This window comes from Somniosus microcephalus, chromosome 25 (assembly GCF_052327205.1).
Source record: "Somniosus microcephalus isolate GS21.2 chromosome 25, FLI_Smic_1.0, whole genome shotgun sequence".
Lineage (NCBI taxonomy): Eukaryota > Metazoa > Chordata > Chondrichthyes > Squaliformes > Somniosidae > Somniosus > Somniosus microcephalus.
This window is the reverse complement of record NC_141011.1, coordinates 53,401,046-53,544,634: the sequence shown is the minus strand read 5'-3', so window position 1 is coordinate 53,544,634 and position 143,589 is coordinate 53,401,046. Positions and strand designations below refer to the sequence as shown.

At 46.1% G+C, this 143,589-nt stretch overlaps 1 protein-coding gene and 17 non-coding genes across 23 annotated transcripts; 17 read left to right on the top strand and 1 right to left on the bottom strand.

Moving 5' to 3' along the window:
- The first annotated feature begins 1,692 nt into the window (after positions 1 to 1,692).
- LOC147100848 (U1 spliceosomal RNA) lies at positions 1,693 to 1,856 on the top strand. The gene has a single exon (XR_015073654.1). It is a non-coding gene; the product is annotated as a U1 spliceosomal RNA (small nuclear RNA).
- Positions 1,857 to 4,848: 2,992 nt separating this feature from the next.
- On the top strand, positions 4,849 to 5,012 carry LOC147100847 (U1 spliceosomal RNA). Its single transcript, XR_015073653.1, has one exon. It is a non-coding gene; the product is annotated as a U1 spliceosomal RNA (small nuclear RNA).
- Positions 5,013 to 8,021: 3,009 nt separating this feature from the next.
- On the top strand, positions 8,022 to 8,185 carry LOC147100846 (U1 spliceosomal RNA). Its single transcript, XR_015073652.1, has one exon. It is a non-coding gene; the product is annotated as a U1 spliceosomal RNA (small nuclear RNA).
- Positions 8,186 to 10,535: 2,350 nt separating this feature from the next.
- LOC147100845 (U1 spliceosomal RNA) lies at positions 10,536 to 10,699 on the top strand. Its single transcript, XR_015073651.1, has one exon. It is a non-coding gene; the product is annotated as a U1 spliceosomal RNA (small nuclear RNA).
- Positions 10,700 to 13,706: 3,007 nt separating this feature from the next.
- On the top strand, positions 13,707 to 13,870 carry LOC147100844 (U1 spliceosomal RNA). Its single transcript, XR_015073650.1, has one exon. It is a non-coding gene; the product is annotated as a U1 spliceosomal RNA (small nuclear RNA).
- A 3,007-nt stretch (positions 13,871 to 16,877) lies between these two features.
- On the top strand, positions 16,878 to 17,041 carry LOC147100843 (U1 spliceosomal RNA). The gene has a single exon (XR_015073648.1). It is a non-coding gene; the product is annotated as a U1 spliceosomal RNA (small nuclear RNA).
- A 3,007-nt stretch (positions 17,042 to 20,048) lies between these two features.
- On the top strand, positions 20,049 to 20,212 carry LOC147100842 (U1 spliceosomal RNA). Its single transcript, XR_015073647.1, has one exon. It is a non-coding gene; the product is annotated as a U1 spliceosomal RNA (small nuclear RNA).
- A 2,991-nt stretch (positions 20,213 to 23,203) lies between these two features.
- On the top strand, positions 23,204 to 23,367 carry LOC147100841 (U1 spliceosomal RNA). Its single transcript, XR_015073646.1, has one exon. It is a non-coding gene; the product is annotated as a U1 spliceosomal RNA (small nuclear RNA).
- A 2,991-nt stretch (positions 23,368 to 26,358) lies between these two features.
- Positions 26,359 to 26,522, top strand: LOC147100840 (U1 spliceosomal RNA). The gene has a single exon (XR_015073645.1). It is a non-coding gene; the product is annotated as a U1 spliceosomal RNA (small nuclear RNA).
- Positions 26,523 to 29,531: 3,009 nt separating this feature from the next.
- LOC147100839 (U1 spliceosomal RNA) lies at positions 29,532 to 29,695 on the top strand. Its single transcript, XR_015073625.1, has one exon. It is a non-coding gene; the product is annotated as a U1 spliceosomal RNA (small nuclear RNA).
- Positions 29,696 to 32,680: 2,985 nt separating this feature from the next.
- LOC147100838 (U1 spliceosomal RNA) lies at positions 32,681 to 32,844 on the top strand. Its single transcript, XR_015073624.1, has one exon. It is a non-coding gene; the product is annotated as a U1 spliceosomal RNA (small nuclear RNA).
- Positions 32,845 to 35,833: 2,989 nt separating this feature from the next.
- Positions 35,834 to 35,997, top strand: LOC147100837 (U1 spliceosomal RNA). The gene has a single exon (XR_015073623.1). It is a non-coding gene; the product is annotated as a U1 spliceosomal RNA (small nuclear RNA).
- A 2,989-nt stretch (positions 35,998 to 38,986) lies between these two features.
- LOC147100836 (U1 spliceosomal RNA) lies at positions 38,987 to 39,150 on the top strand. Its single transcript, XR_015073635.1, has one exon. It is a non-coding gene; the product is annotated as a U1 spliceosomal RNA (small nuclear RNA).
- A 3,008-nt stretch (positions 39,151 to 42,158) lies between these two features.
- LOC147100835 (U1 spliceosomal RNA) lies at positions 42,159 to 42,322 on the top strand. The gene has a single exon (XR_015073644.1). It is a non-coding gene; the product is annotated as a U1 spliceosomal RNA (small nuclear RNA).
- A 2,989-nt stretch (positions 42,323 to 45,311) lies between these two features.
- On the top strand, positions 45,312 to 45,475 carry LOC147100834 (U1 spliceosomal RNA). Its single transcript, XR_015073643.1, has one exon. It is a non-coding gene; the product is annotated as a U1 spliceosomal RNA (small nuclear RNA).
- Positions 45,476 to 48,486: 3,011 nt separating this feature from the next.
- LOC147100833 (U1 spliceosomal RNA) lies at positions 48,487 to 48,650 on the top strand. Its single transcript, XR_015073632.1, has one exon. It is a non-coding gene; the product is annotated as a U1 spliceosomal RNA (small nuclear RNA).
- A 3,007-nt stretch (positions 48,651 to 51,657) lies between these two features.
- LOC147100832 (U1 spliceosomal RNA) lies at positions 51,658 to 51,821 on the top strand. The gene has a single exon (XR_015073638.1). It is a non-coding gene; the product is annotated as a U1 spliceosomal RNA (small nuclear RNA).
- A 17,531-nt stretch (positions 51,822 to 69,352) lies between these two features.
- Positions 69,353 to 133,190, bottom strand: LOC147100831 (tumor necrosis factor receptor superfamily member 5-like). 6 transcript variants are annotated; one of them, XM_085967456.1, is made up of 13 exons: positions 133,052 to 133,158; positions 122,199 to 122,324; positions 121,415 to 121,553; positions 118,229 to 118,254; positions 116,633 to 116,779; positions 111,171 to 111,273; positions 97,029 to 97,154; positions 94,450 to 94,596; positions 93,167 to 93,260; positions 85,341 to 85,513; positions 78,324 to 78,358; positions 75,739 to 75,907; positions 69,353 to 73,528 (listed from the first exon to the last, which is right to left on the bottom strand). In XM_085967456.1, exons 3-13 carry the CDS (start codon positions 121,428 to 121,430, stop codon positions 73,437 to 73,439), a joined length of 1,128 nt encoding a protein of 375 aa, XP_085823582.1. In that variant the 5' UTR covers positions 121,431 to 121,553; positions 122,199 to 122,324; positions 133,052 to 133,158; the 3' UTR covers positions 69,353 to 73,436. The 6 variants fall into 6 exon arrangements, 5 of the variants coding, with proteins under 5 accessions (XP_085823582.1, XP_085823581.1, XP_085823583.1 ...); XM_085967455.1 differs by lacking the exon at positions 122,199 to 122,324 and having other exon boundaries at positions 133,052 to 133,190; XM_085967457.1 differs by lacking the exon at positions 122,199 to 122,324 and having other exon boundaries at positions 133,022 to 133,150.
- Positions 133,191 to 143,589: the final 10,399 nt, after the last annotated feature.

The following is a 143,589-nucleotide window of genomic DNA, read 5'->3' as shown; positions in this document are numbered from 1 at the left end:
TTCAAAAGCCGGCTCACCGGATGCGCGGGACCTGCAGCGCTCTGCGTTTCCACGCGGCTTTAAAGAGTGCATTGGTTGCAGGGCTGGAGGAGGTTACAGGGAAAGGGGGGGGCGATGCCGTGGAGGGATTTGAAAACAAGAGAATTTAAAAATCGAGGCGTTGCTGGACCATGAGCCAATGCAGGTCAGCGAGCACAGGGGGTGATGGGTAAATGGGACTTGGTGCGACTTAGGATACGGGCAGCAGAGTTCTTGGAGAAGTAACCCTTTCTGTTACTTCTTTATTTGTGGATGACGGCATGTGGTTAAGAAATAAGAAATAAGAGCAGGAGTAGGCCATGCGGCCCCTCGAGCCGGCTCCGCCATTCAATAAGATCATGGCCGGTCATCGACCTCAACTCCACTTTCCCGCTCGATCTCCATAACCCTAGAGTCCAAAAATCTATCAATCTCAGCCTTGAATATACCCAAAGACTCGGCATTCACAGCCCTCTGGGGCAGAGAACTCCAAAGGTTCACAAGCTTCTGAGTGAAGAAATTCCTCCTCATCTCGGTCTTAAATGGCCTACCCCTTATCCTGAGACTATGCCCCCTAGTTCTAGACACTCCAGCCAGGGGAAACAACCTCTCAGTATCTACCCTGCCAACCCCCTTCAGAATCTTGCATGTTTCAATGAGATCACCTCTCATTCTTCTAAACTGCCGAGAGTATAGGCCCATTCTACACAATCTCTCATCGTAGGACAGCCCTCTCATGTTGTTTGCAAAGGAAAATGCCACGGTTCTTAGAAGGTCCTGGTGATATTCCCTGCCACAGGACATCATTTTGATTTACGGCATGACTGAAACGGAACAGGAGAAAGTCTTACTGGAAGCACTGACCATGCTGGAGGAAGTTAGGATTGCTGCACCGTTGGCTCGAGTACCTCAATATTTCCAGTGTCTCCCTTACATATAACAACATTAAGGAACATTTAATTCCCAGCTCCGCGTTTAAGCTCTTAATGTGGCTTTTCCTTATATCATTTACTCACTATGAGGACAATGATCATACTGAAAAGAGTGAGAAAGATTGCAAACAAAAACAACAACAACACCAACAACAACTTGTCTTTATATAGCGTCTTTAACGTAGTAAAAACGTCCCAAGGCCCTTCACAGGACTATTATAAGACAAAAAATGTGAAACCCGCTTAAAGAAATGAAGGTGGGTTTGTTGGTGAAATATTTCAACCACAGTGAGTGAATGTGACAAGTGATGAAGACTTGATGGGCCAGAACCTCACTATGTCTCTTATCGGTCTTTATGGGCAAAACTTGAAAATTGCTTTTTCAAAGACATCAGATTCCGAATTATTGTTCATATGAAGATATGACAAACATTTACTTCAGATGCAATAAATATAAGGAGAGATTTATTTCCAGAAAACTTTCCGTGGCCTGAAGGACAGTTACTGAGGGAGCGTTCGTTTCCTTTTAAGGGCAATATGCAAATATGCATGGCCGGCTCTGTATTATTGCAGCGTTTTGGCAAAGGGTATATCATTATATATTGCAATATTTTAGCAGAATCGACATGAGAAAACAGCAGCACTTTCTGAATGAAGGGACATTGTGATTTTAAAAAAGGAGTCGTTGAGACGGTAAGAGGCAGTGAATGATGTGGCGAGGCAGTGTGTGCAGCTGGAAAGCATACTTACCTGGCAGGGGAGACACCATGATCAAGAAGGTGGTTCTCCCAGGACGAGGCTAGCCCATTGCACTTCGGGTGTGCTGACGCCTGCGATGTCCCCAAATGCGGGATACTCGACTGCAAAATTTGTGGTAGTGGGGGACTGCGTTCGCGCTCTCCCCTGGCTTTACAATAAAAAATAGAATTTCAACAGCATTCTCTTTTCAACTAAGCTGTCAAATATATATACCGTTATATATATCGTTTGCTTTGTTTTCAATTCTAACTGCGCTTTATTCCCAACACAGGGAGCTGTGACACAATACAACTCTGCATAATGGCCTATTCAAATCGCATCATAACCCATCCTAACGCTCACATTTCATTTCATCTTTACACTCACAGTTATATTCATCCTTACTACTAAGAAATTACACATTTTCCACAAAAAATCAACAATTATACACCGCATACAAAAAATGTTTCAAAGCTGCATGCCAACTCTGCACTTTGGCAAAATGTTCAACCTTATTCACTACAGAAACAATCATACAGCACACAACCAGGCCATTCGGCCCATCGTGTCTCTGCCGGCTCTTTCAAAGGGCTATCCAATTAATCCTACTCCTCTCTTCTTTCACCAAAGCCCTGCAATTATTTTACCTTCAAATATTATCCAAATTACCTTTTTACCTTAGGTCACCTCGAGCTGGGGTGGGGAAGGCGGGGAAACATCCTACTGTCGCCTCTGCTTCTTTTGCAAATTTTCTTCAATCTGTGTCTCCTGGTTACTGACCCTTCCGACACTGGAAACAGTTTATCCTTATTTACTCATCATCTTGTATTTATATAGCGTCTTTAACATAGTGAAACGTCCCAAGGCACTCCACAGGAGTGTTAGCAAACTAAATTTGACACCCAGCCGCACAAGGAGATATTAGGACAGATGACCAAAAGCTTGCTCGAAAAGGTAGGTTTTAAGGAGCGTCTGAAAGGAGGAGAGAGAGAGAGGCGGAGAGGTTTCGGGAGGGAATTCCAGAGTTTAGGGCCTAGGCAGCTGAAAGCACGCCCGCCACCGGCGGAGCGAATAAAGTAGGGGATACGCAAGACGCCCAAATTGCATGATCACAGAGATCAAAGGCGACATGAGGGAAAATGTTCTTACGCAGCGAGCGGTTAGCATCTGGAAATCACTGCTTGAAAGGGTGCTGGAGACAAATTCAATTGTGGCTTTCAGAAGAGAATTGGGTAAGTACCTGAAAGAAAAGAATTTGCAGGGCTACGGGGAAAAGGCAGGGGGGTGGGACTAGCTGAAGTGCTCTTGCAGAGAGTCGGCACGGGCTCGACGGGCCGAATGGCCTCCCTCTGTGCTGCAATCGTTCTATTATATGACCTCGGAGGGTTGTAGGCAACGGTCCCTCTAATTTGTTTCTTTGGCCCGCACGCCCCGTCAGCGGGCTGTGCGGCCCATTCAAAATTCAGCACGTGCACGTTTTTTCTATTCAAAAGCCGGCTCACCGGATGCGCGGGACCTGCAGCGCTCTGCGTTTCCACGCGGCTTTAAAGAGTGCATTGGTTGCAGGGCTGGAGGAGGTTACAGGGAAAGGGGGGGGCGATGCCGTGGAGGGATTTGAAAACAAGAGAATTTAAAAATCGAGGCGTTGCTGGACCATGAGCCAATGCAGGTCAGCGAGCACAGGGGGTGATGGGTAAATGGGACTTGGTGCGACTTAGGATACGGGCAGCAGAGTTCTTGGAGAAGTAACCCTTTCTGTTACTTCTTTATTTGTGGATGACGGCATGTGGTTAAGAAATAAGAAATAAGAGCAGGAGTAGGCCATGCGGCCCCTCGAGCCGGCTCCGCCATTCAATAAGATCATGGCCGGTCATCGACCTCAACTCCACTTTCCCGCTCGATCTCCATAACCCTAGAGTCCAAAAATCTATCAATCTCAGCCTTGAATATACCCAAAGACTCGGCATTCACAGCCCTCTGGGGCAGAGAACTCCAAAGGTTCACAACCTTCTGAGTGAAGAAATTCCTCCTCATCTCGGTCTTAAATGGCCTACCCCTTATCCTGAGACTATGCCCCCTAGTTCTAGACACTCCAGCCAGGGGAAACAACCTCTCAGTATCTACCCTGCCAACCCCCTTCAATGAGATCACCTCTCATTCTTCTAAACTGCCGAGAGTATAGGCCCATTCTACACAATCTCTCATCGTAGGACAGCCCTCTCATGTTGTTTGCAAAGGAAAATGCCACGGTTCTTAGAAGGTCCTGGTGATATTCCCTGCCACAGGACATCATTTTGATTTACGGCATGACTGAAACGGAACAGGAGAAAGTCTTACTGGAAGCACTGACCATGCTGGAGGAAGTTAGGATTGCTGCACCGTTGGCTCGAGTACCTCAATATTTCCAGTGTCTCCCTTACATATAACAACATTAAGGAACATTTAATTCCCAGCTCCGCGTTTAAGCTCTTAATGTGGCTTTTCCTTATATCATTTACTCACTATGAGGACAATGATCATACTGAAAAGAGTGAGAAAGATTGCAAACAAAAACAACAACAACACCAACAACAACTTGTCTTTATATAGCGTCTTTAACGTAGTAAAAACGTCCCAAGGCCCTTCACAGGACTATTATAAGACAAAAAATGTGAAACCCGCTTAAAGAAATGAAGGTGGGTTTGTTGGTGAAATATTTCAACCACAGTGAGTGAATGTGACAAGTGATGAAGACTTGATGGGCCAGAACCTCACTATGTCTCTTATCGGTCTTTATGGGCAAAACTTGAAAATTGCTTTTTCAAAGACATCAGATTCCGAATTATTGTTCATATGAAGATATGACAAACATTTACTTCAGATGCAATAAATATAAGGAGAGATTTATTTCCAGAAAACTTTCCGTGGCCTGAAGGACAGTTACTGAGGGAGCGTTCGTTTCCTTTTAAGGGCAATATGCAAATATGCATGGCCGGCTCTGTATTATTGCAGCGTTTTGGCAAAGGGTATATCATTATATATTGCAATATTTTAGCAGAATCGACATGAGAAAACAGCAGCACTTTCTGAATGAAGGGACATTGTGATTTTAAAAAAGGAGTCGTTGAGACGGTAAGAGGCAGTGAATGATGTGGCGAGGCAGTGTGTGCAGCTGGAAAGCATACTTACCTGGCAGGGGAGACACCATGATCAAGAAGGTGGTTCTCCCAGGACGAGGCTAGCCCATTGCACTTCGGGTGTGCTGACGCCTGCGATGTCCCCAAATGCGGGATACTCGACTGCAAAATTTGTGGTAGTGGGGGACTGCGTTCGCGCTCTCCCCTGGCTTTACAATAAAAAATAGAATTTCAACAGCATTCTCTTTTCAACTAAGCTGTCAAATATATATACCGTTATATATATCGTTTGCTTTGTTTTCAATTCTAACTGCGCTTTATTCCCAACACAGGGAGCTGTGACACAATACAACTCTGCATAATGGCCTATTCAAATCGCATCATAACCCATCCTAACGCTCACATTTCATTTCATCTTTACACTCACAGTTATATTCATCCTTACTACTAAGAAATTACACATTTTCCACAAAAAATCAACAATTATACACCGCATACAAAAAATGTTTCAAAGCTGCATGCCAACTCTGCACTTTGGCAAAATGTTCAACCTTATTCACTACAGAAACAATCATACAGCACACAACCAGGCCATTCGGCCCATCGTGTCTCTGCCGGCTCTTTCAAAGGGCTATCCAATTAATCCTACTCCTCTCTTCTTTCACCAAAGCCCTGCAATTATTTTACCTTCAAATATTATCCAAATTACCTTTTTACCTTAGGTCACCTCGAGCTGGGGTGGGGAAGGCGGGGAAACATCCTACTGTCGCCTCTGCTTCTTTTGCAAATTTTCTTCAATCTGTGTCTCCTGGTTACTGACCCTTCCGACACTGGAAACAGTTTATCCTTATTTACTCATCATCTTGTATTTATATAGCGTCTTTAACATAGTGAAACGTCCCAAGGCACTCCACAGGAGTGTTAGCAAACTAAATTTGACACCCAGCCGCACAAGGAGATATTAGGACAGATGACCAAAAGCTTGCTCGAAAAGGTAGGTTTTAAGGAGCGTCTGAAAGGAGGAGAGAGAGAGAGGCGGAGAGGTTTCGGGAGGGAATTCCAGAGTTTAGGGCCTAGGCAGCTGAAAGCACGCCCGCCACCGGCGGAGCGAATAAAGTAGGGGATACGCAAGACGCCCAAATTGCATGATCACAGAGATCAAAGGCGACATGAGGGAAAATGTTCTTACGCAGCGAGCGGTTAGCATCTGGAAATCACTGCTTGAAAGGGTGCTGGAGACAAATTCAATTGTGGCTTTCAGAAGAGAATTGGGTAAGTACCTGAAAGAAAAGAATTTGCAGGGCTACGGGGAAAAGGCAGGGGGGTGGGACTAGCTGAAGTGCTCTTGCAGAGAGTCGGCACGGGCTCGACGGGCCGAATGGCCTCCCTCTGTGCTGCAATCGTTCTATTATATGACCTCGGAGGGTTGTAGGCAACGGTCCCTCTAATTTGTTTCTTTGGCCCGCACGCCCCGTCAGCGGGCTGTGCGGCCCATTCAAAATTCAGCACGTGCACGTTTTTTCTATTCAAAAGCCGGCTCACCGGATGCGCGGGACCTGCAGCGCTCTGCGTTTCCACGCGGCTTTAAAGAGTGCATTGGTTGCAGGGCTGGAGGAGGTTACAGGGAAAGGGGGGGGCGATGCCGTGGAGGGATTTGAAAACAAGAGAATTTAAAAATCGAGGCGTTGCTGGACCATGAGCCAATGCAGGTCAGCGAGCACAGGGGGTGATGGGTAAATGGGACTTGGTGCGACTTAGGATACGGGCAGCAGAGTTCTTGGAGAAGTAACCCTTTCTGTTACTTCTTTATTTGTGGATGACGGCATGTGGTTAAGAAATAAGAAATAAGAGCAGGAGTAGGCCATGCGGCCCCTCGAGCCGGCTCCGCCATTCAATAAGATCATGGCCGGTCATCGACCTCAACTCCACTTTCCCGCTCGATCTCCATAACCCTAGAGTCCAAAAATCTATCAATCTCAGCCTTGAATATACCCAAAGACTCGGCATTCACAGCCCTCTGGGGCAGAGAACTCCAAAGGTTCACAAGCTTCTGAGTGAAGAAATTCCTCCTCATCTCGGTCTTAAATGGCCTACCCCTTATCCTGAGACTATGCCCCCTAGTTCTAGACACTCCAGCCAGGGGAAACAACCTCTCAGTATCTACCCTGCCAACCCCCTTCAGAATCTTGCATGTTTCAATGAGATCACCTCTCATTCTTCTAAACTGCCGAGAGTATAGGCCCATTCTACACAATCTCTCATCGTAGGACAGCCCTCTCATGTTGTTTGCAAAGGAAAATGCCACGGTTCTTAGAAGGTCCTGGTGATATTCCCTGCCACAGGACATCATTTTGATTTACGGCATGACTGAAACGGAACAGGAGAAAGTCTTACTGGAAGCACTGACCATGCTGGAGGAAGTTAGGATTGCTGCACCGTTGGCTCGAGTACCTCAATATTTCCAGTGTCTCCCTTACATATAACAACATTAAGGAACATTTAATTCCCAGCTCCGCGTTTAAGCTCTTAATGTGGCTTTTCCTTATATCATTTACTCACTATGAGGACAATGATCATACTGAAAAGAGTGAGAAAGATTGCAAACAAAAACAACAACAACACCAACAACAACTTGTCTTTATATAGCGTCTTTAACGTAGTAAAAACGTCCCAAGGCCCTTCACAGGACTATTATAAGACAAAAAATGTGAAACCCGCTTAAAGAAATGAAGGTGGGTTTGTTGGTGAAATATTTCAACCACAGTGAGTGAATGTGACAAGTGATGAAGACTTGATGGGCCACAACCTCACTATGTCTCTTATCGGTCTTTATGGGCAAAACTTGAAAATTGCTTTTTCAAAGACATCAGATTCCGAATTATTGTTCATATGAAGATATGACAAACATTTACTTCAGATGCAATAAATATAAGGAGAGATTTATTTCCAGAAAACTTTCCGTGGCCTGAAGGACAGTTACTGAGGGAGCGTTCGTTTCCTTTTAAGGGCAATATGCAAATATGCATGGCCGGCTCTGTATTATTGCAGCGTTTTGGCAAAGGGTATATCATTATATATTGCAATATTTTAGCAGAATCGACATGAGAAAACAGCAGCACTTTCTGAATGAAGGGACATTGTGATTTTAAAAAAGGAGTCGTTGAGACGGTAAGAGGCAGTGAATGATGTGGCGAGGCAGTGTGTGCAGCTGGAAAGCATACTTACCTGGCAGGGGAGACACCATGATCAAGAAGGTGGTTCTCCCAGGACGAGGCTAGCCCATTGCACTTCGGGTGTGCTGACGCCTGCGATGTCCCCAAATGCGGGATACTCGACTGCAAAATTTGTGGTAGTGGGGGACTGCGTTCGCGCTCTCCCCTGGCTTTACAATAAAAAATAGAATTTCAACAGCATTCTCTTTTCAACTAAGCTGTCAAATATATATACCGTTATATATATCGTTTGCTTTGTTTTCAATTCTAACTGCGCTTTATTCCCAACACAGGGAGCTGTGACACAATACAACTCTGCATAATGGCCTATTCAAATCGCATCATAACCCATCCTAACGCTCACATTTCATTTCATCTTTACACTCACAGTTATATTCATCCTTACTACTAAGAAATTACACATTTTCCACAAAAAATCAACAATTATACACCGCAAATTGCATGATCACAGAGATCAAAGGCGACATGAGGGAAAATGTTCTTACGCAGCGAGCGGTTAGCATCTGGAAATCACTGCTTGAAAGGGTGCTGGAGACAAATTCAATTGTGGCTTTCAGAAAAGAATTGGGTAAGTACCTGAAAGAAAAGAATTTGCAGGGCTACGGGGAAAAGGCAGGGGGGTGGGACTAGCTGAAGTGCTCTTGCAGAGAGTCGGCACGGGCTCGACGGGCCGAATGGCCTCCCTCTGTGCTGCAATCGTTCTATTATATGACCTCGGAGGGTTGTAGGCAACGGTCCCTCTAATTTGTTTCTTTGGCCCGCACGCCCCGTCAACGGGCTGTGCGGCCCATTCAAAATTCAGCACGTGCACGTTTTTTCTATTCAAAAGCCGGCTCACCGGATGCGCGGGACCTGCAGCACTCTGCGTTTCCACGCGGCTTTAAAGAGTGCATTGGTTGCAGGGCTGGAGGAGGTTACAGGGAAAGGGGGGGGGGCGATGCCGTGGAGGGATTTGAAAACAAGAGAATTTAAAAATCGAGGCGTTGCTGGACCATGAGCCAATGCAGGTCAGCGAGCACAGGGGGTGATGGGTAAATGGGACTTGGTGCGACTTAGGATACGGGCAGCAGAGTTCTTGGAGAAGTAACCCTTTCTGTTACTTCTTTATTTGTGGATGACGGCATGTGGTTAAGAAATAAGAAATAAGAGCAGGAGTAGGCCATGCGGCCCCTCGAGCCGGCTCCGCCATTCAATAAGATCATGGCCGGTCATCGACCTCAACTCCACTTTCCCGCTCGATCTCCATAACCCTAGAGTCCAAAAATCTATCAATCTCAGCCTTGAATATACCCAAAGACTCGGCATTCACAGCCCTCTGGGGCAGAGAACTCCAAAGGTTCACAACCTTCTGAGTGAAGAAATTCCTCCTCATCTCGGTCTTAAATGGCCTACCCCTTATCCTGAGACTATGCCCCCTAGTTCTAGACACTCCAGCCAGGGGAAACAACCTCTCAGTATCTACCCTGCCAACCCCCTTCAATGAGATCACCTCTCATTCTTCTAAACTGCCGAGAGTATAGGCCCATTCTACACAATCTCTCATCGTAGGACAGCCCTCTCATGTTGTTTGCAAAGGAAAATGCCACGGTTCTTAGAAGGTCCTGGTGATATTCCCTGCCACAGGACATCATTTTGATTTACGGCATGACTGAAACGGAACAGGAGAAAGTCTTACTGGAAGCACTGACCATGCTGGAGGAAGTTAGGATTGCTGCACCGTTGGCTCGAGTACCTCAATATTTCCAGTGTCTCCCTTACATATAACAACATTAAGGAACATTTAATTCCCAGCTCCGCGTTTAAGCTCTTAATGTGGCTTTTCCTTATATCATTTACTCACTATGAGGACAATGATCATACTGAAAAGAGTGAGAAAGATTGCAAACAAAAACAACAACAACACCAACAACAACTTGTCTTTATATAGCGTCTTTAACGTAGTAAAAACGTCCCAAGGCCCTTCACAGGACTATTATAAGACAAAAAATGTGAAACCCGCTTAAAGAAATGAAGGTGGGTTTGTTGGTGAAATATTTCAACCACAGTGAGTGAATGTGACAAGTGATGAAGACTTGATGGGCCAGAACCTCACTATGTCTCTTATCGGTCTTTATGGGCAAAACTTGAAAATTGCTTTTTCAAAGACATCAGATTCCGAATTATTGTTCATATGAAGATATGACAAACATTTACTTCAGATGCAATAAATATAAGGAGAGATTTATTTCCAGAAAACTTTCCGTGGCCTGAAGGACAGTTACTGAGGGAGCGTTCGTTTCCTTTTAAGGGCAATTTGCAAATATGCATGGCCGGCTCTGTATTATTGCAGCGTTTTGTCAAAGGGTATATCATTATATATTGCAATATTTTAGCAGAATCGACATGAGAAAACAGCAGCACTTTCTGAATGAAGGGACATTGTGATTTTAAAAAAGGAGTCGTTGAGACAGTAAGAGGCAGTGAATGATGTGGCGAGGCAGTGTGTGCAGCTGGAAAGCATACTTACCTGGCAGGGGAGACACCATGATCAAGAAGGTGGTTCTCCCAGGACGAGGCTAGCCCATTGCACTTCGGGTGTGCTGACGCCTGCGATGTCCCCAAATGCGGGATACTCGACTGCAAAATTTGTGGTAGTGGGGGACTGCGTTCGCGCTCTCCCCTGGCTTTACAATAAAAAATAGAATTTCAACAGCATTCTCTTTTCAACTAAGCTGTCAAATATATACCGTTATATATATCGTTTGCTTTGTTTTCAATTCTAACTGCGCTTTATTCCCAACACAGGGAGCTGTGACACAATACAACTCTGCATAATGGCCTATTCAAATCGCATCATAACCCATCCTAACGCTCACATTTCATTTCATCTTTACACTCACAGTTATATTCATCCTTACTACTAAGAAATTACACATTTTCCACAAAAAATCAACAATTATACACCGCATACAAAAAATGTTTCAAAGCTGCATGCCAACTCTGCACTTTGGCAAAATGTTCAACCTTATTCACTACAGAAACAATCATACAGCACACAACCAGGCCATTCGGCCCATCGTGTCTCTGCCGGCTCTTTCAAAGGGCTATCCAATTAATCCTACTCCTCTCTTCTTTCACCAAAGCCCTGCAATTATTTTACCTTCAAATATTATCCAAATTACCTTTTTACCTTAGGTCACCTCGAGCTGGGGTGGGGAAGGCGGGGAAACAACCTACTGTCGCCTCTGCTTCTTTTGCAAATTTTCTTCAATCTGTGTCTCCTGGTTACTGACCCTTCCGACACTGGAAACAGTTTATCCTTATTTACTCATCATCTTGTATTTATATAGCGTCTTTAACATAGTGAAACGTCCCAAGGCACTCCACAGGAGTGTTAGCAAACTAAATTTGACACCCAGCCGCACAAGGAGATATTAGGACAGATGACCAAAAGCTTGCTCGAAAAGGTAGGTTTTAAGGAGCGTCTGAAAGGAGGAGAGAGAGAGAGGCGGAGAGGTTTCGGGAGGGAATTCCAGAGTTTAGGGCCTAGGCAGCTGAAAGCACGCCCGCCACCGGCAGAGCGAATAAAGTAGGGGATACGCAAGACGCCCAAATTGCATGATCACAGAGATCAAAGGCGACATGAGGGAAAATGTTCTTACGCAGCGAGCGGTTAGCATCTGGAAATCACTGCTTGAAAGGGTGCTGGAGACAAATTCAATTGTGGCTTTCAGAAGAGAATTGGGTAAGTACCTGAAAGAAAAGAATTTGCAGGGCTACGGGGAAAAGGCAGGGGGGTGGGACTAGCTGAAGTGCTCTTGCAGAGAGTCGGCACGGGCTCGACGGGCCGAATGGCCTCCCTCTGTGCTGCAATCGTTCTATTATATGACCTCGGAGGGTTGTAGGCAACGGTCCCTCTAATTTGTTTCTTTGGCCCGCACGCCCCGTCAACGGGCTGTGCGGCCCATTCAAAATTCAGCACGTGCACGTTTTTTCTATTCAAAAGCCGGCTCACCGGATGCGCGGGACCTGCAGCGCTCTGCGTTTCCACGCGGCTTTAAAGAGTGCATTGGTTGCAGGGCTGGAGGAGGTTACAGGGAAAGGGGGGGGCGATGCCGTGGAGGGATTTGAAAACAAGAGAATTTAAAAATCGAGGCGTTGCTGGACCATGAGCCAATGCAGGTCAGCGAGCACAGGGGGTGATGGGTAAATGGGACTTGGTGCGACTTAGGATACGGGCAGCAGAGTTCTTGGAGAAGTAACCCTTTCTGTTACTTCTTTATTTGTGGATGACGGCATGTGGTTAAGAAATAAGAAATAAGAGCAGGAGTAGGCCATGCGGCCCCTCGAGCCGGCTCCGCCATTCAATAAGATCATGGCCGGTCATCGACCTCAACTCCACTTTCCCGCTCGATCTCCATAACCCTAGAGTCCAAAAATCTATCAATCTCAGCCTTGAATATACCCAAAGACTCGGCATTCACAGCCCTCTGGGGCAGAGAACTCCAAAGGTTCACAAGCTTCTGAGTGAAGAAATTCCTCCTCATCTCGGTCTTAAATGGCCTACCCCTTATCCTGAGACTATGCCCCCTAGTTCTAGACACTCCAGCCAGGGGAAACAACCTCTCAGTATCTACCCTGCCAACCCCCTTCAGAATCTTGCATGTTTCAATGAGATCACCTCTCATTCTTCTAAACTGCCGAGAGTATAGGCCCATTCTACACAATCTCTCATCGTAGGACAGCCCTCTCATGTTGTTTGCAAAGGAAAATGCCACGGTTCTTAGAAGGTCCTGGTGATATTCCCTGCCACAGGACATCATTTTGATTTACGGCATGACTGAAACGGAACAGGAGAAAGTCTTACTGGAAGCACTGACCATGCTGGAGGAAGTTAGGATTGCTGCACCGTTGGCTCGAGTACCTCAATATTTCCAGTGTCTCCCTTACATATAACAACATTAAGGAACATTTAATTCCCAGCTCCGCGTTTAAGCTCTTAATGTGGCTTTTCCTTATATCATTTACTCACTATGAGGACAATGATCATACTGAAAAGAGTGAGAAAGATTGCAAACAAAAACAACAACAACACCAACAACAACTTGTCTTTATATAGCGTCTTTAACGTAGTAAAAACGTCCCAAGGCCCTTCACAGGACTATTATAAGACAAAAAATGTGAAACCCGCTTAAAGAAATGAAGGTGGGTTTGTTGGTGAAATATTTCAACCACAGTGAGTGAATGTGACAAGTGATGAAGACTTGATGGGCCAGAACCTCACTATGTCTCTTATCGGTCTTTATGGGCAAAACTTGAAAATTGCTTTTTCAAAGACATCAGATTCCGAATTATTGTTCATATGAAGATATGACAAACATTTACTTCAGATGCAATAAATATAAGGAGAGATTTATTTCCAGAAAACTTTCCGTGGCCTGAAGGACAGTTACTGAGGGAGCGTTCGTTTCCTTTTAAGGGCAATTTGCAAATATGCATGGCCGGCTCTGTATTATTGCAGCGTTTTGTCAAAGGGTATATCATTATATATTGCAATATTTTAGCAGAATCGACATGAGAAAACAGCAGCACTTTCTGAATGAAGGGACATTGTGATTTTAAAAAAGGAGTCGTTGAGACGGTAAGAGGCAGTGAATGATGTGGCGAGGCAGTGTGTGCAGCTGGAAAGCATACTTACCTGGCAGGGGAGACACCATGATCAAGAAGGTGGTTCTCCCAGGACGAGGCTAGCCCATTGCACTTCGGGTGTGCTGACGCCTGCGATGTCCCCAAATGCGGGATACTCGACTGCAAAATTTGTGGTAGTGGGGGACTGCGTTCGCGCTCTCCCCTGGCTTTACAATAAAAAATAGAATTTCAACAGCATTCTCTTTTCAACTAAGCTGTCAAATATATACCGTTATATATATCGTTTGCTTTGTTTTCAATTCTAACTGCGCTTTATTCCCAACACAGGGAGCTGTGACACAATACAACTCTGCATAATGGCCTATTCAAATCGCATCATAACCCATCCTAACGCTCACATTTCATTTCATCTTTACACTCACAGTTATATTCATCCTTACTACTAAGAAATTACACATTTTCCACAAAAAATCAACAATTATACACCGCATACAAAAAATGTTTCAAAGCTGCATGCCAACTCTGCACTTTGGCAAAATGTTCAACCTTATTCACTACAGAAACAATCATACAGCACACAACCAGGCCATTCGGCCCATCGTGTCTCTGCCGGCTCTTTCAAAGGGCTATCCAATTAATCCTACTCCTCTCTTCTTTCACCAAAGCCCTGCAATTATTTTACCTTCAAATATTATCCAAATTACCTTTTTACCTTAGGTCACCTCGAGCTGGGGTGGGGAAGGCGGGGAAACAACCTACTGTCGCCTCTGCTTCTTTTGCAAATTTTCTTCAATCTGTGTCTCCTGGTTACTGACCCTTCCGACACTGGAAACAGTTTATCCTTATTTACTCATCATCTTGTATTTATATAGCGTCTTTAACATAGTGAAACGTCCCAAGGCACTCCACAGGAGTGTTAGCAAACTAAATTTGACACCCAGCCGCACAAGGAGATATTAGGACAGATGACCAAAAGCTTGCTCGAAAAGGTAGGTTTTAAGGAGCGTCTGAAAGGAGGAGAGAGAGAGAGGCGGAGAGGTTTCGGGAGGGAATTCCAGAGTTTAGGGCCTAGGCAGCTGAAAGCACGCCCGCCACCGGCAGAGCGAATAAAGTAGGGGATACGCAAGACGCCCAAATTGCATGATCACAGAGATCAAAGGCGACATGAGGGAAAATGTTCTTACGCAGCGAGCGGTTAGCATCTGGAAATCACTGCTTGAAAGGGTGCTGGAGACAAATTCAATTGTGGCTTTCAGAAGAGAATTGGGTAAGTACCTGAAAGAAAAGAATTTGCAGGGCTACGGGGAAAAGGCAGGGGGGTGGGACTAGCTGAAGTGCTCTTGCAGAGAGTCGGCACGGGCTCGACGGGCCGAATGGCCTCCCTCTGTGCTGCAATCGTTCTATTATATGACCTCGGAGGGTTGTAGGCAACGGTCCCTCTAATTTGTTTCTTTGGCCCGCACGCCCCGTCAACGGGCTGTGCGGCCCATTCAAAATTCAGCACGTGCACGTTTTTTCTATTCAAAAGCCGGCTCACCGGATGCGCGGGACCTGCAGCGCTCTGCGTTTCCACGCGGCTTTAAAGAGTGCATTGGTTGCAGGGCTGGAGGAGGTTACAGGGAAAGGGGGGGGCGATGCCGTGGAGGGATTTGAAAACAAGAGAATTTAAAAATCGAGGCGTTGCTGGACCATGAGCCAATGCAGGTCAGCGAGCACAGGGGGTGATGGGTAAATGGGACTTGGTGCGACTTAGGATACGGGCAGCAGAGTTCTTGGAGAAGTAACCCTTTCTGTTACTTCTTTATTTGTGGATGACGGCATGTGGTTAAGAAATAAGAAATAAGAGCAGGAGTAGGCCATGCGGCCCCTCGAGCCGGCTCCGCCATTCAATAAGATCATGGCCGGTCATCGACCTCAACTCCACTTTCCCGCTCGATCTCCATAACCCTAGAGTCCAAAAATCTATCAATCTCAGCCTTGAATATACCCAAAGACTCGGCATTCACAGCCCTCTGGGGCAGAGAACTCCAAAGGTTCACAAGCTTCTGAGTGAAGAAATTCCTCCTCATCTCGGTCTTAAATGGCCTACCCCTTATCCTGAGACTATGCCCCCTAGTTCTAGACACTCCAGCCAGGGGAAACAACCTCTCAGTATCTACCCTGCCAACCCCCTTCAGAATCTTGCATGTTTCAATGAGATCACCTCTCATTCTTCTAAACTGCCGAGAGTATAGGCCCATTCTACACAATCTCTCATCGTAGGACAGCCCTCTCATGTTGTTTGCAAAGGAAAATGCCACGGTTCTTAGAAGGTCCTGGTGATATTCCCTGCCACAGGACATCATTTTGATTTACGGCATGACTGAAACGGAACAGGAGAAAGTCTTACTGGAAGCACTGACCATGCTGGAGGAAGTTAGGATTGCTGCACCGTTGGCTCGAGTACCTCAATATTTCCAGTGTCTCCCTTACATATAACAACATTAAGGAACATTTAATTCCCAGCTCCGCGTTTAAGCTCTTAATGTGGCTTTTCCTTATATCATTTACTCACTATGAGGACAATGATCATACTGAAAAGAGTGAGAAAGATTGCAAACAAAAACAACAACAACACCAACAACAACTTGTCTTTATATAGCGTCTTTAACGTAGTAAAAACGTCCCAAGGCCCTTCACAGGACTATTATAAGACAAAAAATGTGAAACCCGCTTAAAGAAATGAAGGTGGGTTTGTTGGTGAAATATTTCAACCACAGTGAGTGAATGTGACAAGTGATGAAGACTTGATGGGCCAGAACCTCACTATGTCTCTTATCGGTCTTTATGGGCAAAACTTGAAAATTGCTTTTTCAAAGACATCAGATTCCGAATTATTGTTCATATGAAGATATGACAAACATTTACTTCAGATGCAATAAATATAAGGAGAGATTTATTTCCAGAAAACTTTCCGTGGCCTGAAGGACAGTTACTGAGGGAGCGTTCGTTTCCTTTTAAGGGCAATTTGCAAATATGCATGGCCGGCTCTGTATTATTGCAGCGTTTTGTCAAAGGGTATATCATTATATATTGCAATATTTTAGCAGAATCGACATGAGAAAACAGCAGCACTTTCTGAATGAAGGGACATTGTGATTTTAAAAAAGGAGTCGTTGAGACGGTAAGAGGCAGTGAATGATGTGGCGAGGCAGTGTGGGCAGCTGGAAAGCATACTTACCTGGCAGGGGAGACACCATGATCAAGAAGGTGGTTCTCCCAGGACGAGGCTAGCCCATTGCACTTCGGGTGTGCTGACGCCTGCGATGTCCCCAAATGCGGGATACTCGACTGCAAAATTTGTGGTAGTGGGGGACTGCGTTCGCGCTCTCCCCTGGCTTTACAATAAAAAATAGAATTTCAACAGCATTCTCTTTTCAACTAAGCTGTCAAATATATACCGTTATATATATCGTTTGCTTTGTTTTCAATTCTAACTGCGCTTTATTCCCAACACAGGGAGCTGTGACACAATACAACTCTGCATAATGGCCTATTCAAATCGCATCATAACCCATCCTAACGCTCACATTTCATTTCATCTTTACACTCACAGTTATATTCATCCTTACTACTAAGAAATTACACATTTTCCACAAAAAATCAACAATTATACACCGCATACAAAAAATGTTTCAAAGCTGCATGCCAACTCTGCACTTTGGCAAAATGTTCAACCTTATTCACTACAGAAACAATCATACAGCACACAACCAGGCCATTCGGCCCATCGTGTCTCTGCCGGCTCTTTCAAAGGGCTATCCAATTAATCCTACTCCTCTCTTCTTTCACCAAAGCCCTGCAATTATTTTACCTTCAAATATTATCCAAATTACCTTTTTACCTTAGGTCACCTCGAGCTGGGGTGGGGAAGGCGGGGAAACATCCTACTGTCGCCTCTGCTTCTTTTGCAAATTTTCTTCAATCTGTGTCTCCTGGTTACTGACCCTTCCGACACTGGAAACAGTTTATCCTTATTTACTCATCATCTTGTATTTATATAGCGTCTTTAACATAGTGAAACGTCCCAAGGCACTCCACAGGAGTGTTAGCAAACTAAATTTGACACCCAGCCGCACAAGGAGATATTAGGACAGATGACCAAAAGCTTGCTCGAAAAGGTAGGTTTTAAGGAGCGTCTGAAAGGAGGAGAGAGAGAGAGGCGGAGAGGTTTCGGGAGGGAATTCCAGAGTTTAGGGCCTAGGCAGCTGAAAGCACGCCCGCCACCGGCAGAGCGAATAAAGTAGGGGATACGCAAGACGCCCAAATTGCATGATCACAGAGATCAAAGGCGACATGAGGGAAAATGTTCTTACGCAGCGAGCGGTTAGCATCTGGAAATCACTGCTTGAAAGGGTGCTGGAGACAAATTCAATTGTGGCTTTCAGAAGAGAATTGGGTAAGTACCTGAAAGAAAAGAATTTGCAGGGCTACGGGGAAAAGGCAGGGGGGTGGGACTAGCTGAAGTGCTCTTGCAGAGAGTCGGCACGGGCTCGACGGGCCGAATGGCCTCCCTCTGTGCTGCAATCGTTCTATTATATGACCTCGGAGGGTTGTAGGCAACGGTCCCTCTAATTTGTTTCTTTGGCCCGCACGCCCCGTCAACGGGCTGTGCGGCCCATTCAAAATTCAGCACGTGCACGTTTTTTCTATTCAAAAGCCAGCTCACCGGATGCGCGGGACCTGCAGCGCTCTGCGTTTCCACGCGGCTTTAAAGAGTGCATTGGTTGCAGGGCTGGAGGAGGTTACAGGGAAAGGGGGGGGCGATGCCGTGGAGGGATTTGAAAACAAGAGAATTTAAAAATCGAGGCGTTGCTGGACCATGAGCCAATGCAGGTCAGCGAGCACAGGGGGTGATGGGTAAATGGGACTTGGTGCGACTTAGGATACGGGCAGCAGAGTTCTTGGAGAAGTAACCCTTTCTGTTACTTCTTTATTTGTGGATGACGGCATGTGGTTAAGAAATAAGAAATAAGAGCAGGAGTAGGCCATGCGGCCCCTCGAGCCGGCTCCGCCATTCAATAAGATCATGGCCGGTCATCGACCTCAACTCCACTTTCCCGCTCGATCTCCATAACCCTAGAGTCCAAAAATCTATCAATCTCAGCCTTGAATATACCCAAAGACTCGGCATTCACAGCCCTCTGGGGCAGAGAACTCCAAAGGTTCACAAGCTTCTGAGTGAAGAAATTCCTCCTCATCTCGGTCTTAAATGGCCTACCCCTTATCCTGAGACTATGCCCCCTAGTTCTAGACACTCCAGCCAGGGGAAACAACCTCTCAGTATCTACCCTGCCAACCCCCTTCAGAATCTTGCATGTTTCAATGAGATCACCTCTCATTCTTCTAAACTGCCGAGAGTATAGGCCCATTCTACACAATCTCTCATCGTAGGACAGCCCTCTCATGTTGTTTGCAAAGGAAAATGCCACGGTTCTTAGAAGGTCCTGGTGATATTCCCTGCCACAGGACATCATTTTGATTTACGGCATGACTGAAACGGAACAGGAGAAAGTCTTACTGGAAGCACTGACCATGCTGGAGGAAGTTAGGATTGCTGCACCGTTGGCTCGAGTACCTCAATATTTCCAGTGTCTCCCTTACATATAACAACATTAAGGAACATTTAATTCCCAGCTCCGCGTTTAAGCTCTTAATGTGGCTTTTCCTTATATCATTTACTCACTATGAGGACAATGATCATACTGAAAAGAGTGAGAAAGATTGCAAACAAAAACAACAACAACACCAACAACAACTTGTCTTTATATAGCGTCTTTAACGTAGTAAAAACGTCCCAAGGCCCTTCACAGGACTATTATAAGACAAAAAATGTGAAACCCGCTTAAAGAAATGAAGGTGGGTTTGTTGGTGAAATATTTCAACCACAGTGAGTGAATGTGACAAGTGATGAAGACTTGATGGGCCAGAACCTCACTATGTCTCTTATCGGTCTTTATGGGCAAAACTTGAAAATTGCTTTTTCAAAGACATCAGATTCCGAATTATTGTTCATATGAAGATATGACAAACATTTACTTCAGATGCAATAAATATAAGGAGAGATTTATTTCCAGAAAACTTTCCGTGGCCTGAAGGACAGTTACTGAGGGAGCGTTCGTTTCCTTTTAAGGGCAATTTGCAAATATGCATGGCCGGCTCTGTATTATTGCAGCGTTTTGTCAAAGGGTATATCATTATATATTGCAATATTTTAGCAGAATCGACATGAGAAAACAGCAGCACTTTCTGAATGAAGGGACATTGTGATTTTAAAAAAGGAGTCGTTGAGACGGTAAGAGGCAGTGAATGATGTGGCGAGGCAGTGTGGGCAGCTGGAAAGCATACTTACCTGGCAGGGGAGACACCATGATCAAGAAGGTGGTTCTCCCAGGACGAGGCTAGCCCATTGCACTTCGGGTGTGCTGACGCCTGCGATGTCCCCAAATGCGGGATACTCGACTGCAAAATTTGTGGTAGTGGGGGACTGCGTTCGCGCTCTCCCCTGGCTTTACAATAAAAAATAGAATTTCAACAGCATTCTCTTTTCAACTAAGCTGTCAAATATATATACCGTTATATATATCGTTTGCTTTGTTTTCAATTCTAACTGCGCTTTATTCCCAACACAGGGAGCTGTGACACAATACAACTCTGCATAATGGCCTATTCAAATCGCATCATAACCCATCCTAACGCTCACATTTCATTTCATCTTTACACTCACAGTTATATTCATCCTTACTACTAAGAAATTACACATTTTCCACAAAAAATCAACAATTATACACCGCATACAAAAAATGTTTCAAAGCTGCATGCCAACTCTGCACTTTGGCAAAATGTTCAACCTTATTCACTACAGAAACAATCATACAGCACACAACCAGGCCATTCGGCCCATCGTGTCTCTGCCGGCTCTTTCAAAGGGCTATCCAATTAATCCTACTCCTCTCTTCTTTCACCAAAGCCCTGCAATTATTTTACCTTCAAATATTATCCAAATTACCTTTTTACCTTAGGTCACCTCGAGCTGGGGTGGGGAAGGCGGGGAAACATCCTACTGTCGCCTCTGCTTCTTTTGCAAATTTTCTTCAATCTGTGTCTCCTGGTTACTGACCCTTCCGACACTGGAAACAGTTTATCCTTATTTACTCATCATCTTGTATTTATATAGCGTCTTTAACATAGTGAAACGTCCCAAGGCACTCCACAGGAGTGTTAGCAAACTAAATTTGACACCCAGCCGCACAAGGAGATATTAGGACAGATGACCAAAAGCTTGCTCGAAAAGGTAGGTTTTAAGGAGCGTCTGAAAGGAGGAGAGAGAGAGAGGCGGAGAGGTTTCGGGAGGGAATTCCAGAGTTTAGGGCCTAGGCAGCTGAAAGCACGCCCGCCACCGGCGGAGCGAATAAAGTAGGGGATACGCAAGACGCCCAAATTGCATGATCACAGAGATCAAAGGCGACATGAGGGAAAATGTTCTTACGCAGCGAGCGGTTAGCATCTGGAAATCACTGCTTGAAAGGGTGCTGGAGACAAATTCAATTGTGGCTTTCAGAAGAGAATTGGGTAAGTACCTGAAAGAAAAGAATTTGCAGGGCTACGGGGAAAAGGCAGGGGGGTGGGACTAGCTGAAGTGCTCTTGCAGAGAGTCGGCACGGGCTCGACGGGCCGAATGGCCTCCCTCTGTGCTGCAATCGTTCTATTATATGACCTCGGAGGGTTGTAGGCAACGGTCCCTCTAATTTGTTTCTTTGGCCCGCACGCCCCGTCAGCGGGCTGTGCGGCCCATTCAAAATTCAGCACGTGCACGTTTTTTCTATTCAAAAGCCGGCTCACCGGATGCGCGGGACCTGCAGCGCTCTGCGTTTCCACGCGGCTTTAAAGAGTGCATTGGTTGCAGGGCTGGAGGAGGTTACAGGGAAAGGGGGGGCGATGCCGTGGAGGGATTTGAAAACAAGAGAATTTAAAAATCGAGGCGTTGCTGGACCATGAGCCAATGCAGGTCAGCGAGCACAGGGGGTGATGGGTAAATGGGACTTGGTGCGACTTAGGATACGGGCAGCAGAGTTCTTGGAGAAGTAACCCTTTCTGTTACTACTTTATTTGTGGATGACGGCATGTGGTTAAGAAATAAGAAATAAGAGCAGGAGTAGGCCATGCGGCCCCTCGAGCCGGCTCCGCCATTCAATAAGATCATGGCCGGTCATCGACCTCAACTCCACTTTCCCGCTCGATCTCCATAACCCTAGAGTCCAAAAATCTATCAATCTCAGCCTTGAATATACCCAAAGACTCGGCATTCACAGCCCTCTGGGGCAGAGAACTCCAAAGGTTCACAACCTTCTGAGTGAAGAAATTCCTCCTCATCTCGGTCTTAAATGGCCTACCCCTTATCCTGAGACTATGCCCCCTAGTTCTAGACACTCCAGCCAGGGGAAACAACCTCTCAGTATCTACCCTGCCAACCCCCTTCAATGAGATCACCTCTCATTCTTCTAAACTGCCGAGAGTATAGGCCCATTCTACACAATCTCTCATCGTAGGACAGCCCTCTCATGTTGTTTGCAAAGGAAAATGCCACGGTTCTTAGAAGGTCCTGGTGATATTCCCTGCCACAGGACATCATTTTGATTTACGGCATGACTGAAACGGAACAGGAGAAAGTCTTACTGGAAGCACTGACCATGCTGGAGGAAGTTAGGATTGCTGCACCGTTGGCTCGAGTACCTCAATATTTCCAGTGTCTCCCTTACATATAACAACATTAAGGAACATTTAATTCCCAGCTCCGCGTTTAAGCTCTTAATGTGGCTTTTCCTTATATCATTTACTCACTATGAGGACAATGATCATACTGAAAAGAGTGAGAAAGATTGCAAACAAAAACAACAACAACACCAACAACAACTTGTCTTTATATAGCGTCTTTAACGTAGTAAAAACGTCCCAAGGCCCTTCACAGGACTATTATAAGACAAAAAATGTGAAACCCGCTTAAAGAAATGAAGGTGGGTTTGTTGGTGAAATATTTCAACCACAGTGAGTGAATGTGACAAGTGATGAAGACTTGATGGGCCACAACCTCACTATGTCTCTTATCGGTCTTTATGGGCAAAACTTGAAAATTGCTTTTTCAAAGACATCAGATTCCGAATTATTGTTCATATGAAGATATGACAAACATTTACTTCAGATGCAATAAATATAAGGAGAGATTTATTTCCAGAAAACTTTCCGTGGCCTGAAGGACAGTTACTGAGGGAGCGTTCGTTTCCTTTTAAGGGCAATATGCAAATATGCATGGCCGGCTCTGTATTATTGCAGCGTTTTGTCAAAGGGTATATCATTATATATTGCAATATTTTAGCAGAATCGACATGAGAAAACAGCAGCACTTTCTGAATGAAGGGACATTGTGATTTTAAAAAAGGAGTCGTTGAGACGGTAAGAGGCAGTGAATGATGTGGCGAGGCAGTGTGTGCAGCTGGAAAGCATACTTACCTGGCAGGGGAGACACCATGATCAAGAAGGTGGTTCTCCCAGGACGAGGCTAGCCCATTGCACTTCGGGTGTGCTGACGCCTGCGATGTCCCCAAATGCGGGATACTCGACTGCAAAATTTGTGGTAGTGGGGGACTGCGTTCGCGCTCTCCCCTGGCTTTACAATAAAAAATAGAATTTCAACAGCATTCTCTTTTCAACTAAGCTGTCAAATATATATACCGTTATATATATCGTTTGCTTTGTTTTCAATTCTAACTGCGCTTTATTCCCAACACAGGGAGCTGTGACACAATACAACTCTGCATAATGGCCTATTCAAATCGCATCATAACCCATCCTAACGCTCACATTTCATTTCATCTTTACACTCACAGTTATATTCATCCTTACTACGAAGAAATTACACATTTTCCACAAAAAATCAACAATTATACACCGCATACAAAAAATGTTTCAAAGCTGCATGCCAACTCTGCACTTTGGCAAAATGTTCAACCTTATTCACTACAGAAACAATCATACAGCACACAACCAGGCCATTCGGCCCATCGTGTCTCTGCCGGCTCTTTCAAAGGGCTATCCAATTAATCCTACTCCTCTCTTCTTTCACCAAAGCCCTGCAATTATTTTACCTTCAAATATTATCCAAATTACCTTTTTACCTTAGGTCACCTCGAGCTGGGGTGGGGAAGGCGGGGAAACATCCTACTGTCGCCTCTGCTTCTTTTGCAAATTTTCTTCAATCTGTGTCTCCTGGTTACTGACCCTTCCGACACTGGAAACAGTTTATCCTTATTTACTCATCATCTTGTATTTATATAGCGTCTTTAACATAGTGAAACGTCCCAAGGCACTCCACAGGAGTGTTAGCAAACTAAATTTGACACCCAGCCGCACAAGGAGATATTAGGACAGATGACCAAAAGCTTGCTCGAAAAGGTAGGTTTTAAGGAGCGTCTGAAAGGAGGAGAGAGAGAGAGGCGGAGAGGTTTCGGGAGGGAATTCCAGAGTTTAGGGCCTAGGCAGCTGAAAGCACGCCCGCCACCGGCGGAGCGAATAAAGTAGGGGATACGCAAGACGCCCAAATTGCATGATCACAGAGATCAAAGGCGACATGAGGGAAAATGTTCTTACGCAGCGAGCGGTTAGCATCTGGAAATCACTGCTTGAAAGGGTGCTGGAGACAAATTCAATTGTGGCTTTCAGAAGAGAATTGGGTAAGTACCTGAAAGAAAAGAATTTGCAGGGCTACGGGGAAAAGGCAGGGGGGTGGGACTAGCTGAAGTGCTCTTGCAGAGAGTCGGCACGGGCTCGACGGGCCGAATGGCCTCCCTCTGTGCTGCAATCGTTCTATTATATGACCTCGGAGGGTTGTAGGCAACGGTCCCTCTAATTTGTTTCTTTGGCCCGCACGCCCCGTCAACGGGCTGTGCGGCCCATTCAAAATTCAGCACGTGCACGTTTTTTCTATTCAAAAGCCGGCTCACCGGATGCGCGGGACCTGCAGCGCTCTGCGTTTCCACGCGGCTTTAAAGAGTGCATTGGTTGCAGGGCTGGAGGAGGTTACAGGGAAAGGGGGGGCGATGCCGTGGAGGGATTTGAAAACAAGAGAATTTAAAAATCGAGGCGTTGCTGGACCATGAGCCAATGCAGGTCAGCGAGCACAGGGGGTGATGGGTAAATGGGACTTGGTGCGACTTAGGATACGGGCAGCAGAGTTCTTGGAGAAGTAACCCTTTCTGTTACTTCTTTATTTGTGGATGACGGCATGTGGTTAAGAAATAAGAAATAAGAGCAGGAGTAGGCCATGCGGCCCCTCGAGCCGGCTCCGCCATTCAATAAGATCATGGCCGGTCATCGACCTCAACTCCACTTTCCCGCTCGATCTCCATAACCCTAGAGTCCAAAAATCTATCAATCTCAGCCTTGAATATACCCAAAGACTCGGCATTCACAGCCCTCTGGGGCAGAGAACTCCAAAGGTTCACAACCTTCTGAGTGAAGAAATTCCTCCTCATCTCGGTCTTAAATGGCCTACCCCTTATCCTGAGACTATGCCCCCTAGTTCTAGACACTCCAGCCAGGGGAAACAACCTCTCAGTATCTACCCTGCCAACCCCCTTCAATGAGATCACCTCTCATTCTTCTAAACTGCCGAGAGTATAGGCCCATTCTACACAATCTCTCATCGTAGGACAGCCCTCTCATGTTGTTTGCAAAGGAAAATGCCACGGTTCTTAGAAGGTCCTGGTGATATTCCCTGCCACAGGACATCATTTTGATTTACGGCATGACTGAAACGGAACAGGAGAAAGTCTTACTGGAAGCACTGACCATGCTGGAGGAAGTTAGGATTGCTGCACCGTTGGCTCGAGTACCTCAATATTTCCAGTGTCTCCCTTACATATAACAACATTAAGGAACATTTAATTCCCAGCTCCGCGTTTAAGCTCTTAATGTGGCTTTTCCTTATATCATTTACTCACTATGAGGACAATGATCATACTGAAAAGAGTGAGAAAGATTGCAAACAAAAACAACAACAACACCAACAACAACTTGTCTTTATATAGCGTCTTTAACGTAGTAAAAACGTCCCAAGGCCCTTCACAGGACTATTATAAGACAAAAAATGTGAAACCCGCTTAAAGAAATGAAGGTGGGTTTGTTGGTGAAATATTTCAACCACAGTGAGTGAATGTGACAAGTGATGAAGACTTGATGGGCCACAACCTCACTATGTCTCTTATCGGTCTTTATGGGCAAAACTTGAAAATTGCTTTTTCAAAGACATCAGATTCCGAATTATTGTTCATATGAAGATATGACAAACATTTACTTCAGATGCAATAAATATAAGGAGAGATTTATTTCCAGAAAACTTTCCGTGGCCTGAAGGACAGTTACTGAGGGAGCGTTCGTTTCCTTTTAAGGGCAATTTGCAAATATGCATGGCCGGCTCTGTATTATTGCAGCGTTTTGTCAAAGGGTATATCATTATATATTGCAATATTTTAGCAGAATCGACATGAGAAAACAGCAGCACTTTCTGAATGAAGGGACATTGTGATTTTAAAAAAGGAGTCGTTGAGACGGTAAGAGGCAGTGAATGATGTGGCGAGGCAGTGTGTGCAGCTGGAAAGCATACTTACCTGGCAGGGGAGACACCATGATCAAGAAGGTGGTTCTCCCAGGACGAGGCTAGCCCATTGCACTTCGGGTGTGCTGACGCCTGCGATGTCCCCAAATGCGGGATACTCGACTGCAAAATTTGTGGTAGTGGGGGACTGCGTTCGCGCTCTCCCCTGGCTTTACAATAAAAAATAGAATTTCAACAGCATTCTCTTTTCAACTAAGCTGTCAAATATATACCGTTATATATATCGTTTGCTTTGTTTTCAATTCTAACTGCGCTTTATTCCCAACACAGGGAGCTGTGACACAATACAACTCTGCATAATGGCCTATTCAAATCGCATCATAACCCATCCTAACGCTCACATTTCATTTCATCTTTACACTCACAGTTATATTCATCCTTACTACTAAGAAATTACACATTTTCCACAAAAAATCAACAATTATACACCGCATACAAAAAATGTTTCAAAGCTGCATGCCAACTCTGCACTTTGGCAAAATGTTCAACCTTATTCACTACAGAAACAATCATACAGCACACAACCAGGCCATTCGGCCCATCGTGTCTCTGCCGGCTCTTTCAAAGGGCTATCCAATTAATCCTACTCCTCTCTTCTTTCACCAAAGCCCTGCAATTATTTTACCTTCAAATATTATCCAAATTACCTTTTTACCTTAGGTCACCTCGAGCTGGGGTGGGGAAGGCGGGGAAACATCCTACTGTCGCCTCTGCTTCTTTTGCAAATTTTCTTCAATCTGTGTCTCCTGGTTACTGACCCTTCCGACACTGGAAACAGTTTATCCTTATTTACTCATCATCTTGTATTTATATAGCGTCTTTAACATAGTGAAACGTCCCAAGGCACTCCACAGGAGTGTTAGCAAACTAAATTTGACACCCAGCCGCACAAGGAGATATTAGGACAGATGACCAAAAGCTTGCTCGAAAAGGTAGGTTTTAAGGAGCGTCTGAAAGGAGGAGAGAGAGAGAGGCGGAGAGGTTTCGGGAGGGAATTCCAGAGTTTAGGGCCTAGGCAGCTGAAAGCACGCCCGCCACCGGCGGAGCGAATAAAGTAGGGGATACGCAAGACGCCCAAATTGCATGATCACAGAGATCAAAGGCGACATGAGGGAAAATGTTCTTACGCAGCGAGCGGTTAGCATCTGGAAATCACTGCTTGAAAGGGTGCTGGAGACAAATTCAATTGTGGCTTTCAGAAGAGAATTGGGTAAGTACCTGAAAGAAAAGAATTTGCAGGGCTACGGGGAAAAGGCAGGGGGGTGGGACTAGCTGAAGTGCTCTTGCAGAGAGTCGGCACGGGCTCGACGGGCCGAATGGCCTCCCTCTGTGCTGCAATCGTTCTATTATATGACCTCGGAGGGTTGTAGGCAACGGTCCCTCTAATTTGTTTCTTTGGCCCGCACGCCCCGTCAACGGGCTGTGCGGCCCATTCAAAATTCAGCACATGCACGTTTTTTCTATTCAAAAGCCGGCTCACCGGATGCGCGGGACCTGCAGCGCTCTGCGTTTCCACGCGGCTTTAAAGAGTGCATTGGTTGCAGGGCTGGAGGAGGTTACAGGGAAAGGGGGGGGGGCGATGCCGTGGAGGGATTTGAAAACAAGAGAATTTAAAAATCGAGGCGTTGCTGGACCATGAGCCAATGCAGGTCAGCGAGCACAGGGGGTGATGGGTAAATGGGACTTGGTGCGACTTAGGATACGGGCAGCAGAGTTCTTGGAGAAGTAACCCTTTCTGTTACTTCTTTATTTGTGGATGACGGCATGTGGTTAAGAAATAAGAAATAAGAGCAGGAGTAGGCCATGCGGCCCCTCGAGCCGGCTCCGCCATTCAATAAGATCATGGCCGGTCATCGACCTCAACTCCACTTTCCCGCTCGATCTCCATAACCCTAGAGTCCAAAAATCTATCAATCTCAGCCTTGAATATACCCAAAGACTCGGCATTCACAGCCCTCTGGGGCAGAGAACTCCAAAGGTTCACAACCTTCTGAGTGAAGAAATTCCTCCTCATCTCGGTCTTAAATGGCCTACCCCTTATCCTGGGACTATGCCCCCTAGTTCTAGACACTCCAGCCAGGGGAAACAACCTCTCAGTATCTACCCTGCCAACCCCCTTCAGAATCTTGCATGTTTCAATGAGATCACCTCTCATTCTTCTAAACTGCCGAGAGTATAGGCCCATTCTACACAATCTCTCATCGTAGGACAGCCCTCTCATGTTGTTTGCAAAGGAAAATGCCACGGTTCTTAGAAGGTCCTGGTGATATTCCCTGCCACAGGACATCATTTTGATTTACGGCATGACTGAAACGGAACAGGAGAAAGTCTTACTGGAAGCACTGACCATGCTGGAGGAAGTTAGGATTGCTGCACCGTTGGCTCGAGTACCTCAATATTTCCAGTGTCTCCCTTACATATAACAACATTAAGGAACATTTAATTCCCAGCTCCGCGTTTAAGCTCTTAATGTGGCTTTTCCTTATATCATTTACTCACTATGAGGACAATGATCATACTGAAAAGAGTGAGAAAGATTGCAAACAAAAACAACAACAACACCAACAACAACTTGTCTTTATATAGCGTCTTTAACGTAGTAAAAACGTCCCAAGGCCCTTCACAGGACTATTATAAGACAAAAAATGTGAAACCCGCTTAAAGAAATGAAGGTGGGTTTGTTGGTGAAATATTTCAACCACAGTGAGTGAATGTGACAAGTGATGAAGACTTGATGGGCCAGAACCTCACTATGTCTCTTATCGGTCTTTATGGGCAAAACTTGAAAATTGCTTTTTCAAAGACATCAGATTCCGAATTATTGTTCATATGAAGATATGACAAACATTTACTTCAGATGCAATAAATATAAGGAGAGATTTATTTCCAGAAAACTTTCCGTGGCCTGAAGGACAGTTACTGAGGGAGCGTTCGTTTCCTTTTAAGGGCAATATGCACATATGCATGGCCGGCTCTGTATTATTGCAGCGTTTTGTCAAAGGATATATCATTATATATTGCAATATTTTAGCAGAATCGACATGAGAAAACAGCAGCACTTTCTGAATGAAGGGACATTGTGATTTTAAAAAAGGAGTCGTTGAGACGGTAAGAGGCAGTGAATGATGTGGCGAGGCAGTGTGTGCAGCTGCAAAGCATACTTACCTGGCAGGGGAGAGACCATGATCAAGAAGGTGGTTCTCCCAGGACGAGGCTAGCCCATTGCACTTCGGGTGTGCTGACGCCTGCGATGTCCCCAAATGCGGGATACTCGTCTGCAAAATTTGTGGTAGTGGGGGACTGCGTTCGCGCTCTCCCCTGGCTTTACAATAAAAAATAGAATTTCAACAGCATTCTCTTTTCAACTAAGCTGTCAAATATATACCGTTATATATATCGTTTGCTTTGTTTTCAATTTAACTGCGCTTTATTCCCAACACAGGGAGCTGTGACACAATACAACTCTGCATAATGGCCTATTCAAATCGCATCATAACCCATCCTAACGCTCACATTTCATTTCATCTTTACACTCACAGTTATATTCATCCTTACTACTAAGAAATTACACATTTTCCACAAAAAATCAACAATTATACACCGCATACAAAAAATGTTTCAAAGCTGCATGCCAACTCTGCACTTTGGCAAAATGTTCAACCTTATTCACTACAGAAACAATCATACAGCACACAACCAGGCCATTCGGCCCATCGTGTCTCTGCCGGCTCTTTCAAAGGGCTATCCAATTAATCCTACTCTCTTCTTTCACCAAAGCCCTGCAATTATTTTACCTTCAAATATTATCCAAATTACCTTTTTACCTTAGGTCACCTCGAGCTGGGGTGGGGAAGGCGGGGAAACATCCTACTGTCGCCTCTGCTTCTTTTGCAAATTTTCTTCAATCTGTGTCTCCTGGTTACTGACCCTTCCGACACTGGAAACAGTTTATCCTTATTTACTCATCATCTTGTATTTATATAGCGTCTTTAACATAGTGAAACGTCCCAAGGCACTCCACAGGAGTGTTAGCAAACTAAATTTGACACCCAGCCGCACAAGGAGATATTAGGACAGATGACCAAAAGCTTGCTCGAAAAGGTAGGTTTTAAGGAGCGTCTGAAAGGAGGAGAGAGAGAGAGGCGGAGAGGTTTCGGGAGGGAATTCCAGAGTTTAGGGCCTAGGCAGCTGAAAGCACGCCCGCCACCGGCGGAGCGAATAAAGTAGGGGATACGCAAGACGCCCAAATTGCATGATCACAGAGATCAAAGGCGACATGAGGGAAAATGTTCTTACGCAGCGAGCGGTTAGCATCTGGAAATCACTGCTTGAAAGGGTGCTGGAGACAAATTCAATTGTGGCTTTCAGAAGAGAATTGGGTAAGTACCTGAAAGAAAAGAATTTGCAGGGCTACGGGGAAAAGGCAGGGGGGTGGGACTAGCTGAAGTGCTCTTGCAGAGAGTCGGCACGGGCTCGACGGGCCGAATGGCCTCCCTCTGTGCTGCAATCGTTCTATTATATGACCTCGGAGGGTTGTAGGCAACGGTCCCTCTAATTTGTTTCTTTGGCCCGCACGCCCCGTCAACGGGCTGTGCGGCCCATTCAAAATTCAGCACGTGCACGTTTTTTCTATTCAAAAGCCGGCTCACCGGATGCGCGGGACCTGCAGCGCTCTGCGTTTCCACGCGGCTTTAAAGAGTGCATTGGTTGCAGGGCTGGAGGAGGTTACAGGGAAAGGGGGGGCGATGCCGTGGAGGGATTTGAAAACAAGAGAATTTAAAAATCGAGGCGTTGCTGGACCATGAGCCAATGCAGGTCAGCGAGCACAGGGGGTGATGGGTAAATGGGACTTGGTGCGACTTAGGATACGGGCAGCAGAGTTCTTGGAGAAGTAACCCTTTCTGTTACTTCTTTATTTGTGGATGACGGCATGTGGTTAAGAAATAAGAAATAAGAGCAGGAGTAGGCCATGCGGCCCCTCGAGCCGGCTCCGCCATTCAATAAGATCATGGCCGGTCATCGACCTCAACTCCACTTTCCCGCTCGATCTCCATAACCCTAGAGTCCAAAAATCTATCAATCGCAGCCTTGAATATACCCAAAGACTCGGCATTCACAGCCCTCTGGGGCAGAGAACTCCAAAGGTTCACAACCTTCTGAGTGAAGAAATTCCTCCTCATCTCGGTCTTAAATGGCCTACCCCTTATCCTGAGACTATGCCCCCTAGTTCTAGACACTCCAGCCAGGGGAAACAACCTCTCAGTATCTACCCTGCCAACCCCCTTCAATGAGATCACCTCTCATTCTTCTAAACTGCCGAGAGTATAGGCCCATTCTACACAATCTCTCATCGTAGGACAGCCCTCTCATGTTGTTTGCAAAGGAAAATGCCACGGTTCTTAGAAGGTCCTGGTGATATTCCCTGCCACAGGACATCATTTTGATTTACGGCATGACTGAAACGGAACAGGAGAAAGTCTTACTGGAAGCACTGACCATGCTGGAGGAAGTTAGGATTGCTGCACCGTTGGCTCGAGTACCTCAATATTTCCAGTGTCTCCCTTACATATAACAACATTAAGGAACATTTAATTCCCAGCTCCGCGTTTAAGCTCTTAATGTGGCTTTTCCTTATATCATTTACTCACTATGAGGACAATGATCATACTGAAAAGAGTGAGAAAGATTGCAAACAAAAACAACAACAACACCAACAACAACTTGTCTTTATATAGCGTCTTTAACGTAGTAAAAACGTCCCAAGGCCCTTCACAGGACTATTATAAGACAAAAAATGTGAAACCCGCTTAAAGAAATGAAGGTGGGTTTGTTGGTGAAATATTTCAACCACAGTGAGTGAATGTGACAAGTGATGAAGACTTGATGGGCCAGAACCTCACTATGTCTCTTATCGGTCTTTATGGGCAAAACTTGAAAATTGCTTTTTCAAAGACATCAGATTCCGAATTATTGTTCATATGAAGATATGACAAACATTTACTTCAGATGCAATAAATATAAGGAGAGATTTATTTCCAGAAAACTTTCCGTGGCCTGAAGGACAGTTACTGAGGGAGCGTTCGTTTCCTTTTAAGGGCAATATGCACATATGCATGGCCGGCTCTGTATTATTGCAGCGTTTTGTCAAAGGATATATCATTATATATTGCAATATTTTAGCAGAATCGACATGAGAAAACAGCAGCACTTTCTGAATGAAGGGACATTGTGATTTTAAAAAAGGAGTCGTTGAGACGGTAAGAGGCAGTGAATGATGTGGCGAGGCAGTGTGTGCAGCTGGAAAGCATACTTACCTGGCAGGGGAGAGACCATGATCAAGAAGGTGGTTCTCCCAGGACGAGGCTAGCCCATTGCACTTCGGGTGTGCTGACGCCTGCGATGTCCCCAAATGCGGGATACTCGTCTGCAAAATTTGTGGTAGTGGGGGACTGCGTTCGCGCTCTCCCCTGGCTTTACAATAAAAAATAGAATTTCAACAGCATTCTCTTTTCAACTAAGCTGTCAAATATATACCGTTATATATATCGTTTGCTTTGTTTTCAATTCTAACTGCGCTTTATTCCCAACACAGGGAGCTGTGACACAATACAACTCTGCATAATGGCCTATTCAAATCGCATCATAACCCATCCTAACGCTCACATTTCATTTCATCTTTACACTCACAGTTATATTCATCCTTACTACTAAGAAATTACACATTTTCCACAAAAAATCAACAATTATACACCGCATACAAAAAATGTTTCAAAGCTGCATGCCAACTCTACACTTTGGCAAAATGTTCAACCTTATTCACTACAGAAACAATCATACAGCACACAACCAGGCCATTCGGCCCATCGTGTCTCTGCCGGCTCTTTCAAAGGGCTATCCAATTAATCCTACTCCTCTCTTCTTTCACCAAAGCCCTGCAATTATTTTACCTTCAAATATTATCCAAATTACCTTTTTACCTTAGGTCACCTCGAGCTGGGGTGGGGAAGGCGGGGAAACATCCTACTGTCGCCTCTGCTTCTTTTGCAAATTTTCTTCAATCTGTGTCTCCTGGTTACTGACCCTTCCGACACTGGAAACAGTTTATCCTTATTTACTCATCATCTTGTATTTATATAGCGTCTTTAACATAGTGAAACGTCCCAAGGCACTCCACAGGAGTGTTAGCAAACTAAATTTGACACCCAGCCGCACAAGGAGATATTAGGACAGATGACCAAAAGCTTGCTCGAAAAGGTAGGTTTTAAGGAGCGTCTGAAAGGAGGAGAGAGAGAGAGGCGGAGAGGTTTCGGGAGGGAATTCCAGAGTTTAGGGCCTAGGCAGCTGAAAGCACGCCCGCCACCGGCGGAGCGAATAAAGTAGGGGATACGCAAGACGCCCAAATTGCATGATCACAGAGATCAAAGGCGACATGAGGGAAAATGTTCTTACGCAGCGAGCGGTTAGCATCTGGAAATCACTGCTTGAAAGGGTGCTGGAGACAAATTCAATTGTGGCTTTCAGAAGAGAATTGGGTAAGTACCTGAAAGAAAAGAATTTGCAGGGCTACGGGGAAAAGGCAGGGGGGTGGGACTAGCTGAAGTGCTCTTGCAGAGAGTCGGCACGGGCTCGACGGGCCGAATGGCCTCCCTCTGTGCTGCAATCGTTCTATTATATGACCTCGGAGGGTTGTAGGCAACGGTCCCTCTAATTTGTTTCTTTGGCCCGCACGCCCCGTCAACGGGCTGTGCGGCCCATTCAAAATTCAGCACGTGCACGTTTTTTCTATTCAAAAGCCGGCTCACCGGATGCGCGGGACCTGCAGCGCTCTGCGTTTCCACGCGGCTTTAAAGAGTGCATTGGTTGCAGGGCTGGAGGAGGTTACAGGGAAAGGGGGGGCGATGCCGTGGAGGGATTTGAAAACAAGAGAATTTAAAAATCGAGGCGTTGCTGGACCATGAGCCAATGCAGGTCAGCGAGCACAGGGGGTGATGGGTAAATGGGACTTGGTGCGACTTAGGATACGGGCAGCAGAGTTCTTGGAGAAGTAACCCTTTCTGTTACTTCTTTATTTGTGGATGACGGCATGTGGTTAAGAAATAAGAAATAAGAGCAGGAGTAGGCCATGCGGCCCCTCGAGCCGGCTCCGCCATTCAATAAGATCATGGCCGGTCATCGACCTCAACTCCACTTTCCCGCTCGATCTCCATAACCCTAGAGTCCAAAAATCTATCAATCGCAGCCTTGAATATACCCAAAGACTCGGCATTCACAGCCCTCTGGGGCAGAGAACTCCAAAGGTTCACAACCTTCTGAGTGAAGAAATTCCTCCTCATCTCGGTCTTAAATGGCCTACCCCTTATCCTGAGACTATGCCCCCTAGTTCTAGACACTCCAGCCAGGGGAAACAACCTCTCAGTATCTACCCTGCCAACCCCCTTCAATGAGATCACCTCTCATTCTTCTAAACTGCCGAGAGTATAGGCCCATTGTACACAATCTCTCATCGTAGGACAGCCCTCTCATGTTGTTTGCAAAGGAAAATGCCACGGTTCTTAGAAGGTCCTGGTGATATTCCCTGCCACAGGACATCATTTTGATTTACGGCATGACTGAAACGGAACAGGAGAAAGTCTTACTGGAAGCACTGACCATGCTGGAGGAAGTTAGGATTGCTGCACCGTTGGCTCGAGTACCTCAATATTTCCAGTGTCTCCCTTACATATAACAACATTAAGGAACATTTAATTCCCAGCTCCGCGTTTAAGCTCTTAATGTGGCTTTTCCTTATATCATTTACTCACTATGAGGACAATGATCATACTGAAAAGAGTGAGAAAGATTGCAAACAAAAACAACAACAACACCAACAACAACTTGTCTTTATATAGCGTCTTTAACGTAGTAAAAACGTCCCAAGGCCCTTCACAGGACTATTATAAGACAAAAAATGTGAAACCCGCTTAAAGAAATGAAGGTGGGTTTGTTGGTGAAATATTTCAACCACAGTGAGTGAATGTGACAAGTGATGAAGACTTGATGGGCCAGAACCTCACTATGTCTCTTATCGGTCTTTATGGGCAAAACTTGAAAATTGCTTTTTCAAAGACATCAGATTCCGAATTATTGTTCATATGAAGATATGACAAACATTTACTTCAGATGCAATAAATATAAGGAGAGATTTATTTCCAGAAAACTTTCCGTGGCCTGAAGGACAGTTACTGAGGGAGCGTTCGTTTCCTTTTAAGGGCAATATGCACATATGCATGGCCGGCTCTGTATTATTGCAGCGTTTTGTCAAAGGATATATCATTATATATTGCAATATTTTAGCAGAATCGACATGAGAAAACAGCAGCACTTTCTGAATGAAGGGACATTGTGATTTTAAAAAAGGAGTCGTTGAGACGGTAAGAGGCAGTGAATGATGTGGCGAGGCAGTGTGTGCAGCTGGAAAGCATACTTACCTGGCAGGGGAGAGACCATGATCAAGAAGGTGGTTCTCCCAGGACGAGGCTAGCCCATTGCACTTCGGGTGTGCTGACGCCTGCGATGTCCCCAAATGCGGGATACTCGTCTGCAAAATTTGTGGTAGTGGGGGACTGCGTTCGCGCTCTCCCCTGGCTTTACAATAAAAAATAGAATTTCAACAGCATTCTCTTTTCAACTAAGCTGTCAAATATATACCGTTATATATATCGTTTGCTTTGTTTTCAATTCTAACTGCGCTTTATTCCCAACACAGGGAGCTGTGACACAATACAACTCTGCATAATGGCCTATTCAAATCGCATCATAACCCATCCTAACGCTCACATTTCATTTCATCTTTACACTCACAGTTATATTCATCCTTACTACTAAGAAATTACACATTTTCCACAAAAAATCAACAATTATACACCGCATACAAAAAATGTTTCAAAGCTGCATGCCAACTCTACACTTTGGCAAAATGTTCAACCTTATTCACTACAGAAACAATCATACAGCACACAACCAGGCCATTCGGCCCATCGTGTCTCTGCCGGCTCTTTCAAAGGGCTATCCAATTAATCCTACTCCTCTCTTCTTTCACCAAAGCCCTGCAATTATTTTACCTTCAAATATTATCCAAATTACCTTTTTACCTTAGGTCACCTCGAGCTGGGGTGGGGAAGGCGGGGAAACATCCTACTGTCGCCTCTGCTTCTTTTGCAAATTTTCTTCAATCTGTGTCTCCTGGTTACTGACCCTTCCGACACTGGAAACAGTTTATCCTTATTTACTCATCATCTTGTATTTATATAGCGTCTTTAACATAGTGAAACGTCCCAAGGCACTCCACAGGAGTGTTAGCAAACTAAATTTGACACCCAGCCGCACAAGGAGATATTAGGACAGATGACCAAAAGCTTGCTCGAAAAGGTAGGTTTTAAGGAGCGTCTGAAAGGAGGAGAGAGAGAGAGGCGGAGAGGTTTCGGGAGGGAATTCCAGAGTTTAGGGCCTAGGCAGCTGAAAGCACGCCCGCCACCGGCGGAGCGAATAAAGTAGGGGATACGCAAGACGCCCAAATTGCATGATCACAGAGATCAAAGGCGACATGAGGGAAAATGTTCTTACGCAGCGAGCGGTTAGCATCTGGAAATCACTGCTTGAAAGGGTGCTGGAGACAAATTCAATTGTGGCTTTCAGAAGAGAATTGGGTAAGTACCTGAAAGAAAAGAATTTGCAGGGCTACGGGGAAAAGGCAGGGGGGTGGGACTAGCTGAAGTGCTCTTGCAGAGAGTCGGCACGGGCTCGACGGGCCGAATGGCCTCCCTCTGTGCTGCAATCGTTCTATTATATGACCTCGGAGGGTTGTAGGCAACGGTCCCTCTAATTTGTTTCTTTGGCCCGCACGCCCCGTCAACGGGCTGTGCGGCCCATTCAAAATTCAGCACGTGCACGTTTTTTCTATTCAAAAGCCGGCTCACCGGATGCGCGGGACCTGCAGCGCTCTGCGTTTCCACGCGGCTTTAAAGAGTGCATTGGTTGCAGGGCTGGAGGAGGTTACAGGGAAAGGGGGGGCGATGCCGTGGAGGGATTTGAAAACAAGAGAATTTAAAAATCGAGGCGTTGCTGGACCATGAGCCAATGCAGGTCAGCGAGCACAGGGGGTGATGGGTAAATGGGACTTGGTGCGACTTAGGATACGGGCAGCAGAGTTCTTGGAGAAGTAACCCTTTCTGTTACTTCTTTATTTGTGGATGACGGCATGTGGTTAAGAAATAAGAAATAAGAGCAGGAGTAGGCCATGCGGCCCCTCGAGCCGGCTCCGCCATTCAATAAGATCATGGCCGGTCATCGACCTCAACTCCACTTTCCCGCTCGATCTCCATAACCCTAGAGTCCAAAAATCTATCAATCGCAGCCTTGAATATACCCAAAGACTCGGCATTCACAGCCCTCTGGGGCAGAGAACTCCAAAGATTCACAACCTTCTGAGTGAAGAAATTCCTCCTCATCTCGGTCTTAAATGGCCTACCCCTTATCCTGAGACTATGCCCCCTAGTTCTAGACACTCCAGCCAGGGGAAACAACCTCTCAGTATCTACCCTGCCAACCCCCTTCAATGAGATCACCTCTCATTCTTCTAAACTGCCGAGAGTATAGGCCCATTCTACACAATCTCTCATCGTAGGACAGCCCTCTCATGTTGTTTGCAAAGGAAAATGCCACGGTTCTTAGAAGGTCCTGGTGATATTCCCTGCCACAGGACATCATTTTGATTTACGGCATGACTGAAACGGAACAGGAGAAAGTCTTACTGGAAGCACTGACCATGCTGGAGGAAGTTAGGATTGCTGCACCGTTGGCTCGAGTACCTCAATATTTCCAGTGTCTCCCTTACATATAACAACATTAAGGAACATTTAATTCCCAGCTCCGCGTTTAAGCTCTTAATGTGGCTTTTCCTTATATCATTTACTCACTATGAGGACAATGATCATACTGAAAAGAGTGAGAAAGATTGCAAACAAAAACAACAACAACACCAACAACAACTTGTCTTTATATAGCGTCTTTAACGTAGTAAAAACGTCCCAAGGCCCTTCACAGGACTATTATAAGACAAAAAATGTGAAACCCGCTTAAAGAAATGAAGGTGGGTTTGTTGGTGAAATATTTCAACCACAGTGAGTGAATGTGACAAGTGATGAAGACTTGATGGGCCACAACCTCACTATGTCTCTTATCGGTCTTTATGGGCAAAACTTGAAAATTGCTTTTTCAAAGACATCAGATTCCGAATTATTGTTCATATGAAGATATGACAAACATTTACTTCAGATGCAATAAATATAAGGAGAGATTTATTTCCAGAAAACTTTCCGTGGCCTGAAGGACAGTTACTGAGGGAGCGTTCGTTTCCTTTTAAGGGCAATAGGCAAATATGCATGGCCGGCTCTGTATTATTGCAGCGTTTTGTCAAAGGGTATATCATTATATATTGCAATATTTTAGCAGAATCGACATGAGAAAACAGCAGCACTTTCTGAATGAAGGGACATTGTGATTTTAAAAAAGGAGTCGTTGAGACGGTAAGAGGCAGTGAATGATGTGGCGAGGCAGTGTGTGCAGCTGGAAAGCATACTTACCTGGCAGGCGAGACACCATGATCAAGAAGGTGGTTCTCCCAGGACGAGGCTAGCCCATTGCACTTCGGGTGTGCTGACGCCTGCGATGTCCCCAAATGCGGGATACTCGACTGCAAAATTTGTGGTAGTGGGGGACTGCGTTCGCGCTCTCCCCTGGCTTTACAATAAAAAATAGAATTTCAACAGCATTCTCTTTTCAACTAAGCTGTCAAATATATATACCGTTATATATATCGTTTGCTTTGTTTTCAATTCTAACTGCGCTTTATTCCCAACACAGGGAGCTGTGACACAATACAACTCTGCATAATGGCCTATTCAAATCGCATCATAACCCATCCTAACGCTCACATTTCATTTCATCTTTACACTCACAGTTATATTCATCCTTACTACTAAGAAATTACACATTTTCCACAAAAAATCAACAATTATACACCGCATACAAAAAATGTTTCAAAGCTGCATGCCAACTCTGCACTTTGGCAAAATGTTCAACCTTATTCACTACAGAAACAATCATACAGCATACAACCAGGCCATTCGGCCCATCGTGTCTCTGCCGGCTCTTTCAAAGGGCTATCCAATTAATCCTACTCCTCTCTTCTTTCACCAAAGCCCTGCAATTATTTTACCTTCAAATATTATCCAAATTACCTTTTTACCTTAGGTCACCTCGAGCTGGGGTGGGGAAGGCGGGGAAACATCCTACTGTCGCCTCTGCTTCTTTTGCAAATTTTCTTCAATCTGTGTCTCCTGGTTACTGACCCTTCCGACACTGGAAACAGTTTATCCTTATTTACTCATCATCTTGTATTTATATAGCGTCTTTAACATAGTGAAACGTCCCAAGGCACTCCACAGGAGTGTTAGCAAACTAAATTTGACACCCAGCCGCACAAGGAGATATTAGGACAGATGACCAAAAGCTTGCTCGAAAAGGTAGGTTTTAAGGAGCGTCTGAAAGGAGGAGAGAGAGAGAGGCGGAGAGGTTTCGGGAGGGAATTCCAGAGTTTAGGGCCTAGGCAGCTGAAAGCACGCCCGCCACCGGCAGAGCGAATAAAGTAGGGGATACGCAAGACGCCCAAATTGCATGATCACAGAGATCAAAGGCGACATGAGGGAAAATGTTCTTACGCAGCGAGCGGTTAGCATCTGGAAATCACTGCTTGAAAGGGTGCTGGAGACAAATTCAATTGTGGCTTTCAGAAGAGAATTGGGTAAGTACCTGAAAGAAAAGAATTTGCAGGGCTACGGGGAAAAGGCAGGGGGGTGGGACTAGCTGAAGTGCTCTTGCAGAGAGTCGGCACGGGCTCGACGGGCCGAATGGCCTCCCTCTGTGCTGCAATCGTTCTATTATATGACCTCGGAGGGTTGTAGGCAACGGTCCCTCTAATTTGTTTCTTTGGCCCGCACGCCCCGTCAATGGGCTGTGCGGCCCATTCAAAATTCAGCACGTGCACGTTTTTTCTATTCAAAAGCCGGCTCACCGGATGCGCGGGACCTGCAGCGCTCTGCGTTTCCACGCGGCTTTAAAGAGTGCATTGGTTGCAGGGCTGGAGGAGGTTACAGGGAAAGGGGGGGGCGATGCCGTGGAGGGATTTGAAAACAAGAGAATTTAAAAATCGAGGCGTTGCTGGACCATGAGCCAATGCAGGTCAGCGAGCACAGGGGGTGATGGGTAAATGGGACTTGGTGCGACTTAGGATACGGGCAGCAGAGTTCTTGGAGAAGTAACCCTTTCTGTTACTTCTTTATTTGTGGATGACGGCATGTGGTTAAGAAATAAGAAATAAGAGCAGGAGTAGGCCATGCGGCCCCTCGAGCCGGCTCCGCCATTCAATAAGATCATGGCCGGTCATCGACCTCAACTCCACTTTCCCGCTCGATCTCCATAACCCTAGAGTCCAAAAATCTATCAATCTCAGCCTTGAATATACCCAAAGACTCGGCATTCACAGCCCTCTGGGGCAGAGAACTCCAAAGGTTCACAACCTTCTGAGTGAAGAAATTCCTCCTCATCTCGGTCTTAAATGGCCTACCCCTTATCCTGAGACTATGCCCCCTAGTTCTAGACACTCCAGCCAGGGGAAACAACCTCTCAGTATCTACCCTGCCAACCCCCTTCAGAATCTTGCATGTTTCAATGAGATCACCTCTCATTCTTCTAAACTGCCGAGAGTATAGGCCCATTCTACACAATCTCTCATCGTAGGACAGCCCTCTCATGTTGTTTGCAAAGGAAATGCCACGGTTCTTAGAAGGTCCTGGTGATATTCCCTGCCACAGGACATCATTTTGATTTACGGCATGACTGAAACGGAACAGGAGAAAGTCTTACTGGAAGCACTGACCATGCTGGAGGAAGTTAGGATTGCTGCACCGTTGGCTCGAGTACCTCAATATTTCCAGTGTCTCCCTTACATATAACAACATTAAGGAACATTTAATTCCCAGCTCCGCGTTTAAGCTCTTAATGTGGCTTTTCCTTATATCATTTACTCACTATGAGGACAATGATCATACTGAAAAGAGTGAGAAAGATTGCAAACAAAAACAACAACAACACCAACAACAACTTGTCTTTATATAGCGTCTTTAACGTAGTAAAAACGTCCCAAGGCCCTTCACAGGACTATTATAAGACAAAAAATGTGAAACCCGCTTAAAGAAATGAAGGTGGGTTTGTTGGTGAAATATTTCAACCACAGTGAGTGAATGTGACAAGTGATGAAGACTTGATGGGCCACAACCTCACTATGTCTCTTATCGGTCTTTATGGGCAAAACTTGAAAATTGCTTTTTCAAAGACATCAGATTCCGAATTATTGTTCATATGAAGATATGACAAACATTTACTTCAGATGCAATAAATATAAGGAGAGATTTATTTCCAGAAAACTTTCCGTGGCCTGAAGGACAGTTACTGAGGGAGCGTTCGTTTCCTTTTAAGGGCAATTTGCAAATATGCATGGCCGGCTCTGTATTATTGCAGCGTTTTGTCAAAGGGTATATCATTATATATTGCAATATTTTAGCAGAATCGACATGAGAAAACAGCAGCACTTTCTGAATGAAGGGACATTGTGATTTTAAAAAAGGAGTCGTTGAGACGGTAAGAGGCAGTGAATGATGTGGCGAGGCAGTGTGTGCAGCTGGAAAGCATACTTACCTGGCAGGGGAGACACCATGATCAAGAAGGTGGTTCTCCCAGGACGAGGCTAGCCCATTGCACTTCGGGTGTGCTGACGCCTGCGATGTCCCCAAATGCGGGATACTCGACTGCAAAATTTGTGGTAGTGGGGGACTGCGTTCGCGCTCTCCCCTGGCTTTACAATAAAAAATAGAATTTCAACAGCATTCTCTTTTCAACTAAGCTGTCAAATATATACCGTTATATATATCGTTTGCTTTGTTTTCAATTCTAACTGCGCTTTATTCCCAACACAGGGAGCTGTGACACAATACAACTCTGCATAATGGCCTATTCAAATCGCATCATAACCCATCCTAACGCTCACATTTCATTTCATCTTTACACTCACAGTTATATTCATCCTTACTACTAAGAAATTACACATTTTCCACAAAAAATCAACAATTATACACCGCATACAAAAAATGTTTCAAAGCTGCATGCCAACTCTGCACTTTGGCAAAATGTTCAACCTTATTCACTACAGAAACAATCATACAGCATACAACCAGGCCATTCGGCCCATCGTGTCTCTGCCGGCTCTTTCAAAGGGCTATCCAATTAATCCTACTCCTCTCTTCTTTCACCAAAGCCCTGCAATTATTTTACCTTCAAATATTATCCAAATTACCTTTTTACCTTAGGTCACCTCGAGCTGGGGTGGGGAAGGCGGGGAAACATCCTACTGTCGCCTCTGCTTCTTTTGCAAATTTTCTTCAATCTGTGTCTCCTGGTTACTGACCCTTCCGACACTGGAAACAGTTTATCCTTATTTACTCATCATCTTGTATTTATATAGCGTCTTTAACATAGTGAAACGTCCCAAGGCACTCCACAGGAGTGTTAGCAAACTAAATTTGACACCCAGCCGCACAAGGAGATATTAGGACAGATGACCAAAAGCTTGCTCGAAAAGGTAGGTTTTAAGGAGCGCCTGAAAGGAGGAGAGAGAGAGAGGCGGAGAGGTTTCGGGAGGGAATTCCAGAGTTTAGGGCCTAGGCAGCTGAAAGCACGCCCGCCACCGGCGGAGCGAATAAAGTAGGGGATACGCAAGACGCCCAAATTGCATGATCACAGAGATCAAAGGCGACATGAGGGAAAATGTTCTTACGCAGCGAGCGGTTAGCATCTGGAAATCACTGCTTGAAAGGGTGCTGGAGACAAATTCAATTGTGGCTTTCAGAAGAGAATTGGGTAAGTACCTGAAAGAAAAGAATTTGCAGGGCTACGGGGAAAAGGCAGGGGGGTGGGACTAGCTGAAGTGCTCTTGCAGAGAGTCGGCACGGGCTCGACGGGCCGAATGGCCTCCCTCTGTGCTGCAATCGTTCTATTATATGACCTCGGAGGGTTGTAGGCAACGGTCCCTCTAATTTGTTTCTTTGGCCCGCACGCCCCGTCAGCGGGCTGTGCGGCCCATTCAAAATTCAGCACGTGCACGTTTTTTCTATTCAAAAGCCGGCTCACCGGATGCGCGGGACCTGCAGCGCTCTGCGTTTCCACGCGGCTTTAAAGAGTGCATTGGTTGCAGGGCTGGAGGAGGTTACAGGGAAAGGGGGGGGCGATGCCGTGGAGGGATTTGAAAACAAGAGAATTTAAAAATCGAGGCGTTGCTGGACCATGAGCCAATGCAGGTCAGCGAGCACAGGGGGTGATGGGTAAATGGGACTTGGTGCGACTTAGGATACGGGCAGCAGAGTTCTTGGAGAAGTAACCCTTTCTGTTACTTCTTTATTTGTGGATGACGGCATGTGGTTAAGAAATAAGAAATAAGAGCAGGAGTAGGCCATGCGGCCCCTCGAGCCGGCTCCGCCATTCAATAAGATCATGGCCGGTCATCGACCTCAACTCCACTTTCCCGCTCGATCTCCATAACCCTAGAGTCCAAAAATCTATCAATCTCAGCCTTGAATATACCCAAAGACTCGGCATTCACAGCCCTCTGGGGCAGAGAACTCCAAAGGTTCACAAGCTTCTGAGTGAAGAAATTCCTCCTCATCTCGGTCTTAAATGGCCTACCCCTTATCCTGAGACTATGCCCCCTAGTTCTAGACACTCCAGCCAGGGGAAACAACCTCTCAGTATCTACCCTGCCAACCCCCTTCAATGAGATCACCTCTCATTCTTCTAAACTGCCGAGAGTATAGGCCCATTCTACACAATCTCTCATCGTAGGACAGCCCTCTCATGTTGTTTGCAAAGGAAAATGCCACGGTTCTTAGAAGGTCCTGGTGATATTCCCTGCCACAGGACATCATTTTGATTTACGGCATGACTGAAACGGAACAGGAGAAAGTCTTACTGGAAGCACTGACCATGCTGGAGGAAGTTAGGATTGCTGCACCGTTGGCTCGAGTACCTCAATATTTCCAGTGTCTCCCTTACATATAACAACATTAAGGAACATTTAATTCCCAGCTCCGCGTTTAAGCTCTTAATGTGGCTTTTCCTTATATCATTTACTCACTATGAGGACAATGATCATACTGAAAAGAGTGAGAAAGATTGCAAACAAAAACAACAACAACACCAACAACAACTTGTCTTTATATAGCGTCTTTAACGTAGTAAAAACGTCCCAAGGCCTTTCACAGGACTATTATAAGAAAAAAATGTGAAACCCGCTTAAAGAAATGAAGGTGGGTTTGTTGGTGAAATATTTCAACCACAGTGAGTGAATGTGACAAGTGATGAAGACTTGATGGGCCAGAACCTCACTATGTCTCTTATCGGTCTTTATGGGCAAAACTTGAAAATTGCTTTTTCAAAGACATCAGATTCCGAATTATTGTTCATATGAAGATATGACAAACATTTACTTCAGATGCAATAAATATAAGGAGAGATTTATTTCCAGAAAACTTTCCGTGGCCTGAAGGACAGTTACTGAGGGAGCGTTCGTTTCCTTTTAAGGGCAATTTGCAAATATGCATGGCCGGCTCTGTATTATTGCAGCGTTTTGTCAAAGGGTATATCATTATATATTGCAATATTTTAGCAGAATCGACATGAGAAAACAGCAGCACTTTCTGAATGAAGGGACATTGTGATTTTAAAAAAGGAGTCGTTGAGACGGTAAGAGGCAGTGAATGATGTGGCGAGGCAGTGTGTGCAGCTGGAAAGCATACTTACCTGGCAGGGGAGACACCATGATCAAGAAGGTGGTTCTCCCAGGACGAGGCTAGCCCATTGCACTTCGGGTGTGCTGACGCCTGCGATGTCCCCAAATGCGGGATACTCGACTGCAAAATTTGTGGTAGTGGGGGACTGCGTTCGCGCTCTCCCCTGGCTTTACAATAAAAAATAGAATTTCAACAGCATTCTCTTTTCAACTAAACTGTCAAATATATATACCGTTATATATATATCGTTTGCTTTGTTTTCAATTCTAACTGCGCTTTATTCCCAACACAGGGAGCTGTGACACAATACAACTCTGCATAATGGCCTATTCAAATCGCATCATAACCCATCCTAACGCTCACATTTCATTTCATCTTTACACTCACAGTTATATTCATCCTTACTACTAAGAAATTACACATTTTCCACAAAAGATCAACAATTATACACCGCATACAAAAAATGTTTCAAAGCTGCATGCCAACTCTGCACTTTGGCAAAATGTTCAACCTTATTCACTACAGAAACAATCATACAGCACACAACCAGGCCATTCGGCCCATCGTGTCTCTGCCGGCTCTTTCAAAGGGCTATCCAATTAATCCTACTCCTCTCTTCTTTCACCAAAGCCCTGCAATTATTTTACCTTCAAATATTATCCAAATTACCTTTTTACCTTAGGTCACCTCGAGCTGGGGTGGGGAAGGCGGGGAAACATCCTACTGTCGCCTCTGCTTCTTTTGCAAATTTTCTTCAATCTGTGTCTCCTGGTTACTGACCCTTCCGACACTGGAAACAGTTTATCCTTATTTACTCATCATCTTGTATTTATATAGCGTCTTTAACATAGTGAAACGTCCCAAGGCACTCCACAGGAGTGTTAGCAAACTAAATTTGACACCCAGCCGCACAAGGAGATATTAGGACAGATGACCAAAAGCTTGCTCGAAAAGGTAGGTTTTAAGGAGCGTCTGAAAGGAGGAGAGAGAGAGAGGCGGAGAGGTTTCGGGAGGGAATTCCAGAGTTTAGGGCCTAGGCAGCTGAAAGCACGCCCGCCACCGGCGGAGCGAATAAAGTAGGGGATACGCAAGACGCCCAAATTGCATGATCACAGAGATCAAAGGCGACATGAGGGAAAATGTTCTTACGCAGCGAGCGGTTAGCATCTGGAAATCACTGCTTGAAAGGGTGCTGGAGACAAATTCAATTGTGGCTTTCAGAAGAGAATTGGGTAAGTACCTGAAAGAAAAGAATTTGCAGGGCTACGGGGAAAAGGCAGGGGGGTGGGACTAGCTGAAGTGCTCTTGCAGAGAGTCGGCACGGGCTCGACGGGCCGAATGGCCTCCCTCTGTGCTGCAATCGTTCTATTATATGACCTCGGAGGGTTGTAGGCAACGGTCCCTCTAATTTGTTTCTTTGGCCCGCACGCCCCGTCAACGGGCTGTGCGGCCCATTCAAAATTCAGCACGTGCACGTTTTTTCTATTCAAAAGCCGGCTCACCGGAAGCGCGGGACCTGCAGCGCTCTGCGTTTCCACGCGGCTTTAAAGAGTGCATTGGTTGCAGGGCTGGAGGAGGTTACAGGGAAAGGGGGGGGCGATGCCGTGGAGGGATTTGAAAACAAGAGAATTTAAAAATCGAGGCATTGCTGGACCATGAGCCAATGCAGGTCAGCGAGCACAGGGGGTGATGGGTAAATGGGACTTGGTGCGACTTAGGATACGGGCAGCAGAGTTCTTGGAGAAGTAACCCTTTCTGTTACTTCTTTATTTGTGGATGACGGCATGTGGTTAAGAAATAAGAAATAAGAGCAGGAGTAGGCCATGCGGCCCCTCGAGCCGGCTCCGCCATTCAATAAGATCATGGCCGGTCATCGACCTCAACTCCACTTTCCCGCTCGATCTCCATAACCCTAGAGTCCAAAAATCTATCAATCTCAGCCTTGAATATACCCAAAGACTCGGCATTCACAGCCCTCTGGGGCAGAGAACTCCAAAGGTTCACAACCTTCTGAGTGAAGAAATTCCTCCTCATCTCGGTCTTAAATGGCCTACCCCTTATCCTGAGACTATGCCCCCTAGTTCTAGACACTCCAGCCAGGGGAAACAACCTCTCAGTATCTACCCTGCCAACCCCCTTCAGAATCTTGCATGTTTCAATGAGATCACCTCTCATTCTTCTAAACTGCCGAGAGTATAGGCCCATTCTACACAATCTCTCATCGTAGGACAGCCCTCTCATGTTGTTTGCAAAGGAAAATGCCACGGTTCTTAGAAGGTCCTGGTGATATTCCCTGCCACAGGACATCATTTTGATTTACGGCATGACTGAAACGGAACAGGAGAAAGTCTTACTGGAAGCACTGACCATGCTGGAGGAAGTTAGGATTGCTGCACTGTTGGCTCGAGTACCTCAATATTTCCGGTGTCTCCCTTACATATAACAACATTAAGGAACATTTATTTCCCAGCTCCGCGTTTAAGCTCTTAATGTGGCTTTTCCTTATATCATTTACTCACTATGAGGACAATGATCATACTGAAAAGAGTGAGAAAGATGGCAAACAAAAACAACAACAACACTAACAACAACTTGTCTTTATATAGCGTCTTTAACGTAGTAAAAACGTCCCAAGGCCCTTCACAGGACTATTATAAGACAAAAAATGTGAAACCCGCTTAAAGAAATGAAGGTGGGTTTGTTGGTGAAATATTTCAACCACAGTGAGTGAATGTGACAAGTGATGAAGACTTGATGGGCCAGAACCTCACTATGTCTCTTATCGGTCTTTATGGGCAAAACTTGAAAATTGCTTTTTCAAAGACATCAGATTCCGAATTATTGTTCATATGAAGATATGACAAACTTTTACTTCAGATGCAATAAATATAAGGAGAGATTTATTTCCAGAAAGCTTTCCGTGGCCTGAAGGACAGTTACTGAGGGAGCGTTCATTTCCTTTTAAGGGCAATTTGCAAATATGCATGGCCGGCTCTGTATTATTGCAGCGTTTTGTCAAAGGGTATATCATTATATATTGCAATATTTTAGCAGAATCGACATGAGAAAACAGCAGCACTTTCTGAATGAAGGGACATTGTGATTTTAAAAAAGGAGTCGTTGAGACGGTAAGAGGCAGTGAATGATGTGGCGAGGCAGTGTGTGCAGCTGGGAACCATACTTACCTGGCAGGGGAGAGACCATGATCAAGAAGGTGGTTCTCCCAGGACGAGGCTAGCCCATTGCACTTCGGGTGTGCTGAGGCCTGCGATGTCCCCAAATGCGGGATACTCGACTGCAAAATTTGTGGTAGTGGGGGACTGCGTTCGCGCTCTCCCCTGGCTTTACAATAAAAAATAGAATTTCAACAGCATTCTCTTTTCAACTAAGCTGTCAAATATATACCGTTATATATATCGTTTGCTTTGTTTTCAATTCTAACTGCGCTTTATTCCCAACACAGGGAGCTGTGACACAATACAACTCTGCATAATGGCCTATTCAAATCGCATCATAACCCATCCAAACGCTCACATTTCATTTCATCTTTACACTCACAGTTATATTCATCCTTACTACTAAGAAATTACACATTTTCCACAAAAAATCAACAATTATACACCGCATACAAAAAATGTTTCAAAGCTGCATGCCAACTCTGCACTTTGGCAAAATGTTCAACCTTATTCACTACAGAAACAATCATACAGCACACAACCAGGCCATTCGGCCCATCGTGTCTCTGCCGGCTCTTTCAAAGGGCTATCCAATTAATCCTACTCCTCTCTTCTTTCACCAAAGCCCTGCAATTATTTTACCTTCAAATATTATCCAAATTACCTTTTTACCTTAGGTCACCTCGAGCTGGGGTGGGGAAGGCGGGGAAACATCCTACTGTCGCCTCTGCTTCTTTTGCAAATTTTCTTCAATCTGTGTCTCCTGGTTACTGACCCTTCCGACACTGGAAACAGTTTATCCTTATTTACTCATCATCTTGTATTTATATAGCGTCTTTAACATAGTGAAACGTCCCAAGGCACTCCACAGTAGTGTTAGCAAACTAAATTTGACACCCAGCCGCACAAGGAGATATTAGGACAGATGACCAAAAGCTTGCTCGAAAAGGTAGGTTTTAAGGAGCGTCTGAAAGGAGGAGAGAGAGAGAGGTGGAGAGGTTTCGGGAGGGAATTCCAGAGTTTAGGGCCTAGGCAGCTGAAAGCACGCCCGCCACCGGCGGAGCGAATAAAGTAGGGGATACGCAAGACGCCCAAATTGCATGATCACAGAGATCAAAGGCGACATGAGGGAAAATGTTCTTACGCAGCGAGCGGTTAGCATCTGGAAATCACTGCTTGAAAGGGTGCTGGAGACAAATTCAATTGTGGCTTTCAGAAGAGAATTGGGTAAGTACCTGAAAGAAAAGAATTTGCAGGGCTACGGGGAAAAGGCAGGGGGGTGGGACTAGCTGAAGTGCTCTTGCAGAGAGTCGGCACGGGCTCGACGGGCCGAATGGCCTCCCTCTGTGCTGCAATCATTCTATTATATGACCTCGGAGGGTTGTAGGCAACGGTCCCTCTAATTTGTTTCTTTGGCCCGCACGCCCCGTCAACGGGCTGTGCGGCCCATTCAAAATTCAGCACGTGCACGTTTTTTCTATTCAAAAGCCGGCTCACCGGATGCGCGGGACCTGCAGCGCTCTGCGTTTCCACGCGGCTTTAAAGATTGCATTGGTTGCAGGGCTGGAGGAGGTTACAGGGAAAGGGAGGGGCGATGCCGTGGAGGGATTTGAAAACAAGAGAATTTAAAAATCGAGGCGTTGCTGGACCATGAGCCAATGCAGGTCAGCGAGCACAGGGGGTGATGGGTAAATGGGACTTGGTGCGACTTAGGATACGGGCAGCAGAGTTCTTGGAGAAGTAACCCTTTCTATTACTTCTTTATTTGTGGATGACGGCATGTGGTTAAGAAATAAGAAATAAGAGCAGGAGTAGGCCATGCGGCCCCTCGAGCCGGCTCCGCCATTCAATAAGATCATGGCCGGTCATCGACCTCAACTCCACTTTCCCGCTCGATCTCCATAACCCTAGAGTCCAAAAATCTATCAATCTCAGCCTTGAATATACCCAAAGACTCGGCATTCACAGCCCTCTGGGGCAGAGAACTCCAAAGGTTCACAACCTTCTGAGTGAAGAAATTCCTCCTCATCTCGGTCTTAAATGGCCTACCCCTTATCCTGAGACTATGCCCCCTAGTTCTAGATGCTCCAGCCAGGGGAAACAACCTCTCAGTATCTACCCTGTCAATCCCCTTCAGAATCTTGCATGTTTCAATGAGATCACCTCTCATTCTTCTAAACTGCGGAGAGTATAGGCCCATTCTACACAATCTCTCATCGTAGGACAGCCCTCTCATGTTGTTTGCAAAGGAAAATGCCACGGTTCTTAGAAGGTCCTGGTGATATTCCCTGCCACAGGACATCATTTTGATTTACGGCATGACTGAAACGGAACAGGAGAAAGTCTTACTGGAAGCACTGACCATGCTGGAGGAAGTTAGGATTGCTCCACTGTTGGCTCGAGTACCTCAATATTTCCGGTGTCTCCCTTGCATATAACAACATTAAGGAACATTTATTTCCCAGCTCCGTGTTTAAGCTCTTAATGTGGCTTTTCCTTATATCATTTACTCACTATGAGGACAATGATCATACTGAAAAGAGTGAGAAAGATTGCAAACAAAAACAACAACAACACCAACAACAACTTGTCTTTATATAGCGTCTTTAACGTAGTAAAAACGTCCCAAGGCCCTTCACAGGACTATTATAAGACAAAAAATGTGAAACCCGCTTAAAGAAATGAAGGTAGGTTTGTTGGTGAAATATTTCAACCACAGTGAGTGAATGTGACAAGTGATGAAGACTTGATGGGCCACAACCTCACTATGTCTCTTATCGGTCTTTATGGGCAAAACTTGAAAATTGCTTTTTCAAAGACATCAGATTCCGAATTATTGTTCATATGAAGATATGACAAACTTTTACTTCAGATGCAATAAATATAAGGAGAGATTTATTTCCAGAAAACTTTCCGTGGCCTGAAGGACAGTCACTGAGGGAGCGTTCGTTTCCTTTTAAGGGCAATTTGCAAATATGCATGGCCGGCTCTGTATTATTGCAGCGTTTTGTCAAAGGGTATATCATTATATATTGCAATATTTTAGCAGAATCGACATGAGAAAACAGCAGCACTTTCTGAATGAAGGGACATTGTGATTTTAAAAAAGGAGTCGTTGAGACGGTAAGAGGCAGTGAATGATGTGGCGAGGCAGTGTGTGCAGCTGGAAAGCATACTTACCTGGCAGGGGAGACACCATGATCAAGAAGGTGGTTCTCCCAGGACGAGGCTAGCCCATTGCACTTCGGGTGTGCTGACGCCTGCGATGTCCCCAAATGCGGGATACTCGACTGCAAAATTTGTGGTAGTGGGGGACTGCGTTCGCGCTCTCCCCTGGCTTTACAATAAAAAATAGAATTTCAACAGCATTCTCTTTTCAACTAAACTGTCAAATAATATCGTTTGCTTTGTTTTCAATTCTAACTGCGCTTTATTCCCAACACAGGGAGCTGTGACACAATACAACTCTGCATAATGGCCTATTCAAATCGCATCATAACCCATCCTAACGCTCACATTTCATTTCATCTTTACACCCACAGTCATATTCATCCTTACTACTAAGAAATTACACATTTTCCACAAAAGATCAACAATTATACACCGCATACAAAAAATGTTTCAAAGCTGCATGCCAACTCTGCACTTTGGCAAAATGTTCAACCTTATTAACTACAGAAACAATCATACAGCACACAACCAGGCCATTCGGCCCATCGTGTCTCTGCCGGCTCTTTCAAAGGGCTATCCAATTAATCCTACTCCTCTCTTCTTTCACCAAAGCCCTGCAATTATTTTACCTTCAAATATTATCCAAATTACCTTTTTACCTTAGGTCACCTCGAGCTGGGGTGGGGAAGGCGGGGAAACATCCTACTGTCGCCTCTGCTTCTTTTGCAAATTTTCTTCAATCTGGGTCTCCTGGTTACTGACCCTTCCGACACTGGAAACAGTTTCTCCTTATTTACTCATCATCTTGTATTTATATGGCGCCTTTAACATAGTGAAACGTCCCAAGGCACTCCACAGGAATGTTCGCAAACTAAATTTGACACCCAGCCGCACAAGGAGATATTAGGACAGATGACCAAAAGCTTGCTCGAAAAGGTAGGTTTTAAGGAGCGTCTGAAAGGAGGAGAGATAGAGAGAGGCGGAGAGGTTTCGGGAGGGAATATTACCCAAATTACCTTTTCAACATTACTATTCAATTTGCTTCCACCACCCTTTCAGGCACTGCATTCCAGGCAGTCACAACAATTTGCTGCATCACTTTTTTTTTACCTTTTGTCACCTCGAGGTGGGGAAATATCCTACTGGTCGCCTCTGGTACTTTTGCAAATTTTCTTTAATCTAGTTGTTACAAAAGCAAAATAGTATGAATGTTGGAAATCTGAAATAAAAACAAATTGCTGGAAATAGTCAGCAGGTCAGGCAGCATCTGTGGAGAGAGAAACAGAGTTAACGTTTCAGGTTGGTGACCTTTCGTTAGAACGTGACTCAACTTCAACATCAACTCCACGTTCCTCATATCCCTTGATTTTGTTAGTGCCCAAAAATCTATCTATCTCAGTCTTGAATATACTCAATGAATGAGCATCCACAGCTCTCCGGGGTAGAGAATTCCAATGATTCACAACCCTCTGTGAAGAAATATTTCCTCATCTCAGTCATAAATGGACGGCCCCTTATCCTGAGACTATGACCGCTAGTTTGAGACTCTCCAGCCAATTGTGCCAGAAGAAATAATCCAGCAACTAACCTGTAAATAGTTCATGATCTCTTTAAGTAGCACTAGTGGGGAGGTCCTTCATGCCACTTAACTAAGACAGGGTGTGGGGCCAGAGCGTGGCCTTCAAAAATGGTAGCGCCGGTGTCAAATCAGCGTTGTACACTGATTGACATCATAAATCTGCCTACTGTGCAGGCTGCCGTGAGGTGTGCGCTCGCAAACTCCTTTACCAAGCTGGCGTCCAGCGCACTTCCTGTCAGAAGTGCGCGCACCTCAGACCCCATTTTCCAGCGGTAGGTGGCTGCGTAGCGCTTACTAAACGGGCGCTGCAGAGCCCAATTTCTCCCCCAGCCTTTTTGTTTTATTGTTGCGATTCGCAGGTCGGGCGTTGGAGACCGCACTGCCATATAAAGTGACCCGACATGCAGGAGAGAACCACCCAAATAAACCAATGAAGCTCCCATTTCAATTAAATATTGTGGGTCTGGAAGGCAGGAGAGGGGCCTCATTTATATGAAACTATGAAAGAGGAGGGGCTGTTGCAATATTAAGCATGGAGTCAATTCCTGCTGTGAGGAGGGATGATATCTTAGCAGGTTCCTCTAATGAGGCCATATGGGTAGAACTTAAAAACAAAAAGGGGGCAAGCACTTTGCTGGGAGTGTACGATAGGCCCCCAAACAGTCAGGGGCAGATACAGGATCAGATATGTAGGCAAATCTCACAAAAGTGTAGAAATAATAGGGTAATAATAGGGGATTTCAACTTCCCCAATATTAACTGGGGTAGTCAGAGTGTGAAAGGTTTAGAGGGTGTGGAATTCTTAAAGTGCATCCAGGAGAGCTTTTTGAGCCAGCATGTGGAAAGTCCTACAAGAGAAGGGAGGTATTGGACCTAATTCTAGGGAATGTAGCCGGGCAAGTGGTAGAAGTGTCAGTAGGAAAGCATTTTGGTGAGTGTGACCATAATTCGGTGAGATTTAAGGTAGTCATGGAAAAGGACAAAGATGGACCGGAAATAAAGGTCCTAAATTGGGAGAAAGCCGATTTTAATATGATAAGGCAGGATCTGGCCAAAGTAGACTGGGATCAGCTACTTGTCGGAAAATCCACATCAGAGCAGTGGGAATCTTTCAGAAAGGAAATAGAGAGAGTACAATGCCAACATATTCCCATAAAGGTCAAGGGTGTGACCAACAAGCCCAGGGAACCCTGGATGTCAAGGAATATACAAGAACGGATTAGGGAAAAAAGGGAGGCTTTTGGCAGATACAAAGGACTAAAAACAGTGGAAGCCCTAGAGGAGCATAGAAAGTGCAGGGGGGTACTTACAAAATAAATTAGGAGAGCGAAGAGGAGGCATGAAAAAACACTGGTGGGCAAAATAAAGGAAAATCCCAAGGTGTTTTATAAGTATATTAAGGGCAAGAGTAGGACCTATTAGGGACCAAAGTGGCAATCTGTGTGTAGAGGCGGAAGATGTGGGTGAGGTTTTAAATGAATATTTTGCATCTGTGTTCACTGTGGAGAAGGATGATGTAGGCATCGAAATCAGACAGGGGGATTGTGATATACTTGAACAAATTAGTATTGAGAGGGAGGAGGTACTAGCGGTTTTAGCGGGCTTAAAAGTGGATGAACCCCCAGGCCCAGATGAGATGTATCCCAGGCTGTTGCGTGAGGCAAGGGAGGAGATTGCAGGGGCTCTGACACAAATTTTCAGAATCTCTCTGGCCACAGGAGAGGTGCAAGAGGACTGGAGGACAGCTAATGTAGTACCATTATTCAAGAAGGATAGTAGGGATAAACCAGGGAATTACAGGCCAGTGAGCCTAACATCAGTGGTAGGGAAATTATTGGAAAAAATTCTGAGGAACAGAATTAGTCTCCACTTGGAGAGGCAAGGATTAATCAAGGATAGTCAGCATGGCTTTGTCAGGGGGAGATCATGTCTAACCAATTTGATTGAATTTTTCGAGGGGGTGACTAGGTGTGTGGATGAGGGTAGTGCAGTTGATGTAGTCTACATGGACTTCAGTAAGGCTTTTGACAAAGTCCCGCATGGGAGACTGGTCAAGAAGATAAGAGCCCATGGGATCCAGGGCAATTTGGCACATTGGATATAAAATTGGCTTAGTGGCAGGAGCCAGAGGGTGATGGTCGAAGGTTGTTTTTGTGACTGGAAGCCTGTGTCCAGGATCGGTGCTGGGTCCTTTGCTGCTTGTAGTGTACTTTAATGATTTAGATATGAATGTAGGAGGTATGATCAGTAAGTTCGCAGATGACACGAAAATTGGTGGGGTGGTAAATAGCGAGTTGGGAAGCCTCAGGCTACAGGACGATATAGACGGGTTGGTCAGATGGGCAGAACAGTGGCAAATGGAATTTAACCCTGAAAAGTGTGAGGTGATGCATTTTGGGAGGACTAACAAGGCAAGGGAATACACAATGAATGGTAGGACCCTAGGAAGGGCAGAGGATCAGAGGGACCTTGGTGTGCATGTACATAGATCCCTGAAGGCAGCAGGACAGGTAGATAAGGTGGTTAAAAAGGCATATGGAATACTTGCCTTCATTAACCGAGGCATAGAATATAAGAGCAGGGAGGTTATGATGGAACTGTACAAAATGCTAGTTAGGCCACAGCTGAAATACTGTGTGCAGTTCTGGTCACCACACTATAGGAAGGATGTGATTGCATTGCAGAGGGTGCAGAGGAGATTCACCAGGCTGTTACCTGGGCTGGAGCACTTCAGCTATGAAGAGAGACTGGACAGGCTGGGGTTGTTTTGTTTAGAGCAGAGAAGGCTGAGGGGGGACCTGATTGAGGTGTACAAAATTATGAGGGGCATAGATAGGGTAGATAGAAAGGAACTTTTCCCCTTAGTAGAGCGGTCAATAACCATAGTTTCAAGGTAAGGGGCAGGAGTTTTAGATGTGATTTGAGGAAAAACCTTTTCACCCAGAGGGTGGTTGGAATCTGGAACTCACTGCCTGAAAGGGTGGTAGAGGCAGGAACCCTCACAACATTCAAGAAGCATTTAGATGAGCACTTGAAACGTCATAGCATACAAGGATACGGACCAACTGCTGGAAAATGGGATTAGAATAGACAGGGCTTGATGGCCGGCGCAGACACGATGGGCTGAAGGGCCTCTTTCGTGGTGTATAACTCTATGACTATGACTTTATGACTTTAATGTTGCTGCAGCACCCTGCACACCTGTGGGCCTCAAGCGCTGGGGGTGCGCAGTGTGGGGATACTCAGGCCCGATAATAACCCGCATCTCCTCACCGCCCGGGGTTTGTGCCCCCGGTGCCGAATCGGGGTGAGTTGACGTTAATGGCACAAGGCGTCAACTCGAAACTGAAAGTAAAAACAAGCACAGTTTTTCTTGTCTTGTGCATGACGGCGCTAATGTCGAGTCCGGAGTAAGGACAGTAAAGTGGCGTTTTCCCCGCGGGCACGGCTCGGGTTTCCCATCCCCTGAGGGTTGGGTGATCTCTCCGGCGAGTAACTCGGGGTGATTGTCCCAGTGGGAGCGCGGACTGTGGGTCGGAGCGCGGGCTGGGCCCGGGGCCTGGGCGGGGCGGATTCTCCTCGAGCCCGAGCCGCGCACTCCGTGTCTGAATTTACCGCCCCACCCACCCCACCCCGCACCAGAAAACAGTTGTGGGAGTTTTATTTTATCCTGCGAGAGATGGAGCAGAGCACGACAGAAGAAAGTCTGAAGGAAGGATTGTTGAACCCGCGTTCGTGGAGGTGCGGATTCAAGTGGCTGGCAGAGGGCAGGGCTGTGTCTAGCAAGGTGACCAGAGTCGGGGATCTGCTCGATGGCGGAGGAGCGGGTTGGATGGCGCCGGAGGAGCTGGCGCAGCGCCTGTCCTGGGCCAATGTCCGACTCGTGGCCAAAGCCATTGAGTCACTTTGTAGGTTTGCGAAGGTGTAGTGAAGAGATTCAAGCACGTGGGGCGATCCCGTCCGAACTGATCCCCGTTTGGATGGAATTCCTCATCGAGGCTGCGTAGCGTTTACCAAACGGGCGCTGCAGAGCCCAATTTCTCCCCCAGCCTTTTTGTTTTATTGGTGCGATTCGCAGGTCGGGCGTTGGAGACCGCACTGCCATAAAAGGCGACCCAACACGCAGAAGAGAACCACTCATTTAAACTGGTCTCTGAAGATCCCATTTCAAATAAAGGCTGTGGGTCTGGAAGGCAGGAGGAGAGGGGTCTCGTTTATATTAAACTTGGAGCTTTAATGTTGCTGCAGCACCCTCCACACTTGTGGGCCTCAAGCGCTGGGAGTGCAGTGTGGAGATACACAGGCCCGATAATAACACCATCTCCTCACCGGCCGGGGTTTGTGCTCCAGGAGCGAATCGGCGTGGGTTAATGTTGTCGTCAGAAGGCGTCAACCCGGAACCGAAAATAAAAACAAGCGCAGTTTCTCTGGTCTTGCACACGGCGGCGCTACTGTCCAGTCCGGAGTAAGGACAGTAAAGTGATGTTTTCCCCGCGGGCGCGGCCCGGGTTTCCCATCCCCTGATGTACTGCCCTGAGGTTTGCGCCCGGTGATCTCTCCGGTGAGTAACTCGCGGTGACTGTCCCGGTGGCAGCGCGGGCTCGGGAGTTGCCAACTCAAATTTGTAAATGTCGCTAGTCGTTAAAAATAGAAAAGGGGAAAAATTACTCCAACAGACTATTCCTTCCATTCAAACTTTTCTTCTTAACACTACTAATCAATAATTAGTTTAATGCTCGCCATCTTGCAAATAATTACAATTAAATTACTTTTATTGATTCTAGTTGTTTATATATGTAACACTAGAGTACACAAAACTTTTACCAACAAAATAAAATAAATTGCACTTATTAGAATTCTGGCAGTAAACACCCAAGTTCATAATATTAGTAAATAGAGTAAAAAAGATTTAAATCGCTTCTATATTATTTAAAATACTTAACAACACATATATAATTATTAGAATTCAGCAAAAATCCAATCAGGAATGTTTTACTCCGACATAACCACATGTTGCTAGTTCTTGTGAACTTCCTGGTTCTGCCTAACATTGATACGCATCAAAAGCAAAATATCGCGGATGCTGGAAATCGGAAATAAAAACAGAAAATGCTGGAAACACTCAGCAGGTCAGGCAGCATCTGGGGAGAGAGAAACGGAGTTAACGTTTCAGGTCGATGACCCTTGGTCAGAACTGGAAAAAGCTGGAGATTGAACAGGTTTTTAAGCAAGTGCAGGGGCAGGGAGAGGGGGGAGGAAAGAACAAAGGGAAAGTCTGTGACAGGATGGAAGACAGGAGAGAGTAAGAGACAAAAGGAGAGGTAATGGGACAAGTTAAGAAACAAAAGATGGCTCTAGATGAAGTGTAAATGGCGATTGCAGAATGAATACGCATCAGTTGTGCCGATTTTACTTATCACACTCTTAGGCAGTTCGTAGTTATTACAACATTTTCCATGTCGCCGCAACCCATATTTTACGGCTAAAATTGCATTCAAAGCCCTGATATTCATTCTGCTACATAGTTTTAATTTTACAATGTTCATGTGACTGAACACACGTTCAACGTCAGCATTAGAATGAGGTAATGCGAGTACTGTTAGAGCTAACTGAGAAAGATCTTCCAAAGGATTTTCACCTGTGGCATCTCTGTAGCTTGCAACTTCTGCCCAAAGCCGTAATGTGTCAGAGGTTTCAGTCCATTTAGTTTGATGCAATTTTTTCCATTGGAAATCAATACGAGTGAGTAAAGCTGCATCTTTGTTAAACATTTTTTAATCAAGGAGCAAGGATTTCTGGCTTTATTGGATTCACCTAAACTCCAGAGTGTATCGGCCCATTCTACACAATCTCTCATCATAGGACAGCCCTCTCATCCCAGGAATCAATCTAGTGAACCTTCGTTGCACCGCCTCAAAGATAAATATATCCTTCCTTAGATAAGGAGACCAAAACTGTGCCCAGTACTCCAGGTGTGGTCTCACCAAGGCCCTGTACAATTGTAGCAAGACTTCCTTACTCTTATACTCCAACCCCCTTGCAATAAAGGCCAACATGCCATTTGCCTTCCTTATTGCTTGCTGTACCTGCATGCTCGCTTTCTGTGCTTCTTGCACGAGGACACCCAAATCTCTCTGAACACCAACATTTGAAAGTTTCTCACCATTTAAAAAATATTCTGTTTTTCTATTCTTCCTACCAAAGTGAATAATCTCACATTTCCCTACATTATACTCCATCTGCCACCTTACTGCCCACTCACTTAGTCTATCGATATCCCTTTGCAGACTCTTTGTGTTCTCCTCACAGCTTACTGTCCCACCTAGCTTTGTATCGTCAGCAAACTTGGATACATTACACTCGGTCCCTTCATCTAGGTCATTAATATAGATTGTAAATAGCTGAGGCCCCAACACTGATCCTTGCGGCACCCCACTAGTTACAGCCTGCTAACCAGAAAAAGATCCGTTTATCCCTACTCTCTGTTTTCTGTCCGTTAACCAATTCTCTATCCAATTCTACTATATTACCCCAAACCTCATGAGCCCTAACCTTGTGTAATAAGCTTTTGTGTGGCACTTTATCGAATGCCTTTTGGAAATTCAAATATACTGCATCCACTGGTTCCCCTTTATCTACCCTGCTAGTCACATCCTCAATAAACGCTAATAAATTTGTCAAACACGATTTCCCTTTCATAAAACCATGTTGACTCTGCCTGATCATGTTATGATTTTCTAAGTGCCCTGATACCACTTCCTTAACAGTGGATTCCAGCATTTTCCTGATGACTGATGTCAGGCTAACTGGCCTGTAGTTCCCTGTTTTCTCTCTCCCTCCTTTCTTGAATAGCGGCGTTACATTTGCGACCTTACAATCAGCTGGAACCGTTCTAGAATCTAGGGAATTTTGGAAGATCAAAACCAATGCATCCACTATCTCTTCAGCCACCTCTTTTAGAACCCTAGGATGTAGGCTGTCAGGTCCAGGGGATTTTTTTGGCTTTTAGTCCCATTAGTTTCTCTAGTACTTTTTCTCATCTTATATTAATTACGTTAAGTTCCTCACTCATTAGACCCTTGGTTCCCCACAATTTTTGGTATGCTTTTTGTGTCTTCTACTGTGAAGGCAGATACAAAATATGTTTCTGCCATTTCCTTATTTCCCACAATAATTTCTCCTGTCTCAGCCTCTAAGGGACCAATGTTTACTTTTGCTACTCTCCTTTTTACATACTTGTATGTAACCCCTTCACGGTTCTCTAGATATATGTGAGATGTGGTCTCTGTTGTAGACAGTATTCTATAGTCCAGTAAGGAGATCACTACTACAATGGCTTAATTCTAATTATCTTACTTTATAGTTTTAACGTCAGACAGTATAAGAAGATTACGGGTCAATGACCTAAATTAGACATTTGCATACATTAGAATGAATCTAGACATAATAAACATACATTCTCCATTTATATGGATTCAAAGGAGAATCTGTCCCTGTGTCCAAATTCGAGTGCACTCTTTCGTTGGCGCGCTTAAGTTGGAGCTCATGGTATGTATAATGTCTGCAAGACTTACGACTCCGAACCCCTTGAATTCTCTTCACGATCACTGAATCCCACTTTGAGTTCTGGATGCAGAGCTACTAATACGAAGGGCGGCGGCTGAGTTTGGAAGCCTGGGACGGGATGTGGCAGCCATTTGCCTCCTGAGCCCTCTTTTCAGAGCTCCTGCCCTCTTTTCCAGTCGCTCCCTTTTTCCCGCTTGAAAACCCCGACTCCACCCCTTCCTCCTGGGGTTTCTGCCTGGAGACTGCCCAGCCTCACTGTCTGCAACAGTTGATACTGGTGCAGAATTATGGAAAGTATGCTCTTAGTCACATTGTGTCCTTAAAAGTTCTTGCCGTACCTTCACATGGGCAACTTTAACCCAGGGATTTATAACAATGATAATACAGTGTCTAAGTTAAAGATTGATAACCATACTTAGCGTACATAACATTTCCAGTGGGTATTACATGTAGAAGCTCTTACGATCTGCTTTTATATTTCTTGCTAGTTTTCTCTTTTTTCCATTTTTATCAATTTTTTGGTCATCCTTTGCTGATTTCTGAAACTCTCCCAATCCTCAGGGTTACTACTATTCTTCTCAACATTATAAGCTTTTTCTTTCAATCTAATGCTATCCTTAACTTCTTTAGTTAGCCACGGCTGGATCACTTTTCCCGTGGAGTCTTTGTTTCTCAATGGAAAGTATTTTTGTTGAGAATTATGAAATATTTCTTTAAATGCTAGCCACTGCTTTTCTACCGCTATACCTTTTAATCTATTTTTCCAATCTACCTTAGTCAACTCACCCCTCATACCTATGTAATTGGCTTTATTTAAGTTTAAGACTCTAATTTTGGACCTAGGCATGTCACTCTCAAACTTAATGTGAAATTCTATGATATTATGATCACTCTGCCCAAAGGATCCTTTACTATGAGATTGCTAATTAACCCTGTCTCATTACACAATACAAGATCTAAAATAGCCTGTTCCCTGGTTGGTTTCTGATTGGTGTCCTTGGAGAATAAGACACACCCAGCAGTTTGTCTGGTGTGTGTAATTAGATCCTGCCTACCTGAGTAATCTCCACGGATGCTGCCTGGCCTGCTGAGTATTTCCAGCATTTTCTGCTGTTATTTCAGATTTCCAGCATCCGCAGTATTTTGCTATTGTATGAGTAATCAATTACTTTGCAATGTTAAATTTGATCCATTCATTCTGACTGCCAGACTACAGCACGCACAGTACTGCTTTCAGGGAACAGACCGGGCTCACCCTCACGGGTTAGCACCTTCTCCCCCACCCCCCTCAAGTTCCTGACTTGCTCCCTCTCAACATGTTCCTGACCTTCTCTCTCCTCTCCCCCCCCCCCCCCCCCCCAGCACCACCCCATAGATGGGGCAACGTTGTGGGTCAAGGATGGTTAGCAGGTTTATTGGATATGAAGTGAATAGTGACAGTGTCACTTGCCGCACAAGCGCCAGGCTTTCCAAGAAATCGACCAGGTGTAGGGAGAGGAGAGGGAGAATGTGGTGCAGTTGAAAAGGGGGTGGGGTTGGGGTTGGAAGAACATGATCCACATCTAACAGAGGGGGGAGAACGTGATCTGTCTTCTCATCTGGATCACGATCTTACTCTCAACCCCCCCCCCCCCCTTTAGACCTGGATCACATTCTTCTCCCATCCCTACTGTGCTCTCCGTGTTCTTCACCCCACCCCCTGAATTCCTGACCTTCTCCCACCGCCCACCCGAGCTCCTGACCTCCTCTCACCCCTCTGAGCTCCTCTCCCCCCGATCTCCTTCCTCCCTTTCGATTCTCTCTCCCCCCTTCGATCCCCCAAAAAGTCAGGAGTGTGATGGAATACTCTCCACTTGCCTGGATGAGTGCAGCTCCAACAACACTCATGAAGCTCAACACCATCCAAGAAAAAGCAGCCTGTTTGATTGGCATCCCATTCACCACCTTAAACATTCACTCCCTCCACCACTGGTGCACTGTGGCTGCAGTGTGTTCTCTTCTTCTTCTTCTTAGGCAGTCCCTCGGAACCGAGGATGACTTGCTTCCACACTAAAAATGAGTTCTCAGGTGACCGATGAGTCCAATGCGGGACCTACAATCTCTGTCACAGGTGGGGCAGACAGTGGTTGAAGGGGCAGGTGGGTGGGGTGCTTGGGTTGACGTGCGCTGCTTGCGCTTGGCTTCCGCTTGTTCCCGGCGAAGAGATTCGAGGTGTTCGGTACCTTCCTGGATGCTTCTCCTCCACTTTGTGCGGTCTTGGGCCAGGGCTTCCCAGGTGTCAGTGGGAATGTTGCACTTTTTCAAGGAGGCTTTGAGGGTGTCCTTGAAGTGTTTCCTCTACCCACCTGGGGCTCTCTTGCTGTGTCGGAGCTCCAAGTAGAGCGCATGTTTTGGGAGTCTCGTATCGGGCATGCGGACGATGTGGCCCATCCATCGGAGCTGATCGAGAATGGTCAAAGCTTCGATGCTGGGGATGTTGGCCTGAGCGAGAACACTGATGTTGGTGCGCCTCTTGCGGAGGCAGCGTTGGTGGTACCTCTCTAGTGCTTTGAGGTACCTGCTGTACATGGTCCATGTCTTTGAAGCATACAGGAGGGCTGGTATCACCACTGCTCTGTAGACCATGAGCCTGGTGCTGGGTTTGAGGACCTGGTCTTCAAACACTCTCTTCGTCAGGCGACCGAAGACTGCACTGGCACACTGAAGGTGGTGTTGGACTTCATCATCAACATCTGCCCTTGTTGACAGTAGGCTCCCGAGGTATGGAAAGTGGTCCACGTTGTCCAAGGCCTCGTCATGGATTTTGATAATCGGGGAGCAGTACTGTGAGGCGGGGTAAGTTTGTAGAGGACCTTTGTCTTACGGATGTTTAGTGTAAGGCCCATGCTTCAGTGAAGGTGTTGACGATGGTTTGGAGTTTGGCCTCAGAGTGTGCACAGATGCAAGTGTCGTCTGCATACTGTAATTCGATGACAGAGGATGGGACGACCTTGGATCTGGACTGGAGGCGATGGAGGTTGAACAGTTTCCTGTTTGTTCTGTAGATTAGCTCCACTCCAGCGGGGAGCTTACTGAGGGTGAGATGGATCATTGCAGCAAGGAAGATCGAGAAGAGCATTAGTGTGATGACACAGCCTTGCTTGACCCTGGTCCGTACGTGAATTGGGTCTGTGGTGGATCTGTTGGTCAGGATCATGGCTTGCATGTCGTCGTGAAGCACGTGGAGGATGGTGACAAACTTTTGAGGGTAGCCGAATTTGAGGAGGACACTCCATAATCCCTCATGGTTGACGGTGTCGAAGGCCTTTGTGAGGTCAAAGAAGGCCACGTACAGCGGTTGGTGCTGTTCCCTGCATTTCTCTTGTAGTTAACGTGTGGTGAAGATCATGTCCATTGTGCCTCTTAGTGGGCGGAATTCGCATTGTGACTCTGGGAGGAGCTCTTCAGCCACTGGAGAAGTCGATTGAGGAGGATTCTTGCAATGACTTTCCCTGTGGCTGACAGCAGGGAGACTCCTCTGTAATTACCACAATCGGACTCGTCACCTTTCTTGAAGATGGTCACGATTACGGCATCTCTGAGAACCCCTGGCATGCACTCCTCCTTCCAAATAAGAGAAATTAGTTCATGTATTCGTGTCAGTAGTGCTTCTCCACCATGTTTTAGCGCCTCGCCGGGGATTCCATCTGCTCCTGAGGCCTTGTTGTTCTTCAGTTGTCGGATGGCCTTTTCATCCTCATGCCGGGCTGGGGTTGTGCTGAGGTGGTGGCGGGTAGCATGCTACGGGATGGAGTTGAGGACACTCGCGTTGAAGACAGAGTCTTGGTTAAGGAGATCTTCGAAGTGCTCCCTCCAGCGGGCACTGACTGCCTCCCTGTACTTGATGAGTACCTCTCCGTTCTTGGCCCACATTGGACAACAGCGGCTGCTCCTCATCTGACAAGGAAGGGCGAGAAAAGAATAGCAGCCACCAACAAAAGAAGCGGCAAAATGCCAAAGTAGAAAAAGAGACAGAAAAGACCACCCCCGCTCCGGGACACCGGGAGCAGCGAAGCGCCCAGCGCACCCCCGCTCCGGGACACCGGGAGCAGCGAAGCGCCCAGCGCACCCCCGCTCCGGGACACCGGGAGGTGCAAAGTGCCCAGCGCACCCCCGCTCCGGGACACCAGGAGGAGCAAAGTGCCCAGCGCACCCCCGCTCCGGGACACCGGGAGGAGCGAAGCGCCCAGTGCACCCCCGCTCCGGGACACCAGGAGAAGCGAAGCGCCCAGCGCACCCCCGCTCCGGGACACCGGGAGCAGCAATACTGCAGGCGACAGACAGAGGGAAGAGACATCACTGACCGAGGACAGCCCAGGCGGCAAAGGGGACCCCTACACAACACCGCCATCGTCACCCCGTCGAAACACCTCCACAAGAAACCAGGACTGGTTTCTCAGCCCAGGGGTAGTACAGCAGTTCTCGCATACCATGGGTATGCAGGAACAGACCCAAGGACTGGGAACAGTATAACGAACTGTTTATTTTGATGGGACTTTGGACTTTATTTATTTATTTAAATGGGTTTAAAGATTGCAACCATTAACGTGCGTAGTTTAAAATCAACTACGTGTGTTTCCACCTTGGGGTACCTCACCAAGGTCAAGGCCGACCTGCTGTTCTTGCAGGATTGCGGCACCGATGAGATGTTAAACCGAGGCCCCGTCTGCTCTCTCAGGTGGATGTAAGAGATCCCACGGCACTATTTCAAAGAAGAGCAGGGGAGTTATCCCCGGTGTCCTGGCCAATATTTATCCCTCAATCAACATCACAGAAACAGATTATCTGGTCATTATCACATTGCTGTTTGTGGGAGCTTGCTGTGCGCAAATTGGCTGCCGCGTTTCCCACATTACAACAGTGACTCCACTTCAAAGGTACTTCATTGGCTGTAAAGCGCTTTGAGAGGTCCGGTGGTCGTGAAAGGCGCTATATAAATGTTATATAACTCCCTTCACATAATCTAGTTGACAGATTCAAGCACATGTTTAACACAACTGGTGGAATTTCAAAATGCACATAGTTATATAATACATTTCCTGATTCAATTACTTCTTGTCCATTAACATTTGGGCTCTTTTGCTGGATCGGACAGGTAGACTTCTTTCTGCGATTTGGGATGGTTTTCTTTGGCCCCACATACGTTTTAGTGTAATGATGATCACCATCAGCATTTGGCAAACCAACAGCTGATATTACTTATCAACTTAAGACGTTTCTTACTTTAAACTAACCTGCTGTCATTACCTTTTAAGTTGATATTGAAGTCTTTTACAATGTTCTTGAATTACTTTTAGACCTAGCGTGATACTAACTCTATAACTGAACCCTATTAATTCTGTGACCAATTTAGTTTGGGGTCAGGGTGTGTCCCATCCCACCTGGTTCAGGGGAGTCCTGGTCTCCTCCATACAGGACTCCCAATCTTCCCAAGGAGCCTGCCTTAGGGTTCTTTCTCCAATACCACCAAAATTATGCCTTTGAGAGGCTAGACCTTGGTTTATCACTGGTTCCAAACCTAACCCTTTTGAGGTCCTCTGCTTCCTCATGGATTTCGCTTCTCATTTGGATCCATGTTTTGTTATGGAACCTGTAAATGGCTGCCGATGTCCTAACTCGTCCTAAGTCCCATTCACCCATCTCCCCTGTGCCTGGTTAACCAGTTCCTCGATTTCAAAATTCTCATCCTTGTTTTCAAATCCCTCCATGGCCTCACCCCTCCCTATCTCTATAATCTCCTCCAGCCCCACAACCACCCCCCCCCCCGCCGAGATATCTGCGCTCCTCTAATTCTGCCCTCTTGAACATCCCTGAATATAATCGCTCAACCATTGGTGGCCGTGCCTTCTGTTGCCTAGGCCCTAAGCTCTGGAATTCCCTGCCTAAACCTCTCCGCCTCGTTACCTCTCTTTTTCTCCTTTACGATGTACTTTGATCAAGCTTTTGGTCACCTGCCCTAATTTCTCCTTATATGGCTCGATGTCAAATTTTTTGTCTTTTAATACTCCTGTGAAGCGCCTTGGGACGTTTGACTACATTAAAGGCGCTATGTAAATACAAGTTGTTGTAAGGTATGGCCTCCTTGCCTCCCACCTTCAGCTTGTAGCTGATTTGTATACAACCATGGCCCCCCTTGTCCAAACAGAGAGGCCTCCCTGATTTTTTGTATTCAGCCTCCCTACAAGCCTTCTTTATTCCGCAGTTAGTGGAGGCCTTGAAACAGACGACCATTCTAATTGTAAGGGAATCCTATCTTGACCAGCATTCTCTACTTTTAATTTTAATCCCTCTGACAGATAGCAGTGCCTTTAAATCTATCCTGATTATTTCAAAGTCAGTTTCTTTATGGAGAATGTCAGTGCCTTGATGATTTGAAAAGTTGTCTCACTCTCCTGAGCCACATTAGCCATTTCATGTTGAGCTGTTGTTGATAATTGAGCATGTCTGAGACCCATTCTTCAGTGCAAATTCAACATGCATTCCCACATGCTAGTTACTTCAGCCGTAACACATTTACATTTGCACACGCACACTGGTACATCAGTATCCTAATATCATGCCACACACGACATCTGGTCCAAGCCATTTTTCGGGCTTTCAGGTGATCTTATCAAAAGATCGTGGGCTGTCACAAGAATGTACATTAGTACCAGATTGCACCCAGGTGATTTATGCCAATTCACCCAAGAACAATGATTTTAGAAAAATTCCCATTTGGTGGTGTAATTTTCCTTTCCATCTTCTATCCTCACTCACTTCCTCTCATTCAATTTTATGCAGTATTCACCATTTCATTCATGACCCCCGGAGGAACCTTACAGTCCAATACAATTATATCATAGTATCTTTAGAACATAGATCAAACGTTCCCACTTGGTTCAAGTTTTAACACGTGCTCGCTGACCTACATTGGCTCCCGGTTAAGCAATGCTTTGATTTCAAAATTCTCATCCTTGTTTGCAAATCCCTCCATGGCCTCACCCCTCCCTATCTCTGTAATCTCCTCCAGCCCTACAAAGGCCCACCCCTGCCGAGATATCTGCACTCCTCTAATTCTGCCTTCTTGAGCATCCCCGATTATAATCGCTCAACCATTGGTGGCCGTGTCTTCTGTTGCTTAGGCACTAAGCACTGGAATTCCCTGCCTAAACCTCGCCGCCTGTCGTTATTCCTTCAAGGTGCTCCTTAACACCTCCCTCTTTGACCAAGCTTTTGGACACCTGCCCATATTTCTCCTTAGGTGGCTCGGTGTCAAATTTTTTTCTTATAATACTCCTGTGAAACGCTTTGGGACGATTTACTACATTAAAGGTGCTATATAAATACAATTTGTTGTTGTTCTTCTTGTTTACATTAGAGACAGAAGTGCTTACAATTACTTTGGAGGTAACTTCCATATCTCCCCCTCTTGAGCATGCGGTCTCAGAAAGTACAAATGACCCTGACTGGGTTAAGTCTGAGCCCTTGAAGGGCAAAATCTTAAGTCCAAATCTTCACCATCCTGTGACATCTGATGTCTGTGGTCCCCTCTTTATAAGAAAATAAGAAACAGAGAATCCATTGTGACTCTGTTTAAGAGCCCAAGGGGTTAATTTGTCAATTTATAAGAAATAGTATGGGAAAGAAATCACTGGTGGGAGTAGTCTACAGACCCCCTAACAGTAGCTGCACTGTAGGACAAAGTATACTTTGGTAGATGACCAAAGCAGCCACGACACACAAAGGCATATTGGCATTACCAGATGAAGTATAGAAACCGTGAATAATTGTGTTATGGCTGCACTTCAAAAAGGATACTCAGTAGCTGCCATTCCAATAGCCTTCAATTAACATTCATTGAAACTTGTAAAATTCTAACAGGACTAGACTGACTAGATGCAGGAAGGATGTTTCCAATGGTGGGGAGTCCAGAACCAGGGGTCACAGTCTAAGGATAGGGGGTAAGCCATTTAGGACAGAGATGAGGAGGAATTTCTTCACCCAGAGAGTGGTGAACCTGTGGAATTCTCTACCACAGAAGGCAGTTGAGGCCAATTCATTAAATATATTCAAGAAGGAGTTAGATATATTTCTTAAGGCTAAAGGGATCAAGGGATATGGGGAGAAAGCAGGGACAGGGTACTGAATTTGGAAGATCAGCCTGTGAAGGAATAAGCCATATTTCAGAAAAATACACCATCATATGAACATGATTCTGATTTTATTAATACAGGATAAACTGGGTTTAAAAATCTGGAAAGCCTCGGCCACACAAGCTGCGTTAATACAGGCTTCCGAGATGGGATGGTTTGATAACACAAAAGTTGTAAACATCACAAGCTTTTGAAATGGGAATTGATTGTTAATGCTAAAACAATGGCCCTGTTGGCGCTTCCAGAAGGTCTGGAGTTTGGGAGAAACACAATGGAATGACCCAAGTAAAGTGTTAAAAACTAACACGTTGAACAGGAACACAGAAACATTAAGAGGCATGTGCCTTTGAAAAGATGACATCAAGTAAAAGAAACACCTGCTGGTCAAATAGGTTTTATGTTAAACTTGGAAGGCAGGAGACATCATTTTTAATACAACCATTGCGATAGCTAGAAAACAAGTAAACACCCTAATTGAAGTGTCTTTAATTTACATGTTGTAAATATGATACCAACAGAACACTTTGAGATATGACTTCAATAGATGACACCAAACAATCACATGGTTTTTGTATTGAACTTGGAACACCAGAGAGACACGTCTGCTAATAACCAGTTAAGCCAATATTAAGAATTGCATGGAAGACCTTCGATAAGAATGACATCAAGAGATAAATCTGCTGTAGCCATTTTTTGATAAGTTTTTGGAACACCTAAAGGCAGAGACATAATTATGCATGTAGCAGCTAAATTGACAGTAAGAATAGAAAGACGTCAACAGAAAAAATGACTAGAGATAATTAGCTTACATCAGCAGAAAACTTCAAAGGATAAACCACTAAAAAAGGTATAAAATAGAGCTTTTCAGAATAGAAAGTCAGAAGTCGCTAGAAGGGCAAGTGTTTCTCAACTTCACAGGCACGCTCTAAGTTTTTAAACTTTGAGTCTCGAGTAATCAAGGTATTTGATTTTGGTGGATATTCTGGATTAAGAACAAGAAATGTAAAAATGTACGAAGTTAAGATTTGAGAATAAGAAAATGTAAGCTATTTGTATTTTGAACTGTTAATGTTACGATTGACTCAAAAGCTGTTAACTGTATGTCGGCTCTTAAATAAATCTATATTTTTAGAATTGTCTCTAGTATTCCTGTATCAATCTCGCGAACTCAATTTCTGTACACTCTTGAGGAGTTGCAGAATTCTGGGGGGTATTCTGGACCCTCATAATATCCGGAAGGTTACAGTCTAGCTAAACTTATTAAAAGTGCTATCCGGAGGATGGTAACATCTTCACGTCGTTCCTTTCCTTTAGGGAGAGATCTATAATTATGGGGGATTTCAACTATCATATTAATTGGACAAATCAAATTGGGCAGAGCAGCCTTGAGGATGAGTTCATTGAGTGTATTAGGGATGGGTTTCTTGAGCAGTATGTAACTGAACCGACCAGGGGGCAAGCAACCTTAGATCTGGTCCTGTGTAACGAGACGGGATTAATTAAAAATGTCCTAGTAAAGGATCCCCTTGGAATGAGTGACCATAACATGGTTGAATTCCATATTCAATTAGAGGGTGAGAAGGTTGGATCTCAAACAAGCGTGCTAAGCTTGAATAAAGGAGACTATGAAGGTATGAGAGCGGAATTGAGTAGAGTGGATTGGGAAAATAGATTAAAGGTGATGCGCTATCAATTACTCATAAAAGACTGAGAGTTAGAAAACTAAAGGCTTTTATTAACAAAAGAATGGAGGTCTGCCTCGAGTGGTCGACCGGTCCAGAAATACAAAGGGCTGGGGAGCAGTCACCTTTATACTAGGACTTGTGGGAGGAGTCAGCCGAGGCATGTCCAGGCATGTACACAATGGAATGCAAACAGTATACAAACAGTGGTTTACCACATTCACCCCTTGTTTAAAATTGAGTCCGGCGGGGTGAAGTGTATTGGAGTCTCTCCGGAGGTCTTGTCTGCCGCTGTGATCGGCGTGGCGACGGCAGGGGTAGTGAAGCTTCCGGCATCAAGTCCCGCGTAGGCTGTGGCGCTGGCGTGTCGTCCTCGTAGATGTTGAGCGGGTCGCGGGACCCAGGCCTGCCGTCTGCTGGGGCTGGATATCGGATCGTGGGGGGGGGTGGTAGTGGGTTACTGCAGCCCCCGAGGGTGCAAGGTCTCTTATGGAGACTGTGTCCTCCCGCCCGTCCGGGTACGCAATGTAAGCGTACTGGGGGTTGGCGTGGAGGAGGTCGACCCTCTCGACCAGGGGGTCCGTTTTATGGGTCCTTACGTGTCTTCTCAGTAGGACCGGCCCTGGGGACGTCAGCCATGGCGGTAGCGATGTCCCCGATGTGGACTTCCTTGGGAAGACAAACATTTTCTCATGAGGGGTGGCGTTAGTGGCAGTGCAGAGCAGTGACCGAATAGAGTGGAGCGCATCGGGTAGCACATCCTGCCAGCGGGAGGTTGGAAGGCCCCTAGACTTTAAGGCTAGCAGGGCGGCCTTCCAAACTGTCGCATTTTCTCTTTCCACCTGTCCGTTCCCCCGGGGGTTGTAACTAGTGGTCCTGCTTGTGGCAATACCCCTAGTTAGCAGGTACTGACGGAGTTCGTCGCTCATAAACGATGAGCCCCGGTCGCTATGGATATAGCTGGGGAAACCGAACAGGGTGAAGAGGCCATTTAGGCATTTAATGACCGTGGCACTGGTCATGTCCGGGCAGGGGATGGCGAACGGGAAACGGGAGTACTCATCAATAATATTGAGGAAGTACACGTTGCGGTCGGAGGAGGGGAGAGGCCCTTTAAAATCGACGCTCAGGCGCTCGAAGGGGCGAGTGGCTTTTATCAGGTGAGCCCTGTCTGGTTTATAAAAGTGCGGTTTGCACTCAGCGCAGACTTGGCAGTTCCTGGTCATGGTCCTGACCTCCTCAATGGAGTAAGGTAGGTTGCGGGCCTTGACGAAGTGGAAGAACCTGGTGACCCCCGGGTGGCAGAGGTCATTGTGGAGGGCCCGCAGTCTATCGATCTGCGCGCTGGCGCAGGTGCCACGCGATAGAGCATCCGGGGGGTTCGTTGAGCTTCCCGGGCCGGTACAAGATCTCGTAATTGTAGGTGGAAAGTTCGATTCTCCACCTCAAGATCTTGTCATTTTTGATTTTGCCCCTCTGCTTGTTGTTAAACATGAAAGCGACTGAACGCTGGTCAGTGAGCAGGGTAAATCGTTTTCCGGCCAGGTAGTGCCTCCAATGACGCACAGCCTCCACAATAGCCTGGGCCTCCTTCTCAACAGCGGAGTGTCTGGTCTCCGGGCCCTGGAGGGTTCGTGAAAAGAAGGCCACGGGTCTCCCCGCCTGATTGAGGGTAGCGGCCAGGGCAAAGTCGGACGCGTCGCTTTCCACCTGGAAGGGGATGGATTCGTCCACTGCGTGCATGGTGGCTTTGGCGATGTCCTCCTTGATACGGTGGAAGGCTAAGCGGGCCTCTGCCGTCAAGGGAAAAGAGGTGGACTTGATCAGCGGACGGGCCTTGTCCGCATAGTAGGGGACCCACTGGGCGTAATAGGAGAAAAACCCTAGGCACCTCTTCAGGGCCTTGAGGCAGTGGGGCAGTGGGAGTTCCATAAGGGGACGCATCCGGTCGGGGTCGGGACCGATGACTCCGTGTTCCACAACACAGCCAAGGATGGCGAGGCGGTTTGTGCGGAATATGCACTTCTCCTTGTTATATGTCAGGTTCAGGAGTTGGGCGGTGTGGAGGAATTTTTCGAGGTTTGCGTCATGGTCCTGCAAGTCACGGCCGCAGATGGTCACATTGTCCAGATATGGGAAAGTGGCCTGCAACGCATTTTGATCTACCATCCGGTCCATCTCCCTTTGGAAGACGGAGACCCCGTTGGTGACGCCAAAGGGAACCCTAAGGAAGTGATAGAGGCGGCCGTTTGCCTCAAAGGCAGTATACTGGCGGTCCTCAGGGCAGATAGGGAGTTGGTGGTACGCTGATTTCAGGTCAATGGTCGAGAAGACGCGGTACTGCGCGATCTGATTGACCATATCAGCTATGCGGGGGAGTGGGTAAGCGTCCAGTAGGGTGTAGCGATTTATTGTCTGGCTGTAGTCGATGACCAGGCGCTGCTTCTCGCCGGTCTTAACGACCACAACCTGGGCTCGCCAGGGGCTGGTGCTGCCCTCAATAATCCCTTCCTTCAGGAGCCGCTCCACTTCGGTTTTAATGAAAACCCTGTCCCCGGCGCTGTATCGCCTGCTCTTTGTGGCGATGTGCTTACAGTCGGGGGTGAGGTTAGCAAACAGTGGGGGGGGGGTGACTCTGAGTGTGGAGAGGTTGCACCTGGTGCGCGGCGGGCAATTTGGAAGTAGAAGTAAAAAAAGTTGTGTCTGTGGTTCTTAGGCTGTTTCGACCAATCCTCTCTTGCTACGTCAACAACACAGCCAGAACAAACATAGACCGAAGTGGTCACCTATTTCTGGTATCTGCATTATCTTTGTCAGGTGGTGAATTCATTTCTGAGCAACTTTGGCTCCCTATTCCTGAATCAGAAGTATCCCCTAAAGAAGAAAAATACAGAAATGTCACTTTAGAATTACTGTTCATCTTTGTGAAATGATAATACAAACTAAATGAAGAGTCTGAAGACCAAAACATATAGAAAAAAAAATAATTAAGTAGTGAAATGGAACCAATTTGCACGTGGCTGGACAGGCATGAAGCAATGAAGCTATTGGCCACGTACACTTGAAATGACAACACTTGAGTCATTGTTGGTGATTAGCAGTTACACTTATTGATCAATGAGTTTATCGTATTTCAGAGTCAACCGAATCGGAAAATAAATTCTGTTAATATCTAATCATGATTGCTGGAGATAAAATATAATTTAAAAAGTTTTTACATTAACCTGTAAGTTGTTCTTCAGAACATGTAAATGTGTCTTTAAGGGAACAGTGCACGGTTATACTAACATACCATGCTGTTTAATGATGGGTAAGGGGCTCTGCCCCATGATTCCCAGTGAGGGAAGCCCCCAACTGGGGGAAGATGATAAACAGAGGTGTTGGATTTCCCCCAAAGAGACCTGGAAGCACAATGAAACGTGTGTCTCCGTGATTTCCTGCAGAGGCCTAGGAATACGACAGGGAAAGGTGCTATTACGTGGAGTTGGAGGGGAGGATAATGCAGGCAAGAAAAGTAACTTAATGAAACAGGCAAAAATCGTGAAGACGTCTCAGTGTAAAAAATAAGAATCATGTACTTAAGCAGAACAAGGGATTGAAAAGATGAACATTCACTGTTAACTCAACTAATTGTAAATATTCTAAAGAAAAAGGTAAAGAATACCGGCCAACATATATTATTCCATCTCAGTGCCTATTATCTGAGTCAGAAGGACATGGGTTCAAGCCCTACTCCAGAGGCTTGAGCACATCATCGAGACTGACCCATCAGTGCAGTACTGAGGGAATCCTGCACTTTCAGAGGTGCTGTCATTCAGGTGAGAGGTTAAACCAAGGTGCTGTCTGCCCTCTTGGGTGAAGAAAAAGACCCCATACCACTATTCTAATTAGAGCAGGGGAGTTCTTCCAGTGCCCTGGCTAATATTTATCCCTCATCCAAAAATCACTAAAACAGATTATCTGATCATTATCTCATTTCTCTTTGTGGGACCTTGCTGTGCGCAAATTAGATTTCATGTTTCCCTCCATTCTGACAGTGACTGCAGCTCAAAAGTATTTAATTGGCAGGGAAGCGCTTTGAGACATCCTGAGATTGTGAAAGGCGCTATATAAATGCAAGTACTTTCTTTTTCTCTATTGTGAATGCCCAATTTTGACATTAGTCAACAAGTAAACATGAATTTTAAGAGAGTTTTCATAGTTTTCCTCCCTTTCTGTCTCAGTTACAGGTTGCCATGGTGCCCGAGTTAGCTCAAAATCACTCTTCTTCTTCTTACTTGAGTGAAGAATATCCAACAAAGGTAGTCTCTTGCAATGCCACTTCTGTTTGATCTGCAGAAGGTGAAACTACATGGAGATCATAATCATAAAATGTGCCAAAAACAATGCCGAGTTAATGCACTGTAGGCTCCAGTACTGAGTCACATCGATCCAGAACTTCCCACGTTTGATTTTAAGTCTGTACTTAGCTGACCTTAGATGGGACAACAGTGGGATTTACAAATGGCCTCAGTATTTCTCCTCCTCTCACCACTGTGCATTAACCCTACAGGAAAGTGTGCACAGGGGAGGGAGAAGCTTGGGTGCAGCCCTTGGCCCAGAAATTCGGGTCTCCACGGGTGTGTACGCACGGGGTACACAGCCGTGGGCCCGATGGAAGTGCCGGTTTCCTGCATGCACTGCGCATGCGCGGGAAACCGGCACTTCTGTTCCCCTGAACGAAGAGATTCAGAGGTCGAATGCGTGCGCGGGGGAGGATGCGCGTGCGCATCAAACTTAGGTTTTTTTTTAATACAGGTTTTCACGCGAGGGTAAGCCTGCATTATTTACACCTGCGGGAAGCCCCCGACCCGAATTTCTGGGCCATTATGTTATCACTGCCCTCCACCAGTGGAACAGCCTGTCAACAATCACTGGCTTGCACATGAAAAGTGGACATTTGGACAAGGCACAGACGTGTTGCAGGCACTGGTGCAACTGTATCCCAACACGAGTCACCATCCACGGGAGAGGAGAACAGAAAAGGGGAAAAACTGAGGGAAAATATAGAAACAGTACAAATATTGGAGAGAGATGCACTGTACCTGCTGTCTGGTGTTGCAGAGAGCTTCCTGTAGTTTGGTTGCTGTTTGGATTTGCAGTACCTTCCCAGGTTTCTGGCATAGGTGTGCGTTCAACATGTAGGATATTTTGCTCCATCCCATGTTCTTGCATTGAAAATAATGGTTCGCTTGTCGGAGTTCGACATTCTGACTGTGACAATGAATATAACAGGATATTTGTTCTATGATGCGCTGTATTGACTGTCATTGTTAGCTTAGGTGTCAACACAGTCACGTCCTCTTATTACTTCTGGATAGCAGAAACAACTTGAAGTTGCTCTTTTCCATAGCAAGTTGTCTTCTCTAATCACCTTCCATGGCGCCCTCCATCCTCATCTCAGACACCAAATGTTGCCCCAGAACTATGCTCCACCTCTCACCATTCATATCAGGGTCTTAACCTACCCACAACACTAAAATTATACTGGTCAATGTCACAAATGAAATCTTATATGAATTCAACCGTGGCTTACTGTCCATACTCTTCCTCATCGACCCCTCCACCGTGGAGTACTGCATCCTTCTCAAACTGCTCTCCCCCACAGTTCACCTCTTCGATACTGCTTTCTCCTGGTCCCACTTCTACACATCACACCATAGACATTACAGTGTCTCAAATAGTTTCACCTCCCGTTCCCTCAAGGTCGCCTCTGGAATCTATCCTTGGCCTCTTCATCGTTTACATTCTACCCCTTGTTGATGTTATCCTGAAGTGCAGGGCCAACTTGTACATGTCTGCTGATGACACCCAGCTCTATCTGGCCACCCCTGTCATTGACTGCACTTGGCTGATAGGCATTGGCTCAGATGAGCCAAAATTTCCTCCAGCTTTAGGTCAGCAAAAGCGAAGCCATTTCCTTCAGTTCCCACAAGCATCTACACACCTCATTCCTTGACTCTGCCTCCCTTCCCACCTCCCACTTCATGCTTAGCTCAGGGTGTGGAACCTTGGCATATTGTATCGACCCTGAGCTCAGCTTCCTCCCCATATTCAATCTGTCACCAATATCATTTTCTTTCATTTCTACGTACTGCCCGTCGTTGCCTCTACTTCTCCTTTTGGCTGCCGAGATTTTAATCCACACTTTTATTATTAAACAGCTTGATTTCTCCAACATTCTCCTTACCATTTCCCTGCTTTTACCTTTTACAAGTCATCCAGAAAGCCTTGGCTTGTGTCCTCACTGAGCTCCACTGGATTCCAGTGTCCCTGAGAATCAACTTTGAAATTCTCATCCTCACCTGCAACTCTCTCCAAGTTCTTGTCCCTCATGGCCCCCAATTTTCAGCCATATTTCCTGCAAGTGCCCTATGGTCCTTCCAACATCAGCCTCCTTCTCAGTCATCGCTTCCTCCCTTCATCATTCGCGACCTTCCCCCACTCTGTGGAACTCTCTCCCTCAGGATCGCCTTACGTCACCAACCTCGCTGCTTTAAAGAATCTGCTAAGACCCTCGACTGTGCTTTTACCCATTCCTGACCTCTCTATCTTCCTTTTTTCTCCCCTGCCTCTGCTTGATGCCCACTTACTCTCCACCGCCCTGTAAAGTGCTGTGAAAGATCTCAATATGTAATGAGTGCTGTAGGAATGTAGGTTGTTTTGATATACTGAATGTGAATAAAAGACAGCTCCATCGGTCCCACATTCAAAACTAATCTGCTGTCTAATGAAAGGGAGTCATTTATTTGTTAATGTGTTCAAAAGTACTTTGGTAAGGAGTTACTGCTGCATTAATGCATTAATCCTAGAAGTAAAGGGTTATGGGGAACGGGCAGGAATTTGGACATGAGTCTAGGTTCGGATCGGTCATGGCCCTGTGGGTAGCGGAGCGGGCCCAGGGGCCATGTAGCCTGACCCTGCTCCTATTTCGTGTATCTAATTCTGTTAGATTCAGGAGATGGTTCAGTGATAGTAGATTGGCGGTTAGGATCAGATCAGCCATGATCTTATTGAATGGCGGAGCAGGCTCGAGGGGCCGATTGGCCTACTCCTGCTCCTATTTCTTATGTTCTTATGTTCTAAGAGAAAACCATCTACAAGGGTGCAACTTGCATTTAAGAACATAAGAAATAGGTGCAGGAGTAGGCCATACGGCCCCTCGAGTCTGCTCTGTCATTCAATAACATCACGGCTGAACTTCGACATAAACTCCACTTTCCCACCCAATCCCCATATCCCTTGATTTCCTTAGTACCCAAAATTCTATTGATCTCAGTCTAGATTATACTCATCGACTGAGCATCCACAGCCCTCTGGGGTAGAGAATTCCAAAGAGTCAGTGAAGAAATTGCTCCTCCGCTCAGTCCTAAATGGCCGACCCCTTATCCTGAGACTATGCCCCCTAGTTCTAGACTCCAGCCAGGGGAAACAGTCTCTCAGCATCTACCCTGTCCAGCCCGCTAAAGAATGTTACACATTTCAATGAGATCATTTCTCATTCTTCTAAGCTCCAGACAATAAACTTCTTATATTGCAATATGTTTGTGGAATGTTTTGAACTTTTAAGTTTGCAGAAAATACAATTTTACACACGACTGTGTAACAACGGTGAAATATATATATTTACCTTTTCTTTAGCCCTTGCTTTCTCAGCATCTGTCACTAAAAGAAAAATATAAGTAAATTAATAGAAGGAATGTGCTGTTAACTCGATTTACTCATGTTTTTGCTCTACTTTTGCCAGTGGTTTATTAAATGTGAAAATAGCAGGTGTTCTTGTCAACAAATGACACATTGGCCTCAATATTAACCCCCTCGCCCAGCAAGAATGGTGCGTGACAGGGGTTAAAATTAGGCCGAGACAATTTTCCCCCCAAAAATATACAATACAACATGGCACTCAATTTACAGACAAATTGCAATACATTTTCATTACGCATTTCAATACTTGTTAAAATAGATTACAATACAATCCACAGATCATATTATATATGGCATAGCACAGATGAATGCAGTACATGGTACTCAGTCATAGATTTATACAGCACAGAAAGAGGCCCTTCGGCCCATCGTGTCCACGCCAGCGATCAAGACCTACCTATTCTAATTCCATTTTCCAGCACTTGGTCCGTAGCCTTGTATGCTATGGCATTTCAAGTGCTCATCTAAATGCTTCTTGAATGTTGTGAGGGTTCCTGCCTCTACCACCCTTTCAGGCAGTGAGTTCCAGATTCCAACCACCCTCTCGGTGAAAAAGTTTTTCCTCAAATCCCATCTAAACCTCCTGCCCCTTACCTTGAAACTATGCCCCCTGGTTAATGACCCCTCTACTAAGGGGAAAAGTTTTTTTCTATCTACCCTATCTATGCCCCTCATAATTTTGTACACCTCAATCAGGTCCCCCCTCAGCCTTCTCTGCTCTAAGGAAAACAACCCCAGCCTGTCCAGTCTCTCTTCATAGCTGAAGCGCTCCAGCCCAGGTAACATCCTGGTGAATCTCCTCTGCACCCTCTCCAATGCAATCACATCCTTCCTATAGTGTGGCGACCAGAACTGCACACCGTATTCCAGCTGTGGCCTAACTAGCATTTTGTACAGCTCCATCATAACCTCCCTGCTCTTATATTCTATGCCTCGGCTAATGAAGGCAAGTATCCCATATGCCTTTTTAACCACCTTATCTACCCGTCCTGCTGCCTTCAGGGATCTATGTACATGCACACCAGGGTCCCTCTGATCCTCTGTCCTTCCTAGGGTCCTACCATTCATCGTGTATTCCCTTGCCTTGTTAGTCCTCCCAAAATGCACCGCCTCACACTTTTCAGGGTTAAATTCCATTTGCCACGGTTCTGCCCATCTGACCAACCCGTCTATATCGTCCTGTAGCCTGAGGCTTCCCTCCTCGCTATTTACCATTCCACCAATTTTCGTGTCATCTGCAAACTTACTGATCATACCTCCTACATTCATATCTAAATCATTAATGTACACTACAAACAGCAAAGGACCCAGCACCGATCCCTGTGGTACACCACTGGACACAGGCTTCCAGTCACAAAAACAACCTTCGACCATCACCCTCTGCCTCCTGCCACTAAGCCAATTTTGGATCCAATGTGCCAAATTGCCCTGGATCCCATGGGCTCTTACCTTCTTGACCAGTCTCCCATGCAGGACTTTGTCAAAAGCCTTACTGAAGTTCATTGAGCCATTTCTGCATCATACAGCCCGAGGGGGTTTTTTATACTGGTTCCAGCCCCTCGGTGTACACTGGTGGGAGGGCCTTAAACTCTGGCCCTTCCCCATCGTGGCAGCGGTGGCACCAATCTTTAGTGCGTCCCTCAGCATGTACTCCTGGATCGGTCGTGGACAACTCCTTACTCTGGAAGACCAGCAAGTTTCGGGCGTCTTTCACCGAGTTGATGATCTTCCAGCAGCAGTTGATCTTGGTCTCAGTGTGCGTCCCTGGGAACAGTCCATAGAGCACAGAGTCCTGTGTTACGGAGCTGCTCGGGATGAAGCTCGACAAAGACCACTGCATCTCTTTCCAGACCTTCTTTGCAAAGGCACATTCCAGAAGGAGATGGATGACGGTCTCGTCCCAACCGCAGCCGCCTCGAGGACAGCGTGCGGTGGAGCAGAGACGCCAGGAGTGCATGAAGGATCTGACGGGGAGGGCCCTTCTCACCACCAGCCAAGCTATGTCTTGGTGTTTGTTTGTAAGTTCTGGCGATGAGGCATTCTGCCAAATCACTTCGACAGTCTGCTCGGGGAACCGTCCGACAGGATCCACCATCTCCTTTTTCCGTAGGGCCTCCAAGACGTTACGTGCTGACCATTGCTTTATGGCCTTGTGGTCAAAGGTGTTTCCCTGTACAAACTTTTCCACGAAGGACAGGTGGTCCGGCACGGTCCAACTGAATGGAGCGTTCCACGGCAGCGTGGCCAGACCCATCCTTCGCAACACCAGGGACAGATAGAACCTCAGCACGTAGTGACACTTGGGGCTGGAGTTTCATTGAGGAGGCATAACTACAACTTGGGTTGTAGTCCCGCCTCCATCGAGTTGCGGCCAACCCACGCGATTTTCACTTGATTGACCTTGTTGAGCCTGCCCAGCGGGCTCAGCAGGCCAATTAAGGGCAACCCGGTGACAGGCAACAGGTCACAGATTGACATTTCATCTGTCAAAAGCTTTTGACAGATGAAATATCAGCGTTTGACAGCTGTTTGAAGCTGTGACACACTGACAATCTGTACTCAAGTTAATTCCTTCCTCTCAGGCTGATTTAGAGATCTCTCCAGAACAGAAAGCTGAATGTTGCAACTTTTGACAGCTCGCGGCCATTCTGCTTTCTGTGCCGGTGAGATGAAGGACTCCCGAGACCTGAAAGAAGGAAGGCTGTAAAGGTAAGTAAAACTTCTTTAAACACTTTATACACACCAAACACACTTACCTCTGAACTCATGCACCCATCACTCACCTGAACCCTCCCAGCCCGACGGCCCGCCTCGCTAACTTGGCGTGGTTTGGAGCCGTCGGGAATCCCACACTTCAGCAATAAAAATAGGGATTAGGCTAAAAACTGTGTTAACTACCTGTTAACAGGCAGTTAATTGGCACCAATCCCCTTCCCGCCTCGGGGAGGCGTGTCCCAGCACAGGTCGGGTATCCGCCTCCTTTGAAACTGGCATGGAGGCGGGATGGGTTCGTGCCCCCTGATTTCGAGATTTTAACGCCCCACACGCCTCCACGGCCCAATGAAAATCCTGCCCTTGGTGTTTGCGTACCGAGGGTCTGTGCACAGATTAATGCAGCCGCACACAAAGGTGGCCATCAGGATGAGGGCGACGTTGGGTACGTTCTTTCCCCCTTTCTCTGGAGATTTGTACACCGTGTCCCTCCGGACACGGTCCATTTTTCATCTCCAGATAAAGTGGAAGACGTCTCGGGTGACTGCAGCGGCACAGGGTCGGGGTATGGGCCACACCTGCGCCACGTACAGCAACACCAACAGCACCTCGCACCTGATGACCAGGTTCTTGCCCACGATCGACAGGGAGCGCTGCTCCCACATTCCCAGTTTCTGTCTTACCATGGCGATATGCTCCTCACAGTTTTTGGTGCACGCCCCCGCCGCTCTGAACCATATTCCCAGCACCTTCAGGTAATCTGACCTGACGGTGAAAGGGACAAAGGATCGGTCGGCCCAATTCCCAAAGAACATGGCCTCGCTTTTGCTACGACTAACTTTCGCTCCCGAGGCCAGTTCAAACTGGTCGCAGATGCTCAGCAGTCTGCGGACCGACAGCGGATCCGAGCAAAAGACGGCGACGTCGTCCATCTACAGGGAGGCTTTAACCTGAGTGCCTCCGCTGCCTGGGATCGTCACCCCCTCTTATGGCCGAATCCCTCCTGATGGACTCGGCAAAAGGTTCGATACAACACACGAACAAGACAGAGAGAGGACAGCCTTGCCTGACTCCAGATTTGATCGGAAAGCTTTCTGATTCCCACCCATTGATTAGAACTGCGCTACTGATGTCTGTGTAGAGAAGTTAGATCCAATTGCGGATTCCCTTCCCAAAGCCCATTTTGGAGAGCACGTCCATCGTGTATGTGTGCGATATTCTGTCGAAAGCCTTCTCCTGGACCAAGCTGATTAAGCAGGTGTCCACCCTCCTGTCTCGCACGTAGGCGATCGTATCCCTGAGTAGCGCGAGGCTATCAGAGATCTTCCTGCCGGGTACGGCGCAGGTCTGATCCGGGTGGATCACCAGCTTCAGTGCAGACTTGACCCTGTTGGCTCCTCTACATTGGGGAGACCAAACGCAGATTGGGTGACCGCTTTGCAGAACACCTCCGTTCAGTCTGTAAGGGTGACCCCGAGCTTCCGGTCGCCTGTCACTTTAATTCACCGCTCCATTCCCACTCAGACCTCACCGTCCTCGGATCTTGCATTGTTCCACAGAAGCTCAGCGTAAGCTCGAGGAACAGCACCTCATCTTTCGACTAGGCACTTTACAGGCTTCTGGACTCAACACAGTGTTCAACAATTTCAGATCTTAACCTGGCCCCTGTCATATATATATTTTTTATCCACACTTTTGGTTTGTGCCTTCTGTTCTTCTCTCCCACATGGCAGCTGTCTTTCATTCTGCCAGCACAATTTACACTTTATCTCGAGCCATCCTTTGTTTCTTAACCTGTCCCATTACCATCTCCTTTTGCCTTAAATATCTCTTAATGTCTCTTAACCTCTCCTGCCTTCTATCCTATCACAGACCTTCCCTTTTGTTCTTTCATTCCCTCCCCCCTTTCCCAGCCCCTACACTTGCTTAAAAATCCATTCCATTTCCTTCTTTTTGTGCGCAGTTTTGGTCACCTTATCTGAGGAAGGATGTTCTTGCCATGGAAGGAGTGCAGCGAAGATTCACCAGGCTGATACCTGGGATGGCAGGAATGATGTATGAGGAGAGATTGGGTCGATTGGGCTTATACTCGCTGGAGTTTAGAAGAATGAGAGGGGATCTCATCGAAACTTATAAAATTCTAACAGGACTGGACAGACTAGATGCTGGAAGGATGTTCCCGATGGTCGGGGAGTCCAGAACCAGGGGTCACAGTCTAAGGATAAGGGGTAAGCCATTTAGGACTGAGATGAGGAGGAATTTCTTCACCCAGAGAGTGGTGAACCTGTGGAATTCTCTACCACAGAAGGCAGTAGAGGCCAATTCATTAAATATATTCAAGAAGGAGTTGGATATATTTCTTAAGGCTAAAGGGATCAAGGGATATGGGGAGAAGGCAGGAACAGGGTACTGAATTTGGATGATCAGCCATGATCTTATTGAATGGCGGAGCAGGCTCGAGGGGCCAAATGGCCTACTCCTGCTCCTATCTTCTATCTTTCTATGTTTCCAGTTCTGATGAAAGGTCATCGACCTGAAACGTTAACTGTTTCTCTCTACACAGATGCTGCCTGACCTGCTGAGTATCTCCTGCATTTTCTGTGTTTATTTGACCCTGTTGGCGATGACCTTGGACAGAATCTTGTAGTCTACATTAAGCAGCGAAATGGGCTGCCAATTTCTGATTTCTTCCCTCTCCCCTTCTGCTTGTAGATGAGGGTGATGCCTTTCCTCATCGATTCTGACATGCTGCCGGCCAGAAGCATACCCCCGTACACTTCCAGCAGGTCTGGGCCAATCCATTCCCACAGAGACGAATACAACTCGACCGGTAAGCCGTCGCTTCCGGGAGTTTTACTCGTCTCGAAGGACCGGACGGCTTCTGTCAGCTCGTCCAGAGACAGCGGGTGATCCAGACTCTCCCGCTTGCTGTCGTCTAACACCTCCGAGATAGATGACGGGAAAGACTGGGAGGCTGCGCTGTCTGTGGGCTTCGTGTCGTACAGCCCGGCATAAAAGGATTTGCTGATCCTTCGTATGTCAGGCTGCGAGGACGTCACCGAGCCGTCTTCTTCCTTCAGGCTGTGGATCACAGAGCTCCCTCTGTGTACCTTTTGGAAGAAGAAACGTGAGCACGTCTCATCCTGCTCCACGGAGCAGACTCTGGAGCAGAAGATGATCTTGGAGGACTCTGAGGCAAAGGGCGAGGCTTGCTGGCTCTTCACCTCGGAGTTCCTCCCCGACATCGACCCCCATCGACTGCAGCAGGAGCAGATTCTGCATGCTTTTCTGGAGTCAGGACAACTTACCGGCCCAGAGGCCACATCGTTCCTGCCCGGCGCCATTTACTCTTCGCCAAGGCTCCCACTACAGGCAGGCGGGGCCTACTTTAAATTCAAGAGTCCCAGCCCGACGATGTCATCAAGCGGTGAAGGGATAAACAAAAAGTGAAGGGAGGGGGCAGGGCTCCCGCACAGCCTGCAGCCCGACAGCAGAACCAAGGCGGGAGGCGCCGACTGGCCAGAAGAGGCCAAGGTAAGTCTCAAAGAAATACTTCGTCAGAACTCCTTGTGGATTAGGAGGATCAGGAGTGCTTCCCCTCAGGCTCCGCAAGGAGTCCTTGGGCCTTCCCCAGGCTAGGCCCGGCCTCCGAGCGATCGCTGTGGAACTCCAGCCTCTTCTACACTCTCCAATGGCATCTGCACCCCACAATCGCCTCCAGACCCTTCCCTTCCTCCCACCAGCTGCCGGGTACTGTTCCCATGGTTTCCCAGCTGTGGCCTCCTGCCACCAGATTTCCGTTCCCGTCCGCCCCGCCGGCCAGGCACTGGATCTCGCCGGGTATCGGGCGGGACTCCGGGAACTTTTAAGTTAATGAGGCCCCGCTGCTTAGATCAGCAGGACCTCCACATCCCTGGATCTCTGGGTGCGCTGCCCGCTTTGGGGCTCGTGAGTACCATTTCCGCCACTACCTCCATCTGCACTTTAAGTTGAGCCCAATTAAACAGAACAACCACCAAACTGAGACCTTTATGTACAGAGGGGGCAATGGTCACCTAACCCACATGGCCCAAGTTTAATACAAGATTAAAGCAACAGTGTCACAGTTGTTTGACGGCAGTATACACTGTTGGAAAAAAGGATTATTCGCAATCTGACTGAAAAAAACACTAATATAGAAAACCATACTGGAGCAGGAAGATGCACACAGTAAATCAATCGAATCACACACCTGTATGTTGTTTATGCTTTCTCTTCTTCCAAATTAAAACAGCAATCAGAATCAAAGCCCCAATCACAATGAGAACAACCACCAGTATAACTGTCAGATTAGGCTTCTTTTCACACTCCACATCTCTCATAGAGCTCCCTGGTTTGACCTGATTTTGATCGAGTTCTTCACATCTGGTGAAAATGCAGAAAAATAATCAGCACAAACTTCTACAATAATTGCTACCCGGTGCCAGGGTAAAGGACATCTCCTCCGGGCTGGAGAATAACTTGGTGGGGAGGGGGAGGATCCAGTTGTCATGGTCCACTTAGGTACCAACGACATAGGTAGGACAAAGAAAGAGGTTCTGCTGAGAGAGTTTGAGCAGCTAGGGACTAAATTAAAAAGCAGAACCACAAAGGTCATAATCTCTGGATTATTACCAGAGCCACGAGCAAATTGGCATAGGGTCAATAGGATCAGGGAGATGAATGCGTGGCTCAAAGATTGGTGTGGGAGAAGTGGGTTTCGATTCATGGGGCACTGGCACCAGTACTGGGGAAAGAGAGAGCTGTTCCGTTGGGACGGATTACACCTGAACCATGCTAGGACCAGAGTTCTAGCGAATCGAATAACTAGGGATGTAGATAGGGCTTTAAACTAAATAAGGGAGGGGGAGGGTCCTGGTGGAGAGAAATCTAGAATGCTAAAGAGAAAAGACAAGGAAACAGTGCAGGAAAGTGATTGGGGTAAGGATAACCAGATTGTGTCAGGAAGGGACAGAGCGTACACACAAAGGAGTGCACTAACAAATAGGGTCCGGGTAAGAAAGAATGGTAATAAGACAAATAGGGCCACAGTACAAAAAAATGTTAAGATGTCTAAAAATGTTAAAAAGACAAATCTAAAGGCATTGTATCTGAATGCACGAAGCATTCGAAATAAGGTAGACGAATTAACAGTGCAAATAGATGTAAACGGATACAATATAATTGCGATTATGGAGACATGGCTGCAGGGTGACTAAGGCTGGGAGCTGACTATCCAAGGATATTCGATATTTAGGAAGGACAGGCAAAAAGGAAAATAAGGTGGGGTGGCGTTGTTAGTAAAGGATGAAATTAGAGCAATAGTGAGAAAGGATATTGGCTCAGAAAATCAAGATGTAGAATCAGTCTGGGTGGAGCTAAGAAGCACCAAGGGGCAGAAAACATTGGTGGGAGTTGTCTATAGGCCTCCAAACGGTAGTGGTAATGTAGGGGATGGCATCAAACAGGAAATTAGAGATGCATGTAACAAGGGTACTACAGTAATCATGGGTGACTTTAATCTATATATAGACTGGCCAAACCAGATTAGCAATAATACTGTGGAGGATGAATTCCTGGAGTGTGCACGAGATGGTTTTTTAGACCAGTACGCTGAGGAGCCAACTAGGAAACAGGCTATCCTAGATTGGGTATTGTGCAATGAGAAGAGGTTAATTAATAATCTTGTTGTGCGGGGTCCTTTAGGGAAGAGCGACCATAACATGATAGAATTCTTTATTAAGATGGAAAGTGAAGTAGTCCAATCCGAAACTAGGGTCCTAAATCTAAACAAAGGAAACTATGAAGGTATGAGGAGTGAGTTGGCTATGATAGATTGGGGAGCTTCATTAAAAGGCATGACGGTGGATAGGCAATGGCTAACATTTAAGGAACGAATGCATGAATTGCAACAGTTATACATTCCTTTCTGGCGCAAAAACACAAAAGGAAAAGTGGCCCAACCATGGCTAACAAAGAAATTAAGGATAGTATAAGATCCAAAGATGCTGGAAAAAGTAGCAAGCCTGAGGATTGGGAGCAGTTTAGAGTTCAGCAAAAAAGGACCAAGAGATTGATTAAGAGGGGAAAAATAGAGTATGAGAGTCAACTTGCAAGGAACATAAAAGCGGATTGCAAAAGCTTCTACAAGTATGAAAAAAGAAAAAGATTAGTGAAGACAAATGTAGGTCCCTTACAGTCAGAAATGGGAGAATTTATAATGGGGAACAAGGAAATGGCAGAGCAATTAAACAAATACTTTGGTTCTGTCTTCACGGAAGAGGACACAAATAACTTCCCAGAAATGCTAGGGAACCAAGGGTCTAGTGAGAAGGAGGAATTAAAGGAAATTAGTATTAGTAAAAAAAGTGCTGGAGAAATTAATGGGACTGAAAGCCGATAAATCCCCAGGGCCTGATATTATGCATCACAGAGTACTAAAAGAGGTAGCCATGGAAATAGTGGATGCATTGGTTGTCATCTTCGAAAACTCTATGGATTATGGAACAGTTCCTGCATAGAAACATAGAAGATAGGAGCAGGAGTAGGCCATTTGGCCCCTCGAGCCTGTTCCGCCATTTAATGAGATCATGGCTGATCATCCAAATTCAGTACTCTGTCCCTGCTTTCTCCCCATATCCCTTGATCCCTTAGCAGATTGGTGGGTTTCAAATGTAACCCCACTATTTAGAAAAGGAGGGAGAGAAAACAGGGAACTGCAGACCGGTTAGCCTAACATCAGTAGTAGGGAAAATGCTAGAATCTATTATAAAGGATGTGATAACAGGACACTTAGAAAATATCAACGGGATTAGACAAAGTCAACATGGATTTATGAAAGGGAAATCGTGTTTGACAAACCAACTGGAGTTTTTTGAGAATGTAACTGGTAGAATAGATGAGGGAGAACCAGTGGATGTGGTGTATTTGGATTTTCAGAAAGCCTTTGATAAAGTCCCACACAAGAGGTTAGTGTGCAAAATTAAAGCACATGGGATTGGGGGTAATATACTGGCATGGATTGAAAATTGGTTAACAGACAGGAAACAGAGTAGGAATAAATGGGTCTTTTTCAGGGTGGCAGGCGGTTACTAGTGGGGTACCGCAGGGATCAGTGCTTGGACCCCAGCTATTCACAATATATATCAATGATTTGGATGAGGGAACCAAATGTAATATTTCCAAGTTTGCTGACGACACGAAACTAGGTGGGATTGTAAGTTGTGAGGAGGATGCAAAGAGGCTTCAAGGCGATTTAGACAAGTTGAGTGAGTGGGCAAATACATGGCAGATGCAGTATAATGAGGATAAATGTGAAGTTATCTACTTTGGTAGGAAAAACAGAAAAGCAGAGTATTATTTAAATGGTGCTAGATTGGGAAATGTTGATGTACAGAGGGACCTGGGTGTCCTTGTACACCAGTCACTGAAAGCAAACATGCAGGTGCATCAAGCAGTTAGGAAGGCAAATGGTATGTTGGCCTTCATTGCAAGAGGATTTGAGTACAGGAGCAAGGATGTCTTACTACAGTTATACAGGGCCTTGGCGAGACCACACCTGGAGTACTGTGCGTAGTTTTGGTCTCCTTACCCAAGAAAGGATATATTTGCCATAGAGGGAGTGCAGCGAAGATTCACCAGACTGATTCCTGGGATGGCAGGACCGTCGCATGAGGAGAGATTGGGTCGACTAGGCCTGTATTCTCTAGAGTTTAGAAGAATGAGAGGGGATCTCATTGAAACGTATAAAATTCTGACAGGGCTAGACAGACTGGATGCAGGGAGGATGTTTCCCCTGGCTGGGGGATCTAGAACGAGGGGTCACAGTCTCAGGATATGGGGTAGGACATTTAGGACTGAGATGAGGAGAAATTTCTTCACTCAGAGGGTGGTGAACCTGTGGAATTCTCTACCACAGAAGGCTGTGGAGGCCAAGTCACTGAATATATTTAAGAAGGCGATAGATAGATTTCTAGACACAAAAGGCATCAAGGGGTATGGGGAGAAAGCGGGAATATGGCATTGAGATAGAGAATCAGCTGTGATCATATTGAATGGCGGAGCAGGCTCGAAGGGCCGAATGGCCTACTCCTGCTCCTATTTTTCTATGTTTCTAAGTATAATTATAACAAATCTGTTACAATTAATCTGTTATTGAAATCTCACTCTAAGCCCAGTAGAGTTTGAGTTAAACCCACTATTTACAGGAAATGATGGACGGCCGATCCATTTTATTTAACCAAAATAAATATTGGTTAGGACACCGGGAAGAACTGCCCTGCTCCTCTTCAAAATAGTGCCAGGGGATCTTTTACTTCCAGCTCAGTTTAACATCTCCCTCAGTACTGCACTGGAGTGTCAGCCTAGATTTCTGGAGTGGGACTTGAACCCACAACCTACTGACTCAGGCGCAATGCTTCCACTGAGCCACGGCTGACACCTGCTAAAACTATTTTAAATAAACTATTTTCATTTTCAAGTAGCTTCAGAAGGGATAAGGATGAGTTATTATTGAAACAAAGGGGTTGATTTTCGTGGAGCCGTCAGGTGGGGTTTCAGGCGTGTGGGGGGGAAAATCCCGATTTTGGGGGTCCCGACACCATCCCGCCCAAAACCCCGCTCCATGCAACTTTCAGAGGCAGCGGGTACCCGCCCCGCACTGGGACCCGCCGACCCCAGGCGGGAAGGGATTAGTGCCAATTAACTGCCTGTTAACAGGTAGTTAACAGGCAGTTAACAGGCAGTTTTTAGCCTAATCCCTATTTTGAGGGGTTTCGTGTGGGTTTCCCAACGGCTCCAAACCACGCCAGGTTAGAGCAGGCAGGCCGTCGGGTTGAAGGAGTTGGAGGGGTCGCGATGTCGGCGCTCAGGTGAGTGATGGGTGCATGAGTGCAAAGGTAAGTGTGTTTGGTGTGTCTAAAGTGTGTAAAGAACTTTTACTTACCTGTACTTACCTTCACAGCCTTTCTTCCTGTAGCCGTCGGGAGCCCATCACTCAGCCGGCACTTAAAGCTGAACGGCTGCGGTCTGTGAAAAGTGACAGCCTTCAGCTTTGAGTGCCGATGTGAGTTCTAACTGAGTCTGTGCAGAAGGACTCATGTCAGAACTCAGACTGTCAGTGTTTCACAGCTTGAAACAGCTGTGAAACACTGATATTTCATCTGTCAAGAACTCTTAACAGATGAAATTGCAGTCTGTGGCGTCACCTGTTGCCGGGTGGCCCTTACTTGGCCTGCTGAGCCCGCTGGGCGGGCTCAACAAGGTCAATCAAGGGAAAATCACACGGATTGGCCGGACGTCAATGTAGGCGGGACTAAAACCCGAAAATTGTAGTCCCGCCTTCTTCCCGACAGCGTCGGGAAAATCGACCCCAAAAACTTAGGGCTGAGCTCTGCTGAAGGATCACACTGAAATGTTAACTTTTCTTTTCCTCTCTGCTGATCAATCTGTCGTGCACTTCAGATATTTTCTGTTTCTAAACCTTAAAATACATGAGGCCAGAAATGCCTGCTGGTGATAATACCAGACAAGCACTAAATGAGTTTGTATGGCATTCCTGTATCAGGCTGGAGGAAGTTAGAGATAGGGAGGGGCGAGGCCATGGAAGGATTTGAAAACAAGGATGAGAATTTTAAAATTCAGGCGTTGCTGGAGCGGGAGCCAATGTAGGCCAACGAGCACAGGGGTGATGGGTGAACGGGACTTGGTCCGTGTTAAAATACAGGCAGCGGAGTTTTGGATGACCTCAGGTTTATGTAGGGTGGAAGATGGGAGCCCGGCCAGAAGTGCATTGGAACACTTATCTAGAGGTAACAAAGGCGTGGATGAGGGTTTCAGCGGCTGAGCTGAGGCAAGGGCGGAGCCGGGCGATGTTACGGAGGTGGAAGTAGGCAGTCTTGGTGATGGAGTAGATATGTGGTCTGAAGCTCATCTCAGGGTCAAACACAACACCAAATTTGTGAGCAATCTGGTCCAGCCTCAGACAATTGCCAGGGAGAGGGATGGAATCGGTGCCCAAGGAATGGAGTTTGTAATGGGGACAGAAGACAATGGCTGGTTTTCACAATATTTAGTTCGAGGAAATTTCTGCTCATCCAGTATTGGATGTCGGACAAGCAGTGTGACAAATCAGAGAGAGTGGAGGTGTCGAGTGGTGGTAGTGAGGTAGAGCTGAGTGTCGTCAGCGTATATGTGGAACCTGACGTGATTTCGGATGATGTCACCAAGGGGCAGAATGTAAATGAGAAATAGAAGGTGGCCAAGAATAGATCCTTGGGGAACTCCAGAGGTAACAGTGTGGGAAGAAAAGCCAATGCAGGTGATTCTCTGGCTACAACTGGATAGATAAGAGAACCAGGCGAGGGCAGTCACACCCAGCTGGATGACGGAGGAGTGGCGTTGGAGGACGGTGTGGTTAACCGTGTCGAAGGCTGCAGAAAGGTTGAGAAGGATGAGGAGGTATAGCTTACCATGGTCACAGTCACATAGAATGTCATTTGTGACTTTAATATGGGCCGTTTCAGTACTGTGGCGGATACCTGACTGGAGAGACTCAAACATGGAATTGCAGGAAAGATGGGTACGAATTTGGGAGGTGACAACAAGGACTTTGGAGCGGAATGGGAGGTTGGAGATGGGGCAGTAGTTTGCAAGGATAGAGGGGTCAAAGGTGTTTTTTTTGAGGGTTGATGATGGCAGATTTGAAGGGGAGGGGGACAGTACCTGAGGAGAGGGAACTGTTAACAACATCAGCTAACATGGGACCAGGAAGGAAAGTTGGGTGGTCAGCAGTTTAGTGGGATATGGTCAAGGGAGGAGGAGGTGGGTCTCATGTACAAGATGAGCTTGGAGAGGGCATGAGGGGAGATAGGAGAGAAACTAAAGAAAGATGCAAGTTCAGGGCTAGGGCAGGGGGGGGGGGGGGGACCTTCGAGGAAGTTTGGCCCAGTGGGCTAAGGAAAGGGAGGGAAGCAGGATTTGGGATATAGGGAGGAAGATCCAGACTGTAGGGCTGAGGCTACTGAAAGTTCTGCCACCTTGGGTGAGGCAAAATCGGGAGATACTTTATGGCCATAGAGATGTCAGCACTAGGACAGCAGTTTTATTTATGATCAAAAAAGTGAAGCAGATCACAGACACATGGTGGGGGGGGGGTGGGTGGAATTTAACATTCTGACACGCTGTGAGCGGGAGGGAGGGGCCAGTAGCTCGTGGGAAACCAGGTCGGGTGTGACGTCACTGACAGGTTCCCCACCTGGAAGTTAGCCTGATTGACAGGCAGCTTCCAGTCGGGTGGGGAACGCTGGAGAAGAGGCTGTAGCCCCAGGGCGGTGCGAGCCCGGGCCCCAGGGGAGTCCGATCCTTTCCCCTGTGGGGGGTGGGGGGGTCCTGTCCCTGACCTGGGGTGGAGGGGAAGCTGATGGTGGGGAAGCTTGCAGGATTGGGGGGGAAGCACTCCTGCTCCTCCCGGCCAAGAAGGAGTGCTGTGCCCGCTTCGCGGCAGCTGCCGAAATTCCTGAGGCCTGGGAACCCCGGCCGGCCATAGTTAAACCTACAAAGCAGGTTAAATCCAAGGCGGCTAGCCTCATTATCATATTTAAAGTGCCAACCTGCCTCCTGGGACCAGGTTGGCTGGCTGCACCCCTGTCCCACCTCCGTTAAAACCGGAAGTGGGCAGGTTGAAATCGTGATTCAGATTTTTAACACTTCAACCGCTCACCCAACCCCAACCCGTTCATTTTTGGGGGTTAAAATTTCCCCCATGCATTTTAAACTGACATTTTTTCAACTGTGTGCCAAATTGTTAACGTCACACAAGAAAAATTGGCTAGTTATTCCTGTTACGCAGAGTGTGAATTACAGGAAGAACTTGGTAAGGCACCTCCTGTACGGAGAAGACTCAACAAGAAGTGGAGTTGATCAAAATTGATGTAAGTCACACTGCTACAACCCATTTGGAAAAATAAGTTACAGTATGTTTGCCAATTATAGCATCTGTACAATGCAAGTTAAAAATTCTGGTTTCCTTGAGGTACTTACTTAGTCCAAACCTTACATGCCTCAGTTAATGAAGCATTGCTTGAATATGTTCCAGGAGGGCACATCTCACACACAGTATCTTTGAAATGTGTTCCTGAAAAATAAATGCATCAATGTCAATACCAGATCATTGGAACTGAGTTTACATTATTAAGGGCTGTTTGAAACATAGCTCCCGTTACTGTTTTATGCACTACAGTCTACTCCCGATAATTTTATTTTTTTGCACTAAAACCGTTCACGTTTAAAATAGGACAAAATTTGCTAACCATTTTGTATTACCATTATTGTCAATTACAAAGTTGCCACATACAATATGTTAAGCACCCCGTGTATTTTGGGAAGAAACAGGTGTTCACTCAGGAGTTGGTACATTGTTTAGATGCAATTATCTTGTATACTCGTTAAGGTCCAATTATCTTGTGTACTTAATCCCCTCTAAGTGGCCTGGGGTTGCAGTTTACACTGCTCAGCCCACTAAGAGTTAGGGACTCTATTACTCCTAATATTATTACTGGAAGAATTTGGGGTATAGGAAGGGATATCCAGGCAGTAGGGCTGAGGCTACTAAAACTTCTGCCACCAATGGTAGGGCACAAGGAGGGAGAGTTGCTCAGGAGGCCAGAGTCAGAGGATTGTCGGGTGCAGGAGAGGATCTGTGGCTGGAGGAGGTTGCAGAGGTAGGGAAGTGTAAAGCCATGTAGGGATTTGAAGATGAGGCTAATCGTTTTAAATTGAATGCATTATGTAGCAGGGAATGAGTGTAGGCCAATGAGCAGAGGAGATTATGGAACTTGGTGTGGACAGGAATGTGGGCAGCCATGTTTTGGTCAATTGGAGTTTTGGGCAATAAAAGGCAAGCAATGATTTGGGCAACGGGGTACAAAATGGTTGGCGGGATGAATTAGCGCGCCTGAAGAGAGAGGCCCAAAGACCGGCTTAAATTTATCCACAGGCCTCATTGGAATATATCCGGCGAGTTGCAGGCGGCAACTGGCTGCCCCAATGCAGCTTGCCGGTCTGGGAGCAAGCTCCCTCTAGTCTTATCGAATTTGTTCAGTTTCCCTGGTCCTGCCCACAATTAAATATAGCAGGCCAGTCAAGGGTCAAGTGGCGCTTTAGGGGCGAGTATTTGGCAATCGGCTTTCGTGTCCCATTTTCCATCCTCTGGAGCCTGGTACCCCGCCACATTTTGAGGGGTATGGCAGAGGAAAGGCAGCCCCATTATCTTGCCACTAAAGGCAATACTTAGCCATGAAACGCATGGTAATCCAACACCATACCTTTTTCTTTAACTCCTTCACCTGGAGGGCACGTTTTGTGTTTTCTGCCTGTCTCACAGCTTCTGTCTATGCAGTAATATCCCTCTCTGGACTCGCACACTGTGTTTTGTGTATAGATACATTGCTGTTTAATTTGAAGTCCCAGCTCTATAAGGAAAAAACATTAATGAGGTTCAAGTAGAATGAATATGTACTACTTCTGAGGAAAGGTCATCGACCTGAAACGTTAACTCTGTTTCTCTCTTCACAGAAGCTGCCTGACCAGCTGAGTATCTCCAGCATTTTGTTTTGATTTCAGATTTCCAGCATCTGCAGCATTTTCTTTTTGTACTACTTTCTAATTCACTTTATACCTCTAAGAGGTAGAGAATGGATACAAAACATGAAATAGCAGAGGCTTTTCTTTTAAGATTAGAATCGAGGGGGTTGTAAAGTCTGTGGGTTGTGCAGTTAATAAATACACAGACTTCAGAAGTAACAAACAAACAGGTCTTTACTATTCGAAGGTCCGGGCGAATCTGCCCCAGCAATCCTGCTACAACACTTATATACTGGTGTGGTCACTATCGGTATTACAGTATACAGAAGCCAAACAAATAGTGCCACACCTAAAGTAGTTCCCTTAAAGGTGAACGGTTACATTCAATAGTTCCCTTAAAGATAGACGGGTACATACACTACAGGGGTCGATTTTGACTTTTGGGTGACCAACTGGTGGGGCAACAGCCGATCGTCTGTTCCCGTGAAAAAGAGGCGGCCGCGATTTGGAGGCCCTGAACTCATTGACATCGAGCAAGTTGTGATCGTGGAGGAGGTGTGTCCCAGAGTGGAAAAGCTGCTGTCTTGTCCTTGCTTTTTCAGTCTCTAGTTCTCATTGGATCTTTCTGGTTTATTTTCATGTTTCATTTTCCCCCTTCCTTTGAAACTACTTTACTTTCTTTTTTTCTCAGTGATTCCGAGTGGTTATTTTCTGGCTCACATTTTTCAGTTTATATTACTGTTTCCCTCGGATTCTTGTGTGCTTTTACATTACTCAGTTTTTTTAATCATTTGTTCTGAGTGGCTTGGCTTTCACTTACAGAAGTAGAATATAAAAAGAATGGGAAAAATTCCATTTGGCTCATCTGTTGGTGCACTTAACTCCTTTCATGTCTTGTTGGCATTCCTTTCTTACAAGTTTGTTGGCAACTAATGAAAATCTTCCCCAGTTCTGTAGGAATATAGAAACAGGAGTAGGCCATTCAGCCCTTGAGCCTGTTCAATTAGATCATGGCTCATCTGTTTCTCCACATCCCTTGATAATCAAATGCAGTCTTGAAAATGTTAATTGACCCAGTTTCCACAGCATTTTGGGGGAGACAGTTCCATATTTCCACTACCCTTTTGGTGGGAAAAGTGCTTTGTGATTTCACTCTTAAATGGCCTAGCTCTCATTTTAAGATTATGCCCCTTGTTCTGGATTCCCCCATCAGAGGAAAGTGACTCTATTAAATCCCTTTAACATTTTAAAGACCTTGATTAGTTTAGCCCACAACCTCTAAACTCAAGGGAATACAAACCAAATTTATGCAACTTGTGCCCATAAATTAACCCTTCAATCCCTGGTCTAATTCTGGCGAGTCTGCGCTGTACCCCCTCCAAGGCCACTGTCCAAGGTCAACAACCTGAAACGTTAACCCTACCTACCTCTCTCCATACATGCTGCCTGACCGGCTGAGTGCTTCCAGCACTTTATATTTTATATTAAATATGCAGGTAGTTGTTTTTCATCCTCAATAGCTTAGTGAGGAAATGCCCCAGGTAGTCTGATACTGAGTCACAGAAGTTCCAGGCTCAATCTCTGGTTTATGTTGAATTAGCTAAGCTCAACCAGAGTAACTGTAGCGGTACCATAATTGGCATCATTGGCCTCGGGCAGAAGGCTCAGCCACTGCTCCCATTCCCCATAGCTGTGAACTGACCTCTACCACATTCAGTGACAAAAGAATCGGACTTGGCTGTCACAGCCATACCCACCCCCCATCTCCCACCCCCCACAGTTCAAAAACATGCCAGTGCTCACTAGAATGCCTCATGCATGAATAATGCCTCATGCATGAATAATGCCTCATGCATGAATAATGACCATTTGGGTGAGGGACAGGAGAGCTGCTGGTACCTGTGCAACCACTTACCAGAAGTCAGCATCCGTGGGAAAGGAGGGGGGAGAAAAAACGTTTGTTATAACAAGAAATGTGATAATGTCACTGAGATTTAATCTGATCACACCGAACACCAAAACAAGATTTTGATGACAGGAAATTTCATATCAGATTTAAAGCTGAAGTGCACGATTTCACCATTAATGCAGTCACAAAATCATGGATCTGTAACTCACCAACAAGGGGCACAAATATTACTTAGTAAATACTGTATGCTCAAGAGCAATAGAAGCAAACACATTTAAGGAAAACCTTGAACTATGATGTTTTGCTAAAATCAGGGCATTTTCAAACAACTATTTGATAACTGTTCCTGAGAAAATACTCAGGTCTCTTTTTTAAAAAAGCGATTAAAATAAATAATACTGTGATATTTACCTTGATCACAAGCTTTACATTTAAGACATTTTTCTAAACCATTGGGATGTTCAATATATTCTCCAGCTGTACATGGTTTACACGTTGTGCCAACTTCTATAGTGCAATGTTTAGATACTATATTGCCTGCAAGAAAAAAAAGTATTACAAAAGTCAGTTATGGAATTACAAGCCTTGTACTGCTCCCAGAAAACTGATGTCAGAAAGCATTTTACTGCCAAAAAATCTATGGAAAAATAAAACTGGAACTCACATGAGAACCTTTATTATTTTTAGATAGGAATAACAGCAGTTCAGGAAGAATAGGAAGGCTATGGTGTAATCAATGAACTTACTCATCAGAAATCAGACTAAATACAGATCAATTAATAACAATCCTAGGAGCGGTAGCATTGTGGTTAGTTACTGGACCAATAATCCAGTGACACGAGTTCAAATCCCACCACTGGGGAATTTAGATTCAGTTAATTAAATAAATCTGGAATAGAAAACTAGTGTCAGTAATGGTGACCACGTAAATATCAGATTGCTGAAAAATCCATCTGGCTCACTAGTGTCCTTCGGGGAAGAAAATCTGCCGTCCTTACCTAGCAGATGATTCCAGACCCACAGCAATGTAGTTGACTGCCCTCTGAAATGGCCAAGCAAGCCACTCATCTGTACCAAAGCACTATGACAAAGTATAATAATGCGGACTGCAGCGGTTCAAGACGGCGGCTCACCACTACCTTCTGAAGGGCAATTAGGGATGGGCAATAAATGCTGGCCTTGCCAGCGATGCCCACATCCCGTGAATAAAAAACAATTGAAGCCTCAGATTGGACTGAAAATGCTATATTAGTGCTTGTATTCATATTTTCAATTCATAAATAACTTACATTTTTTTCAAGTTAAAAATAATTTATTTCCCTTTGCTACTGTGAAGTTCAGTTTCCAGGATTAGGTAGAAGTCCTTTCTAAATATCCCCAGTGTTTATCAAAACAAAACTTACTTGAGATCAGCAGAAAGTTTCTCTCTCTGGTAACCTGTTCCTGGCGAGACAGTCAGCAGAGGGTGTTGGCATGGGGAAGTCAGAGCATGGGTGCCAACTGTAGGTTTGTTATGATATTCTGTGTCTCCGTCATCTTATTCTGTCAGGCTAAAGGAAACCTGTCAGCAAGCTATATCAGAAACCTTCATGTTATTCCTTCTACTAATAGCCACATAACCAAATTTGCCGATGACACAAAGATAGGCGTCATTGTGGGCAGTGTAAATGAAAGCATAAAATTACAAAGAGATAGTGATAGATTAAATGAATGGGCAAAACTGTGGCAAATGGATTTCAATGTACGCAAATGTGAGGTCATCACTTTCGACCTAAAAAGGGTAGAACAGAGTACTTTCTAAATAGTGAAAAGCTAAAAACAGTGGAGGTCCAGGGGGGGGGGGGGGGGGTGTGGGGTGTCCAGGTACATAGATCATTAAAATGTCATGAGCATGTCATGAGCAGGTACAGAAAATAATCAAAAAGGCTAATGAAATGCTGGCCTTTATATCTAGAGGACTAGAATACAAAGGGGTAGAAGTTATGCTGCCACTATACAAAACCCAAGTTAGACCACACCTGGGGGACACTGAGCAGTTCTGGGCACCACACCTTAGGAAGGATATATTGGCTTTGGAGGGAGGGTAGGTTTACCAGAATGATACCCGGACTCCAAGGGTTAAATTACGAGGAGAAATTACACAAACTAGGGTTGCATTACCTGGAATTTAGAAGGTTAAGGGATGATTTGATAAAGTTTTCAAGATATTAAGGGGAACAGATAGGGTGGATAGAGAGAAACTATTTCCGCTGGCTGGGGATTCTAGGACTAGGGGCAGAGTCTAAAAATTAGAGCCAGACCTTTCAGGAGTGAAATTAGGAAACACTTCTACACACAAAGGGTGGTAGAAGTTTGGAACTCTCTTCCCCAAACGGCAATTGATGCTAGATCAATTGTTAATTTTAAAACTTAGATTGATAGATTTTTGCTAACCAATGGTATTAAGGGATATGGGGCAAAGGAGTTAGGTCGCAGATCAGCCATGATCTCATGGAATGGCGGAACAGGCACGAGAGGCTAAATGGCCTACTCCTGTTCCTAAAGTCCCAAGAGAACCTGGCTCCTCAATTTTAACCTCTTCCCCTCTAGAGAGTACAGAAGATCAGGGAAGAAAATTTGCCAGGCCTTTCCACTTCAGTACCACACCAGACATGCCAAGAGCCATAAAAACAGATTGTAAAAGCTTCTATAGGTTTGTAATAAGGAAGAGATTAGCGAAAGTAAACATGGGTCCCTTACAAGCAGAGACAGGAGAAATTATAATGGGGAACAAGGAAGTGGCAGAGACATTAAAGAAATAATTTGTAGGAAAGACTTCACGGAAGAAGACCCAAAAAACATTCTGTAAATAATGGGGAACCAAGGGTCTAGTGAGAATGAAGAACTTAAAAGAAATCAGTATTAATAAAAAAAAATAGGACTGGAGAAATCAATGGGACTAAAAGCCGACAAATCCCCTGGACCTGATGGCCTACATCCTAGGGTTTTAAAAGAGGTGGCTACAGAGATAGTGGATGCATTGGTTTTGATCTTCCAGAATTCCCTAGATTCTAGAATGGTCCCCAGAGATTGGAACGTAGTAAATGTAACCTCGCTATTCAAGAAAGGAGGGAGAGTGAAAACGGGGAACTATAGACCAATTAGCCTGACATCAATAGTAGGGAAAATGCTAGAATCTATTAATAGGGACATGGTAACAGGGCATTTAGAAAATCATAATATGATTGGGCAGAGTCAACACGAATTTATGAAAGGGAAATCATGTTTGACAAATCTAATGGAGTTTTTTGAGGTTGTAACTAGCATGGTAGATAAGGGTGAACCAGTGGGTGTAGTGTATTTGGATTTTCAGAAAGCATTCGATAAGCTGTTACACAAGAGGTTATTACACAAAATTGGGGCTCATGGGATTGGGGGTAATATATTAGCATGGATTGATGATTGGTTGACAAACAGAGAGCAGGATTAAACGGGTCATTTTCGCGTTGGCAGGCTGTAACTAGTGGGGTACCGCAAGGATCAGTGCTTGATCCTCAGCTATTTACAATCTATATCAATGACTTAGATGAGGGGACCAAATGAATGTATCCAAGTTTGCTGATGATACAAAGCTGGATGGGAAAGTAATGCCTAGCTAGCGCTGCATATTCCATCAGTTGCTTGATGCGTCTCAGGCATGTTATTATCCTACGCATGACACAAAACATATTCATAATAACCACTAATATAGCCTGCATGCTCAAAAGAAGCATTAAAATTATCCTAGCCCGGGGTGTTATCCTACGTTGTACACAGCTTCCCACCATTCATGATGACCCCTAGGGTGGATATATCCTGCTCCATTCGAGCATTTTGTTGTGCATGTGGACTAAATGTTTCTGAAAAGTACTAGAACTATGTAGTATGGACTTTAAACTGTGCGACAAGCATGGTATGCGGTGTCCAGATTTAACTAAAGCTCTTAGTGCTTGTATAAGTCTCAATAAAACTGAGACACATATTTGTTATTTTTTTCCCCACCCAGATACTTGCATATTGTCATGTTTGTGAGCCACTTGGTGACATTGGATGCTACCAAAAGCAATTGTCTTTTTATTTTTTCTTGCATATTGTTGCACTGGCCTTATATCTCTGTTGTGCTGATTTGTAGTGCTAGCTAGGCATTAAGAGTCAGTGAAACCCATTTCACACATGTTTCAAATGAAATTGATAATACAATGATGCGCTATCAATTACTCATAAAAGACTGAGAGTTAGAAGAGTAACTAAAGGCTTTTATTAACAACAGAATGGAGGTCTGCCTCGAGTGGTCGACCGGTCCAGGATACCAAGGGCTGGGGAGCAGTCACCTTTATACTAGGACCTGTGGGAGGAGTCAGCCGAGGCATGTCCAGGCATGTACACAGTGGAATACAAACAGGACAAACAGGAATACAAACAGTGGTTTACCACATTCACCCCTTGTTTAAAATTGAGTCCGGCGGGGTGAAGTGTATTAAAAGTTAGTGTATTGGAGTCTCTGCGGAGGTCTTGTCTGCCGCTGTGATCGGCGTGGCGACGGCAGGGGTAGTGAAGCTTCCGGCGTCGAGTCCAGCGTAGGCTGTGGCACAGGCGTGTCGTCCTCGTAGATGTCGAGCGGGTCGCGGGGCCCAGGCCTGCCGTCTGCTGGGGCTGGATATCGGATCGTGGGGGGGGGTGGTAGTGGGTTACTGTGGTCCCCGAGGGTGCAAGGTCTCTTATGGAGACTGTGTCCTCCCGCCCGTCCGGGTATGCGATGTAAGCATACTGGGGGTTGGCGTGGAGGAGGTCGACCCTCTCGACCAGGGGGTCCGTTTTATGGGTCCTCACGTGTCTTCTCAGTAGGACCGGCCCTGGGGACGTCAGCCATGGCGGTAGCGATGTCCCTGATGTGGACTTCCTTGGGAAGACAAACATTTTCTCATGAGGGGTGGCGTTAGTGGCAGTGCAGAGCAGTGACCGAATAGAGTGGAGCGCATCGGGGAGCACATCCTGCCAGCGGGAGGTTGGAAGGCCCCTAGACTTTAAGGCTAGCAGGACGGCCTTCCAAACTGTCGCATTTTCTCTTTCCACCTGTCCGTTCCCCCGGGGGTTGTAACTGGTGGTCCTGCTTGTGGCAATACCCCTAGTTAGCAGGTACTGACGGAGTTCGTCGCTCATAAACGATGAGCCCCGGTCGCTATGGATATAGCTGGGGAAGCCGAACAGGGTGAAGAGGTTGTTCAGACATTTAATGACCGTGGCACTGGTCATGTCCGGGCAGGGGAAGGCGAACGGGAAACGGGAGTACTCATCAATAATATTGAGGAAGTACACATTGCGGTCGGAGGAGGGGAGAGGCCCTTTAAAATCAACGCTCAGGCGCTCGAAGGGGCGAGTGGCTTTTATCAGGTGGGCCCTGTCTGGTCTATAAAAGTGTGGTTTGCACTCAGCGCAGACTTGGCAGTTCCTGGTCATGGTCCTGACCTCCTCAATAGAGTAAGGCAGGTTGCGGGCCTTGATGAGGTGGAAGAACCTGGTGACCCCCGGGTGGCAGAGGTCATTGTGGAGGACCCGTAGTCTATCGATCTGCGCGCTGGCGCAGGTGCCACGCGATAGCGCATCCGGGGGTTCATTTAGCTTCCCGGGCCGGTACAAGATCTCGTAGTTGTAGGTGGAAAGTTCGATTCTCCACCTCAAGATCTTGTCATTTTTGATTTTGCCCCTCTGCTTGTTGTTAAACATAAAAGCAACTGAACGCTGGTCAGTGAGCAGGGTAAATCGTTTTCCGGCCAGGTAGTGCCTCCAATGACGCACAGCCTCCACAATCGCCTGGGCCTCCTTCTCAACAGCGGAGTGTCTGGTCTCCGGGCCTTGGAGGGTTCATGAAAAGAAGGCCACGGGTCTCCCCGCCTGATTGAGGGTAGCGGCCAGGGCAAAGTCGGACGCGTCGCTTTCCACCTGGAAGGGGATGGATTCGTCCACTGCGTGCATGGTGGCTTTGGCAATGTCCTCCTTGATACGGTGGAAGGCTAAGCGGGCCTCTGCCGTCAAGGGAAAAGAGGTGGACTTGATCAGCGGACGGGCCTTGTCCGCATAGTAGGGGACCCACTGGGTGTAATAGGAGAAAAACCCTAGGCACCTCTTCAGGGCCTTGAGGCAGTGGGGCAGTGGAAGTTCCATAAGGGGACGCATCCGGTCGGGGTCGGGGCCGATGACTCCGTGTTCCACAACACAGCCAAGGATGGCGAGGCGGTTTGTGCGGAATATGCACTTCTCCTTGTTATATGTCAGGTTTAGGAGTTGGGCGGTGCGGAGGAATTTTTCGAGGTTTGCGTCATGGTCCTGCAAGTCACGGCCGCAGATGGTCACATTGTCCAGATATGGGAAAGTGGCCTGCAACGCATTTTGATCTACCATCCGGTCCATCTCCCTTTGGAAGACGGAGACCCCGTTGGTGACGCCAAAGGGAACCCTAAGGAAGTGATAGAGGCGGCCGTTTGCCTCAAAGGCAGTGTACTGGCGGTCCTCAGGGCGGATGGGGAGCTGGTGGTACGCTGATTTCAGGTCAATGGTCGAGAAGACGCGGTACTGCGCGATCTGGTTGACCATATCAGCTATACGGGGGAGTGGGTAGGCGTCCAGCAGGGTGTAGCGATTTATTGTCTGGCTGTAGTCGATGACCAGGCGCTGCTTCTCGCTGGTCTTAACGACCACAACCTGGGCTCGCCAGGGGCTGGTGCTGCCCTCAATAATCCCTTCTTTCAGGAGCCGCTCCACTTCGGTTTTAATGAAAACCCTGTCCCCGGCACTGTATCGCCTGCTCTTTGTGGCGATGGGCTTACAGTCGGGGGTGAGGTTAGCAAACAGTGGTGGGGGGGTGACTCTGAGTGTGGAGAGGTTGCACCTGGTGCGCGGCGGGCAATTTGGAAGCTGCTGGCTGCGGACTGTGAGTGGGGGTAGGGGTCCACCGTACGCCATCGTAACACTTTTAAGGTGGCACTGAAAATCTAACCCCAGCAGGACGGCAGCGCAGAGGTCAGGCAGGACCAGAAGTTTAAAATGATCGTACACGGTCCCGTCTACTATGAGTGTCACCACGCAGTAGCCGCCGATGTCCGCCGACTGGGACTCGGAGGCCATAGAAATCCGCTGTTGCGCAGGCAGGACTGGGAGAGAGCAACGCCGCACCGTGTCAGGGTGGATGAAGCTCTCCGTGCTCCCAGAGTCAAAAAGGCAGATTGTATCGTGACCATTTACCTTAATGTCCATTGTGGAACTGGCCAGTTGGTGCGGTCTCGCTTGGTCCAGTGTAACGGATGCCAGCGTAGGGGTCGGTGTGTCGCTGCGGGTATCAGATGAGGCGGTGTCGGGGGCCTGCTGCGTCCCGGCTGTCGTCCAAGATGGCGGCGTCCATGATCCCCATGTGGCTGGAGGCGTCTAAAATGGCTGCTGTACCGGTGATTCGCACACGGCCGGGGAGGTCCAAAATGGCGGCCCGCATGGCCCACACGCGGCGCTGCTGGGGTTCGGGGTGGCTTTGGCCCTGCAGACGCTAGCGTAGTGTCCCTTCTTCCCGCAGCCCGAGCAGATCGCGTTTTTCGCCGGGCAGCGCGCTCTGGGGTGTTTTGCCTGGCCACAGAAGTAGCATTTCTGGCCTTGGGGCACTGCTGTCTGGCCTTGGGACACTGCTGCGGTAGTTGGGCCGTTGTTGGGGTGTGGCTGGGGTGGCACGGCGCTATGAGGCGGTCCTACCGTGTCCCAGGCTGTCATTCCCCGCGGCGTCCACGGTGCAGAGGAGTAGGCATCCATGCCCTGGTAGGCTGCATCCAACGATAGTGCGAGTTCAGAGGCCTTGTTGAGGTCGAGGTTACTCTGCTCCAACAGTCGCTGTCGTGTGTAATTGGATCTGTGGCCCGCTACAAAAGCGTCCCGGATAAGTTCCTCTGTGTACACGGCGGCCTTTACATCCTTACAACCACAGGCCCGGCCAAGCACAGACAGTGCCTGAAGGTATTCCACGGTCGATTCCCCAGGTTGTTGTTTACGACTCCCCAGGAGGTGCCTGGCGTACACTTCGTTCACTGGGCGCGTGTACTGGTCCTTGAGGAGCTTGATAGCATCCGCGTACGAGGTCGCGTCTTGGATGACCGAGTACACTCGGTGGTTCACTTTGGAGGCCAGGACATCCAGTTTGTCCTCGTCCGATTTGATTGCTTCGGAGGCGGTCAGGAATTTTTCGAAACACTTAAGCCAGTGAGTAAACTTGGTGGATGAGTCCGCCTCCCGATGATCTAAGTCCAGGCATGCTGGTGTGAGGATCTTCTCCATTATAAAAATGTTGTTAATAAAATTGATGCGCTATCAATTACTCATAAAAGACTGAGAGTTAGAAGAGTAACTAAAGGCTTTTATTAACAACAGAATGGAGGTCTGCCTCGAGTGGTCGACCGGTCCAGGATACCAAGGGCTGGGGAGCAGTCACCTTTATACTAGGACCTGTGGGAGGAGTCAGCCGAGGCATGTCCAGGCATGTACGCAGTGGAATACAAACAGGACAAACAGGAATACAAACAGTGGTTTACCACATACAATTAATCCTATGGGCTGAATTTTCCATGGTGGTAGGGGGCGCGATCGGTGGTGGGTAAGTTTTTTTTTTGACAACGGGTCAGAAACCTACTGTCAACTCGCTCCCACGCACCTTTCCCACAGGTGCATCCGTCAGCATGGAGCCGACCCGACCTGCAGTGGCGGGGCCCCCAATTCGAGTCATTATGGGGTACTTTACAGTACAAGACCCTTTTCCCTCCTACTTTTTAAATTTTCTGCATGGCCACGGGATTCACACAGCTCGGGAACCACGTCTGTCAACCTGAGGGGTGAGTTCCGTGGCCATTGCTCCAGCTGATTACTTGACAGCATGAAAAACAAACCAAAATAAAAACATGTTGATTACATCAGCTAACAGATTGATGGAGATTCTGTACTACTTGAAAAGCTACTGGTAAACGTTAATTTTTCACTGGCCATTCTCGGCTGTTGCCTTCCAACTGAACAGTAATTGCAGTGAATTGATCTGCACTATAAAAAATGACACATACCATTTAAATACATTTTTGTGTTGTTTCTGGTCAGGTTTGTCCAGTTACACATTAACAATTTCATTCTTATCACTCATTTCACTGGTTCAGTTTGCTTTCAGTCCCTGAATATGACTAATTTAATTTTTCAGTCTGAGACTTTAGGGTGAATTTCTGCAGAGTTTCTCTCACTTGTCCATTGTTAACTTCAATGGAAGAGCTGCAGAAATTCCAGAAACACATTGTAAGCACCACTTACACTGTTTGTCAGGGATTCCGCAGCTCTTCTGCTGAACTTGCTTGTAAATCCACCCCTTTACAATTACATTTAAAATCGGCTTAATTTTATGTATTACCTATACACACACACACACATCTTTTATTTGTACCAGTTACTGATACAAAACTCAATAGCTTTGTGACTAACACCAATAACTTCACAATTAATGCACTTTTTTAATTATGTTCTTGATTGTATTTGTAGATGGAGTCATATTACTTAATGAGTTTATTTAAATATTTCTTTGTCACTCATATATAACTTATTATATTGTACAGTAAAGATTCAACACCCACTATGTTAGATTAAGCTTAAAATTTAATGTGGCCAGGGTCCCATTAAGGATCCCGGCTGAAAACGTGTCCTGAATGGCGTCACCAGACCCGCTCCATCTCATTGGACCGGGTAACGCGCTGGGCGGGCTTAATAGGCCCCATTAAGGTAAGTTCATTTTCAACAGCGGAATGGAGCTAGCAGCGAGGTCATGACCCGCCACGGACACTGCCCGCACTGGACCCGCCAAGGTAAGGAAAATTCCGGCCTTTGTTTCAAGAATTGATCCACATTTTACTTTCATTTTTTTGTTTTCAGCCTGTTCAATCTGTGCAACTTTTGCTCCAGAATCTACTCACACACGATTTTTGTATTATTTTGGTAACATTATGGGCCTTTACAGGTACCAAAACTTTATCCTCAAATTTAGCTATTTCAGTTGGTGTGAAGCAAAATGTGGATTGCTGAATCAGACACTTGACACTACTGTGTTTGTACTGGTCTTTGTTGGTGGTTACACAATACTTTCATCTTTTCAGATACGCCACCTTAGTTCCCTTTGAGTTCCATCAATCAACCTGTAGAGTGCAGTTAGGGGATTCTTCATGCAGGATGAAGTCATCTGCCAATGATGGATTGGCAGCACATCACAGCGGCATAGCGTAGCATCACTTTTACTGGAACAGCAAAAGGTATCTGTGGCTTTTCAGACTCCCGCATTCCCTCTAATATCCTTGGATAGTTTACAAACTGCATATATTCTTCCAACCGACCGACTGACCCCACCTTAACTACTTCCATTGATCTTCTATCATTGTTCAAAAGAGGTTTATCATCATTCCAACCCGCCATTTGATTTTACGTAATTTAATTTGGAATCCGATTAATGGAGTTGTACAATGCTCTGGTAAGATCTCATTTGGAGTACTACATCCAATTTTAGTCTCCGACCTCAGGAAGAACATTGTGGCTCTAGAGAGGGCCAGAGAAGAGCAAGAAGAATGATCCCCAGCCTGTGACCTTTCAACATGAAGATAGACTTGATGCCATGTGTTTGTACTCATTGGAATAGACTTAGAGGGGCTCTGATCCAGATATTTAAACTTATTAAAGATAGGGGCCTAGAAATTGGGTAGCATAGCGCCCATTTTTCAGGCACTACGTGGCCTCTTAATGCCTAAAATTGGCGGCAGGAAGCGCGTGCATACCTCTAACCAGAAGCGCATGGCCTTCCATATTGGGTAAGGACAAACAAGAGGCATTCTGTACCCATACCTGAAGCACGTTTAACACCTGCTTAAAGTCCCCACTGCAACATTGGTTTGTCTCCAGGCAGCCAAAGGTAGTTCCAGGCCCTGGCCCCAACCTCCACTCTCCCACACCCCAAGATTCTTGACCTCCAAGTCTGGCCATGACGCCCAATCCCCGACCCAGCTCCCAACCCGCACCCCCCCCCCCCAACCAAAAAACCTGGGTCTGCAATCCCCCACGAATCCCCCCCGTCGAGGCCCGCAATCCCCACGAGGCCCATAATCTCCCTCACGCCGCGATTCTTCCACCGCCATCCCCGACACTCGCGATCTCACCCCAAAGCCCACGATGGCCCCTGGCCATTGATTACCTGCCTGGGGAATTTATTTGCCTGCTCTAGATCACATGCAAGTACATAGTAATTCTGAGGTAATGAGAAGGAGCAAAACTAAAGGCTGCCCATAAAAAACTGAGAAAGATGGCAATGAATTTGGATGCAAAAAAGCTTTACTTTTCTCAGAGGGTTCCACATAAGTAGTAGAAAGGCTAAGGGGGGAATTTTTCAGGGGTCAGCGGCCGCATTTGGTGGCGGGTCGGGTGGGAAAAAAATTTTTGACAGCAAGTCGGGAACCCACCGTCACACGACTTTCCCAGATGTCGGGTCTGTCAACGCTGAACAGACCCGACACGCAGTGGTGGAGGAGACAATTTAGGTCATTTTGACTTCGTTAAGAGCCACTTAAAAAGTATTTTGAGCTCACCTTTAAATTTTACGAGATCGCCCATGGTTTCCACGCTGCTCGGAGATCACATCAGGTAAGCAGGTCGGGAGTTGTGTTACTATGAAATCATCCCTTTACTTGACAGCTGCAAATGTGCTATAAAAGCTCCCATCTCATAGCTATTCATTTTCCAAGCTCAGAAGCTGTTGCTTACTGCATTTGGAAGACAGATTGATCTTTATGCAGACTGCAAGTGTTTGGAGTAACCTCTGTATCTAGTGTCACCTCATTGGAACAACCTCTCTCACGACTGACAGATCGCTTTTGTCATCTCAAGTTCGCCTGCCATGTATTACATCAGCATCGGTGCCCTTGAAACTATCTCACCTTCGTCCTCAGAATCCACGATCAGCACCAGGCACACCAGCAGCACCAACACCACCACCAACCTTCTCTACAATCAACTGATGCTGCACAGGACACAGCATCAGCACCCGGGAGGCCAAAGATGGCCTCACCATGGCCAGATTTACTTCACTTGACTCTGTACACCCTAGCTGCCACATGGTGCGCTAGGTTGGCACCACCCCACACCAACACTATAAAGCAACTCTACAATGCCCAAGCCATTCCTTTCACACTCATCACCATTGCAAGGGGGTACCGTTATGTCTCACAAAGTGTTGAAAATAAAGATTTCAATGTTTGACAGCACATTAACAGAAGCTTCACATGAACATTGGCTAAAACAAACAAGTGCCTTCCCTTGTGTGTTGTTAGTTGGTATGAATGGACTAGGATGAGGGTGAGTGTGTGGGGTAGCTAGTGAGATGGGGAAGTCATAATGTAGATGGAGGGGGATGGGTGGAGGTGCAAGGTAAGTTGGTGTGAGGGTGTGCAGGAGTAGGGTACGGAAGTCAGAATGATGGGGACGTGATGAGTGTCACAGCAAGATGAGGTTGTGTGCAACTTTGCAGTAACGTTTCATGATCTACTGAGATCATTGAAAGGTTGGCACCATTGCAGCCTGGCCCTCCCGCCGACATCCCTGCTTGTGCCCTCCTGTGCAATGTGCAACCAGGCTGCGTTAATCTCCTGGGGAGGTCTCTTCCGCCCATTGGAAGGGAAGAGAATCTCCTTGTGTGCTGTGACTCCCTCCATAAGCATATGGAGGGAGCCATGGGAGAGCCTGGGTGCAGCCGCGCACCTCTGTGCAGTGCTCGTCAGTGTTTGCAGCACCTCAGTGCTGTAGAATACTGACAGCACAACTGTAAAAATAAATTTGCGCATGGTCCCTTTAAGGAAACCGGCTGCTCGCCATCAAATGACGTCATCAGACCCGCTTTCTTCAATTGGCCAGCAAAGGCGCTGGGCGGGCTTAACAAACCCAATCACGGATCAGATCACTTTGGACAGTGGGCTGGAGCCAGCAGCGAGGCCGGGACCTGCTACCGACCCCGGTCGCACTGGACCCGCCGAGGTTGGGAAAATCGCAATCTAAATCTTCACGGTCTGTTAAGAAGGCATTACATGACTTTTTGGTATTCCTTCAATTTCCTTCACCCAGCCATTGACAGCCTTGCCATCAGCTGTCTGGGCCCTAAGCTATGGAATTCTCTGCCTCTCTCTCCTCCTTTAAGATGCTCTTTAAAACCTACCTCTTTGACCAAGTTTTTGGTCACCTGCCCTAATATCTCCTCACGTGGCTTGGTGTCAAATTCTGCCTGATAACACTCCTGTGAAACGTCTTGGAAAGGTTTACTATGTTAAAGGCAAGTTGTTATATCTCTGATAATGTAGCACTCTTTTAGTGCTGCATTGAAGTGTCAGCCTAAATTATGTGCTCAAATCCTGAAGTAAGATTTGAATCCATAACCTTCTAAGGTGAGAGTGCTATCAACTGAGTCACACGGATACTTGGACCTAAAGCTGGTGATACTGACTGCTTTTGTTAGTAGACTATGTACTTTCCTTTGGTTTTTATTTGCCCTAAAGCCTTTCCAAATCTGTCACTTTATGTACACTCAGCAACAAAAGTAACTTCTGCTACATCAACATGTTCGCTAGATTGGGAAAAAATCTCTAATTCTGCACGTGCTCGCAAATGAAAGTTCTAATTAAACTGTGTTAATTTGGCCTAACTAGCCTCAACTGCCATATTAAAATATTACATTGATGGCAAAACAGAGACTTAATACTGGTAATAAATTTGAATGCTACCAACTGGAACTCTCTGGTTGCCAGATACTAGGTGGAGTTGTAATCCCCGGATTTGGAATTAGGCAGGGCTCTGCTCAAAAACTCTCCTGCAGATTGTGTATCTTGAGACTAAAATGAGCAATTAAAATGACTGACTGTGCAGTTTAGATTTATAAATAGCCATTTTAGCATCGACTTTCTTCAAAAAAACATTTTATTTAATATCTAAACAATTCTATAAATGTACAAAAATCATTTTAATATGTTAACAGGAGTATTGAAATGTGAAACCTCAGCGAGCATCTTCCACAGAGCCTAGTCTTATTTGTGATTTAAGCCAGAAAACCTGCAAATGAATATTCCAAAGTATATTCTGGTAAAACTACAAACACGTATACAGAAATTTGTCCTATAAATACTACTGGGTAGATGTCACCGAAAAGTGTAATTGAAAAAATAATAACTATTAATGAGCTTTAAATCCTCAATTAGTCATCAGTATACTTATGAGAAACTTATATTCTTTACAGAAATATTAAACATAGACCTTAAATAATACTAAAGGAGAAGTTGAAAGAGGAGCCACACATCTCGCACGAGAAGGCAACTGGAACTAATAAAAGAACATTTATTCATGGTGCATTTTTATACGAAGAAAACCGCAACATTAGCGCTTTTGAAAGTTAAAGAAAATGACTACAAGTGTGTGTGGTGGTGACGATCGTTCAAAATAGAGGCCATCACTTACCCGATGAACACATTGAACAGCACTCTCCTTGGTGGTTATACTCCCCAAGGCCACAACAGGTCACAGGTTGTAGTTCAAAAACCACAAAGAGGATGAAACAAATCTATATTGAAATAAGGGAACAGTCATGCACTTTCATGGTTATATTTTACTTTGTGTCCCATTTTCCCCTCCTAGCCAACCTTGCAACTCCATCCTAGTCTCCTTCAATTGATTTGTGTGGGTTACTAGTTCACGATTGGTAGGTTTTCCTAACTATATATATATGCGAGTGAACCCGCATGGTTAACAGGTAGGTTACTTGATGTTGTATCCGTGTATTAATGGAGACACGGAATGCAGGAGTTGGTTTAACAGGTGTTTACTGAACAAAGTCTGGAGGTGAACTAACAGATACAAGACACTATACAGGCTTATATACCCGAGTGGTCACTACCGGTATTACAGTACACAGGGGCTCTTAAAGGTACATACACTACAATTCCTCCCCTTTTAGATAATTAGTACATAACATTTTAAGTAATCATTAATTAACATGTTTACAAGAACAATAATCTACACATTTGCTGCAGTTAATCAATTATAAGTCAGTCTCTCTGGAGGCTTCCTGACTCGGTCCGGATAACGCCTCGGTGGTGTAGTAGGTTCTTTTGGCAAGGTCGATTCGGCTTGAATGCCAGTGTCGGGTTCATCTGGTTCCAGTATCACCGGATCGGAGGTAGATACTATGGGTATCTCTGCTTCATCATTAGGCGTATAGAGTTCTGGTGTAGGTTGTCCCTTTTCGGATGACTCTATGATCTGGTCAGCATGGCGCCTTATTATGCTTTCTCCAATGTCCACGGTATACATCAGAGGTCCTAGTCGTGTGCAAATAGTTCCAGGCTGCCATTTCTCGGTACGGTAGTCTCAGGCCAAAACTTGTTGACCTATCTGGAAGGTTCTAGTTGGCCTTTCATTCATGCCTTGAAATTGCCGGTTCTCTACGTCCCTTCTGATGTTTGGCTTGATCAAATCCAGCCGGCATCTTAGTCTTCTATTGAAAAACATCATGGCGGGAGTTTGGTTTGTAACCACGTGTTGCATTCCTGTACGCAAACAAGAAGTTATCTACCTTATGTTGTAGATTTATGTCTTCATTACCCATGGCCTTTATGGCCTTCTTGAAGGTCTGGACAAACCTTTCAGCTAATCCATTGGTGGCGGGATGGTATGGGGCGGACGTGTAGTGCTTAACCCCATTGTTTTTTAAGAACTTCCTGAATTCTTCGGACACAAATTGCGGTCCATTATCAGAACAGATCTGTTCAGGCAGCCCATTCCTGGCAAATATGGTCCTTAATACTGTGATGGTTTTTTCCGTGGTGGTGGAGGACATCTTTATTACCTCCGGCCACTTGGAGTGTGCATCAACCGCGATTAAGAACATGGAGTCCATAAATGGACCAGCAAAGTCGATATGTACCCTTTGCCATGGAGATGAGGGCCACTCCCATGGATGTAGAGGGGCTTGTGGTGGGGCGTTTTGGACCTTCTGACATCCTAGACAGCTCTTGGTCATTTCTTCGATGTCTCCATCGATACCTGGCCACCACACAAACGCTCTGGCTAGGTTCTTCATTTTCACTCCACCCAGATGCCCCTCGTGAAGCTCCTTTAGCACTTTATCCTGGAGTTTGGGTGGAATCACCACTCTGGATCCACACATCAAGGTTCCTCGGCACATTGACAGCTGTTCTCTTCTTTGCGAGAATGCTGGCAACAGTGGTTCGCCATGTGCTGGCCATCCCTTCACCGTTAAATCGTAGACTCGTGAGAGAGTCGGGTCATTTCTCGTTTCCTTTTCAATGGTAGAATTTGTTACTGGTAGACATTCCACTATGGTTGAGTGGAACATCTCCACTGGGTCCACTGTAGGTGCCTCTTCTACCGTTGGCAATGGTAGGCGCGATAAACCGTCAGCATTCCCATGCTGTTTTGATCCTTTGTATTCTATGTCATATTGGTGTGCCCCTAGGAAAAGGGACCACCTCTGTAGCCTTTGCGCTGTTTCTTCACTTAGGAGACCGCAGACGAATTTGTCTCGTAGAGAATCTGCCAGTCCTGCCCCGAATTGGCAGTGCTTTGACAGCTTTCTTAATTCGGTGAGGTAATCAGCGTTACTTTCATTCTTGTGCTGATTCCTCCTGAAGAATTTGAATCGTTCCGCTATGAGCAGCGGTGTTGGGTTTAAGTGCTCCTGTAGGGTATCAACAATCTCCTTAAAATTCTTGTCCATCGGTTTGGCTGGAGTGATTAAGTTTCGTAACAGCCCGTATGTCCTTGCGCCCATCAGATTTAGAAGTACCGATGCCTTTTTATCATCCTCTACTTCATTCGCTGTGCAATATACCTCCACTCTTTCCACATATGTGGTCCAATCCTCTATATTACTATTGAAAGCAGTAATATTGCCAGTCTTAGGCATCCTGAAAATCAAAAATGGCGCCTCCCACGCTTTCCTTTCTTCCCTGCCGAGAAAAAATGGCGCCTCCTGCGCTTTCCCGCCGCTGCTGACAACGCTGTTCTCCGCGGTTTTTATTTACACAGATATTTTTAATAGTTGGAGACTCGTTCCCGCCGGACTCTCTGGGATTTTTCCCTCCCTCTGCTTGGTCCGAACGCCGACCTGCTTTGCAGCGCCGGCCGTCTCCCGAGTGCTCCACCCTCCGTCTCTGTTTGCCTCCGCCTTCCGACTCGCTGCTCGGCCCCGCTGCAGAGCCACCCGATCGAGCCCCAGCCCGCCGCCCAGGAAGGATTAGTGCAGTACCTGCCACCAGCCCGGCTAGCTGGTGAAACCAGAGTTTTTTTTCTTTTTTTTTTTCTTCGACCTTCGTCTGAGGAATCGATCTCCTTGAGGTGCTGCCGAATTGCAGGTAAGTCCGTTTCCAATTCGTCGCCACTGTTGTATCCGTGTATTAATGGAGACACGGAATGCAGGAGTTGGTTTAACAGGTGTTTACTGAACAAAGTCTGGAGGTGAACTAACAGATACAAGACACTATACAGGCTTATATATTGAAGTCAGAAATAGATGGTAGAAAGGTGAGAAGCAATAAGCAAAGGAGAGAAACACAAAGGGCCAAACTAATTCATAATGAGAGTGTGAAAAAAGCAAGCCTGAAGGCTTTGTATCTTAATGCTAGAAGCATTAGGAACAAGGTGGATGAATTAGTTGTGGAAATAGAGGTAAACAAGTATGATTTGATTGGGATTACAGAAACGTGGCTGCAGGGTGGGCAAGGCTGGGAACTTAACATCCAGGGATATACAATATTTAGGAAGGATCGTCAAAAAGGTAGGGGAGGTGGGGTAGCATTGCTGGTAAAGGAGGGGATTAATGCAATGGAAAGGAAGGATATTAACTCGGATGAAACGGAATCTGTATGGGTAGAAATGAGAAATAGCAAGGGGAGGAAAACGTTAGTGGGTGTGATATATAGGCCTCCAAATAGTAATATGGAGGTGAGGGAAGGCATAAAAAGGAAAATTAGAGAAGCGTGCGATAAGAGCACAGCTGTCATCATGGGTGACTTTAATTTACATATTGATTGGACTACCCAAATTAGTAAAAATTCTGAGGAGGAGGAATTCCTGGAATGTTTTCGGGACGGTTATCTGGACCAATATGTCGAGGAGCCGACTCGAGATCAGGCCATTTTAGACTGGGTATTGTGCAATGAGAAGGGACTTATCAGCAATCTTCTTGTACGAGGCCCCTTGGGTCAGAGCGATCATAATATGATCGAGCTCTCAGTCGAGATGGAGAGTGAGGAAATTGAATCAGAGACTAAGGTCCAGAACTTAAATAAAGGGAATTACGAGGGTATGAGACGGGAATTGGGTAAGATTGATTGGGTGGTGTTTCTGGGGGGATTGACAGTGGATAGACAATGGCAAGCATTCAAAGATAGAATGGAAGAATTCCAGAACATGTTTATACCGGTTTGGCATAAAAATAAACCTAAAAAGGTGACTCAACCGTGGATAACGAGGGAAATTAGGGACAGCATAAAATCAAAAAAAAGGGCATATCAACTGGCAAAAAAAAGCACCAGACCGGAAGATTGGGGGCAGTACAGGATACAGCAAAAGAGGACAAAGGGATTAATCAGGAAGGGGAAAATAGAATACGAAAGTAAACTTGCAGCAAACATAAAGACAGACTGCAAAAGCTTTTATCGGTATATCAGGAGGAAAAGACTGGTAAAATCCCAAGTCGGTCCCTTGCAGTCCGATTCGGGAGAATATATAATGGAGAATAAGGAAATGGCAGACCAATTAAACTCATACTTTGGTTCTGTATTCACAAAGGAGGACACAAATAACCTCCCAGGAATATCGGCAAACATAGGGACTAATGAGAGGGAGGAGCTGACAGAAATTAGTATCTCTAGGGATATGGTGTTGGGTAAGTTGAGGGGACTGAAGGCCGACAAATCCCTGGGGCCTGATAAACTACATCCTAGGGTACTTAAGGAGGTGGCCCTGGAGATAGCAGATGCTCTAAGGATCATCTTCCGGAACTCCATTGACTCGGGAACAGTACCCGTGGATTGGAGGGTAGCTAATGTTACCCCAATATTTAAAAAGGGGGGTAGAGAGAAAGCAGGGAATTATAGACCAGTAAGCCTTACATCGGTTGTGGGCAAAATGCTAGAGTCCATTATTAAGGATAAAATAGCGGAGCACTTGACAAATGGGGAAAGGATCGGACAGAGTCAACATGGATTTACAAAGGGTAAATCGTGTTTGACTAATCTGCTGGAATTTTTTGAGGAAGTAACTGGTAAAATAGATGGGGGAGAGCCAGTGGATGTGGTGTACCTTGACTTCCAGAAAGCCTTCGATAAGGTTCCACACAAAAGATTATCATGCAAAATTAAGGCTCATGGGATTGGGGGCAAAGTATTAACGTGGATAGAGAACTGGCTGGCGGATAGAAAACAGAGAGTTGGAATAAACGGCTCGTTTTCGGAGTGGCAGGCAGTGACCAGCGGGGTGCCGCAAGGATCTGTCCTGGGACCCCAGCTGTTCACAATATATATAAATGATCTGGATCAGGGAATTGGATGCAATATTTCCAAATTCGCTGACGACACTAAACTAGGAGGAGGGGTGGGCTCTGATGAGGATGTCAGGAGGCTACAGTGCGATTTGGACAGGTTGGGGGAATGGGCGGATACGTGGCAGATGCACTATAATGTGGATAAATGCGAGGTTATCCACTTTGGGGGTAAAAACAGGAGGGTAGATTATTATCTAAATGGCAATAGATTGGGAGATGGGGAAGTGCAGAGGGACCTGGGTGTTCTTGTGCACCAGTCACTGAAGGAGAGCATGCAGGTGCAACAGGCGATTAAGGCGGCAAATGGTATGTTGGCCTTCATATCAAGGGGGTTCGAGTATAGGAATAGGGATACCTTACTACAGCTGTACAAGGTGCTGGTGAGACCGCATCTGGAGTATTGTGTACAGTTTTGGTCGCCCCATCTGCGGAAGGATGTTCTTGCCATGGAAAGAGTGCAACGGCGATTCACCAGGCTGATACCTGGAATGGCGGGAATGACCTACGAAGAGAGATTAAATAGTTTGGGCTTGTACTCACTGGAGTTTAGAAGATTGAGAGGGGATCTCATCGAAACATATAAAATTATGGCAGGCCTGGACAGGCTGAATTCAGAGAGAATGTTTCCAATGGCCGGGGAGCACAGAACCAGGGGCCACAGTCTAAAAATAGCGGGCAAATCATTTAAAACAGAGATGAGGAAGAATTTCTTCACTCAAAGAGTGGTGAGCCTGTGGAATTCCCTGCCACAGAGGGCTGTGAAGGCTAATTCAATAAATATTTTCAAGAGAGAATTGGATATATTTCTGAAGGCTAAGGGGATTAAGGGTTACGGAGAAAAGGCGGGGACGGGGTACTGAACTGGTAAGATCAGCTATGATCTCAGACGAAGATCAGCCATGATCTCATTGAATGGCGGAGCAGGCTCGAAGGGCCGAATGGCCTACTCCTGTTCCTATCTCTATGTTTCTATGTTTCTATACCCGAGTGGTCACTACCGGTATTACAGTACACAGGGGCTCTTAAAGGTACATACACTACTATTATGGTAAAGAAATGTCTCTGCTAACTACAGTAAACCTGTGCTGTGACAATCAGATGTTGCAGCAATATATTTAAAATAGCACCATAATTGGCTAAAATTCCCAATTCTACCAAGAAGAAATTCAATTATCTAACAGCTGGAAGCTCCAAACAAAGAAGAGCTGATAATTGAAAGGAATGAAAAAAAAGGCAAAGGCTTAAAGGAAGTGTATGTAATTAGCATACATATTTCCCCACACTTATAACATAACATTTATTTAAAAATCTATTAATGATGTAATGGATTTGTTTAAAGACAGTGGAACCTGCACCAACACTGCCCAGTGATCCCTTTTCTACAATGCAATTGCCGACACTTTAGTCCTAGCAGCCTCAGCTGATGTGCACTCAGTATGGAGCTGAAATCGAGCCTGCTAGTAATCTAATATCTCTTCTAAAATAAAATAAACTATGTGAAGGAATGGAGACAGCAATAGAGTACTTCTGTTAAATTAATTTGCAATAAAAGACAATAGCAGTCATTGGCCTAGGCTTTCTACCTCCACTACCCTGCAGAATTAGGTCGATCCGCAAAGGCTTCAATTTTCCTTTATTGTGGAGCAGAGCTTTCTTTTTGTCTCCTTTTCAATGAAGTACAGGCTGTCACCTGACTTTTCAGACACAAGATAGATCTGGGGGTGGGGGTTTAACTTGTACATAACATTTTAAGGTAAATAACCTGATCTTAGTAATTTTGTCTGTTGGCTAAATCTAGTCCTTTCATTTATTAAGAAGGAAAACATTTTTAATAACAACAGAACAGGATGTTGTGGGGTATTACTGTCTTTTGACTTGAATTGTTTGAACCATAGTTAAAATGTTATATTCACTGGTAATGCAACGGTGATAGAATATAATGCACTCTTACCTTTTTGATCTCTCCTTTTCTGGTACCTGATAATATAAGAATAATGTAAATAAATTTCTGGAAGGAATCTGCAGGATTTATATACATGTGCCTACTTTTACTGATACTAGCTTTATATTTCCAATTAAAAAAAAAAATCACATTTTTGAACTGCCATGGTGGGAGTTGAACACATCCCCTGGATTATTAGTCCAGACCTCAAACTATGTGCCTCAGGACTCACCCATTCTTTGCTATTTCTCAAGTCCCTCCTACACCCAGGCCAACTTTCCTTCACCTTGGAAATTTGTTTTTCCACATCCTGTCTCCAATTAAAGTGCAATTTTTACCTTTCTAGCTAGCATGGTTGTTCTTGCGCATGTTACACATTCACCTGACATCACCGTGAATATTCTCAGTGCCTTTAATGAGAGTCTGGCTTCCTGCCTTTCTAAACAAGCTACCATATAATCTTTCTCCAATGACTAACTAGTTTCTTTTGTAATTGCTTGAATTGTACTGTAGTCGATAGCTTGGTTCATCCTCTAACTTTCTTTCCATCAACTCAGGAGTGCGCCAGAACACGGTTATCTCTCCCATTCTATTCCTTTTCCAGAACAACCTATTCTATTCATCATCCGAATCTATCCACTATTTTGCTGGCGATACCACTCTACATTCAACTTCACTCAGATCCTACATCCTCAGTGCATGAAACCTTTATCCCCTTTGCAGCATTATGAATGAATCACCACATATTGATCTCCTGCATGCCCTTAGCTGGATCAATGGAAAACTTGCTTCCTTTGATCTTTCAAAGACAATTTTTTGGCGTTAAAAGTCCAACTAACAGTTGCCACCTATCACAACTTAGTTGTGCTTCATCTTTTGACATTTTTAACTACATTGGCCCAGAATTTGCTGGGAAAATAATAGCGAATTTCATGCGTATGCCATTATTAGTTTGTAAATAGCCCAGCAAATTGTGACAAGGATGAGATACCCAGAGAGTTGCAAATCGACACAAACTGCTGGATGATTTGCGCTGCTCCACCGTTGGCCTCGTGGGTTTCAAGAAATTGCTGCATTTGTGCTGTTAAAAAGCACAAAGTTAGGGCTGATACTTAACAACATAAGGACCCTTTTAATGATGAAATTTATGTTCCTGCATTGCCACTCAACCGCTCCGGCCCAAACAGGGAACAATTGAAACTGTGGAGTCTCATTCCTGTAGGTAGTAAATTGTTCTTAGAGGTTTTTAGAATTTTTTTTTCCTACTTTACCTACTTATCTCTTTTTTCTCTCTCTCTTAATCCAATCTATCTTTCCCTCTCTTTATTCCTCTTTCTGTAATTTGACTAATTCATCCTATTTTTTTCTACGCCATTCCGATTTCTTTCTCGATCCTTAAATCTCATTGGTTAAGGAGATAGATTGTTGGTTCTGTCATTCGCCAAGGCCCCAGATGCCCAGTTGGCCTCGCTGTGCTGTTATCAGTTCACACTTTCAGCAATTAGTGGCACAAACATTTTTTAAGCTGAAAGGTGAGGAAAAAATCTAACTAACCGGGCACGCCACAAGATGCCCTGCTCCAGCAAATTCCAGGGCATTATTACATAGGATTACATTACACAGGATATACGGCACAGAAACAGGCCATTCGGCCCAACCAGTCCATGCCGGTGTTTATGCTTCACTCGAGCTTCCTCCCGTCTTTCCTCATCTAAATCTATCAGCATAACCCTCTATTCCCTTCTCCCTCATAGGTTTGTCCAGCCTCCCCTTAAATGCATCTATACTATTCACTTCAACTACTCCAATAAAATATTTTAAAAAGTCCAAAAGCAAAAACCCAAACTTAATTGAAAGTTGTGTGTGTCCTTTTAAGAAGCGCTGGCAGCGTCTCTGTTGTACTGCTGCACGCACATTCTTCCGTGCGTGGTGGGTTATCAAGAGCGGTGATGTCAAAAATCACAGATCATGCATCAATTCAGGCATTGCACGCTGATTGACATCAGTATCTGCATAATTTAAATATGGGTGGCGAGCACAGGCAACGGCAGCACTGCTGACCTGCCCAAAATGGCGGCTGCTGCGTTCCGTGCCGGAAGTGGGCAGAAGTGAAGCGGCCCCATTTTGTCTGCAAAACCGGCCTTAACGGCCGACGCTATAGCTCCCAATTTCGCGACCTATGAATTTTAAATGAGGTCCCCCTTATATCAGTTTTAAATTCATTTTTCACTAATTTAAGTTCCTTTATCTTTACAATACTTTACTTTAAAATACTTTGGGATTATCTGGTCTTTACCATTAGTGCTCTATATATTCCACATTCAGATTCCCTGCTAACCAGGTTCCTTTCACTCTGTAGAGCTGCAGTTGCTCGAGTCGAATCCCCAATACATTTCAGATCATCCATGCAGCTCTTTTCTCCACCTACCAAAGAATTAATATTTCTTGTGGTGTGGCGATTAGAATTGAATACACTACTCCAAATAGGATCTGGCGAGTTCACTGTAAAGCAATAGCACAAGATCTGGAAATTTAAGCTTCGATTTTAGCTCCCGGGCCTCAGTAACATTTGAAGGATGGGCTATGTTCCAATCACCTACAGAATCGGGCAGTCCGCCCACACAACCTGCACAGTTTCTGGGGCATTTCCCAACTGTAGTTAAAGCGGGGATGCACGTCTTAAAGCAAAGTTGCATCCCTTACTTTCATCTTTCTTGGAAGAACATTGGAAAAGGTTGTAGCAGCACAGATGAGTCACAGGGTTGCCCTGCTTTTCTAATTCCTCCCTGGAGGTCCTAGTGGAGGAAATGAGGGCCAGGTGGGATGTCCACTTCCCAGCACCCACAGGAGCAGCCTAAGGCCACTGTCGAGCAGGCCTGGACCGAGGTGGCTGATGGGGCCAGTGCCAACAGCATCAGCCCAGGACCTGGGTTCAACGCAGAAAGGAACGTTTAACTACTTCAGAGGTGCTATATAAATGCAAATTGTTCTTTAATGAACTTCCAAGAGCAGCAATGGTGAGTGCACCTCTTCACTTCTCTCAACAACACCTCGTTACTCCTCTTACCCCTTCCCCTGCCACTCTCAACTATTACCTCCCCTCCATCACATCCTTCAACGTACAATCACAATGGTATACTAAAATAGCTCCGTTGCTCATTCATTTGCCTATATATGTACCAAAAATATACTCACTTCTGCATAAGAACATTTTTCAAACTGAGAAATTTCAGTTTAGCAGTCCTTTTTCTAAGCGTACAGTAGTAGTACTTTACAAATTATAATAATTTTGTATACAGTCTTGTCCAGTTCTTCAACTGATGAAATCCAGCTTCTGAAATAAAAGGAAAAAATACATCAGACCTTAACCCAGAGAATACAAACATACAAAAATGTTGGACAGGAAAAGCTGGTCCACGGTGGCATAGTGGTTAGCACTGTTGCCTCACAGCGCCAGGGACCCGGGTTCGAATCCGGCCTCGGGTGACTGTCTGTGTGGAGTTTGCACATTCTCCCCGTGTTTGCGTGGGTTTTCTCCGGGTGCTCCGGTTTCCTCCCACAGTCCAAAGATGTGCGGGGTTAGGTTGATTGGCTATGATAAAAATTGACCCTTAGTGTTAGGGGGATTAAATACGTGGGGTTACGGGGATAGGGTGGGATATGTGTTGGTGTAGGGGTTACGGGGATCGGGTGGGATATGTGTCGGTGCAGGCTCGATGGGCTGAAATGGCCTCTATCTGTACTGTGAGGTTTCTGTGATTCTGTGATCTAGCCTGTCCCATATGTGATACCTTATGCATCAGGTCAAGAAACTCCCTACCTCCTAGGTGCCATGTCAGTTCCTGGGAGAGATTTAAAACCAAATCAAAAACTCATGGACAATTGGGGGGGAAATTGGAAAATTCCTCTCTGGTTCCTCCATGTGTTTGAAACTAATCTAGGGAATCACACTGACCATGGCCTATTAATTGGTACCGACCTCTTGTATGATGCAATTTATGCCCCAGCCAGGAACCGGTCTAGTTCTCGCTTCTAGCTTCTTGAGCATTGTTGCAGCTGCACCCATCCGGGCGAGTGGATATTCCATCATACTCCTGACTTGGGCCTTGTAGATAATGGAAAGATTTTGAGGATGTGGAGGTGAGTCACTCATCACAGAATACCCATTCTCTGACTTGCTCTTTAAGGTGTCAGCCTTGGCTCACTGATGGCACTCTTGCCTCTTAGTCAGAAGATCATGGGTCAAGCTCCACTCCAAAGACTTGAGCACATAATCTAGGCTACTTCAGTGTAGTACTGAGGGAGTGCTGCACTGCCAGATGTGCCGTCTTTCAGATGAAATGCTAAACCGAGGCCCCGTCTACACTCTCACTTGGGTGTAAAAGATCCCATGGCACTTTGCGAAGAGGAGCAGGAGAGTTCTCCTGGTGACATGGCCAATATTTATTCCTCCATCAACACCTAAAAACAGATAATCGGGTCATTTGTTTCATTGTTGTTTGTGGGACCTTGCTATGAGCAAATTGGTTGTTGCGTTTCCTACATTATATCAAGCTCCATTAGACCAAGTCCCTTTCGATGGGCAAGATTTTACAGCACACAGCAAGCCACAATGGTCCTGGAGACCATCACAGGATTATCTGGGAGGCCCAATTGGTCCAGGCACCTGAATCTTAGGATGTCAATAATCTATTCCACATCTGTTGTTGGAGGCCAATCATTTCTGCCCCAGGACATCGATGTAGGAGTTCCTCAGGGCAGTGTCCTAGGCCCAACCATCTTCAGCTGCTTCATCAATGACCTTCCCTCCATCAGAAGGTCAGAAGTGGGGATGTTCACTGACGACTGCACAGTGTTCTGTTCCATTCGCAACTCATCAGATAATGAAGCAGTCCATGCCCGCATGCAGCAAGATCTGGACGACATTCAGGCTTGGGGTGATAAGTGGCAAGTAACATTTGTGCCACACAAGTGCCAGGCAATGACTATATCCAACAAGAGAGGCGCTAACCACCGCCCCTTGACATTCAACAGCATTACCATCGCCGAATCCCCCAGAAACTTAACGACCAGCCACATAAATACTGTGGCTACAAAAGCGGGTCAGGAGGTTGGGTATTCTGTGGCGAGTGTCTCACTTCCTGACTCCCCAAAGCCTTTCCACCATCTACAAGGCACAAATAAGGCGTGTGGTGGAATACTCTCCACTTGCTTGAATGAGTGCAGCTCCAACAACACTCAGCGGGACAAAGCAGCCCGCTTGACTGGCACCCCATCCACCACCTTAAACACTCACTCCCTCCACCACCGGTGCACCGTGGCTGCAGTGTGTACCACCTACAAGATGCACTGCAGCAACTTGCCATGGCTTCTTCGACAGCACCTCCCAAACCCGTGACCTCTACCACCTAGAAGAAAAAGGGCAGGAGGTGCATGGGAACACCATCACCACCAAGTTCCCCTCCAAGTCACACACCATCCTGACTTGGAAGTATATCGCCGTTCCTTCATCGTCGCTGGATCAAAAGCCCGGAACTCCCTCCCTAACAGCACCATGGGAATACCTTCACCACGCGGACTGCAGCAATTCAAGAAGGCGGCTCACCACCACCTTCTCAAGGGCAATTAGGGATGAGCAATAAATGCTGGCCTTGCCAGTGACGCCCACATCCCAGGAACAAATTTTTAAAAATCCATGACTACCTTAAAATGAATGGATCATGGAAGGGCCCTGGGTAGCAGGTGTTCACATACAACATGTGCTGGCTTTGCATTCAAACTATGTACTCAAAGTATGAAACCCTTTGCTATTGACATAGTTAATGGAATTCTGCAAGGGAGCATATATGCTCACATGTCCCATCAATGGTCCCCCAGACCTGGAGAAATCCTGCCACTCTGTAGAAATGTTATCCCTCTTTCCTGTTGATGGACCACATACACTGGAAAGGAGATAAACTGGGAAGCTCTCTGAAACAGGGCAGCCGTCATCTGCTTTTTTCAGCAGTGAGTTGCCAATTGATTTATTTGGCACATATCTCTGATGTAGCCTGAATAGCCAGGATACTGTCAAAGAAATTTAGTGCCACTGTCAATTTATCTGCCAAAGTTAGTGCTGTGGCTAGGGTGGATCTGGGCTATGGATCCATGGCGGCAACAACAACCACAACTTGTATTTATATAGCGCCTTTAACGTAGTGAAACATACCAAGGTGCTTTAGAGGAGTGGTATAAGACAAAAAATTGACACCTTGCCACGTAAGAAATTAGGGCAGATGACCAAAAGCTTGGTTAAAGAGGTAGGTTTTAAGGAGCATCTTAAAGGAAGAAAGAGAGGTAGCGAGGCGGAGAGGTTTAGGGAGGGAATTCCAGAGCTTAGGGCCTCGGCAGCTGAAGGCACGGCCACCAATGGTTGAGCATTTATAATCAGGGATGCTCGAGGGCAAGTAGTTGGCACAACTTTAATTGTTTCCTTCAGCAGGTGCAGCCTTCTAATGCACTCACATCGCGACAAGTTCAGATATGAACACCTGTGCCTGCAGATACACTATATCTGTATAGATACAAGACTCTCCAGCAGGAATGTTAGATTACAAAATGACCTCATGGATCCACAGGGAAATTGCCAACAAGCCATCACCAATGAGAGGCGATCTTATTGAAACATATAAGATTGTGAAGGGGCTTGATCGGGTGGGTGCGGTGAGGATGTTCCCAATGATGGGTGGAACTAGAACTAGAGGGCATAATCTTAGAATAAGGGGCTGCTCTTTCAAAACTGAGATGAGGAGAAACTTCTTCACTCAGAGGGTGGTAGGTTTGTGGAATTTGCTGCCCCAGAAAGCTGTGGAAGCTACATCATTAAATATATTTAAAACAGAAATAGATAGTTTCCTAGAAGTAAAGGGAATTAAGGGTTACGGGGAGCGGGCAGGAAATTGGACATGAGTCTAGGTTCGGAATGGTCATGGCCCGGTGGGTAGTGAAGCGGGCCCAGGGGCCGTGTAGCCTGGTTCTGCTCCTACTTCTTGTGTTCTAATTCTGTGTTAGATTTCAGGAGATGGTTTTATTCCTGTTCCTGGCTGGGGTGGAGATCGCCTTTACAGAAGGTAAGTACTGTAGAAAATATAGGGACAGAGTGATCTCCTGGACGAGTTTCAATCGCCTAGATGGGTCGGAGAGGAATTTCCCAGATTTTTTCTCCCAAATTGACCATTGGGTTTTTTATCTGGTTTTTCGCCTCTCCCGGGAGATCACATGGGTTCGGGTGGGATGGAGAGTGATAGAAGATTTGAGGTTAGGATCATATCAGCCATGATCTTATTGAATGGTGGAGCAGGCTCAAGGGGCCGATTGGCCTACTCCTGCTCCTATTTCTTATGAAAGCAATCACTGCAACTTTTTCCAGAGTTCCTTGAACGATTTGGGCCCATTTGTGTAATTGGAATCTCTAGATTTCATATTCATTCCTGGGATGTGGGCATCGCTGGCAAGGCCAGCATTTATTGCCCATCCTTAATTGCCCTCGAGAAGGTAGTGGTGAGCTGCCTTCTTGAACCGCTGCAGTCCGTGTGGTGAAGGTACTCCCACAGTGCTGTTAGGGAAGGAGTTCCAGGATTTTGACCCAGCGACAATGAAGGAACGGCAATATACTTCCAAGTGAGGATGGTGTGTGACTTAGAGGGGAACTTGGAGGTGGTGGTGTTCCCATGGGCTTGCTGCCCTTGTCCTTCTAGGTGGGTTTGGGAGGTGCTGCCGAAGAAGCCTTGGCGAGTTGCTGCAGTGCATCTTGTAGATGGTACACACTGCAGCCATGGTGCGCCGGTGGTGGAGGGAGTGAATGTTTAAGGTGGTGGATGGGGTGCCAATCAAACGGGCTGCTTTGTCCTGGATGGTGTCGAGCTTCTTGAGTGTTGTTGGAGCTGCACTCATCCAGGCAAGTGGAGAGTATTCCATCACACTCTTTACATGCGCCTTGTAGATGGTGGAAAGGCTTTGGGGAGTCAGGAGGTAAGACACTCGCCACAGAATACCTAGCCTTTGACCTGCTCTTGTTGCCACTGTATTTATGTGGCTGGTCCAGTTAAGTTTCTGGTTAATGGTGACCCCCAGGATGTTGATGGTGGGGGATTCAGTGATGGTAATGCTGTTGAATGTCAAGGTGCGGTGGTTAGCCTCTCGCTTGTTGGAGATAGTCATTGCCTGGCACTTGTGTGTCGCGAATGTTACCTGCCACTTATGAGCCCAAGCCTGAATGTCATCCAGGTCTTGTTGCATGCGGGCATGGACTGCTTCATTATCTGAGGAGTTCCGAATGGCACTGAACACTGTGCAGTCAGCAGCGAACATCCCCATTTCTGACCTTATGTTGGAGGGAAGGTCATTGATGAAGCAGCTGAAGATGGTTGGGCCGAGGGCACTGCCCTGAGGAACTTCTGCAGCCATGTCCTGGGGCTGTGATGATTGACCTCCAACCACCATAACCATCTTCCTTTGTGCCTTGCTACCTGATAATCCAATCCTGAATATCCATTCTTTAAGATACATGTCAGATTTTTCAAAAGCTGGATTTATCAACATTGAAAGAAAGATTTACGTTTAAATAGCACCTTTCACGACCTCAGGACATCCCAAAGCACTTTTTTGAAGTGTAGTCACTGTTCAATGTAGGAAACGCGGCAGCCAATTTGCGCAGAGCAAGGTCCCACAAACAGTAATGTGATAATCTGTTTTAGTGATGTTGGATAAGGGATAAATATTGGCCGGACACCGAGGATAACTCCCCTGCTCTTCTTCGAAATTGTGCCATAGGATCTTTTACGTCCACCCGAGAAGCCAGACGGGGACTCGGTTTAATGTCTAATCTGAAAGATACACCTCCGACAGTGCAGCACTCCCTCAGCACCGCACTGGGAGTGTCAGCCTAGATTTATGTGCTCAAGTCTGTGGAGTGGGATTTGAACCCACAACCTTCTGACTCAGAGAACTGCCCTGGAGATTCCAGGAATTAAACATGAATCTCCAGAACACTATTGCAAGCAACCCAGGAGAAAAATCATAAGAGACATTAAAAAAGTTTTTTTTTCCAAATTTTCTTTGAACAACTTGTTTACTCATTATAAAAATGAAGTGATTATTTGCACCACATTTTTGGCTCTCTCTGCCCACGTGCGCCTGTTTGGTATTGCATATGCATACTCAATCCGGTCACGCTTGCGCAGTACCCACCACGCTTCCCTCGGCTCCGCGTGGAGAAGATTAGGGGATCCATTGGTGGTGGAGGGGTGGAGTGCGGGGATCGAAGGGGGGGGGGGGGGGAAGAGAGAGGATTGAAGCGGGGAGACAAGGGGATCGAAGCGGGGAGACAAGGGGGTCGAGGAGAGAGGTCATGAAAATGTTGAGGTGGGGGGGATCAGGTCAGGAACTTGAGGGGGGTGGGGGAGAAGATCCTAACCCGCAAGCGTGAGCCCTGTCAGTTCTCTGAAAGCGGTACTGTGTGCGCTGGAATCCGGCAGTCAGAATGATTGGATCAAATTTAACATTGCAAAGTACTTGATTACTCAGGCAGCAGGATCTAATTACACATTCCAGACAAACTGCTGGGTGTGTCTTTGGTCCCCTTGGAGAATATCAGAAACCAACCAGGGAACAGGCTATTTTCGATCTTGTACTGTGCAATGAGACGGGGTTAAATTAGCAATCTCATAGTAAAGGATCCTCTGGGGCAAAATGATCATAATATGATCGAATTTCACATTAAGTTTGAGAGTGACTTGCCTAAGTCCGAAACTAGAGTCTTAAACTTAAATAGAGCCAATTACATAGGTATGAGGTGTGAGTTGGCTAAGGTAGATTGGAAACATAAATTAAAAGGTATGGCAGTAGATAAGCAGTGGCTAGCATTTAAAGAAATATTTCATAATTCTCAACAAAAATACATTCCATTGAGAAACAAAAACTCCACGGGAAAAGTGATCCAATCGTGGCTAACTAAAGAAGTTAAGGACAGCATTAGATTGAAAGAAGCTGGGAGAGTTTCAGAAACCAGCAAAGGATGACCAAAAAATTGATAAAAAGGGAAAAAATAGAATGAGAGAAAACTAGCATGAAATATAAAAGTAGATTGTAAGAGCTTCTACAAGTATGTAAAAAGGAAGAGAGTAGCAAAAGTAAACGTTGGTCCCTTACAGGCCGAGACAAGAGAAATTATTATGGGGAATAAGGAAATGGCAGAAACGTTAAACAAATATCTGTCTTCACAGTAGAAGATACAAAAAGCATCCCAAAAATGGTGGGGAACCAAGGGTCTAATGAGGGTGAGGAACTTAATGTAATTAATATAGGTAGAGAAAAAGTAAATGGGATTAAAGGCCAACAAATTCCCTGGACCCGACGGCTGACATCCTAGGGTTCTAAAAGAGGTGGCTGAAGAGATAGTGGATGCATTGGTTTTGATCTTCCAAAATTCCCTAGATTCTAGAACGGTCCCAGCGGATTGGAAGGTCGCAAATGTAACACCGCTATTCGAGAAAGAAGGGAGAGCGAAAACAAGGAACTACAGGCCAATTAACCTGACATCTGTCGTTGGGAAAATGCTGGAATCCATCGTTAAGGAAGTGGTATCAGGGCACTCAGAAAATCATAACATGATTAGGCAATCAATGTGGTTTTATGAAAGAGAAATTGTGTTTGACAAATTTATTCGTTTTTTGAGGATGTAACTAGCAGGGTAGATAAAGGGGAACCAGTGGATGTAGTACATTTGGATTTCCAAAAGACATTCGATAAGGTGCCACACAAAAGCTTATTACACAAGATTAGGGCTCATGGGGTTGGGGGGTAATATAGTAGCATGGATAGAGGATTGGTTAATGGACAGAAAACAGAGAGTAGGGATAAACGGATCTTTTTCCGGTCGGCAGGCTGTAACTAGTGGGGTGCCACAAGGATCAGTGTTGGGGCCTCAGCTATTTACAATGTATATCAATGACCTAGATGAAGGGACCGAGTGTAATGTATCCAAGTTTGCTGACGATACAAAGCTAGGTGGGACAGTAAGCTGTGAGGAGAACACAGAGAGTCTGCAAAGGGATATAGATAGACTGAGTGAGTGGGCAGTAAGGTGGCAAATGGAGTATAATGTAGGGAAATGTGAGGTTATTCACTTTGGTAGGAAGAATAGAAAAACAGAACTTTTTTAAATGGCGAGAAACTTTCAAATGTTGGTGTTGAGAGAGATTTGGATGTCCTCGTGCAAGAAACACAGAAAGTTAGCACGCAGGTACAGCAAGCAATAAGGAAGGCAAATGGCACGTTGGCCTTTATTGCAAGGGGGTTGGAGTATAAGAGTAAAGGGCCTAGAAATTCGGTGGGCTGCGCCACCAGTTAGCACCTAGAGAGGGCACTCAGTAGCTTTAGCGCCACTGGCCACGCCTCCCGCAAAATTTAGCGGGGCACTAATGGCGGCGTTAGCCTGTAGCGCTGCGCCGCCACCGATGACGTCATCGGTGTGCGCAGCGCCCCGCTACCGCCCCGAACGCGATATTGGGTCGCGCCCCCTCCCCCCCCGTACCACCGGTCGCAAATCGCGACCGGTTCACGGGGCCTACCTGTGGCGGTAGTGGCGCAAATTAAGGTGGAGGTGCGGGGCGGCCATTTTTTTCGGTGGCCGCCTGCCAGCACCTCCTCGCGCCGCCCTCCCCGGCCTCCTGATCCCCCCCCCCGGGCAGTGCCGGCTGTGTCCCAAGAGCCCGGCACTTTTCCTCGGTGCCGGGCTCTTCTGCTGGCACTCGCGATCGGTGATCGTGCTGGTGCAGGCCCCTCCCCCTTAAGAAGGGGAGGAAGGCCTGCAGTACCGCAGCGCGCCGTGCCGCAGCATTTGGCGCTGTGATATTCAGTTTCAGCGCCCCAAGAGGGACGCGGGGTGCCTCGAGCAGCGCCCCGCGTCCCTCAAACTGAGTATCGGGCTGGCACTCCCGGCTCCATCCGGGGCAGGACTTCCGGTGCCCAGGCGAGCTTGGCGCCCCAAACGCGGTGCCACCGAATTTTTGGCCCAAGAAGTCTTGCTTCAATTGTACAGGGCCTTGGTCCAGGTACACCTGGAGTACTGTGCACAGTTTTGGTCTCCTTATCTAAGGAAGGATATACTTGCCTTGGAGGCGGTGCAACGAAGGTTCGCTAGATTACAACAGTGAATACACTCCTAAAGTACTTCATTGGCTATAAAACGCTTGGAGACAACTGGTGGTCGTGAAAGACACTATATAAATGCAAGTCTTTCTTTCTCTTAGATTGATTCCTGGGATGAGAGGGCTGTCCTATGATGAGAGATTGTGTAGAATGGGCCTATACTCGCTGGAGTTTAGAAGAATGAGAAGTGATCTCACTGAAACATACAAGATTCTGAAGGGGATTGACAGGGTAGATGCTGAGAGGCTGTTTCCCCCTGGCTGGAGTGTCTAGAACTAGGGGGCATAGTCTCAGGATAAGGGGTAGGCCATTTAAGACCGAGATGAGGAGGAATTTCTTCACTGAGAGGTTTGTGAATCTTTGGAATTCTCTGCCCCAGAGGGCTGTGAATGCTGAGTCTTTGAGTATATTCAAGGTTGAGATAGATAGATTTTTGGACTCATGGGGAATCAAAGGATATGGCGATCGGGCAGCAAAATGGAGTTGAGGTCGATGATCAGCCATGATCTTATTGAATGGCAGAGCAGGCTCGATGGGCCATATGACCTACTCCTGCTCCTATTTCTTATGTTCTTAAATCTGGTCTTGTCATCCAAGTGGACCAATCAGAACTTTGGTGTTGCAAATAAACACTGCCTTATAAAAATGATAGTAAAAAAGATTATTTGACTGACAGTCAAGGATCATCCAATCAGATAATGAAGAGCCTGTCTGCTTTCCAATTGAAATGGGAAGACGGTGCACCGTGTGATGGACATGTCTGACAGCCAATGGCAGGAGTCAGGGGTGGGGGTGGTTAGAGGTCATGTGATGAAACCTCCAGGAATATGTCCAACCAGACATGGCAACATTATTAAAAATCATACATAGCCTGGGTCTGAATTTCTGATATAAGCTGCCAGCATACAAGACTCTTCGGCAGAAGTGTTAGATTGGAAAACGACCTCGTGGATCCACAGGGAAATTGCCAACAAGTCTTCACCAAAGAAAGCAATCACTGAAACTTTTTCAGAGTTCACGGAACGATTTGGGCCCATTTGTGTCATTGAAATCTCTAGATGGCATTACTACCTAATAATCCAATCCTGACTATCCATTCTTAAAGATGCACCTCAGATTTTTCAAAAGCAGGATTTAGCAACATTGAAAGAAAGACTAGCATTTATATAGCGCCTTCACGACCTTGGCGCTTTTTTGACGTGTAGTCACTGTTGTCACGTAGGAAATGCGGCAGCCAATTTGCACACAGCAAGCTCCCATAAACAGCAATGTGATAATGGCCAGATAATCAGTTAATGTGTTGTTGATTGAGGGATAAATATCGACCCGGACACCAGGGAGAACTCCCCTGCTCTTCTTCGAAATAACAATTTATATAGTGCCTTTAACATGGTAAAACGTCCCAAGGCGCTTCACAGGAGTATTTATAAGACAAACAGTTTGAAACCAAACCACATCATTAGAAATGAGGGCAGACGACCAAAAGCTTGGTTTTAAGGAGGAAAGAGAACCAGAGAGGTTTAGGGAGAGAATTCCAGAGCTTATGGCCTAGGCAACAGAAGCCAAGGACACCAATGGTTGAGCGATTATAATCAGGAATGCTCAAGAGGGCAGAATTAGAGGGGCGCAGATATCTTGCAGGGGGGTCTGAGGCTGGAGATTGCTTAACTGGGAGTCAATGTAGGTCAGCGAGCACTGGGGTGATGGGTGAACAGGACTTGGAGCGAGTTAGGACACGGGCAGCTGAGTTTTGGATGACCTCAAGGGTAGAACGTGGGTGGCCAGCCAGAAGTGTGTTAGAATAGTCAAATCTAGAGGTAATAAGGCATGGATGAGGGTTTCAGCAACGGATGAGCTGAGGCAAGGGCGAAGATGGGTGATGTTACGGAGATGGAAATAGGCGATCTTAGTTATGCCGCGGCTATGCGGCTCATTTCCGGGTCAAATATGACACCAAGGTTGCAAACAGTGTGGTTCAGCCTCAGAATGATGTTAAAGAGCGGGCTGGAGTCAGTGGCAAGTGAAAGTGTTTTGGGATCTTTTAGCCCACCTGAGAGAGCAGGCGGATTAAGTCTCATCCGGCCCCTCCCACACTGCAGCACAGCACTGGAGTGTCAGCCTGGATTTTGTGTTCAAGTCTCTGGAGTGGGACTTCAAACCACAACCTTCAGACTCCGAGGCGAGGGAACTGCCCACTGGGCCAAGGCTAAGAAACTGCAGACCCTGCCACCGCCACCAGGGGCCGCTCTCGGGTAAACAACGGCTGTATTTCAAATATACGTTCTATAAACTCCGCGTTAATTAACAACAATCCGAACTTCAGACTTCCTCCTGTCGCGCTCTCCTCCATCGCTCGCAGGATAAAATAAAACTGCCGCAACTGTTTTCTGGTGCGCGCGAGGCGGACACGGACGATAGCAAAATACTGCGGATGCTGGAAATCCGAAGTAGCAGAAAATGCTGGAAAAAACTCAGGTGGTCAGGCAACATCTCTCCACGGATGTTGCCTGACCTGCTGAATTTTTGCAGCATTTTCTGTTATTTCACACAGACACGGGGCTCGGGGAGGCCCAGCCCGCGCTCCCACCGGGACAGTCACCCCGAGTTACTCACCGGAGGGATCACCCACCCCGGGTTACTCACCGGAGGGTTCACCCACCCCTCGGGGATGGGAAACTCGGGCCGCGCCCGCGGGGAAAACGCCTCTTTACTCCGGACTCCACTTTAGCGCCGTCGTGTACAAAGAGAGAAACTGCGCTTGCTTTTACTTTCGGGTTGACGCCTTCTGACGACAACATTAACCGATTGGCTCCTGGAGTATAAACCCCCGCCAGGCGGTGAGGAGGGTGCGGGTTATGATCGGGCTTGTGTATCTCCACACTGCGCACCCCCAGCGCTTGAGGCCCACAGGTGTGGAGGGTGCTGCAGCAACATTAAAGCTCCAAGTTTCATATAAACGAGGCCCCTCTCCTCCTGCCTTCCAGACCCACAGCCTTTATCTGAAATGGGATCTTCAGAGGCCAGTTTAAATGAGTGTGTTTTTTTGGGTGGTTCCCTCCTCCGTATTGGGTCGCCTTTTATGGCAGTGCGGTCTCCAACGCCCGACCTGCGAATCGCACCAATAAAACAACAGGGCTGGGGGAGAAATTGGGCTCTGCAGCGCCCGTTTAGTAAGCGCTACGCGGCCTCCTACCGCTGGAAAATGGGGTCTGAGGGACGCGCGCTTCTGCCGGGAAGTGCGAAGATAATGGGGTTTGCGAGCGCACACCAGTAGGCAGATTTATGACGTACAACGCTGATTTGACACCGGCGCTGCCATTTTTGAATGTCACGCTCCGGCCTGCGCCCTGTCTTAACCTGGCACAGTTGAACACAACGTTAAATGGCATTAAGGACCCCCACCCACCAGTGCTACTTAAAGGGATCATCAACTAATTACAGGTTAGTTGCTGGATTATTTCTTCTGGTGCAATTGGCTGGAGAATCTAGAATTAGCGGTCATAGTCTCATAAGGGGCTGGCCATTTAGGACTGAGCTGAGGAGAAATTTCTTTGCTCAAAGGGTTGTGAATCATTGGAATCCTCTACCCCCAGAGGGCTGTGGATGCTCCATCGTTGAGTATATTCAAGACTGAGATCGATAGATTTTTGAGCACTAAGGGAATCAAGGGATATTTGGAAAGGGCAGGAGAGTGGAGTTGATGTAGAAGTGGAGCCATGATCTAACAAAAAGTTATCAACTTGAAACGTTAACTCTGTTTCTCACTCCACAGATGCTGCCTGACCTGCTGAGTATTTAAACATAGAAACATAGAAGATAGGAGCAGGAGTAGGCCATTCGGCCCCTCGAGCCTGCCCCGCCATTCAATGAGATCATGGCTGATCGTCCAAATTCAGTACCCTGTTTCTGCCTCCTCCCCATATCCCTTGATCCCCCTAGCCTTAAGAAATATATCCAACTCCTTCTTGAATATATTTAATGAACTGGCCTCAACAGCCTTCTTTGGTAGAGAATTCCACAGGTTCACCACTCTCTGGGTGAAGAAATTCCTCCTCATCTCTGTCCTAAATGGCTTACCCCTTATCCTTAGACTGTGACCCCTGGTTCTGGACTCCCCGACCATCGAGAACATCCTTCCTGCATCTAGTCTGTCTAGTCCTGTTAGAACTTTATAAGTTTCGATGAGATCCCCTCTCATTCTTCTAAACTCCAGCGAGTACAAGCCCAATCAACCCAATCTCTCCTCATACGTCATTCCTGCCATCCCAGGTATCAGCCTGGTGAATCTTCGCTGCACTCCCTCCATGGCAAAAACATCCTTCCTCAGATAAGGCGACCAAAACTGCACACAATACTCCAGATGTGGTCTCACCAAGGCCCTGTACAACTGCAGCAAGACATCCTTGTTCCTGTACTCGAACCCTCTCGCTACGAAGGCCAACATACCATTTGCCTTCTTAACCGCCTGCTGCACCTGCATGCTTACTTTCAGCGACTGGTGCACAAGGACGCCCAGGTCTCATTGCACTTCCCCTTCTCCCAATCTATTGCCATTCAGATAATAATCTGCCTTCCTGTTTTTGACACCAAAGTGGATAACCTCGCATTTATCCACATTATGTTGCATCTGCAATGCTTCTGCCCAATCACCCAACCTGTCCAAATCATACTGGAGTTTCTCGGTATCCTCCTCACAGCACACACGCCCACCCAGCTTTGTGTCGTCTGCAAACTTGGAGATATTACATCTAGTTCCCTCATCCAGATCATTAATATATATTGTGAATAGCTGGGGTCCAAGGACCGATCCCTGCGGTACCCCACTAGTCACTGCCTGCCACTCGGAAAAAGACCCGTTTATTCCAACTCTTTGCTTTCTGTCTGCCAACCAGTTCTCTATCCAAGTCAATACCTTGCCCCCAATCCCATGTGCCTTAATTTTACACGCTAATCTCTTATGCGGGACCTTATCGAAAGCCTTTTGAAAATCCAAATACACCATATCCACTGGTTCTCCCTTATCTATTTTACTAGTTACATCCTCAAAAAATTCCAGTAGATTAGTCAAGCACGATTTACCTTTTGTAAATCCATGTTGACTTTGTCCGATCCAGTCACTTTTTTGCAAGTGTTCTGCTATTACATCCTTTTATAATGGACTCTAGCATTTTCCCCACTACCGATGTCAGGCTTACTGGTCTGTAATTCCCCGTTTTCTCTCTACCACCCTTTTTCAACAGTGGGGTAACATTAGCTACCTGCCAATCCATGGGTACTGTTCCAGAGTCTATCGAATTTTGGAAGATGACCCGCAATGCATCTATTTCTAGGGCCACTTCCTTAAGTACCCTAGGATGTAGATTATCAGGCCCTGGGGATTTATCAGCCCTCAATCCCATCAATTTCCAGCATTTTCTATTTTTATTTCAGATTTCCACCACCATTTGTTTCAGCTATCATCTTATTGAATGGTGGAGCAAGCTCGATGGGCCGTATGGCCTACTCCTGCTCCTATTTGTTATGTACATGTTTTTGGAGCTTTCCCATAGTTGCCTAGCTTCAATAGTCTACAGGGACTGGTCTGGCTGGTGCTGAAGTACTTTCTTGTTGATTTAAAATCTTGGGCTGAAACAAGTTGCTTCCAGACATGGGTGGCCTGGTAGGCCTTCCTCTTGCAATTGAGCATGACTGGGAGAATGAAGAAAGGCCATGAAGAGCAGGACATGCTACTAGAAGAGGGAGACTGAAGAATGGGTTTCCGGGGAGAGAGGGAGACTGGGGAATGGGATTGGGGGTCTGGGGAATGGGGTCATTGATGGGAGTCAGGGAGACTGGGGTATGGGGTGGGCATGGGAACCAGCATTTTCTGCAGATCCAGGAGCAATAGCAAAGTGGTGAGTGGCAGTGAGATAGGGGCAGCCAGTAAAGGGATGATTGAAACCTGGGGACTTTAGGCTGGGTAAATTGTTGGCAAATGGGGAACAAGAGGATGGAGACTGAGGATTCCCACTGCAAGAACCAGGGGTGAAAGGAGAAGGAAGGTTCTTAAACTGAGGGCTAGTAGACCATGGGATGCTTTACCACGTGGCTATTGAGGTAGATACTTGAACATCATTTAAATGGGAATGGGATAAATATTTGAAAAGAAGGAATATAACATGATCTGGGGGTAATGGGGTTACAGGAGCGAGCCCCAGCACTGGCACAAGCACCAGGGGCTGAATGGCCTCCTCCTCCTCTGCTGTAATTTCAATCATTCTATGAAAACTCTCCTTTATTAAGTCTGAGCCCAGGGAGTGGTTTAGAAATGTTAGTGCTGAGCTGATGTTAGGACGATGTGCCCTGTGAGAAGTACCCCAAACACTGAGCCCACTGCCCTTTGTGAGATCTCTTGATTTGGTTCAGGTCGGTCTGTGCTGGCTGGTTGCGACATGTGAAGTCCAAGTATAGATCAGCTCTGACTGGGATTCACACAAAATCTGAGTCCAAACCAGAGTCCAATGAGGTGGGGAGAAAGATTGGGCCTGTTAAAAGTAACATCGACTGGGGAGCTTGACCGCATTGTGTGCAGTGCATGGGATTCCGGCTGTAGTTACAAGGTGAATGTCAGCGGGTTGCAGGATTACTACTAGTTACATACTAGGATACTGGGGTATTACTCTATATGTAACTTGTAGTAATAGATGTATCAGTGAGTTATTGTATTACTGTTGCCTATGTGGAGAATCTGAGTGTCACCAGTATTACTATTAGTCATCAGTGCAATTTCAGTAAACTTTTATGAGTTACTGGTGGAATCAAAGCTTCTCTCACTTCTGCGAATCCCTTTCCCATTCTCAGTTTCTCCTTTTCCCCGCCCTCGGTTTCCCTTCCTCACCACCTTGTGTAGTGTATGTAACCTGTACCACCTTAAGAGGATACCTTAAGGTGATGGACTACTTTTTGATGGCTCCTGTACATTGTAGTACCGGTGGTGACCACACCGGTATATAAACCCTGCGGAGCAAAGTGTATCTCAGTTCAGCCCTGACCCTCAATCACAAAAGACCTGTTTAATTACTTCTGTAGTCTGTGTCCTGTTATTCAGCATAACTACATTTGAAAACACAGACTCAACAGTGGCGACGAGTCTGATCTTACCTAGCGGCAGTTTTGCATCAAAGGAAGCTTCGTCCTCTGAAACGGGCGTCGAACAAGGGCATCCGCCCTCAACATCCTGCTGGGCACTGCATCGCACGGGAGGCCATCGGGAACCCGGGTTGGTTTCTGGTCACGAAGTCAAACATCAGTGAACATCCCTTCGACGACAGCGGCGGGTAAGCCCGATCGAGCGGCACGGGGGGGAGAAGTCGGCCGAGTTGTCAGTGAGAGAAGGGGAGGGAAAACGACGAAAAGGGCGGAGAACACGACCGCAGCCGGTGTCAGGGGCCGGACTGCAATCGGGGCAGAGACGCGCAGCAGCCAGACAAGCGTTTATGACCACAAGGACCGCGGGAGCGGCGGGGAACAAGAGCAGCAGCGCAGGGGAAAATAAAGGACCGCTGGGAGGCGTGAACGGCAACAGCGCGGGAAGCGCCATTTTGAGTCGGCGGGGGAAGAAGACAAGCGTGGGAAAAGCCGCCATCTTGAAAATTAAAAAAATAATAAATAATAATAATATCCGAAGGGAAAGGAGAAACTCAGCAAGGATGCCAAAAACGGGTAACATCACTGCTTTTGATAACGATGCGGAAGATTGGGCCACTTATGTGGAACGCATCGAAGTTTACTGTACAACTAATGAGGTACCGGATGATAAGAAAGCACTAACCCTATTAACCTCGATGGGTGCGAAGACGTACGGGTTATTAAGGAACCTTGTAACACCAGACAAACCGGTAGGGAAGAGTTTCGCGGATATTGTTACTATCCTGCAAGAGCATTTAAACCCCACGCCGCTGCTGATAGCGGAACGATTTAAATTCTACAAAAGAATTCAACTTAAAGGAGAAAGCAACGCTGAATTCCTAACCGAACTGCGCAAGTTATCAAAGTACTGCCAGTTCGGAACAGGACTAGCAGACGCACTGAGAGATAAGTTTGTGTGTGGGCTCCTAAGGGAAGGAACCCAGAAGCGACTGCTAGAGGAAAAGGACCTTACGCTGGACAAAGCTTTCAGCATTGCAGCATCCCACGAGGCAGCAGCACGGGGCGCTGCAGAGATACAGCAAAGGCCATTGGAATTCAGCACCAATGAAATGGCATTGGGCACAGTAAAGTGCTATCGTTGTGGAAGGACAATGCATGACCAGAACCAGTGCTGGTTCAAAGATAAAGAATGCAGGCAATGTGGCAAACTTGGTCACATAGCGAGAGTATGCCGGTCAGGAACGAAGACCAGCAGCAAAAAGTCACCGCAGGAGAAGTACAAAAAAGTACACCAGGTGACAGAGAACAGTTTGGATGAACAGAAGACAGATTCAGACTCCAGCAGTAAGCAACTGGGTTGTCTGAAAATACATAATGTGGGTAACACAGCAGACCACCAAACTATCTGGGTCATGCTTCGGATAGCAGGAGTCCAAGTGAAGATGGAATTGGACACTGGGTCGGCATTAACGGTCATGAATAAGCAAGATTACAAAAGGTTATTCTCGCACATTCCCCTGAGGGATACGGAGATTGTATTGAAAACATACACGGGGCAAATAGTATACCCCAAAGGAAAGATAAAAGTAAACGTGGTCTACAATGGTAAAGAAAGTCAGAAAATGGACTTGTATGTGTTACCTGATGGAGGTCCGCCACTACTGGGACGGGAATGGATCCGGAGAATAAATGTGGACTGGCATTCCATACAAGCACTGACTGTAGATGCCTGTAAGGAGGACGACGTCAAACCTAAACGACTGTCCAAAATCTTAGACGATGCTAAGGAGGTGTTCCAACAGGGACTTGGAACACTGAAAGGAATTACGGCAACCATCAAGGTTGAAGAACATGCCAACCCAAAATTTTTCAAAGCCAGACCGGTGCCTTATGCGATACGACCTGCTGTGGAAGCAGAGCTGGAAGGGCTAGAACGTTCAAGGGTACTGTCCAAGGTGGACTGGAGCGAATGGGCTACACCCATTGTTCCTGTCATGAAGCATTCATTGAGCAACAAGCTGGGGGAACCTGGGAAGGTTCGCATCTGTGGCGATTTCAAGATCACTGTTAATCCGGTTCTTCACACGGTGCAATATCCGCTTCCGCGGATTGAAGATATCTTCGCTTCGCTGTCTGGCGGGAAACACTTCACTAAGATAGACCTGGCGCAGGCATACCTACAGATGGAAGTTGATGAAGCGTCACGTCAGTATCTCACGAGCAACACGCATAAGGGCTTATATCGCTATAATAGACTGGTTTTTGGAGTGGCATCGGCTCCAGCGATTTGGCAAAGGGCCGTGGAGCAGGTATTGCAGGGAATTCCAGGCACACAATGCTACCTGGATGACATCCTGATTACAGGAGATAACGATAAGGATCACCTCGCGAATTTGGAGCAGGTGCTCATCAGATTGAAAGAATATGGGCTCAGAGTTAATCGCCAGAAATGCGAATTCTTTCAAAAGCGAATCTCGTACTGCGGCCACATCATTGACCGGGAGGGGCTCCATAAGTCACCTGACAAGATCGAAGCTGTTGTAAAAGCTCCTGCACCGGAAAATGTATCCCAGTTGAGGTCGTTCCTCGGGTTGGTTAACTATTACCACAAGTTTCTTCCAAATTTATCCACGGTGTTACACCCGCTAAACACTCTTTTGCAAATGGGAATACCATGGAAGTGGAGCGATGATTGTAAGCGGGCTTTTCAAAAGAGCAAGGCACTGATCACCTCTAAGGAAGTGTTGGCTCACTTTAACCCAACGCTGCCTATTCGCTTAGCTTGTGATGCTTCTCCATATGGTATCGGGGCAGTGCTCTCACATAAGTTTCCAGATGGCTCAGAAAGGCCAGTCGCTTTCGCATCCAGATCATTGACCTCCGCTGAGCGCAACTATGCTCAGATAGATAGGGAGGCTCTCAGCCTCGTGTGGGGAGTTAAGAAATTTAACCATTACCTGCAAGGCCAAAAGTTTACGCTGCTGACAGATCACCAGCCGTTGGTTTCCATTTTCAGCCCTAAGAAGGGTGTTCCGGTAATGACGGCGCAGAGGCTTCAGAGATGGTCCCTTTTCCTAGGGGCACATCAATATGATATTGAATTCAAAGGTACAAAGCAACATGGTAATGCTGATGGGCTGTCGCGCCTGCCACTACCTACAGCGGAAGAGGCACCGGCAGTTGACCCTGTCGAGATATTTCACTCGACCATCATCGAATGCTTACCAGTCACCAATGCGGGTATTGAGAGAGAGACCCGAAATGACCCGACACTGTCTCGGGTCTACGACTTGACAGTGAGGGGATGGCCAGCACATGGCGAACCACTGTTACCAGCATTCTCAGCCAGACGAGAACAGCTGTCCATATGTCAAGGAACATTGATGTATGGAACAAGGGTGATTATTCCTCCTAAATTAAGAGAGAGAGTTCTGAAAGAATTGCATGAAGGTCATCTGGGGGGAGTCAAGATGAAAAGCCTTGCTAGGGCTTATGTGTGGTGGCCAGGTATCGACAAACAAATAGAGGATCTGACTAAAAGCTGCTCAGGGTGCCAAAAAGTTCAAAATGCACCTCCAATTGCACCGCTGCATCCGTGGGAATGGCCTTCAGCCCCATGGCAACGTGTGCATATCGACTTTGCAGGTCCATTCATGGATTCCATGTTTTTGATAGCAGTAGACGCACATTCTAAATGGCCAGAAGTGATTAAGATGTCGACCACTACCTCTGAGAAGACGGTTGCAGTTCTAAGAACCATATTTGCAAGGAATGGGTTGCCGGAGCAAATATGTTCAGACAACGGACCACAGTTCGTGTCAGAAGAATTCCAGAAATTCATGAAAAAGAATGGGGTGAAACACTATACATCTGCCCCATATCATCCGGCTACAAATGGGTTGGCCGAGAGATTTGTACAAACGTTCAAAAAGGCGATAAAGGCCATGAGTGAAGACCATATTCCACTACAACACAAGGTGGACAATTTCCTGATGGCGTATCGAAACGCCACGCATGCAGTGACAAATCAAAGCCCTGCCATAATGTTCTATAACAGAAGGTTGCGGTCCCGGTTGGATTTGTTAAAACCCAATGTGCGATGGGAAGTCGAAAACAAGTAATTCCAGCATGTAAATAACAAGGCCACTCGTAGTTTTGAAGTAGGACAACCAGTGTTGGCCAGGGACTATAGGGATGATAAATGGCAACCTGGAACAATTCGTGCACGACAAGGACCCTTGATGTACACGGTAGACGTTGGAGAGAACGTAATACGACGTCATGCTGACCAACTTGTGGAATCGAGAACAAGGGTCGACCCCATGTCTACGGCAGAGACACCAGTTGAAGAACTTATTGAGCCTGTAGCATCTACCTCAGACTCGAACGTATATGATGATGTTCAATCCATAGGAGATCAAGTGGATGAGTCACCCCAGCAACGAGAACCAGAGACCCCTGAAAGGCGTTATCCGGGCCGGATCAGGAGGCCTCCTCAGAGACTGAATCTTTGAACAGTTTTGTGTGTAAATTGTATATATGTTATCCATGTAATGTTTAATTTGGGGTGTACACTGTTAAGCTAAAAGGGGAGGAATTGTAGTGTATGTAACCTGTACCACCTTAAGAGGATACCTTAAGGTGATGGACTACTTTTTGATGGCTCCTGTACATTGTAGTACCGGTGGTGACCACACCGGTATATAAACCCTGCGGAGCAAAGTGTATCTCAGTTCAGCCCTGACCCTCAATCACTAAAGACCTGTTTAATTACTTCTGTAGTCTGTGTCCTGTTATTCAGCATAACTACATTTGAAAACACAGACTCAACACCTTGTTTCTCGAAACATCTCGCACAGTAGCTACTGGTGCGAAACCACGAGCAAAGATACTCAAATACCAATTAATAGACTTGTTAGCAAAATTAAAGCCCATGGGATTAAAGGGACAGTGGTATCATGGATACAAAATTGACTAAGGGACAGAAAGCAGAGAGTAGTGGTGAACAGTTGTTTTTCAGACTGGAGGGAAGTCTACAGTGATATTCCTGAGGGGTCAGTATTAGGACAACTGCTCTTTTTGATATATATTAATGACCTGGACTTGTGTATACAGGGCATAATTTCAAAATTTGCAGATGATACAAAATTCGGCAATGTAGTAAACAATGAGCCACAGACTTCAGGAGGACATAGACTGGTGAAATGGACAGACACATGGCAGATAAAATTTAACGCAGAGGAGTATGAAATTATACATTTTCGTAGGAAGAATGAGGAGAGGCAATATGAACTAAAGTATACAATTTTAAAGGGGGTGCAGGAACAGAGAGACCGGGGGTATATGTACACAAATCTTTGAAGGTGACAGGACAAGTTGAGAAGGCTGGTAAAAAAGCATGTGGGTTCCTTGGCTTTATTAATATAGGCATCGAGTACAAAAGCAAGGAAGTTATGCTAAACCTGCATGAATCACTGGTTAGGCTTCAGCTGGAGTATTGTGTTCAATTCTGGGCTCCACATATTAGGAAGGATGTCAAGGCCTTGGAGAGGGTGCAGAAGAGATTTACTAGAATGGTAACAGGGATGAGGGACTTCAGTTATGTGGAGAGACTGGAGAAGCTGGGGTTGCTCTCCTTAGAGTAAAGAAGTTTAAGAGGAGATTTGATAGAAGTGTTCAAAATCATGAAGGGTTTTGGTAGAGTAAATAAGGAGAAACTGGATAGCTCTACTAAAGAGCCACACGGGCACAATGGGCCGAATGGCATCCTTCTGTGCTGTATCATTCTATGATTCTGTGATAACTACGGGGACCCAACCTTTATAAGGTAAATGCAATGACATTTGCTGACGGCACGTGATGTGTAGTCCCTTTGGACTTTCTGTTCGATTGTTCGACGCTGACACCATATTGGTTATTATATTTATGACTTTATTTAGCACAAGCAAGAATTAATACATTACAGTATTGAAGCAGTAGTTTACAATGTACAATTGAGAATTATAATACCCCTTCATTCTTTGGGGAGAAGGCGTGACCCATTCCCGCACCGT

Bases quoted from the DNA above. Each gene is read 5' to 3' on its own strand.
- LOC147100831 (XM_085967455.1), bottom strand. The intron at 78,359-85,340 runs GTGTGTGATTCG...TTTTTCTTTTAG, and splicing joins AAAGCATAAACAACATACAG to TGACAGATGCTGAGAAAGCA. The intron at 73,529-75,738 runs GTACAGTGCATC...TTTCTTCTTTAG, and splicing joins TCTGCAACACCAGACAGCAG to GGGATACTTCTGATTCAGGA.